The sequence below is a fragment of the Ctenopharyngodon idella genome, chromosome 8, assembly GCF_019924925.1.
Source record: "Ctenopharyngodon idella isolate HZGC_01 chromosome 8, HZGC01, whole genome shotgun sequence".
NCBI classification, from domain to species: domain Eukaryota; kingdom Metazoa; phylum Chordata; class Actinopteri; order Cypriniformes; family Xenocyprididae; genus Ctenopharyngodon; species Ctenopharyngodon idella.
Genome location: NC_067227.1, coordinates 9,128,069 through 9,272,247, shown reverse-complemented (window position 1 = coordinate 9,272,247; position 144,179 = coordinate 9,128,069). Strand labels below are relative to the sequence as shown.

The following is a 144,179-nucleotide window of genomic DNA, read 5'->3' as shown; positions in this document are numbered from 1 at the left end:
AAGAAGAGTTGATGATGTAGAAGAAGCAAGAAAAGCTGAGGATGTAGGAAGAGGAGAAGAGGGAGGAGTATAGGGAGAAGAGATGGGTAGAGTGGATGACAATGGTTTTAGTGGAAAGAGCAAGAGAAGAAAATATAAGAAGACTTGGACATAAGGGAAGGGAAGAGCAAGGTGTAAAAGGAGGGAGCAGAGGTAGAAGTTTAAAGTACAGACGGGTTTCAAATTAAATCAGAGTCACCCTAATTGACCATGTCATAAATTATGGCCTTTCCTTGAGAGAAGCTGGATAGATATAAACGTTGTGCCATAGTCAATGTCCCTGGACAACAAGTTCTGCAATCCACTGGTGTTGTGGCACACAATGCTGTCTTGGGGCCACACAACACAGAAAAGCTCCTAAATTTTTTAAACTCCCTCAATGACATTCACTTTCCACAGGGTGATCAGGAGCAAATTAAGCAAAATTGTGTAATTGTTTGGGGCAATGTCCAATTTCATCATTCAGGACTGGTGCAAGAGTGGTTTGAGCATCACTCACATTTCAGGATGGTGTTCCTTCCAGCATATTCTCCTCTTGGAGATGAAAAGTATATGTTCACAACAAAGTTAGTCTTCTCCAAGCGATGGAAGAGGTCTGTGAAGTGGAGGCACAAGGATAGATCCAGCATTCAATTCAATTCAATTCAATTGAGCTTTATTGTCATGACTGTGGGATGGCACAATGTTGCCAAAGCAATAAACATGTAACAAGTTATACAGGTATAGATAAATAAATAAAAGGAAGAGAGAGAAAAAAAAAAAAACATATACATGGCTATATTGTATATATGTTATCACATAACCTAACAAGTGGTAAAAATACAGGGTAAATAAATACATAGAGCAGTAATGAGATTGAAAACAAAACAAAAAAATGAAAGAAGAGGGTTCAGTCTTTGTCCCTCATAATATGGCAGGAGGACACATACTGCGCTGTCAGGTGGATACACTTCTCTTTCTCTCCCAAAATATAACAGAGTTTGTCTATGTGGCCTGTTTGCTGGAATTCAGGTAGAATTTGAGCAAATTTGAGCATTTGATCTTGACACAGCACTTGTTTGTATATGTCCTTTATGATATCATATGTCCTTCCTCCTATTCCACTTTGGATAAGTTTTAGAAAAAGCCCATTATGCCATAAAGAATCAAAGGCTTTTTTAAAATCAATAAAGCAGACGAATATTTTTTTCTTGTTTTTTTTTTTTTTATGAACATATTTTTGTATGAGTGTGTGAAGTGTGTAAATGTGATTTGTTGTTCTCTGATTGGGCATAAATCCAATTTGACAATTCTTTAAAATTTTGTGTTCTTGAATGAACTGAACTAATCTGTCATTAATAATGGAACAGAATAGTTTTCCGAGGTTACTGCTCACTGTGATGCCTCTGTAATTATTTGGGTCGACTTCTCACATTGTTTAAAAATTGGAGTTATCAATTTTTTTTTCCATATTTCAGGAAATTGTCCTGATTTTAATAAGAGGTTGAACAATTTTAGAATAGCATCTTTCAGTTTGGGGCTACTGTGTTTCAGCATTTCATTAGATATTCCATCCATGCCACAGGATTTTTTGTTTTTTAGGGATTTCATCTTGTCTGTCAGTTCATTTAATGCTATGGGCTGGTCTAAATGATTTAGCTGGTCTTTTATAGTACGTTCCAGGTTATGTAATTGGGAGGTCAGATGTTTTTGGGAGAGGGTTGGTTCGTTTGGTGAATAGAGATTTCCAAAATGTTCTGTCCAGATGTTTGGGTCACAGATGGGAAGGTGTTTGGCTTTTTTGGATTTGTCTAAATTGTTCCATAATTCCCAAAAAGAATTTTGATCGACTGCCTCCTCAATCTTGTTTAGTTTTATTTTCATGTGATCAGCTTTTTTCTGTATTAATAGTGATTTGTACATTTTAAGGGTTTGTTGATATGTGGCTCGTATTTGTTGGTTTGCTGGGTCTCTATGTTTTTTATTTGATAATGACCATAATTCTTTTCTTACTTTTTGACATTCTTTATCAAACCAACCAGTTTTATCAATTTCTTTTTTGGATCTGTATTTTTTTTCTTTTTCTCAGGGCTTTTCTGACCACTGTAGAGAAGATTTTAGTTAACTATTCAGTTGCTAAATTAGTCGTTGTCTTCTCTTCGCTGAATGAAGTCAATAGAAATGAGTCTATCATGTTCTGAACATGAGTGCCGTGGAGCGTGGCTTCATACTGGGCAGGACTGTCTTTATTCCATATAAATTTGGGGGGGGGGAGTGGATACAGTTTAACCTTGTGATCTGAAGATGACACAAGATTCACTTACCTGTTCAGACTGAGGACTGTGTGACTGTGGTCTGATAACGGTAGCTGTGACATTACTGTGAAATAATTTATTTTATTTTGGTCTATATCTGTGATGGCGTAATCAACTGTGCTGCTGCCTAAATGTGAGCAGTAGGTAAATCGACCCAGGTTTTTGCAGAGCTGCAGGACTTGTTTTCCATGTCTGTTAATTGTGTTGTCGTAATTCTGACGTGTTTTAGTAAATCATTTTCGTTGATGATTAAGTGAACCGTTTATATATTTGTCTCCATCAGAGCTGATGGAGTCCACTTCCTTCCCCGTTCTAGCATTCAGATCCCCCATTAAAAGAACTGATCCTATAGACTGAAAATAAATTATCTCTGACTGTAGGGTTGAGAAGATATCTTCATTATAATAAGGCGACTCATATGGGGGGATATATGTGGCATGCAGGTACAGGTCCTCATCTAAACACAAAAGATCTTTTTTTAAGTTTTATCCAAATATGTGTTTTCCCTTTTTTACAGGTTGAATATAATGCTACAAATGGTCTTTGAACCAAACTATGATTCCTCCTGAATCTCTTCCATTTTTAACATTAGGCTATTTGATTGAGGGTGTTCGTAGCTCTCTGTAGTTTGAAGGAGTGCGGGTTTTGGAGTCTAAATGACTCCATGTCTCAAGTAAAATAATTATATCTGAACTTTGTCAAAACCTACAGTATTGACAAAATCAGGGTTAGTAATTTTCTCCCCAAAAGCTGAAGAGAACATCCCTTGAATATTATAACATGTTATTTTAAACGATGACATTGAGAAATATTATATTTACCAGAACAATGTATGAATTCATGACCAAATCATGTTTTAAAATATAGATTAATCAATTAAAAAGGTAATATAGAAGATATATAGAAATATAGTGAGTGAATCAATTTTACAAATGTTAAATTTAAAAAAGAAATAAGTAAAAAGAAATAATGAAATCATAAAGAAATAATGATCATATTTGGCTACAGACACACTGTGATTACTTAAGCTAACAGGTTGTCACATACCATTTTCAGCATGTGTTTTATCTGGATCAGGTCATTGGTGTCTGTTCTACCTCATCCTGCCACTACAGCGCCGTAGCTGTCTGTCTGACTGACCCTCTCCTCGTGGTCAGGATGTGTTTTCTGGGGGCTTTTCAGGGCTGACTCCTTGATGGTTTTTGCAAACAGTCTCATGCCCTCTTGATGGATGTGGTCGTACAGATGCTCATGGGTGATGCGCTGATGATGGGCTATGTGGACATTCGGCATTGGAGCGCAGACTCTAGCTATCTCTGCATTGATTGTGCTGATGATCCTTTGTGGCACGTCTCTGCGAGGTAGAAGGGTTGAGATGATGACCTTGGCTCTGGGGTAGATCCTGCTGGCTGTTTTCACCACTTTGGACAGGGCTTTAGTGACGTCCACCCTTCTAGCACTGAGGTTGTTTGTTCTGGTGTGAAGAATGATGTGTGATGGTACTCCCAGTATACCCTCTCGCAGCAGTCTCAAAGCAGAGTGTGAGGTGGGACACTCACTCTTCATTCTTCACAGATCTCCCTGGAAACAGTCGTCTGGGGTCAAGATGGTGGCCGTTGGAGTCACAGAGGATGACAACGTTGTCTTTAGTCTTCTGTTCTCTGCTGGTCCTCATATGGGTGATGATATTGTAGGTGGTGGGTGACTCTGTGTGATGCTGCTGTTCTCTTTCATCTTGAGGCTCTGAGGGGCTTGAGGAGACTGACGGGTTGCAGGAGTGAAGGAGCTCTGAGGTTGTGTGCTGATACTCTTCTGATGTTGAGTTGAGTTTGGGATGTGTTCAGGAGAGGAGGTGCTGTGTGTTTGTGTGCTGACACACTGCTGATGTTTTGTGTGTAGCTGGTTCCTGGTCTCCTCCAGCAGTCTCTCCAGTGTGTGGCCATGTTGTTCTCTTATAACCAGTTCCTCTCTCACCCTCCTCAGCTCCTGGCGCAGCTCTTGATTGTTCTCCTCCAGTTGTCTGACAGCAGAGCAGAGCTGTTGAAGTTGTTGGGTCAGGTCAGGTTCAGGATCTGGTGGAGGTTGTTGGTAGTTGCCTCTTTAAACAGGAAGAAGTCCTGCTCCAGTTCAGCAATGTTGTCTCTCAAGGCCTTTATCTTGGGAGATGCAGGAGTGCTGATGTTTCTGTCTGTTATAGGAGTTCTTGAACTGGGATTCATGTTGGTGCCTATTGTGTTGCAGAGTCCGTCCTCTGTGTTTCTCTTCACTTCAGGATCTTTCTTAATCTTCTGAACCTCCAATTTAAGGTTTTTAAAGTTCCTCTGGCTGGTGTCTGGTCCCTGGACCATGACTGTACCATTATGATAAAGGTTCACAGTCGGCTTTATGTCATTGTCTCCTTCTAGAGTGAGTTGTCTGCCTTTGCTGATGCCTCCTTTTCTTCTGCATGTCATGGCAGAGCAGAGGATGGTGTGCCAGACCAATGGGTGTTCAGTGAAAAGAGCAGGTCACACTGGACTCTGTTGTCTTCTGGTCCACTGTAGTCAGACAGCAGTATCTCTGGGTTCTCTCTCAGGATAATTTCTTTCATCTTTTTCTCATCTTTGGTAGATTTAACTTCAGTTGGATATATTACCTCCAACTCCTCTTCATTTTTGAAAAATGCCTCCGCTTTAGGTAGGCCCATGTTCTCAACTGAATTAACTGCCACGGAATGTTAGCTTGGATAGCAGTTAGCTTGATATGTTGAGTTTATATGCAGTTTTTAGGTGATGACAAAAAAAATAAAATCTTTTTTAGAGGTCTTACCTTAAAAATCTTCTGCCTCTATTATTCACAATTAAGTTTCCAATTATTTAGTTACAGTTTGAGTCATAAAAAAACATACATTCTCTGGCAAAATGATGCTGATATCAGGAGCTGATATTTTTGCTGTCAACTGCCATCGTAACCACGGCAACAATTCATAGCTGATGCATGACTCATGAAAATATATGTTGTGATGTTGAATAAATTCTTTGGCCATGAGAGGTAAGATCAAGCTCATCATTACTGTAAAGAACTTTGAAGAACATGATTACGTAAAGAACACAAAAAAACGTTTCATTCATGTATGTGTGTATCTACAGCTGAATTTGTTATCAAATCATCAGAGAACACACTCGTAGTTTTGATGTTAGTATTTATTTTTGATAAATACATTACTAGAACAAAATGCAGTGCTTCATTATGTAGTGAATACTGAACTGTTTTGCCAACATAAGAGTGTGTTTAGTTTGCTGTGCTTATTTTTTTGTGTGCAGCTATTCATTTAGAGAAATGTGTCAAATAGGTAATACGTGGCAGGTTCTGCCAATCTCATGTTAATCTTGAGTACCTATTGAGTAGTATTGCATCCTTCATATTCTTCTAGTTTTATCATGTTTATAAAAGATGAATACGCTGTACTGAGTTTTTCGGAAAAAAACAGAGCTCCTGGAGGCGTGCCTGCCGTGGGCAGAGCTAAAGAGTGACGAGCATACGCAGCTTTTCCGTAGAGATAGTCTGCAAGTTGCGACATCATTATAAATAAAAAGGGAATAAAAACGTTTGTGTTGTTTATATTATATGCACTTGTGCGCTTATTGCAAACAAAACACATATATTTGATGCAGTTTAACTCACCGCCCGTGATCTGCAAATCCAGCATCGAACTGGGACTTTACAAAGCATTCATCACCGAAATTTTGGTAACAAACAAACACACGTGCACAACTTCATTGCTGCCCCGGAAAAACATCAAAACTTCATCCACTGTTCCCTTAACACTGGGTTCTTTGGGGAAGCTGAAAAAGGTTATCTTTCTCTCACAACCAGAAACACACTCCTTTGGTGACATTGATGAAAAATCTCTCAGCTTCCGTAACCCGAACGAAGCGTGTTGATGGCCGTGCTCTTGCTCTGGGTGATGTGTGTGCACACGCTTATCAGGGAGAAGTGCCCATACAAGGAATTCCGCCCTTTATTACATAATAAAGGGCCATACTCGGAAAAAACCTCCCCGAGTCATGTCCAAAACCGGAAGTAGTATATTTGGCACAGAAATACTCTGTCATACTCGTGTTTTGAAACTTTAGCCATGTTTAGCATGTGAATGCAACTCTTTAACAGTGTAAATAAGTCAGAATGCATGAAATAGCATTAGACCCCCAACCCCCCCTAGGTGACAGCATTACACCGACAGCAGCCTAAATATTACAGTACCTATGGGGAATGATCTCTAAAGGTTGGATAGCTGAAAGATTTTTAACAATAATAAAATTCAGTTTATAACACTTTAACTCAAATTATTTTATTTTTTATGAATAAATGGTATCTGCATACCATCTAACCATACATTTTTTTTTAGTTTGTTATATGAAAAATTTATATTTTGTAACATTGTAGAATTTCATACTAAAATTGTCCTGCTGCTCTATGGCATAACTGCTCATCAAAACAGTAAAATTATTGTTGAGATTTCAGTATTATGAAACTATGGGGAATTCTTGAACAGATTGGCAAATCATTGTTGACAGTCATGTTAAACCAGTTTTGGAAAGTCCCCAGAGTTCCATGGCTGTCACAAACAGTCAAACCTGCACCAAGAATTTAGATTTGTGTGTGCTTCCCCATACAACAGATTGATGATGATTAACTTTCATATATGATTAATACTCTTTCTGTGGTCTTGTATCTGGGTTGGCCCACAGAAAGTAAACAAGCTGGCTGACCTTTCCCCACACAAAGCTGACAATAAACTCTTCATATGGTTTAGTTTCAGAGGCTTGGCATTCACCACTTTCCAAATCCATCCATCCACAATACTCTTCTACAGTAAGCTTCAATGAACAAAATCAATTGAGAACAAACATATGTTTACGTTTGTGTTTGCTAAGACAACATACACAATCAGTGGCGCAGCAATACTCATGAAATGCGGTCAGCTGTATGTTTTCGGGAATTTTACAACCGCTTTGAACTCAACCAATCAGAATCAAGGGCCGGAACTATCCGTTTTATAATATTCTAGTTGACTCCCCAGAGTGAGTTTTTCAAGCCGACCGTTATTTAGAACGCATCACTTTATTGTTTCCATGGTGACACGTCATTGCTTGCCATGTGACACACCGGAGCCACAATAGCACGGTATGACTGATGATCTGCTTTTATTTATCTGATATTCCGATTGTCAAATATGTGCAAGTGGATGTGTTTTGTTGTTTTAAACACCTTCATAATGATCGCGTTAGTTGATATATGTGCGATGGGTGCCGACATATTAGTTTACGCCGCAGTTCAGAGAATCGGATCTGTTGGATTCACAACACGTGAATTCAATCCACTTCTCCCAGAATACAGTGGTAAGTGTCCGGTGAACTGGGAGAAGAATAGAGTGAACTTTAAAGTTACTTACAGAATGTGTATCTGAATGAATAAAACGTATTTAAATGTATTTAAATGTCTGAAACCTGGCTCAGCTCCAGCCAAAGTGTGAAAAATCACATTTGAATTTTACAGTTGATCACGTGATGAACCGAACTTTCTAATCACACCAGTGTGATCGTAAGTTCCAGGGCAGGGACCAGCCTAGACTGATCACACCGGTGTGATCGTACCAAGCGGCAACCTACCGCGGTCTCTCTTGAAGCCAACACGGAAGTGTCTTTAACTGCAATTCATCGACTGGCCGCTAGAGATAGGCTCCAAAGGGAGTCAAATCTGTATCTCCCCCATGTTAAAACGGCAAACTTTACAGCAGAAAAAAATATGTTTACAGCCTGGTACAAAAAGTGGTTTTGCCCTTCATGACATCTGTGAGGGGGGTGATTTTTTTTTAATAACTCATCCATTCAAATTATATTAAGCCTTAAAGTTCTGCATAATTAACCCTTAAATGCATGAATGTTTCACCAATCATTCTTACATATTCGGGTCTTTAGCGACCTGGACCTATATCTAACACGGATGGATGTCTACCTGTCGTGATAATATAAAACTCCCCTGATATTAAAGTAACAATTACAGAAGAATAAAATAAAGCATATTTTGTTACCTTTTGGAGCTTGGAAGGGTTAATTTTGAGCAGATGTTTTATGCCATCATCACTGTCCTCTTCAGAGCTCATTCAGCAAATCATAGTTTTGAGAATATGTTTGAGATCGCGAATATGAGCCCATTCGCGATCTTAAACAAATTCTCAAAACTATCGTTTTCAACATCTTCAAAATCAATATTTTCATCACTGACAGCTTCACCAGATCCATCAAGTTACAATGACACTCACATTTGATTGCGTTCAGTACTTGCTCTGCAGTAAATCGCTGAGCCATTTCAAGTTTTGCTAATGATACTTCCTATTATTTCGTTTTCTGTCTGAAAGAAATGTCACTTCATCATTGTGTATCAGACATTGACACCTTGTGGAATAAAGGTGAACTGCACTTATTCCGTCAACAAAGATTCAATTATTGTTGTGCAGAAAAAAAAAAAAACGTACACTGATACACACCTCGGGTCGTTAGCAACCCTATACAATTTTTTACAAAAAATTGATTTGGAAAACAGGCATTCTTTTATAATTTTATGATATTTTTTCTTGTTATATTGTGTATAATGAATTGATGGAGGAATAGTAAGAAGGTTGATGTCTAACTTTAAAAAAATGAATGAGGAGGAGGGTAGTGAATGACGTCCCGTGTCAATTAAGGGTTAAGGGCGTGGCCACTTGAGTGACAGGTGGATTGCCACTGCTGTCACTATACTAGCCGTTTGTCTGCTGTCTGTGAGCCGTTACGTTACCTCAGCTAATTCCAGCCGCTGAACTTGGCATCTCTGCTGTGAAGTCCTGTTTTGATTTTGCGTGATGTCATTTGCACACCCGACACAAATTACAATATTACTGGTCTGTATCTGTATCACAGATACAACGTAGATTGACAGTAAACCTTTAGAACTTTCAAATGATATAACTTATCTTTATTAATATTTTAGATAGTATCTAAGATAGATAGATAGCTCCTTAGACTGAGCTAACTTGATCACGTCAAGCTAGGCGGGCGTGGTTTCAGCAACCTCAGTTCCAACCACATCCCGCCTCTTTGCCCATTTTCAGTTATTCGGGAGTGACATGCGGTGATGTGCTGCCAAGATGGCGACGGCCCACACTTTAGGCTTCAAAAATGCTCTTCAGAAACCTACGGTTCATATTTCATAAGTTCATATTTTTTACAGTCTATGGATCGTATGCGTCAAAGGGCTCATAAGATGATATATCAAAAAAGTATGCTCTATTGAATCCTATTGACTTGATTTTGAACCTTAATGGTCTGGAAATGTTTGTGATTAACCAACACCAATTACAAAAAAATAACCAATAACTATTAATATTTAGTGTAAAAATCCATTTGGAATTTATTAATGACAGGGTACTGTTTATGTGGAGTTATTAAAGGTATGTTATAATTAATAATAAAATGGCTTTGAGGGCAAACTATCAAACTTTTTCACAGGTTTTAACAATCTTTAAGTTTCACTTTCATCGCATTGTTCATGTGAAACTTCAACCACAAACCAGTTTGGAGAAGTTTCCTCAGTCACTGATCTACCAATTATAGAAGGGAAATATATAATGCCACCTGTTTCTAGGTAGATTCAAGTTGGTGAATGCTGGAAACCTTTTTATAAAGAGTTTATTTCAAAGAGTCTTTAAAAGAAAATGGCAATAAAATACCTTTGTGTCTAATAGTGTAGGTGACACAAAAAAATGTCGGTGATATCTATAAATAGTGCAGATTTGTGCCATTTCAAATCAGTTACACAATCTATAAAACAACTTATGTACTAATATTTAAACCTATAAATACATTTATTTATAAGTTTCTTAAACTTCTGTGTAGTGTTGTTGGTTGTGGATGTGATTGTGTATGTTGCTGATTGTTGCACAACAAAAAGAAAAAGAAAAAAAAGAACATGGAAAGAAAGTTTCTTAAACTCTAGAAATGCATTTATCACATACAAATCATATTGTAATAACCACAACCATAAGAGGTGAAAATTTTACACAAACAAACATTCTGTGTGACAAAAGTGACATCAAGATCATGGAATGTTGTAAACAAATAGAAAATACTACAAACCCGATTCCAGAAAAGTTGGGACACTGTACTAATTGTGAATAAAAAAGGAATGCAATGATGTGGAAGTTTCAAATTTCAATATTTTATTCAGAATACAACATAGATGACATATCAAATGTTTAAACTGAGAAAATGTATCATTTTAAGGGAAAAATAAGTTGATTTTAAATTTCATGGCATCAACACATCTCAAAAAAGTTGGGACAAGGCCATGTTTACCACTGTGTGGCATCCCCTCTTCTTTTTATAACAGTCTGCAAATGTCTGGGGACTGAGGAGACAAGTTGCTCAAGTTTAGGAATAGGAATGTCCCATTCTTGTCTAATACAGGCTTCTAGTTGCTCAACTGTCTTAGGTCTTCTTTATCGCATCTTCCTCTTTATGATGCGCCAAATGTTTTCTATGGGTGAAAGATCTGGACTGCAGGCTGGCCATTTCAGTACCCGGATCCTTCTTCTACGCAGCCATAGTGTTGTAATTGATGCAGTATGTGGTCTGGCATTGTCATGTTGGAAAATGCAAGGTCTTCCCTGAAAGAGACGACATCTGGATGGGAGCATATGTTGTTCTAGAACTTGGATATACCTTTCAGCATTGATGGTGCCTTTCCAGATGTGTAAGCTGCCCATGCCACACGCACTTATGCAACCCCATACCATCAGAGATGCAGGCTTCTGAACTGAGCGCTGATAACAACTTGGGTTGTCCTTGTCCTCTTTAGTCCGGATGACATCGCGTCCCAGTTTTCCAAAAAGAACTTCAAATTTTGATTCGTCTGACCACAGAAGAGTTTTCCACTTTGCCACAGTCCAATTTAAATGAGCCTTGGCCCAGAGCTTCTGGATCATGTTTAGATATGGCTTCTTTTTTGACCTATAGAGTTTTAGCCGGCAACAGAGAATGGCACGGTGGATTGTGTTCACCGACAATGTTTTCTGGAAGTATTCCTGAGCCCATGTTGTGATTTCCATTACAGTAGCATTCCTGTATGTGATGCAGTGCCGTCTAAGGGCCCAAAGATCACGGGCATCCAGTATGGTTTTCCGGCCTTGACCCTTAAGCACAGAGATTGTTCCAGATTCTCTGAATCTTTGGATGATATTATGCACTGTAGATGATGAACTCTTTGCAATTTTTCTCTGAGAAACTCCTTTCTGATATTGCTCCACTATTTTTCGCCGCAGCATTGGGGGAATTGGTGATCCTCTGCCCATCTTGACTTCTGAGAGACACTGCCACTCTGAGAGGCTCTTTTTATACCCAATCATGTTGCCAATTGACCTAATAAGTTGCAAATTGGTCCTCCAGCTGTTCCTTATATGTACATTTAACTTTTCCGGCCTCTTATTGCTACCTGTCCCAACTTTTTTGGAATGTGTAGCTCTCATGAAATCCAAAATGAGCCAATATTTGGCATGACATGTCTCACTTTCAACATTTGATATGTTATCTATATTCTATTGCGAATAAAATATAAGTTTATGAGATTTCTAAATTATTGCATTCCTTTTTTATTCACAATTTGTACAGTGTCCCAACTTTTTTGGAATCGGGTTTGTATTTTATGTCATGCAATGTGACCATGTGCATAATGTAAAATCTCTCTCTCTTTCTCTCTCTCTCTAGCCAAAGGATACAGAGACTGAGACTGTTTAAGGTAATTAACTCTTCGTTTATAATTGCAAACTGGCCACTGACCCAGATGTAATTCAATTAGCAATAATCTCAAAGTTAGGAAAAAGCTGCATGCTGAAGTTTATTTTAAACAAGGGCCCTAAAAATGTACTAATTTGCACATTTTTGTGCGTGGATAATTTTATGATCCTATCACAACATAATGCAGACTTTCCAAAGAGGATTGGGGTGTTAAAAAATTATATTGGACACAACAGAAAACTTGCAGCCAAACTATTAACACCAGATTAGAAAAAAATCTAACTGTTTAGTTTTTAGGCCAACAGAGACAAAAAATAGTCATGAATATTTAATTTTACTTACATCACTTTCATTGTAAGTAGCTAAAAAAAAATGTGATTCATATAAAATATGCAAAAACAAAACTGTATTTAATATTGCAAGACAATCCCCCAACCCATTAAGCCACCAGCAGCAGACAGTTACATAAATATTACAGATATACAAATCAGTTTGGAGAAATTGGAGAATCATTTCAACCAGCCACTGAGTAAAAAAATCTTATGTCATCGGTTTCTAGGTAAATTTAAGTAGGTAATTTAGAAAAGGGAGGGAAAATGAACAATTGAAATGATGTTAGACTTAAACTGTCTTAAAATTAGACAATATTTAGACTAAATAAGACCGAGGAATAAATGTATTATATAAATGTATATATGTAACAACAAAAGTCTTTTTGTTTTAAAGCTGTAAGGTCATTAAAATGCAGATCTGTGTCACACAATTGAATTGAACACTCAGTGGTCACTTCAGTAGGTAGGTACTAATTCAGTGTATAACCAAGGATAAATTATGTTGTGGCCTGACACCTGGAAACAGTCCACTGCAACTGATATACTGTAGAACAGTGGTTCCCAACCATGTTCCTGGAGGCCCCCAACACTGCACATTTTGGATCCGCACTCTGGAATGTTTAGAAAAATTACACAAATTATGTGTAACACTCTAATTTACATGTTTTGTGTCAATATTAACTAAAAATGTGTAGAAAAAAATAACCTCTTTTACTCATATCTATGTGTAGTTTAAAAATTAACACAACTTGGGAATTTACTCACAGCATTTAACACAACATGTGTAGACTGATATGCTTAACACTCTTCGTGTGTTTTTTTATAATGTGTTCGTTATTTAAATTAGCTAATTGAACTGAACCAATAGCAACTAGGGACTTTGACTGAATAGAATCCAGTCAGCCCATAGTCTTTTAATGACAGCAACCATTTAGTTTTACATCTATATTGTTAAAAATAAAGCTAAACCATGCAGCTTTATGTTGGTCAACGCGGCGAATTTGCGTGGAAAACCTGATTCAAAATTGACTTTTTTCCACTTTCACACGAAATTCCCTATAATGAAGATACCTTTAGCAATTAATGGATTTTGCATGCAAAATTTCACCAAGCAATGGTGACGTTAAATGTGACCGCTCCTTTAGACTGTGTATTACACTCGGTTTACACAAAATGTCACCTGTAATGGCGTATTAAAAATGGTTTACTCCTTAGTGATTGTCTTAAGTAGTTGTAGTGGATTTGAAAGTTTGCTGAAATAATTGGCAATATGTGATAAGTGCTATGGAGCCACTGGTGCAGTGCAGGCTAGGTAACGTTAGCATACAATATATAAATATGCTAACTTTATAAGTGGCTTTTTCATTATGTCTACAGTAAATTAACTAATCAGAAGATGGACCATTTTCTATGTTCAGTGAGTCTCACCAGATTGAATTTATTCAGGTAAGCATTGCAGTAAAACTCACTAATCACTAATTCATACCAAATCAAGCATTCTAAACAACTGTAGTTTTTATTTTTTAATTATTTTGATATTTTATTAGGTTCAAGAGTCTCACCTGACCAGGAAGATGCATAATATGATTCAGCATATCAGCGCACAGGTGGGTTAACTACTGAGGGAAAGAAAAATCATCGCATGGTGACTTCTTGCATGTGTCCTACTGTGCATTTATCTCAAACAGACAAGCTGAAATGGGCTAAATCCTTGATTGCAGTCTTTATGTCTTTGGAGAGAATTAAAGCGATGTAAGTATTAAAATGTAATCTGGCATAATTTCATTTACAGTTCAACTGAAATGTTTGAATATGCTGACAAAAGGTTGTTACTTACAAATATATATTCTAAAATATAGTATGTTGGAGATTAAAAACAATTTGACACTTTGTCTTTCTCTCTTATATTTTTATATAGTGTTGGAACAACGATCTTCTCTGAAAAAGAACTGAGCACATTTGTGTTTGTGGACATGCATGCATCCAGGGAAAATTCTGATGTCGTCAGTCAAGTTCTGGGGCCGTATTCACAAAACACCTTAAGGCTAAAAGTAGCTCCTAGCTTACCGATTTAAGAGAAACTCAAAGCATTTTAGTGCTAAAACTAGCTCCTAAATCTGTGAAACTTTAGTAGTAGTCAAGAGGACTCCTAAATCACTAAGACCAAATCACAAACAATCCTAATCCACCTAAAGACACTGTACACCATGAGGCAATAGCGATAGAGCCTTGGGTAATGGTCCTTTTCTTCGTATATGCAATAAATATTTTGATTTATAGATTTGAATCTAAAATAAAATGCCAAAAATAAATCTTTAATAAACATATAGATAATGTCCGATTACCTGTGGTAGTTGTTTTCACGAGTTCACACTTACAAATGATCGAATAAAAAAAAAAAAAATTATACATATATACATATATATATATATACATATATATATATAAAAAGTGTATTTAGCATGCTGTCCAAGGGGATCGAGGGCTCCGAGCTTGGAATTTAGCCCAAATCCAGAGTTCTCCCCGTATCCCCAGCCGAGAGTGAGGAACGGGTTATTCACATTCATTTTTGTTTCAGTATAATGATTGCTTCTGATAGCCACATGAAACAAACCATATTCATTAATTCTTTATTGTTAGGTTTGCATGTTTATATTTATTATAACACATCTTTATATACATTGTTACTGATTTGGAGTGCACACAAGTTAGTTACGTTGTATCTGTTATTTACATTTGTTTCTATTTTTGAGTTTAAGTTTACCAGTGATGTGTGGAGATGATCTTCCAACATGGTCCACTGCAGCTGCATCCTGGTGTGACGAAAATTAGAGTCTGGGCCGGAACAGAGAATTTAAGCATTATTGGTTCCGCCCGGACATACCATTCGGTGAGGTTGCCCGGGGGAAAAGGAAAAGTTGATGTCTTTATTAATTGATTTATGTAGTTGTACATTTATGGTATTTAATTACATTTTGCTTTTCTTTATCTTGATTTAATATATTTCTCTGTTTGATTTGATTTTGATTTACTCTGTTATATGTTGAATGTAAAGTTTCATTTGTTTCCCTCTTAATTTGTAATGGGCCCATCCTTTCCTTTATAAGCTGTTGCTTTATTCATTTGAGTAAGTCAGCTTTACTTTGTTGTTTTTCCTGTCTGAATGTTTTGATGTTTTGATGTTTTTGTTTGTTTACTTTATTGTGTTGTAAGAAAATTATGAGTTTGTAAAGTTGATTTATTTTCTGGGGTTCAAATAAAGACCCATTTTTCTAGTGGAATGCTAGTGTTCCTTGTTCCTGACTTCTCGGTCCCTCACAATATAGGGGGAGATTTCAAACATAGCACTGAAGTACGCCCAGCTCTGCACATTTTGAATGTCTCCCTAATCAGACACACCTGATTCAACTCATCAGCTCATTAGAGACTTCTAGACCTGAAATGATTTTGTCTGATTAGAGAGGCATCCAAAATGTGTACTGCTGGGGGTACTCCAGGACCAGGGTCAGGTACCACTGTAGATAAACAGTGCTTAAATGTGTCAGTGACTGCTGGCATAATTTGAAATAAACCAAAAAATAAATCCCATCTCATCTTGGCCCAGTTTCATTGCTAAAAGTGCAGGTTTAATGTTGGATAGTAGTCTTGCTACTGTCACGGTTTGTGGCTGAGGACGAAGTGCATGACGGAGTCAAATACTATGCTCTTTAAATCTAACATGAACCACAGATAACAGGAGAATAACCACACATACCTAGGTTCACAACATCAATACTGGACAAAGACAAGACTCAAACTGAAGGCTTTTATACACAGCAAACAAGGAAGCAAACGAGATAATTAACGATGTGATTGACAAGGTTGACGGGGACAGGAGACTCAAGCGCGGCAGCGGCCATCTTGGCTGGAGGCTCAAGCACGGCGGCCATCTTGGCCGAGGGCTCAGAAGCGGTGGCGGCCATCTTGACCAAGGGCTCAGGCATGGTGGCGGCCATCTTGAGAAAGGGCTCAGGCGTGGCGGTCATGACGGGACGAGAATCTGGAACAGAGGCCATGATGGGATGAGACTCTTGAACAGCGACCATGACGGGATGAGATTTAGGAATGGTGGCTTTCTGGGGACAAGATTCTGGAACGGCGGCCTTCTGGGGATGAGACAACAGAATCATTCTGTGTATTCAAACAGATCGTGGCTATTTTGAGCCACCGCTGCAATCTGTCCTGCAAGTTCTAAACTCATCCTTTCTTTATGGTCCGGCATTCTGTCATGGTTTGTGGCTGAGGATGAAGAGCACAACGAAGGAGTCAAATACAATGCTCTTTAATTCTAACATGAATCACACAAGGCAAATTGACAAGGCACAGGTGAATGGGATTAACTAATGTAACACATGTGAAAAACCGGGTCAAAAGGAAAACACAAGACAAATCCAAAAAAAAAACCATATCCCTGACAGCTACATTGTTTTGTTTTTTGTTTTTTTCAATGTATGCAGTTATGATATGGAAATGTATTCCTGTAATTGCAAGAATTGATAAATAGAAACACACTTCCATTATTTTAAAGATAAGCATGTGGTGAAATCAAATTTAACTACACATTTAAACCAGTTTGGAAAGGTCCTTAGTTGTCCAGTTCAAAAAGTCATACAAAAAATACAAACGTTACATATTTTCTAATAATTATAAAATAACTCTTGTGTTGATGATGATGCACCTGTATTACTGTATTTTCAACTAAATAAAAAAATATGCTAAATGACTAAAAAATCATGACTAAAAAATATAGCTAACCTATTGATGTTACATAAAATGTATTATATGTCCATTGATATTTACCGGCTAGATGTTTTAACAATGTACACATGTAACATCATTAAATATGAGAATGCACATGGAGACTTTACAAAAAACAAAAAAACAAAAAAAAAGGCACATCAGAAACCCAAATAATACTTGCTCATAGGCTACTGGTGTTAATATATCAGACTAGTCAATATCTAAACTTCACTTCTTGTGGTGACCCCAAACCCTGTCCCCAAATCTCAATGGTATCATATACACAGCCAAACCTGCATAAATTATTTAGATCTGTGATATTTCCTATTTCCTCAAATGACAGTGAATATGCCAACCAAATTTCCTTAATCATGTGGAAGAAACTCTCATTTTGGTTTTGCATGCCTTCATAATATGTTATAAAAATTGTTACAGCAACATAGTAAATAAATATAAAATACATTATTACATTCATAGAGAAATCTTCACTAGTTCAATATGTAAGGACTAACTTTATCAATTATAAACCAATTTGGAAAACTATTCAGCTTTTCCCACAGAACATAGTTATTAGTCTTGTCCATTTAATGAACATTGGCCATACTTTAGATTTTTCTCAGGCTAGAGTTTGTTTTGAACAGACATGTTAGCTTGTACCTTGACATCAAATAAGCACGCTCTTTATACAACATACATTATTCTATAGTCTTTGTCTAAACTTACGTGTGAAAGGGTTAATAGCGATTAAAAACATCTGAGTTTTTAATATTTTTATATTGTAATGGTTTCACAGCTACTGTCCAAATTAATGTAGAAACAACTTAAACACAGTATTAAATATTTGTTGTAATGACATCTTTTTTATGAATGAAGGCCTGTATCATCAATACTGCTAATGATGTCTGTATGAAACAGATTTAAAAAAAAAACAAAAAAACATGAATGATAGACATTCAACATTTCAGTATAATTGAAAGCTATATATATTTCAACATTTATTAGACTTTAAAAATTTAACAACTTTTAATTTAAGTGAACTTAAAACAATCTTCACATAAACCCATTATAATAAATGTCATATTTACCTGTGTTTAACAGGTAGGAAATATAGGGGGACACCGGGGATGGTTGTAACACGGGTTAGTTGTAACACTTCCAATTTCTCCAATCAGGAACAAGTTACAAATCACCTGATTCACTTCACACATGCTGCATGTGAGAAAGTAGAGCCCTGTGGCAGACTTATTTAAGAGCAGAATATCTCATTTTGATATAAGAAAGTAACTTTTTTCACTTAATTCATTTTTGTTATGGCAATTCCTGCTTTGTTAAACACATCAAAGTTAAATTATGTTTATTGTGTGTCTGTAGATATTTTTCATGCAAGTTGTTAGTGGCGATGTTTTGGCTTTTAGCTGTATAAGGTGAGCTAGTTCATGGCTACAAGACTCTGGGTTAGTTGTAACATCAATAAAGATTTTTTTTTTTTTATTTCAGTATGCCTAGGTTTTTAGTTTTAGTTTTAGTTTTATTTATTTGACAAGCTTTTATAAAAATTGTACAAAATAACAAGTATCCCATACACTTCACAAAAACTGTCGAGGATAAAACACAATAAAGCCATTGGCTTATTTCCATTGCGGCCCTTAATGTTAATATAAAGAGTAGAGGCTATATACAGAAGTGACAGAGCAACAGTATCTCCCAATCATCTTACAATTTAAAAAACAATTTAAACAAATGCAATCACTTTTGACAATAAACACACCACAAAGCAAGCTAACTTACATCACCAAACATCCCTCTTTTTACCAAACTTTTAAATCTCCCAAAATCTTTTACTCCCTTTATTGACGCTGGTAATTTATTCCATTCAATAGCACTAGTATATAGAAAAGTATTTTTCCCTACCAAACTTTTAAATTTGCATGGACAAATATTAAAATTTCTACGCCTAGTACCATAGGAATGCTGTTGTCTCACCATGTAAAAATAATTTTCTAAATAGCTTGGAACTACATTATTAATAATTTTATGCATCATACCCAATTTAAAAAAAACACTCTTTTTTCCAATTCGCTATGCATATGTGTTCGTGAATGCACTTTTAAAATTATTCTAACTAATTTATTTTGAGCCTTTTGCAATTTATCTTTCATACCTTGAGAACAACTACTATACCAAAAGGAGGTAGCATAATCAAAATGGGGTTGAATCAAGGCTCCTGCCAACAATTTTAAGGACTGAACATCCAATAAATCAGCTTGCCTTGTTTCAAAGCAAAGAAATCACAAAATTTTTTTAAAGACTTATACTTTACAGAGTCACTTTTCAACATATCCGTGTTTAAATCCCCACAAATTATAACCTCTAGATCATGGAGTTTCCGACATTCATTTAAGACCCCTTCCAGCAACTCATAAAAATTACTCTGATCAAGTGGACGATACAGCGACCCAATTAAAATGGGCTTGCTTTTTGGTAATAAAATGTCCATCCACACGGCCTCAATACAAGCACTGTCCAAATCATTTCTAACATTGTACGTCAAGTCAGATTGGACATATACACATACATCACCTCCTTTACGATTTTGATCTCTTCTTATCAAACTATAATTTGCAATTCCAATTTCAGAATCCAAAATCGAACCGTCCAACCATGTTTCACTACACCCAAGTACTGACAACTTTAGCTCAGAACATAACAGTCTTATCTCCGTGATCTTTGGAAGTAAGCTCCTAACATTTAGATGAGCGATAAGTAGACCCTTTGAGGTCTTCCTTAAGTCTATACCATAGACAGCATCCTCCCGAATAGAGCTTACCGGTTCATCCAGATGCTTAAACACCAACGCCCGCTCACGCCGTGAGGACTCCACATGATCGGGGCTTGGCTTTAAATCTACCAACCTGGAGCAGGCCTCAAATCCGGCAAAACCATCAATCACCTCTTGACGCTGTACATCTCTGTTATCCTCGTAGAAAGAAGTTAAATTCTCCCAATTTTAGGCAATATAACTCCATTCTGCTGTAATCCCGGATCGTTGGTCCTCCTTGCCACCTGCACTCAGCACATCCAAGTAAGGTTTCGTATCGCCAAGGCTTCGCTGATAATCATCTCTCGTGGTGGGACCGGGACATTGATGTATATCACCAGACAAAAGCAAACACAAAAATATAATAGTCCCTTCGCAACTGATTCCATTTTTCTCCACTCTTCCTCATACACGGAACTGACCACGAGTGAAAAATAAATGTCTCATATACAATATTTGTTCCAAAGCCAAAAAGTTTGATCACATTTTCATTTTCTTGCCTCAAGATTTTAAAATGCCTTTCTGTGGGCTCCTTCAAACGATAAAACAAACTATAAAATAGAGTAATGATTAGGAGAACAGTTTGCACTCCATGCCTGCTTGCCGCCATCTTGATCTGAGTAGGCAGGAAAACCAGGTCAGGGGTGTCCAAACTCGGAGGGCCACTGTCCTGCAGAGTTTAGCTCCAACTTGCCTCAACACACCTGACTGGAAGTTTCTAGTATGTCTAGTAGACCTTTATTAGCTGTTTCAGGTGTATTGAATTGGGGTTGTTGCTGAACACTGTAGGATGGTGGCCCTCCAGGAGCAGGATTGGACACCCCTGGCCTAAGTATTGGAAGAGAAAGACAAATCGAGGGATGTAAAATTAGCATTTGCTCATTTTATTCATTTTTGTTGCACACACGCACACACACCAATTATGTTTAAAAGTCTGAGTTGAAGAAAAAGCTTTCAAAATGGATTTTTTGTTATAATTTTTATTTCATAATGTTACATCTCACCCTAGTGGATATTATAATGTTACATCTCACTCCAGGGTCAGTTACAACTAACCCGGACTATGGGGTGAATTGTAACATTTCATTCCCTGTGTGTGAAACTAAACCACGCATTTTCTGTTTGTGCTGCAAAGATAACAGCTATGTCATTTAAGAGCTGACACTTGTAACTATAGTTTTAATCACATTTTGAACGCACTGGTTTAAAAGAACTCCAAGATATACAGACAGAAATGTCAAAAAATGTTACAACCATCCCCGGTCTCCCCTTATAGAAACTGAATAAAGTTATCAAACAGTCTGCACTGCATAAAGAATAAATTAAATATTAATCCTTATTAAAGCAACAATTTTCTCTGTTACCTTTGTTCTTTGATTAACATTAATGACAGACATCACAGCAACTGGTTTATTAGACTGCTGTTGCAAGACCTGCCGCTGCCGAACATGACGTGGATCTGACGCGCATCTCATTTTCTCATTTAAGACGTTATTTAACTCATTTAAGACTGCTCTTATGAGAATACTTGACAAAACGGGCATTTTGGCATTATACTGTGTGTTATTGTTTGTTCAAGTGCGAAAGATAGGGCCAGGGGCGTAGCCATCATTTCAGTGAGGGGGACAGAAATGGGTGTAATACCAGTTTTTATCTGACCTTTGTCTAATTGATATATATATATATATATATATATATATATATATATATTAATCTCATCTCTTGCTTTTAATTTGAAATCAATTTGCTTTTAATAAGAAATCAAATACACTGCTGAACAATAACCAATATCTAATATTTTCCCCTATATTTTTATGACAATTTTATGATTGGTTTATGTACTACAAACACTTGTGCATTAACCCTTAAAGACCTAGAGCAGTTTTGGGGCTCCTGACTCACCTGCACTTTTCTCTGGTTTTCTAACCCATTCTAGCAGTCAGCATCAAGTGCCATATATCATTTTAAACAGGACAACTTGAAGTTTCCGTTTAGCTCATTTAAAGTGCCAATTTTAAATTTATTTTGTCTGAGAATGGATAAAATTCCCAGAATTAAAAAAAAAAAAAAAAAACCCAAAAATCTAGTGTTTTTCACTGTAAACTCACACAAAACCTCCTGAAGTTTTATTTTTTTTTTCTTTTATATTTGGATGTTTTAAACTTTCAGATGAAATTTTGTATAAATTTAAGAATCTCTAAGCAAGTTATAGCCATTTGTTACAATATTACTCTAGATAAAACTACAATATTACTCTTTAGGGATAAACAGGTGTACTTTATTTATTGATAATGTGTCCAAAAAAGACCAGGGAGTAAAATTAATTAAAAAAAAAAATGTTATACAACAGAACACTAAAGCAAAAGTGACTTATTAGAGAAATATATTTTCAATCTGAACATGAATAAAAACAAATAGTGTTGCAAGTAATAAAAATAATTATGAAAATTGTCTTGTGCAACGAAAATAAAAACAGTGCAAAGTTTTTTTCACAAAATACACACAAATTAAAGATATTTATTAATAGTAAATTAATAATTAATAAATTTAAGATCATCATGTTTGCAGCGAACAATATATTTCAGACCTAGTGGAGTAATAGTAGCTAATAATAGTATTACTCCACTAGGTCTGAATTGAAATATATATATTGTACGTTTTAATGGATCACGCTACAAACATAATGATCTTATAATACATGATGCATTGCTGTGTCCGTTATTGCATAATTCCCACTTTTGGACACTTTTGCTTTAACGGACATTAGACAACACTGCAAAATCAAGCTGTTATATTCATATATTTATTGTCCAACATTCCCAATTTTTCTGATGCATGTCCTTAATTTAATTTCATATGTTGGTATTAATTCAGTGTTTATAAGCCTAATGCTAATACTAGATCTTTTAAAAAAATTTAACCCAAACTGACTGGTTTCTAGAGAGCAAAAAGGTTTTGTGAAATAAAGTGGAAGGCTTACACAAAGTCTGTAAAATAAACTGTTAAAAGGATTTGATGATCACTAGTGATAGTATTTTATTCTGTGTTATCATTCAGGTTGGATTTCTACGGAGCCCCGCACATGACATGCAAGGAAAAAAATTTAATTGTGCGCACGATTTACTAATTCATTCCCTCGATTTGCTAAATCGTGTGCATTACTTACTAATTCGTTCCCTCGATTTACTAAATCGTGCGCACGTTTTAGTAAATCGAGGGAACAAGTTAATAAATTGTGTGCAAGATTTAGCCTACTATTTTTTTTCCTGCATGTCATGTCCGGGGCTCCGTAGATTTCAGCTTTAATGTACGTTTTTTTTTTTAACAAAGCAGCTGATATTGCCATAGAAACTAGTGGACTGCCGAGTCGCTTACACCCCAAAATGGCGGAAATGCAGGGCTGCTGCTGGGCGACGGTGTTGCAATGGAACGTTCTATTGAGTGTCGCTTTTTTGTTAGTGTATACTCTTTGGCTGCTGCTGCTACAGCAAATAGCTGAATTACTTCTATGAAACCGTTTTGGGCATTCTGCTAGAGAGCGCCCTCCGGCTTCCAGTATGAATGAAACATTTTTTACATGAGAGTGAGTGCTCCATAATGTTTAGATCGCCTCATTTTAGTTAAGAATAAAATGACAGGTCATTCAAAAAGTGTGGGGGACGAATTTACGTTTTATTAAAAGTGTGGGGGACACGTCCCACCGTCCCCTGCGTATTCTACGCCCTTCGACACTATCTACCTTGGATAGTTAATGCTGTCTGCGAGCACGATACTGGCGCGCGTGTCTTTCTGTGTATCGTGTGTCAGGACATTCACAGACAGTGTGTACTCTTCTGTCTTATTGCGCTTGCATGAATTATAAAGTGATCATATTATGTAATGCTAGCACTGGATGAAAGAAAAAACGGATGCTGTGTTAATTGCGTTAAATATTTTTAATGCATTAAACTGAAAAATTCAATCAAATGAGTTAACGCACTAATTATGACAGCACTAGTTTGCATACAACTTTAAAACAATTTGACAGTTATTTATGGCTGAAATGTAGATGAAAATCAAGACAATGTTCTTCTCAACACTTTGAGAAATGAAAGCATAAATAAAGAAACTCATTAGGAGCAATTGGGACATAAGAGACAGTTTTCTCAATATGTCATTCCTACAAAGATCAGTTACATGTACGTTTATACATTCACTTCTAATCAATTTTCTTAAGATAAAGAAAGAGGAGTAAAATATGCTCACCAACTTTATTTGTACAGGTGTAATTTATTCAGCATAGCAATAAAGACTTGCATCTTATGAGTTTCCATTTGAACATTATCAAATATTTGCTCCTATGTACATTATTGTGAACATGAGATAAACTTGAACAATAATCTTTACTATCTCTATATTTCACACATCATTTTCAATACATCACTGCCAGCATTGCATACTGTAAGATGCTCAAATATGATCTTCACATAAAGCTCACTGAAAAATAAGTATCTGATTTGATGTTATATTTATATCATTGTTGTTTTAAATTTTAGAAATCAAACATCAAGGACTGTAAAAATTAGGATTGTGTATGATAGTTACATAAATGGTGAATGCTTCATTATTAGTCCACTTGCAGTCAGTATGAGGATCTGAAATTTGAATAATTATTAATCATGTGACTGAGTTTGACAACTGAGTCTGACTTATCAAAAACACAATGAGAAACCTACCATCATTAATTAGGTACAAGGATCCTCCCTGTCAAAGCAAAAATAAATAGATCTTAAAAAATATATATGCATGTACAGGAATGATGTACACACATTAATATAATCTGAATGATTTTAATCTAAACCGACCTGATGATTTCTTCTTGTAGTAAATGAGTCCAGCAGCTGCTAATACGATTCCCAGCACCAGACCAGAAGCTCCAATAGCGATTTTATTCCTCTCAGACTCAGGAAGAGAGGGGTCTGTACACACAGCACTTTACATTATTACAATATTTACAAATATAAGCATGTGTGCATGTAATAAGAGGACTATTTCATATTTTTATTTGATCCTACATTGGTGTGTCCAAATATGCAATTCACAAATGTAGTACTAATATGAGAGTATAAGTGTCTTCTCTTACCCCAGTCATAAATCATGGGTTTATTGAAGCTGGCATGCTCCACCACACAGGAGATCTTCTCTCCAGATTTAGGAGTGTACTCCAGCTCAGAGTGGATCTGATAGTACCAGTCCCCATCAGCCAGCTCCATAGTGGAGGTCACATCTGAGGTCACCTCTTTACCATCTCTCAACCAGGACACTTTGATGTGTAGAGGATAAAATTCATATGCACTGCACATCAACACAGCTGGATGTCTGCCACCAGCACGCTTCACTGAACTGATCTTAACCTTTGGTTTCACTGAAACAAGAAGAGTAGCATCCTAAAAACAAAGTTTCCAATGTGTGTCTCATAAGTAGGCTATGTGTGTATGTGGGTATGGGGGTTATATGCTTCTGTAAAAATAACAGCAATGTTAAAAGCAAGAGTTCTACATGTGAGAGTAAAGATCAGAGAAGGGTCTTGTGCCACTTACCTGCTTTATCACGGACACATGAGTCATGATTTCTAGCATTATGTTTGCAGAACTGATCAACATCAGCTATCTCTCTCTGCAGAATGCTGGTGTCATTGTTCCAGAACTCTGCATTTCTCATTCCATACTCACTAAACCCCACATACTTCTTTAGAGTGCTGTTGAACTGTGTGAATAGATATTTATTAAAATAATAGCTGTCTATATACACCATATCACTGTAGTCAGGTGAGCTGTAGATGCATCTTGACCAACGGGTTGTGTAATATTCATTAGCTGAAAAAGAATGTAGACGCAAAACAATCAGCTTGGTCAAATAATTATTTAATCAATATAGAAACAGAAGAAATTGGAAACAGTATCAGCCACTTGCAGTACTTAGTTGTCTTTTCAAAAAGTACTTTTCAAGTAATATCTACTTTAGAGTCCTACACCAGAGGAACATCAGAAAGAGTGCCCTTCTTAAGGAAATGCTGCAGTAGTATGATTTAAATAATTTTACTTTTATTACTACTGATACTATAATGTAATCATTGATATATAAATATATTACTTTAAAACCTCTTATTTTACTTACCACTTTCTGCTAGAGTGAACACAGACAGTGTGAATATGAGATGACAACTGAAGAGCTTTAGCAGTGACATTTTCACTCATACTGAATTCAAGCTGAATGCTGCCAGTACTTTGTTCATGTTCGTGAGGTGGATATAAGATGACGGGCCAATCAGTCGCTGCATGTGTAAGTGTCAAGTGTTGCTAGGTAGTATCCTGCTTTCATTTTAAAACACAAACACTTTTTAGTTATCAATCTGAACAATTGTTACATTATTTAATGGCATTATTTAATGACTAAATTAAACAAAAGCTGCAGTGTGCAAAAACTCATGTATTCCTTACTAGACAAATGATGTATCTATTTAATAGCACACTAAGATTATACACAGTGACATTACAACTGCTGCCTTTAAACAAATCTTTTTCCAAAACCAATCATGTTTTCTATTTTATTTATGAGCTGTTTAGTCTGAGTCCCTTCCCTAAGGGAAGCCTCCACTGTTCGCAGAACAAAACATAATGCGATGGTAAACTGGCAAGGACACAAGATACCTTTTTGAATGGATGTCAGTGGAAATGTTTCAGTCCGCTGAACAAACTTTGTGCGAAAACAGCTCAATAGATCATAAATTGACTGCCTGGGTGATAATCCTCAATATGTTTGCATGCAATATTCAGTTTGGACTTTTGGACTTTACTTGGGGTCTGCATCCAGTAGATCATTGTTTTATGAGAAAAGTCACAGACAATTTTGCAAATAGGTATTATTCATTTTGAAACATTATGATAATTTCAGTGATAAACTGTGATTGATTGTAAAACTCTGAAAGTGATTCAGTGACATCAAAGCTGTAATGTGATTGATTTATGAGGCACACACCAACATGATTCAAGTTGGCCATACACTTTCTGTAGTGATAGAGCCGTGAAGAAAGTTATCTTCTCATGAATAAGATGATCTCTGATTTAGCCTCTCTGGCACTCCTACACATTTATAAAGAACAGCTTTGCTATAACCATGCTGGGAAATACATGTTACAGTGTAATTATACATTTAAGTACTGAGTAATAATAATTAACTACATGTACTTACTATAGGGCTAGGATTAGGGTTTTGGTTTAGGGTTAGTTGCATGTAATTATGCATAATTTATAGTTATTACTACAGTAACTACATGTAAAATGTGTAACAAGGACACTGTGAAAAGTGTTACCCAATTAAGTTATGTTACATTAACACTGAGATCACTACTATTAAAGAAGATGTGCTTACTTATAGTATTTGGTTATTGCGGTAAGTAACAGTTAGCTAATCAATAACTACATTTTGTTGTGCCTCCTGAAGAACTACTACAAACTATTAATTCATTCAGGTTCAGGAAAAATAACTACAAATTAACTACTCATTAATAATCATACACAATAATATATCGAGCAGATACCTACTACTTCTTGATGATGATGATCACGATCACGATCATGATGCAACTTGCAGTTGGTGGATTTACAGTCCAAAGTTTTCTCCAAAAGAGATCATCATCATTAGTCAACATTGTTGCTATATTTATCTTAGCCATTACATTTGGTTAGTGGTTTCATACAGTCATTCTGTATTTGAGTTTTGATCTTAAAACACTGTTCCAAAATATAATCCTTCCAGATTTGTGTATTAATGGTATTAATTACTAATGGGTTACCAGTTTTTTCACTTTTAGAATATGTTTCAGATTGTAACTTATTCCTTCAGACTTGTGTAAATGCTTTATTAAATGTTTTTAATAAGAATTCTGTTCCACATTATACACATTCCTCCAGAATTGTGTTCACACAACTTTATTAATTGCTAATGGGTTACCAATATTTTCACTTTTTATAATACTGTTCCAGATTATGAATAACTTCTCCAGAACTGTATTGTGATAATACATGCTGTTAGTTTTCCACTATTTTAATAAAAATGTGGATAACTCAGAAATATCACACTATCCAATAAAGGCATAATGCCAAAAAAAATATATCTTAAAAAATGTTTTAGTATCACCATGACATTAATGGCATAGTCATGTAGATGGTCTTTAGATGGGTTAAGGTTAGGTTTAGGGGTTGGTTCAGGGTTAGTACCTAGTTATTACTCAGTTATTATAATTACTATAATAAGTACATAGTATGTACAGGACTGTAAAATAAAGTGCTACCACATGTTTTATAAAAAATTAGGGACCCAATGACAGAAGTATCAGTACTTAATGTAAAGTGTTTATTGAGCTTTTGCATAACATGCAATAAGTCTGATTTTACAGAGACATATAAAAGAATATAAGATATAAGATCTCATAGATTCATTTTATCAACAGAACACAGGGAAATAGTACAAACAGCTCCTTTATTTGATGCATATCATAAAATACAAAGGCCATGAATACATGAATAGGATATTTGAAGATGGATTAATATGAAACAGCTGAACAGGGGTGCGTATCCTGAACGATGTAACTCGCTGCTGAACTACCATCGTTGAACAAATCAACTAGCTAGTCATGACTGTTTCCCGAAAACGTACTGTCGCAAACCTGTCGTTCAACCACGTTGGTGAATGACGTCACGCAGGTGGTGAGTAATAACTTCTTTAAATGAATCCGTTTGAGATCGAATTAATGCTAAATTTTTTGCTATAAATTATGGACATGGCATTAGAGGACTAATTCTCATTTTCCTCAGTTATTTTGCTTTATTTCCAGATTAAATCAAATGCGTGTTCTGACGTACTAGAGCACGTATGCACATGCGCACTCTCCAAAAACAGTGCTTTAAATCTCTTGACAAACTAAAATATATAAATGACATTTTTATATATTCGAAATAAAAGATATACATCGTACTTAATGTCCCCTTACAGAACTTCACAAAACACATGTGGTCACATGTGACCTCATATACATGTGATTTTGCACATGTGAAATTTAACATGTGAAAACATGTTAGAAGCACATGTGAAAATATGTGGATCACATGTGAAATTCATGTGTTTTTTCTGCAAGGATCAGCATGCTTATTTTGCTCAAGATAACGATTTATTAAGTCCACATGTCATATAAACAAGAAACTATGCTTCTAACCACAGCTCGAGAGCTGTCGTTCCAACCCCACAAGTTTGCGATGCAGTTTGCGAATGTTCATTTGAAAAGTCATTGCACCTTTTGACATCCAGAAAGGTAGTTGAAACATGGTTAAAATAGTAAACGTTACTACAGTGGTTCAAAAAGTTTTCTCGGTGCTTCATAACATTAAGATCGAACCACTGTAGTCACATTGACTATTTTAACTATGTTGTCAACCACCTTTCTGGATGTCAAAAAGTGAAATGACTTTGCTGCCTATGTGTGGATCAGATACCCTCGGATTTCATCAGAAATATCTTAATTTGTGTTTCGAATATGAATGAAGGTCTTACAGGTGTGGAACGACATGAGGGTGAGTACTTAATGACAAAAATGTCATTTTTGGGTGAACTAACCCTTAAAGCCTTGTCTGTGAAACCGGGCAAGTGTCTCAAAGGGAAGGTTTGCATGACAATTTTGCTGACAAATAAACAAATCTCTATGGAAGCTTGTTTCCGTCACTAAATAAAAAAAGGTAATTGTAGGGCTGCACGATAGGGCTGCACAATATGGAAAATATCACTGAACTTGAATGCAATTATCACTTAAACACGATTATGAAATCGCAAAGGCTGCGATTAATTTTTTTTTTATGTGCAGCTTGTCAATGAAGTATGGCTCCAAATACTAATCCATCTGAAAGCACTGAGTTTAAGTCGCTTATAATGTACATTTAAAAAGCAACACGTGTCAAACATCTTTCCAGACATGAGAAGCATTTATTAACATCTTGTCCAACAAAAGACAACATTTAATAACATGTTTTTACTCCAAACTCACTTCATAACGAGTTTAGCATCCTTCTGTGAGATGATGTGGCTTCTTACACAGAATAAGGCAGCCGTGTGTTTATTAGTCATGTTTAATCAATCAAAACGTTTCAATCTTCTGTTTATTCAGCTACAGCGATATGACGGGTGTTATCCTCTTCTGCTGCAGGGCATATGTTGAGTTTCTGCGCAAGAGCACCCTCTGGCTTTCAGATGGAGAGGTATTTACTACTGATTAGAGCCGTACAGCTCTGACAAGCTGCGCAAAAAATAATCGCAGCCTTTGCCAGATCGCGTTCGATTTAATCGCGATAAATCGTGCAGCCCTAGGTAATTGCGACTTTCTATCATGCAATTCTGACTTTATAACTCGCAATTCTGACTATATCTCACAAGTCTGACTATAACACACAATTCTGACTTTATATCTCACAATTCTGACTTTATAACTCACAATTCTGACTTTGTATCTCGCAATTCTGACTTTATATCTCACAATTCTGACTTTATAACTCACAATTCTGACTTTGTATCTCGCAATTCTGACTATATCTTGTAATTCTGACTATATCTCACAATTCTGACTTTATAACACGCAATTCTGACTTTATATCATGCAAGTCTGACTATAACTCGCAATTCTGATTTTATAACTCACAATTCTGACTATAACTCACAATTCTGACTTTATATTATGCAATTTTGACTTTATATCACAATTCTGACTTTATATTATGCAATTCTGACTTTATAACTCGCAATTGTGATATTTAAATCTCACAATTCTGAGAAAAAGTCAGAATTGTGAGATAAAAAGTCGCAATTACCTTTTTTATTTTTTATTTCATGGCAGAAACAAGCTTCCATATATCTCAGTACATGTAATTCAGAGAAAGATTAAACATTCTTCATTTACATATATGACCAACATTGTAACAATACAAAGTGTGTTGAAAATCTGCGAACTTGCCCTTTAAAAATGTTGAAGAGAGCATCCTTTTGTTTGTTTAACTGAACATGACTTTAAACACATGATTTTAAATTGACTTTATCTTAGAGCTATTGTCATATGGATATTACTGGTACTTTTTTGCTTGAAGATGCACCTCAGTTAGTCACAGTCAAGATTCAAGATTCAAGATTCAAATAGCTTTATTGGCATGGTGAAAGAAATCTTTACATTGCCAAAGCATTAATAACACTGTACAATAAAAATAAATAAATATAATAATGATTAAGAAAAGAAAAAAAAAAATCTAGCAATAAAATAGAAATAAAAAAAATTGCAATAAAAATGTTCAATCTTATAATATTTATAGAAGTGTCTCTAGGCATATAGTGAGTGTGTTGGTAGTTCTGTCCCGCTGGAGGCTCTTTCGTCGTGACAGGACCTCACATACCTGGCGGCCAGGTTTGAGCTTGCTGGGCTTTCTCCTAGCAGGTATGGGAGTTTGTCCATATTTGGTTTCTGTTGGAAGTCTTTGTGGTGAGTTGTGAAATGGGGATAGAAAGTGTCCCTAATTTGTGCATATTTAGGGCAGGATGTTAGAAAGTGTAGTTCTGTTTCCACTTCATTCTCTGTGCAGTGAGGACACAGCCGGTCTTCCTTTGGTAGCCAGGTCTGTCTGTGTCTGCCTGTCTCTATGGTGAGATTGTGTTCACTGAGTCTGTACATGCTCAGGACTTTTCTCAGTTTAGGGTCGCTCACTGTACTCAGGTATCCTGCCAATTCATATTCTCTATTTAGGGCCAAATAGCATTCCAATTTACTTTGTAGGGCTGTTGCGTCTGTCCAATGTTTTAGGTATTTTTCTTTTTGTGTTTTGATTATTTGGTTTGGTCTGGCTAAGTTTTGGGTAAAATCCTAATTCTGCTCTGCAGGCGTTATTTGGGGTTTTGCGCTGTACTCGTAGCAAAACTTTGCATAGTTCGGTCTGCAGAGTCTCTATTGGGTGTTTGTCCCATTTAGTGAACTCTTGGTTTGTGAGTGGGCCCCAGACTTCACACCCGTAGAGCGCGATGGGTTCTATTACTGATTTGATTATTTTTATCCAGATTCTGACTGGGATGTCAATTTTGATATTTCTCTTAATAGCGTAAAAAGCTCTCCGTGCCTTGTCTCTCAGGTCATTCACAGCTTTGTTAAAATTCCCTGTGTTGCTAATATTTATGCCAAGGTAAGTGTAGTTCTGCATGTGCTCAAGGAGCATGTTGTCTAATTTAAAACTATGATGTTGGTCTTGTCGGCTGGGTCTTTTTCGGAAAATCATTATTTTTGTCTTTTTGGGGTTAACTGACAGGGCCCATGACTGACAGAAGCTGTGCAGGAGGTCTAGATGCTGCTGTAGACCCTCTTTAGTGGGAGACAGCAGCACCAGATCATCAGCAAACAGGAGGCATTTGACTTCAGTATCTAGTAGAGTAAGACCAGGTGCTGCAGACTGATCCAGAGCCCTCGCTAACTCGTTTATGTATATATTGAACAGTGCAGGACTTAAGCTACAGCCCTGTCTCATCCACGACACTGAGGGAGGAATTCTGTGTGTTTGTTACCAATTTTAACAGCAAATTTGTTGTTTGTGTACATTGATTTGATGATGTCATATGTTTTTCCTCCGATGCCACATTGGATTAATTGAAGAAAAAGACCTTCATGCCAAATGGAGTCGAAAGCTTTTTTGAAGTCAACAAAGCATGAGAAAATTTTGCTTTTGTTTTGGTTGATTTGCTTATCGATTAAGGTATGGAGAGTGTGTATATGGTCTGATGTGCGATATTTTGGTTGGAAGCCAATTTGACACTTGCTCAGGACATTTCTGTCTCTGAGAAAATGGGTTAGTCTGCTGTTTAGGACGTTGCAGAAAAGTTTACCTAGGTTGCTGTTTACACATATGCCACGGTAGTTATTAGGGTCAAATCTGTCTCCGTTTTTATGGATTGGGGTAATTAGGCCTTTGTTCCAAATGTTGGGGAATATACCTGAACTAAGGATGATATTGAAGAGCTTGAGGATGGCTAATTTGAATTTGTGGTCTGTATATTTTATCATTTCATTTAGGATGCCATCAACACCACAGGCTTTTTGGGTTTTCAGGGTTTGTATTTTGTCTAATAGTTCAGCTAGTGTAATTGGAGAGTCTAAGGGGTTTTGGTAGTGTTTGATGGTTGACTCTAAAACCCTTAGTTTTTCGTACATTGCATTTTGTTCCCGATTGTTGACTATATTACTAAAAAGGTTGGAGAAGTGGTTTATCCAAACATCTCCATTCTGGATGGCTAGTTCTTGATGGTAAGATTTGTTTAGTGTGTTCCAATGTTTCCAAAAGTGGTTGGATTCTAAGGATTCTTCAATTTCTATGAGTTGACTTTTTGTGTTTTGTTCTTTTTTCTTTCTTAAAGTATTCCTATATTGTTTAAGTTTTTCATGATAGAGATGACGGATGTTCTCATTGTCAGCATCTCTATGTTTCTGGTTTGATAGGATTCTTACTTGTTTCCTAAGTATTTTGCAGTCATTGTCAAACCATTTCTCAGTGGCATGTGGTCTTTTTGCTTTTCTTTTTGTGGTTTTTAAGTTTGATAATGTTGCTGAGACCTCAAATATTCTGTTCAGCTTGTCTACTGCTAGGTTTGTACCTTCACTGTTATGCAGGAAAGGAGTGGCAAGGAATTGATCTAATAGGACTTGAATTTTTGGTTGACTAATTGTACTTGGATATGTATCTTTACTGTTTTGTTTCCATTTATACGTGTTTCTAAGTGAGTGGAGCTGGGTTTATTTAGATGCTTCTTGGTTGGGCATTGCTCTGGTTAAGTAGAGGGTTATTTTACTGTGGTCTGATAGTGGGTTTAGTCAGCTGACTGTGAACGCTCTGAGGGAGTTTGGGTTAAGGTCTGTAAGAAAATAGTCGACTGTACTGCTACCAAATGGTGAGCTGTAGGTGTATCTACCGTAGGAATCTCCTCTTAGTCTGCCATTGACTATGTACATACCTAGTGTGCGACACAGATGAAGAAGATGTGTTCCGCTTTTGTTTGTTGTTTTATCATAGTTGTGTCTTCGTGTGTGTATAGGTGGGGGGAGGACGGCACCTCCAGGCAGGTGTTTGTCCCCCTGAGAGTTAAGTGTGTCCAGTTCTTCACCTGTTCTGGCATTTAGGTCTCCACAGACCAGTACGCTTCCCTGTGACTGGTATTAATTAATGTCTACTTCAAGAATGGAGAAACTATCTTCATTAAAATACGGAGACTCTGCTGGAGGGATATAAGTGGCACATAGAAAGATGTTTTTCTCTGTTGCGGTGACTGTCCTATTAATTTCTAACCATGTATAGAATTGTCCTGGTTTAGCTACTTTGATGGCATGGGCAACTTTTGATCTGTACCAAATAAGCATGCCTCCTGAGTCTCTTCCTTGTGTCACTCCAGGCAGTTTAATGGATGGGATGATGACTTCTCTGTAGTCTTTGGGGCAGCCGGTGGGTCCATCTCTGCTCCATGTCTCCTGCAGGATGATGATGTCTGAATTTTTTATTTCTGTGTTCCTGCTTTTGAGGCCAAAGGTAGATGATCTCAGGCCTTGAATATTCCAACATGATATTATAAATGCGTTGCTGTCCATAGGGTCTTAGTTTTGTTGATAAGTTTTGACCTATGACAGTAGGTGTGAGCAGATGAGGTTGAGCATCTGACGGACGCTTGCACTGGTCCTGTTGTTGGTTTTCTGCTCACTATCTGAGCATAGCTGTGGCTGCCAGGGGCCTGCTGTGTATGAAGGGGGTAGGGGGTAGGTAGGAGAGGCTTTGGTCTGGCCTGATTCACTGAATGTGAGGATGTGAGGGCTGGGAGAAGATGCTCAGGTGCTGGCTGGGATGGTCTCAGCATGTGAGAGTGCTGTTGTCGTGACGGAAGTCTTCTGGATGTTCTCTCTGGGGGTACACTGTGCTTTCTTACAGGTCTGGGTGGAGGTTGTTGGACTCTGTTGCTCCTGGGGGTGCTGTTGCGGTTCCGATTCAGGGCCACATCTTTTAGGGTCTTGGCGAAGACAGGAACAGCTGTTTTGTACAGATGGACATGGTCGTAGAGGCATGTGAAGTCCAGGGTGGGGTGGTGTGCCAGGTGCACATTGGATTTAAGTGCACAGGCACGGGAGAGGTTGGCGTTCACCCGCTGGATAGTGTCAGAGTGGAAGTGTTTTCGGGGCAGCAGTGTGGAGATGGTAATTTTAGCATGTGGGAAGGTGGTTGAGGCCTTTTCAATCACTGTTTGTAGTGATGTAGCCACCCTCTCCTGTTGGGCTCTCAGGTCGTTTGTGCCGGTGTGGATTATTATATGGTTTGGGGATCCCAGTTTGTCCACAATTTGTTCGGACACCAGAGTTTGGCCACTCTGTGTTTGGGAAAGAGCTTCTTTTCATCAATAAATTTCCCATTTGAATCAATTAAAAGAGCGACCTCTGGTTTTAGCGTTACTTCTGTTGGTGTGGAGAGGTCGTCTGAGTGTGATGTGAGGGAAGTGTCTGATGGGAGAGGAGGATTCTGGCTATGCTGAATCTCTGTTGTTTGGGAGCTGTGATCAGGGTGAGGGGTGTCCTGCTCCACCGGTTCCTCTGATGAGCTGAACTCGCTGTGCTGTGCTCCTCTGTCCTGCTTCAGTTCTCTTATTTCCATCTTCATTGCTGTTAGTTGTACCCTGTGTATCTCAGTCTGTTGTAAGAACAGTGTTTCCAGTGTCCCTTAGCCCCTCTCTCTCCTGCTGGAGTTCCTTCACTTCAGTCTGCAGTGTAGACAGCTCTCTCCTGAGGCTGTCCTTTTCTCTTGGCTGTGGGGCTGTTGCTGGTCTGGTCTGTTGTCTGAACTTTTTGCAAGGAAAAGATCATCTCCTTGAGCTGTACCATTTCCCCCTCTAGCTCTGTGAACCTCTCCCTCATGTCAGTGCAATAGCAGTGTGAATGGGGGTCTTTGGTCTGGTTTATGCTCGAAGGGTCTCTCTGTTCTGTCTGATCCTCATCTGTGTGGATGGTGTGGGAGACTGACTCCTCAGGAGTGATTAGTTGGTCCCTGGTAATGGTCTCTTTCTGTGCTCTGTCTTTGATGCAGAGGAAGTCTTGTTCGAAGAGCCCATTGATGCTCTTTACCACCACTATACCCGTTGTTTTGTAGATATTAACGTTGGTAGTAGTTGTGTCTTCCTCGTTTCTTATTTTTAGCTGGAAAGCCCCACAGATGCCTTTTCTTTCAGCAGAGTGGTAATGTGTAATGATGGCCTTGTGCCATGCATAGGGTTTGTTGGTGTAGAATATCAGGTTACTTATGCTGCCATCTTTATGTAGGTCTGCAAAAAGTGTTTCTGGGTTGTCAGTCAGTCTTTTGTTTTTGTAGACTTTACGTGCTGTTTCATTTGTGACATCTTTGGGATAGTGCAGTGCGATGACCTCCACATATGGGGGTTGTTTAGGCCTAACGCTCTGGTTGGAGGCTTCAGAACTCTTCTGAGGGCAGAATGGGCGGGGCCAAGATGATGTACTGGCCATAGTTGATTTAGAATGTAAACAGAATCAACTGAAATAACTGCCAGTTTTTTGTTTATTTTCTCTCAGTGAAGATAATAATAAAAAAAAATAATAAATAAGCCAAAATATGACTTTTCACTGATTTTGTGAAGATGAAAAAGAAAGAAATTCCTTTCTCCAAAATTCCTGTTGTGTCCAAAATGTTTTTCTGTGCTGTTCTTTCAAGCAAATATCCAATGAGAGATAAATAGCACTGTCTCTTCAAATGTCTTTACCTCTCTTTTCCTGTAAGTTTTCTTCTTAGTTGTTGTTGTTTATTTTGCTTGATGTTATCCTTTCAAACATGAATATTCTCTTCTGCAGAGGGTTGTCCTGTGATAATCTCCTCTTGAATTTTCCTCAGATTCAGGTGACAGTGTCAAAAAAAAAAAAAAAAAAAACTGTCCTAATTCAACAAAAGCTTTGTCTAGATGTTGTCTAGATGATGTTTTATGTTGAATCTTCTATTTTCTCTAGGTTATTGGCAAAATATTCTCATTTTTCTCGTAATTTATCTGGAGATCAACTCAAGTGTGACCATCTCTCTCTCTCTCTCTCTCTCTCTCTCTCTCTCTCTCTCGCTCTCTCTCAGCTTTTCCTTGCCTATTTTTCTGACCTGTAATCCGTAATTTATTAACACATATTTTTGCTCTCTTTCTTTCTTCTTCATCATGGCATATTTTTAAAACTCAGAATAAAATTTTTGACCATTTCTGTCAGAAAGCTGCTTGTATTAACAGGGAACTTGAACTCAAATCTCCCAGTGCTGATCTTGAAGAAGCTGCCAGGGAGGCTGAACAAGTCCTTCAAAGGTTCACCCCTTCACAGGTATTGAACACAGTCATTTTATGTGTTACTAACTACTTTCCTTAACGTCCTTCCTCTCAGATATTTCGGTCACAGATCATTTTTAACACACTGTCTCATCATGTATTTCTCTTTGTTTCAGCTGAAAATGAGGACCAAAGGAAGGGCTGTGGAAGGGCTGTCACAGGGCTGTCTTGTATGTGGAGAGGGATGAATTTGGCCATCTTGTGCGTTTACAAGGAAGACAGAAAGCTGCGAATGCAGCCATTTCCAATGGTATGTCTGTGTTGGTCTTAACCCTTGTTTGAACATTTCTGCAGTTATACTGTATTTTGCACAGCATTTGATGTTTCTTAAACTTTGTTTTACATACCACATGGCCCCATCAGTAAGAAGTTGTAATAATTCTTACAATTTACCAAGTCAGCAAATTCATATGAAATTGTACAAGCGTACTCATACAAAACTCGTACAAATACCACCTTCCTCTCATTCCGTTAAACTTATACACAAAATTCTTCCTCTCTCTGTCTATTTCTTTTCATCTTGGTCCTTTACTCCCTCACTCACTCACACATTCTTTTTTGCTTTGTTGTATGGTAGAAACAGAGAGTTGATGCATGATGGCTTTATGTCAGACTCTGAATCTGATGTATACAGATGAAATCAGAAGGCTGCTAGAGTTGCCAGGGAACTTGAGCTCGAAGCTGCTAGTGCTGAAACGGCTACTAGTGAGGCTCAGCAAGTTCTTGCCATGATCAGCCCTCCCCAGAAAAAGGTTTGTAGAAAATTATAATCAATATTTATTTATCAAATCCTATGACCTGAATCTTTTGGTGAATTAACTCAATTATAACTGTCTTAATGTATATGTTTAAAGAACAATAGTAATTAAATGTGGGGTCAACAGACATTTTCTTGTTTTGCAGCTGAAATGGAAGACCAAAAACGCAAAGAAAATCAGTCACAGGCACAGCATGCCAGTCAAACCAGTACTGTTGGGGATGAGGAATGAACATGGCCATCTTGTGCCCGAACAGAAAAGACAGAAAGATGAAAAGTTTCCATTGGTATGTCTGTATTCAAGCAATGTAGTTATATGTAGTACAGCATTTGATATTGATCTCTAAAAGAACTATTTGAATTAGCAGTTATCATTTTTCACATTTACATATTTTTATAGCTCCTATAATGAACAAATCAGCTGTGCCATTATCTTCAGAATTTAGGCAGGAAATTACTGAATATTGTGAGTACTGACATCAGTATTCACCAAAACAATTTTTTCTGGAGTTATTATTGACTTGTTATGTCAGATTGTTTAAAGGAGGATTAAGTCAGTTGATGAAGAAACAGGCATGTTATATATGTACTAAAGAGTTTTCAACACATTACTGATTTGTTATGACTGCTTGTATTATGTTCTCATTTTCTACTTGTACAGAAAGACTACATCAAGAGGTAGAGGAGCTGGCAGCTGGCACTAAAAACACTCAATGCTGAGGTCAGACTTCACAGAAGTGGTCAGTTCGCATGGCCCAGACTGAAGAGAAGCGGGTCTGAGGCCAGAGATGATGGAGTCTTTGTTCACAGGGCAGTATTCTGTGGCCACCAAGTGCAGCACTGCAGCCTGAAACCATCAGTTATCTGCTGTGACTGCATTCCCAAACAGCTCTACTGTGACAACTCAGATGTTATGGCCCAGAAAAGTAAACATCACAACCATGAGAACCGAGAGATAACCAATGGTAAGTCCAGTGCAACAATTATAAATAATATTATATATTGTTTATTGATTTACCTCCGCCTAAATACATGTTTTCTTATGTTAGGACTTCATCTCCTGGTTGAGAAAAAGCTACACCGCATCAGTGATGCTGATGAAATATTTGAGCTGCTTCAAGTTCACATCACCAGGGGTCCACACACTGCCCATCCACACTGATGCAGTGCTGAAGAAGGCTCATCAGTGTCTTTTCTTCCTCAGACAACTGAGGAAGTTCAGTGTGAGCCCCAAAACCCTCAAATCGTTTTACACATGGACTGTGGAGCACCTCCTGATTGGCTGCATCCCTGCCTGGTATAGGAACAGCACCGCGCTCAACTGCAAAGCTCTGCAGAGAGTGGTACGCACTGCACAGAACATCGTTGGAGGTGAGCTTCCCTCCCTCCAGGACATCTACACCAGGTGGTGTGTGAGGAAAGCATGGAGGATCACCAGAGACTCCAGCCACCGGAGCTGTGGACTGCTCTCACCGTTACCATCAGGCAGACGTCATCACAGAACCCACACCAGCAGACTGTGAGACAAGTTCTTTCCAGACTGCACTGCACCCTGACATTCTGTTTGCAGTAATTCATACAGTACTGCACTGCAAAGGTATATGTATAATGTGATTATGTTGTTTATTATTGTTTTCATTATGTACTCTGTGTATATTTTGTACCATATATTGTTCTCTACCTGTATTGAGTCCCTTATGTATAATGTGTATATTGTTAATACTTTATATTTGTTGCATATATATTCTATACTTGTCATCCATACTGTCATGCTGCAGAGTTTGCACTAAAGTATTTAATCACCTGTACACTTGTGTTCATGGTATTGTGACAATTAAGTGATTTGATTTGAATTGGTCACATCTTTTGTTCATCATTTGTACTGTACAGTGCTGGATAACAATTTTTAAATTGTTTAGAGACATGGAAGAAGATGATTATGGTAGGGACATGAATAAGCAAGCAAGAGGAAGAAAACCAGCAGAGATCTGATGATGAGAGGGAAACGAAATGATTCTGTGTTGCTCAAGACATTTCACCATGCATGCATTTGTATGGCTTCATCAGTTGTGAACTGATTAATGTCATGTGGTTTTAACCCATTTTTATTTCTCTTCAATATCATTTGTCTTTATATGCTACTTTAGCTGTCTTTATGCTGCATTTGCCAGTAAAGTGTTGTACATGGTGTTGGATAATAAAGTATGGTGAATATTCTGTTTGCTAAATACACAATTTGATTTTGTAAAAAATACATAATTACCATGATTATTTTAATTGAGACATGAACATTTAGTCATATTAATGACCTATGGGACAACAATTTGCTATAATGTTACCATTGCATATGCTTAGTGGCATAGATGCTGTGTCAAATACAATAAATATGCCAAATTTCAGATACATGAAGGGAAGGATGAAAGATGTATTATAAGAGACTGCATGGGCTATATTGTTACAGGCACTTCAGGCGATATACCAGAAAAAGATCAACATGGATCGTGTACTATAAGCAAGATGAGCATGCTCATTACTGATGTCCAGCAATTGAGAAGGACAAAGATGAGGAAAGTTTGACAGAGTTTTACAAATGAGGTCTTTTTTTATTATGATTCTTTGCATTGCATGAATTTTATGACTTTTGCAACATATAAAGTACACACTGTACCTTGACCTTGTGTAATAGTACAATGTAGTCTCACAATATGTATTGGTTTCTTTGTTTACTGTCAACACTGTATTCTTGTTCTTGTTCTAATTAAATAAATGGAGAAGCACATTCCAAATGGGCATTTATGTTGATTTTTGGGGGTCTATTCTTGTTCTGTTATGTTAACTATGACTGGATGAACTTGCAACAACCTGCATAATGGCAAATTGTTGAAAATACAATATAATGTATAATATGACTCAACACACTTTGTTGTCCATGATGAGAATACACCTGTGTCTGTTTTACTGCCCGTCCACCCTCAGGGGCCCTGTAGAATCCCCTGGAAGAGCAAGAAAATGCACATTTCAAATCAAAGTCTGATTATAGTATCAAAGAGAAAATTGGTATGACAACTACTTATGCTATGTTTACTAAATAATGTTAGACACAGTTTTCAAATATATCCGAAAAGGAGGTATAAAGGCGTTTTTAAAAGTGCTTATAATAAAATACCATATTTCAGCCTGCCTTTCAAATATTTCATAAAGGTTTGCACAATGAACATGATTAGATATCCCTTTGCTAATTAAAGATAGTATTTTTTCCCCATTTCATTATTAAATCTTTTAAACCACATTACCCATAATCCTCTGTCATTCTATCGATGGAATGCGAAAATCATGGCGCTGTTATTTGTAGTTCAGTGCAGTGCTTGGGGTTAGGGTTAGGGTTAGGATCTCGGTAAAGGGGTAATTTCTCACAACTTAGCAACACCACTTTGTTAATTGAATGTATTACTGACGTAATAATGACAGCAAAACGTACTTTGCAACATTAAACTTTCAACTTTTTTTGGGTTAAAAGATTGTCCAATCACAGTGAATCCTGTGCGTGACAAGGGAAGATCAGAGCCAGTGTCAACCCATTTGAACAGAAGCGTCACACTTACTTGTCCATATATCGTCATTTATGACAGGATCTTCCAGGTTCTTGTGGTGAATGGACATATTATCAGTTAAACATTTATTTGCCCCCATTAAATATAAAACTAAAATGCCAGATTGCATTGTGGGGCTAACCTGATGCTACAATAGATTTGTTGATTAGAGTAAAACATTTTTTTTTTTTTTTTTCCCAAGCAAGGGCCTAATGGTTTCCATTGTATACACTAATTAATGCACAGCATTTAAGCTAAAAAATATTGCACTTGTATACTGTATGACAAAAATATTAAAACAATTCAAAATGTTTCTTTTGCTTACAAAAAAAAATCAAAAAAATACTCTGATAATTATTCAAGCATTGCAGTATTTCTTGACCAAAGATAAGTGCAGCTACTATTCAAATGAAGTGCTTCTGTAATATTTACAATGTAATTATAGTGTATTAAAGGTATACATTTATTCATTTCTGTGATTCCTGGAAATGGACCCTATAAATGGACCCTATAACCTTGCCATTCTTAGCTTACCAGTTGAACTATAGAAAAAGGATAATGAATAGGATAATGAATGCACACATTTTGAGTCATTTCCCAATTTTATTGATATGTCAAACTGTTTAAAGACAAAACAAAACAGCAACCTCTGTCAGCCAGGTACTTCTCCAGTTTGTGCCACTATGTAGAAAACATTTTGAGACTGCAAATAATATTTCTACAAACCAGAAGTTGCAAGGGTCCCATCAGAAAGAAATTCTTTTTTTCCCTTTAAAGAACAAAACAGGCAAAAATTTATTAAGAACAATATTTTACATTATTAATTTAAAACTATATCTCCTGTAATCATTGTTCGCTTGTATTGTGTCTAAATGCAAGGCAAATTAGAATGGTTGATAACAATTATAATTATAAAGTCAACTGTTTTCAGCAAGAAAATGCATTTTTAACATTGTAATTACCTTGAAGGTTTCAAACAGGACTACAACAATTAAGTGGCTTAAGTAGCATTTTGTGGTATTTATGAATACAATATATAATTTTGACTGGCATACCAGATGGATAGTGAAAACTGAACTATAGAAGAAAAAAATAAAATAAATATATATATATATATATATATATATATATAGAATTACATAATATGCAATTCAATAACATTAATTTGACAATTAAGGAAATAATGTTAAAAAGAAAGAAAAAAGGTGATAATTTTTACATTACCATTTTTATTATTTACCGTCTTCCCTGGTGTTGGTTTGTAGAATACAAAGGGAGGGATGGTGGCAGTGGCAGTGACAGGAGTGCTCACAGTAGAGATGGGAGTGTTCACTGTAGAGGAGAAATTAATACAAGTAGACATGCTAAGAATGGAAGTTGTCAGTAAGAGCGTAGAAGGGCTGAGAGCAGATGTGCCAAAAGAGAGAGAAAGAGATGTGGAAGGTTTTGGAAGGGTTGGCTCTTCATTGGGTCTGATATTTTAGAGAGCTGATGGAGAAGAATTAAGTAATCCATGAGAAATCCTGCAAGACAGGAAGAAAGAGAATTTTATTAAATCACAAGATGAACAATAAAAACACTGACAGCCAATCAGAATCTACTCGCCTTTAAAGCACTTGAGCATTCAAAGTGGCAGACAACATATCCACAGTGTGTATAATAATAAACAGAATTTTATCGTCTGTTGGTGTGGACGCTAAAATAGTGTGAACAGCCTTAAGTGAACTGATTTGGACAAATTAATCAAAGATCAGATGGGTCATGTGACATGTTAAACTAGCATTTACAGACACTTGCTTCTTCTACAGATGTGTTCAATAAAAATGATGGAAAGAAAAGCAGACTATGAGGTGTGGACAGATATCATACTGTTTGAATGAGAAGAGACGGCACCAATTTGTAAAACTAATAAAGAATACCATGGAATTAATATAAACTTTCTAATAAACAGTCCAACTAATTACAATGAACACGATCTGCACGAGAGTTGAGGCGATGGCCAATAACAGCAGGAGTAAAACAAGTCATAGAATTTTGTATGAGTACACTTGTACGATATCATATGAATTTGCTGACTTGGTAAATTGTAAGAATTATTACAACTTCTTACTGATGGGGCCGTGTGGTATGTAAAACAAAGTTTAAGAAACATCAAATGCTGTGCACAATACAGTATAACTGCAGAAATGTTCAATCAAGGGTTAAGACCAACACAGACATACCATTGGAAATGTTTGCCTTCGCAGCTTTCTGTCTTCTCCGTAAACACACAAGATGGCCAAATTCATCCCTCTCCACATACAAGACAGCCCTGTGACAGCCCTTCCTTTGGTCCTCATTTTCAGCTGAAACAAAGAGAAATACATGATGAGACAGTGTGTTAAAAATGATCTGTGACCGAAATATCTGAGAGGAAGGACGTTAAGGAAAGTAGTTAGTAACACATAAAATGACTGTGTTCAATACCTGTGAAGGGGTGAACCTTTGAAGGACTTGTTCAGCCTCCCTGGCAGCTTCTTCAAGATCAGCACTGGGAGATTTGAGTTCAAGTTCCCTGTTAATACAAGCAGCTTTCTGACAGAAATGGTCAAAATTTAATTCTGAGTTTTAAAAATATGCCATGATGAAGAAGAAAGAAAGAGAGCAAAAATATGTGTTAATAAATTACGGATGACAGGTCAGAAAAATAGGCAAGGAAAAGCTGAGAGAGAGAGAGAGAGAGAGAGAGAGAGAGAGAGAGAGAGAGAATATTCTTAACCTGTCTGAATGCATGTACAGTTTTTTTTTATATTGTCTTAATAATTTTATTGTTATTTCTTGTGTATAAAAAAAATTATTCATGTATTTATTTATTTATTCTTATTTTTTATGTATTACATAATCATTATTTTGTTCATTGCTCATGTAATGGCCACTGCTTTGGCAATACTGTACAATTCATGCCAATTAAGCTCAGTTGAATTTGAATTAGAGAGAGAGAGAGACAGACGGACAGTAAGTGAGATTTTGAGAGAGATGGCTTCTTAAAAGAGAAGTTAGATTAAAGGTTGTGGGAGATGGAGATGGAGGAGTATGTCATCTGAAGTAACTGCAGGACAGAAAAAATATTGAATTACAATACAAAAAGGTATTTAAGGCATGACAAGAGTTGTGGTCACTGTGTTAAAACTACACATACCACAGTAAAACTACAGTAACTGTGGTAAAACCATGGTAAGTGTTGTGTTACTGTGCTTTAACTACAAATACCACATTCAAACTACAGTAACTGTGGTAAAACCATGGTAAGTGTTGTGTTACTGTGTTTTAACTACAAATACCACAGTAAAACTACAGTAACTGTGGTAAAACCATGGTAAGTGTTGTGTTACTGTGTTTTAACTACAAATACCACATTAAAACTACAGTTACTTTGGTAAAAGCATGGTAAGTGTTGTGTTACTGTGCATTAACTACAAATACCACAATAAAACTATGATTACTATCGTAAAAGTATTGTAAGGGTTGTGGTTTCTATGCTTAACTACAAATAGTACACAGTAAAACCGCAGTTACTGTGGTAAAAACATGGTAAGTGTTGTGTTACTGTACTTTACAAATAGCAAACACGCAGTGAAACCAGTTTATGTCGTAAAAGCATGGTAAATGTTATTACTGTGTTTTTAACGACAAATACCAAACGTCAAACTGCACTTACTTACACATGAATTGCAGACAATCAGAACGATAACATTAAAAAAAAAAAAACATTTGATAATGACAAAAAAAAAAGACCAGAAAAAAAGATATCTTTTTTTCTGGTGTATGTATATATATATTTACAGTCTATGGTTGTAATATGCTGCTTGCACAAACGACATACCCTTACGAAAATTAACCATGGTTTTACTATAGTAAAATGGTAGTTAACCATGACTGTAGTAGCCGTGGTTTTTTGGTGCGGTTTAAAAAACCATGGTTTTACTACAGTTATATTGTAGTAATACTACAGTAAAATTGTAGTAAACCATGACTGTAGTAGCCGTGGTTTTTTGGTGCGATCCATGGTTTTAAAAAACCATGGTTCTACTATAGTAGTACTGTAGTAATACTACAGTAAAACTGTAATAACCATGACTGTAGTAACCATGGTTTTTTGGTTCAAACCATGGTTCAAGTACCACAAATTAACTATGGTTGTATTACCATAGTTTAACCATGGTTTTGCTAAAGTACCTCAAATTACATTTAAGCCTAGTTATTCAACAAACATATACAAAATAAAAACAGAATGACAAGTTAATATTCTATGATAGAGACTTTATTATAGCAGTTACATCATCTAAAAGAAAATATGAACTGTTGCAATTGACATAAAATGATTCAGAACAATGAACTCCAACTTTATTTAAAAAAATGGTGATAAAGTACTGCTGTGCAAAGATAGAGATAGATTCTGCTAATTTACAAAATAAAAAGAGCTAATTGTTTCATTGTAATAATGTACTATTCCTATAGAAATTAATTACATGTATGACTTATTGCACATACACAGCATTATACCTCCTACCTCCTCTTATAAAGGGCTGCAACTAACGATTATTTTGATAACCAATATATCTGTCAATGTATTTTTTTTATTAATTGGATGACAAAACTAAATAAATTATACATTGATTTTATTTTAATTAAAAAATAATTTTAATCCATTGTTTTAAACAATGTCAGTCCACATCATGCCCAATGTTGTCCATTAAACAATGTGTAATATAAATCCTAGAAAACAGTTATAGTGACTGTATCTGTGTAGGCTCTGCTGTACATTATAAGCATTAAAGGGTTAAAATACAAACATCACATTCTAAACCTAAAAACAACAGTTTTATTTATATTTTATAACAGAAATTAAAACGACTTAATTAAAAATGATAAAAACAAAAGCACAAAATGTTAACTTGTACAAGGTATGAGGAACAAGCACAATCATTCGTCTGAACAGAGTAATTATATTATATTAATGGGCAATTCCAACAATAGTGCATTTACTGTTACTGCTCTCATAAATATGATTACTTGTGTTACATGTAGCATTTAAACCTACACTTAATATTTTAGCAAAATGTGTATTTTAGTCAGAATTATTGAGCTCTTTTTCTACTACGCTATGTTTGTTTTGATGCGCCAATGAAATTTGTTGACGATTATGTTCATTATCTATAATATTACCTAGATTTTATTGATTAGTTGTTGCAGCCCTAGTCTTATACTGTAACCTGTAAACACAAGCCCAACACTGGCAACCTTGATTACAAAATCATTAAAAGGTAAAAAAAAGTTTCTTTCATTGGAACAGTTTTACACATACAACAAAATACATTCACAAGAAAAAACATTTTACGAATGTTTAAAATTATATCAACTCACATGAGGTGAAGATTTCAGTCATATCAGAGGCCTAAAGCAAGCTGATATATTCTACATGGAGTCACCTCATGGGGGCTGATGAAGGCCAGATGAATCCTCCACACTTATTCTTGGAGAAGACAATGCCCCTCTATTCAAAAACATGTGATGCTGCATCCATGTCAGTAGTTGTCAGTATGAAGTCTTTCATATAGTCCAGACTCCAGTAGGTTACAGTCCAGCTTTGGTTTGGTTCTGTCTTCACCTTCACCCCATATGGACTCAGGACCTTAAAAATGAGAAGAATATTATATACACAATATTAATACACAGCTTGCTGGAATGCTCAGTTGTTATTAGTCAGTTGCACAATCATCTAGCCATGTAATAAGTGCAATAATGTCCATTCAGCCGGTGTTATCACAAATAACCCTAAAAGGGTGATCAGGACAGAAAGAATATACATTATATGACCAACAGAATGTATTATCTATTACTTTTTCTTGAAAGGTGCTCATACAATTTTTTGGTAAAATCTTTTATCTTTATCTTAATCTTTAAATTATTGCTCATACAATGTCACTTACGTTTGGATGTCAAAGCTTTCTTAAAATAACTGTAAAAAAATAATATAATAAAATAATTTTGCAAAAGAAAATAACACATGCATGGGGATATACAGTACTGGTCAAAAGTTTGTAAATATTAGTATTTTTAATGTTTTTCAAAGAAGTCTCATGCTCATCAAGCCTGCATTTATTTGATCAAAAACACAGAAAAAAAAACAGTAATATTGTTAAATATTATTACAATTTAAAAGAATGCTTTTCTATTTTAATATACTTTAAAATATAATTTATTCCTGTGATGCAAAGCTGAATTTTCATCATCATAACTCCAGTCTTCAGTGTCACATGATCCTTCAGAAATCATTCTAATAGGCTGATTTATTATCAATGTTGGAAACAGTTGTGCTGCTTAATATTTTTTATAACCTGTGATACTTTTTTTCAGGATTCAGTAATGAATAAAATCAAATCAGCATATTAGAATGATTTCTGAAGGATCATGTAACACTGAAGACTGGAGTAATGATGCTGACAATTCAGCTTTGATATATTATATTTTAAAATATATATTAAAATAGAAAAGCATTATTTTAAATTGTAATAATATTTCACATTTTTTCTGTTTTTATCAAATAAATGCAGGCTTTATGATTACAAAAGACTTCTTTCAAAAATATTAATAATAGTAATATTTCCAAACGTTAATGTACTGTAATACATGTGCTGTGCTGTACTGTATGTGAAATATATTGTAAAAAATGCATATGAAGTTATTTGGTGAGTTTACTCAGCTCACCTGTTTCCTCCTTCTCTGGCCAATGCTACTCTCTCTGGCAGCAGATTCCTTCAGAAATTTAAGAGCTTTCCCTTTGTTGTAGAGTTTTTTTTTTTTCTGTCACTCCTAAAATCACAGAATAATATTTATTTATCATGAGATCAAAACACGTTTGAACTAGTTTCAGTTGAGTTTTGCGCTTCATGTATGTGACGTCACCAATAGTAAAAACATTAAAGTGCATACTTTTAGGTTAAATAAATCGGGAGCAAACCTTTACAAAACTATGAAAACCTCTCATCTACACATAACGTCATTAAAAGCCCAATTTTTTTTATAAATAAGAGCTCAATCGATAGTTAGCATACTTCTGAAAACGGCTGAGATGCTAACGAACTTTTTCGAAGACACTAAACCATTTCTATAAATTAAATATTCAACAGAAGCGTGTCAATTACAAGTAAGATAAGTGTTAAGAACAGTTTTATGTATTATTTCTGTGATTTTATAGGCTAAACTCCCATGAAAGCCATGAAACAACAGCAAGAGAAGGGAGTTTTTTTTTTCAGCTTGTGAGTTGTTGTTTCTCCGTTTCCATGGCAACTCTGCTGTCTCGCGCTCGCTCTACGCGACTCGAATGTTCAAAGGGCACGCCCATTAAAACACGTTATGCATCATTTACATAAATAAACTTCTAGATTTTGTATTTTGTTTAGGAACACAACCTAATTATTTCATTTCAAACCGTGCTTGTATGTAGACAGTATTTTTTAATTCCAACACTTTGCTTTGGTTATATATTAAACTACGTTAGTCTCATTATTTTTTATTCAGTGTTTTCAGATTCTTTTTAACCGTAAAAATATATTTTAATAAATATACAATAAAGATGCCCTGTAGCACTATTGGCTTACCATGGTACATTGTTAGCTGGGTTATGGTCTTACTGCAAAGGCCATAGTTACTGTAACCGGTTCATTTTGTAGTTACTATGGTTTTACTGCAAAAACCATAGTTTAACTATGGTTACTGTAGTAAAACCATGGTTCATTTTGTAGTTACTATGGTTTTACTATGACAACCATAGTTAAACCATAGTAAAACCATGGTTCTTTTGTAGTTACTATGGTTTTACTACAAAAAGTTAAACTATGTTACTTTAGTAAAACCATGGTTCATTTTGTAGTTACTATGGATTTACACTCAAAGCCTTCTTAGATATGACACATTTATATTGTGTTCACTTTATATACATAGCCTATATCTAATTAGGATGAATACTTATATATATTTAATAAGTCTAACGTAAAATGTATAAAAACATTGTCATCTATGAGATTTATTTTAATTTGATGAACTCAAATTAATTTGGCTTTGGAGCGCGCCTTTTGAGCATGTGCAAAACAAGCTCAGAGACAGCACGCTCACGGTGTGGCCACCATTTTCATTTTCAATTGGTAAGTATTAGTTTGTTTAAATTTTTGTAGTTAAGAATTAACCTCACTGTCAAATAATGTGTATATCGTAATTTTGATTGAAATATGCAACAGCTGTGAAAGTTATGCGAGGTGGATTGTTCTAAGTGTCTCTTCGCTAACTTGCGCAATGTGCTAATTATTATTAACTGTGCAGGATCATTCTAACAGTTTAGAATTTGATTGTGCAAATGGTTCTTTGCTTCGTTTTGGCGCCGAGTCTATTTTTTGCTGCGCCACTCACGCTGAATTGGTGCATTGTTCTTGATCAAAATTGACCCGATTAACTCGAAAAATAACAAATTTCGCCATAAAATCGTGTAAGTGAGATGTTCCATGTTTCTCAATCATCATATGACATGAAGCCCCGTGGGGAAAAAATACACGAAAACACGACCCAAACTTCAAAGGCCTGTTTAAATGCTTAAAACTAGAGGTATTAATAGTAGGCCTAATATTATTTTTGTAATCTAAACTACCTATATAGAGCTTGTTAGATGCATGTATGCGTGGGACAGGGAGACACGGTCATAAATCAAAGCACGGGACTGACAGTGGTCGGAGAATACCGGAATGAATGAACCGATGAACAATGAACGATGCTCATCCGTATTTCCGTATTTGCAGTACACACGCTATTTGATAAACACTATAAAACGCACATGATCGATCTATGTCTTTAGCAAATTGAGTCTATGGATGGATCGTTATTACAGTGATTATTATGTTTCTAGCATGTTATATGTTTGGCAACGGTTCTTTTAACCCTAAAAGATGGAGTGTAGCTTTTCATTTCTTAAACAACCATGTATTAAGATGTATCAAGGGCATATTCCAGGATGACAAATGTTAAGATTCATCAGGCTCAAATTGTGGAAGAATTGTTGGAAGGGAGCATGAAGAATCATTTTCACACATGAATTGGCACTGACCTTAACCTCAGTGTAAGTTTTTGGGATGTGCTGGAGGAGACTTTACAGAGTGCTCACCTCTTGCATTGTCAATAAAAGATCTTGACCAAAAAATGATGCACCTCTCAATGGAGATAAATGTAGTGATGTTATTTCCATCGAGAGGTGCATCAATTTTTGGTCAAGATCTTGTATTGACAATGCAAGAGGTGAGCACTCTGTAAAGTCTCCTCCAGCACATCCCAAAGGCTTTCACTGAATTTAAGGTCTGGACTCAGAGGTGCCAATTCATGTGTGAAAATGATTCTTCATGCTCTCTGAATTATTCTTTTTTACAATTTTAACCCTGGTGAATCTTGACATTGTCATCCTGGAATATGGCCATGATGTGTCTTCCTGCATGGTTGTTTAAGAAACGAAAAGATACATTCCATCTTTAAGGTTTAAAAGAACCGTTGCCAAACATATAACATGCTAGTAACATAATAATCACTGCAATAATGATATATCATATCATATCATATCATCCATTCTGCATGCATAGTAATGCACAAAAACATACTGGTGCTTAGTGTGATATTTTTTTATTGTATAGTACCCCAAATAACATATTTGAGTCAGAGGACAAATTTAATTGAAGGCCGAAATACTAAAGAATGACATGCCAACCCAGATCTATATATAATATTTGTTTTTTAAAGTTGGTCATCAACATTCACAACCACAGTTAAGTAGTTAAAAATCTCTGAATAATTATTAAAAGTATTCAAAATCATTTGACAACATAAAATATATTAAAACATGAGACGCAAAAAGCAAAAAATTATTTTTAGTGTTTTCTCTCTATTACATTTCCTTGAGTAATACTGATGGTACAGACAATTGTACCAAGTAAACATTTTAAATTAGTTTAAAATCAATTTAATTACTTGTGAGAAGTGTAAAGTGTGTCATAATAAGTGAATTAATTTGGTGAAATAGAATCATGTAAACAAAAAGCATATTTGATAGTACTGGTTCCCACTCCTAATCAACATCTTCTCTTTCACAGTTTGATGAACATCACCAAGGAAGCAGAAACCTCCTAGTTATAGTAAGTCATATACAACTAATGTTATTTACTTGTGTCATTTGTTAAATATTGTATCTAATAATACTTTTCTATTCTTCTTTTTAGGATTGTGAATGTGGCAGTGCAAAGAATGCCCATCGAACCTAGCTAGCAGGTATTTGTTGCTGCAGCATTTTAGGCAAACTCATGTGTGTTTTAGGGGCAGTTCTCGCTATCCATGTCCATACACAGATTGCCCATGCACGTTTAGTACATGGAGTAAGGTTCTTAATCACACATACAAAAACATGCTAAACAGGAAACTCCAAAACCAGAAGAATTAACCACATTCCAGTGTCATGTGTGCTTATGCAAGGAGCTAGCAACAGAAAGAGATTATTTTCTACACATTAATGGACATCTCAGGCATAATGAAACAGTTCAGTTTATGTTTGTAGGATGTGCATTTGAAAGTAATATTTACAGCACATTTAACACCCACCGATACAGGAAACACAATCCACATTCATTAAAAGACTTCAAAGCCATTGTCATCAGTTCAAGTGGTCATTTGTGTCAGTCAGACGATTCTGTAGATAGGTCAGCAGAGTCTGTGGATGCAGATTATGAATTTGAAACTTTATGTGGTGATGAAACTGTAGGAGTAGATCTGCCAAAGTCTATTGAAGAAAGGGTTGCTTGCATTTTATTGAAGTTGGAAAATATTGTTCACGTTCCAAAGTCAGCTGTTGATGAGGTCCTTTCTGAACTTCACTATATATTAAGTACAGCATCTTTGCCCGTCACAAAAGCAGTCGTATCTGATCTATTCCAAAGTCACAATATTCAAGTTGAGGAATCGGTAGTTGATGAGCTTTCTACAGTTATATGCACATCTAATCCACTGGGCAGAGCTATTTCTAAGGAGGGCTCTCTTGCTACTGCATATAAATGTAAACAGTACTACACATCTCATTTTGGTGTTGTAGAGCCGGTTGAGTACATTCTAGAATTACAGAAGAGCAGGACGTTTCAATATATTCCTATTTTACAGTCTTTGCAAAATCTGCTCAGTCATAAAGATGTCTTTGAACATCTTGACATTCAGATAACCGAAGACCATCAATTGACTGGTCTCCAGTATTACAAAACCATAAGAGATGGTGAGTACTGGAAGCAAAATCAGTTTCTTTCTGGAGAAGGTTTGAGAATAGCCATTAATCTTTATGTTGATGATTTTGAGTTGTGTAACTCACTTGGGACATCTCGAAGAAAGCACAAACTCTGTGGTGTGTATTGCAGGGTTCCCGCGGGGTCTTAAAAAGTCTAAAATTCTGAACTTTAAATTTAAGGCCTTAAAACGTCTTAAAAACAGCCAGATTTTCATCCGAGGTCTTAAATTTCATTTAGTCAGGTCTAAAGAAGGTTTTACCCTCATTCATTTCCAGAAATGCTGGCTGCTGAAAGTTATTACAAAGTGGCAAAAAAGTATCGATTCGTAGCCTACGAAGCGGAGCTCTAGAGGCTTTGCTACAATTGTAACAAAACAAGCAGAACGCTGCCCTCAGAACGTTGGTTCGGTGTGTTGTAGTTCTTTCTGGGGGATATTGGTGTTGGTACGTACGCAGTGATAAAACTACAAATCCCGTGATAAATGCAATACCTGCCCGCGAAATACGTCTGCGTCTCCTCAGAGTTTGTTAAAGTTCGGCTACGTGTGAAAAATGGGAAAGCGTACTTTCAACGAGACATTGCTAGATCACAGCGATTTCCTCTGTTGGTTACAAGCGGTACCCAGCTCCAGGTATGAGGCTTGCTGCAAACTTTGCAAAAAAATGTTAAATTAGGGTGTGAAGGCACTGGAGTCACACGCCAGAGCGGAGAAACACAAGCTAGCCGCAAAATGCCTTCAGTGGACTCGGCCAATTAGCCAGTTTTGTGCCTCACCCCTTCCGTCGTCCTCCTCAGTGCCTGGTCCCTCTGGTCTCCAGCGCAATATCATCGCAGCTCTGTCGAACGACCTTCGGGGTACTTTTGGATTGACTGACACTACTAACGTTACACACGGTGACTAAACAACACTCATTTAATAGCACCGATGAGATTAGCGATCTCTTCCACACTCACTCACTATCTCTCTCTCTCTCTCTCTCTCTCTCACACACACACAAACACACACACATTCATCAGATCATCCATGTTAGATGCTCTAATTATCCCGAGGTAAGTATCTATCTAACATGGATGATCTGATGTGTGTGAGTGACTGAGTGTGTGTGTGCTACATGGGTTGTTACATGGGTTGGAGTAGCCTGTTCAATCTCTATTAGGCTATTAACATGCTGTTTTGTAATGTAAATAAATATGAGATGAAATCTATTCTATTTGAGGGTAAGTTTATTTTAGCCTATTTTCATTTTGGGCCTAAGGTTTTGGGCATTTAGCACGTTGTTGGGTGTGGAAGGTTACTAATGTGATTGCTTTATCTGTAAATTAAATTAATGCTTTTTTAATGACTGAATTCATTGAAATAAAATGATTTTTTCAGAATTTCTTTGATTTAAATATTTTTTTGGTAATGCGTCATGTAGGTCTTAAATTTCAATCTTTATGGTCTTAAAATGTCTTAAAAAGTTCTTAAATTTGACTTACTGAAACCTGCAAGAACCCTGGTATTGGGTCTTGGCTAATTTGCCACCCGGTTACCATTCAACTATATCTTCAAACTATCTTGCTGTTCTTTGCAAATCTGATGTTGTCAAGACTTATGGCTATGGAAAAGTGTTGGAGCCTCTTTTGCAAGACCTACAAGTTTTAGAACAGCATGATGTTTTCATTTCTCAGCTTGGTCAGTTGGTTAAAGGAACTGTCCAGTGTGTAATAGCGGACAACCTTGGAGCCCACTCAATAGGTGGATTTGTTGTTTTTCTGGAGGTTCAATATGTAGATTCTGCACTGGACAAAAGTCAGAATATCAAACTAAGGATGTCGGGTCGGGGGCTTTCCAACTTAGATCCAGAGATAACCATGATGCTCATGTACAGACAGCACAGGCGAATGAAAGTGTCTGCTGTGGTGTCAAAAAACAATGTGTTTTAACTGAGCACCTTTCACATTTTCATGTCAGCACTGGCTATCCTCCAGATATTGTGCATGATCTCTTTGAGGGTGTTGTTCCAGCTGAACTGGCGCATGGTATTAGTTTGTTGATTTCCAAAAAGTATTTTACTCTTGACATTCTCAATACACTGATACAGGCATTTCCATACAAATGGGGAGACAAAACTAATCGCCCACATGCCATACCATGCTCTTTTGCATCCAACAACACAATAGGTGGCAATGCACATGAAAATTGGACCTTGTTAAGATTACTTCCTTCTATTATTGGGCTGTTGTTGACAGATGATGAGCCAGCATGGCAGGTGATCTTAGATCTCAAAGATATAGTTGAACTGGTTGTAGCCCCTGTTCACACAGACGAGACGATTGCATATCTGGAGGCCAAGATTTTTGAATACAGACAGCGCTATCTTGAACTCTTTCCTCATGTCAAGCTCCTACCAAAGCATCACTATTTAGAGCACTATCCGTAAATGATTCGTTGCTTTGGACCTCTAATTGGACTATGGACAATGAGATTTGAAGCAAAACATAGCTTCTTCAAACAGGTTGCTCGTCACACTAATTGTTTTAAAAATATAGCTCGCTCGCTAGCTATTAAACACCAGTTCACACACATTCTTCGAGTCTCAAGAAGTCATCCTTGGAGGTCACAGATGTTTCAGTTATGCCTGTCGATGTCCTTAATGAGAGATTAATGTGTACACTGAAGCAAAGATACTCAAATGTGACTCAGGTTCATATGGCAAAAAATGTGTCTTGCAGTGGTATACATTACACTGAGGGGATGCTTATTGTACATGGATCTGTAGATGGACTGCCTGAATTCAATGAAATCCTAAAACTCCGTATTCATAAGGATAAGTTTTGTTTCCTAGTGAAACCTTTATGTACTTGGTACAGGGAGCATTATAGAGGGTTTGAGTTGACTGCCTTACCCAATACAGAGGTTGCCCTGATTGAGCTTGGTGACTTCAAAGACCCATATCCCCTTGTGGATTACATGGTTGGGGGTTTGCGTATGGTGAGCTTGAGAAGATTCATCATCATTGAAGGTTAGTATAATCCTTTTAGTCTAGTCTGTGGCCTGGAGGCCAATGTCTACCATATTGCTTAGGCTCTTTCTTGCAAAATCTCTGATTATATTTTAATTTCAGATGAAAATAAAAAAAAATGGATAATTTCTTGTTCTCTTCTCTTTTTCTCTCTTTTTTCCCCTCTAGTTTAAAGGTGTTCCATTATGGCGCATCCTGTTGCTATACGGATTATCTTTGGTGACGAGACTGACTCCAGGAAACTGTCCCTGATGTCTGGAATTCCAGATACTGTGGAAGAACTTAATTCTTTGATAAAGACAGTCTTTCGGCTGAATGAGGACTTCCGTTTGCAATACATGGATGCTGACTTCAAAGAGTTTATGAACTTAACTTCAGTTTCTGAAATTGAACACAAAAGTACACTGAAGGTGATATACCTGCCTGCATTGTCTCCTGTTGAGCTCCAGATCGATGAGCCCTGCATCACATTTTAGTGAATTTCAGTGAATTCATTTTGTGAAACTCCTACTGATTCAGAGCCACAAACCTCATCACTTGTCTCATCCTTTGATGATGTACAGTATGCATCTGCTCCTCACTCATCTACAGAAACTCCCTCAGGTTTGTCCCCATGGCCCAAAGCTTTTGTTGTCCATAAGTTTACTTATGACACAGAATTTGAGCTAAACATAAAGAATACTGAGTTTGAGGCCAATGGGACATACTTTAACCCTGGCCCAAAGCTGAAAAGTATCATTCTTAATGGCCTAGCCCAATAAATGTTAAAATACACAAAATATCCTAAAGACTATCAGTGTAAAGAGGTAGCAGCAGCTTTAACTAGGGTCCATCCTTGTTTGGGGCAACTTGGTTCCAAGACAGGATTTTGGGGATGGAAGCAGTCACTGAAGTACAAGATGCAAAATTATCGCACAAAGCTTGGCTGGCACAGACATCCTGAAATCCTTGTAAATTCCTTGAAGTACAAATGAAAAGGACAAGGCAAGGTTGCTGCCAACATCAAGAAACCAAGGAAGGCTGAGGTCAATTACATTCCTCTGCTTCCAAAAGGTGAATCCACAGAAAGCTTGGAGGACGAGAGAATTTCTTTATTGTCGGAAGTGAAAAAGCGTGACAATTTAGTGGTGATAAAAGCAAAAATGGAAAGAACATTTTCCCACAGACATCAGCTGATTGTGGAGCAAAAGCCCATGATAGAGGAGATCAAGATTCAATGGCCAGCTCTTTTTCAGCAGAGTGAAGTAAGTAAATGTTGTGTAGTGTTTTATTTTAGTCGTTATTGGGTTATTTTTGTAGTAAGAAGAATAAACACAACAAATTGCTGTGTTTTGTTTTTCATTTTGAAGGTGAACTCAGAGTTCATGCAGATCACTACTAAGCCGCTGCAATCAACGTTCCTATCAGAGCTGGACCACTTTTCAGATAAACTGATGCAGATCTTGAAGAGCAAAGGAGGAGTGAAGGGGCAAAAGATCAAAAATGCCCTGGCGATCACAGACTCGGTTAGTAGAAATGCATGCAATGTCTTCTTTATTGTGCAACTTTATGCATTTGGCTAAATTCTGTCTTGATTTTCCCTCTGCTGTAGTGTGACAACATAAACATCAGGAGAGAGTGCATCCTGAAAGGCCTGATCATCTACCTCACTGAAGATCCAGACTCTTTCTTCAAGGAGTATGTGGTATGTGAATTTTTCCCCCCAAGTAATAATAACAATTCTGTTAATACTTTTGTTTTATAATATAATATATGATTGATTATTAGATACTCAATTTTTTAATTGTATAGTAAAAAAAGTATGTAGTAGTGCAATATTTTTTTTTTAAATAAATTTTAATAAAATAATATATGTAATAGTAATAATTTTGCATGGGGGAGGGTCCTTATTTTTTGTCTTTAGCTGATCACATGCCTGATAGATGTATAAGCAGGGTTTTAAAGGTCCCATGGCATGAAAATTTCACTTTATGAGGTTTTTTAACATTAATATTAGTTCCCTTAGCCTGCCTATGGTCCCCCAGTGGCTAGAAAAGGCGATAGGTATAAACCGAGCCCTGGGTATCCTGCTTCGCCTTTGAGAAAATGAAAGCTCAGATGGCCCAATCTGGAATCTTCTCTATATGTCGTCATACGAGGAAAGGTTACCTCACCTTTTTCTGCTTTGCCCACCCATGAGAAAATGAGCTACTACCGTGCGAGGCGAGCGCAATATTTTTTTTTCTCGAGAGACATCATGGCTTGCAAACGAGCGAAGCATGGCAGTTGCTCAGTGTTTGGATGTACAAATGAACACCGAAGTATTTTTTTAGTTCCTTCATCCGAGCCTATGAAGAAACAGCGGGTCAGTTTTTTTTACGTTTTACAGCAGAAGCCGACAAGCACCCTTGTTGTTTGTGTACAGAAACCGATAAGTCCGTTTTAGCGAATCCGTGCACAGTATTCAGGTCAGGTGACAAGGCTTCTAGTCACTTCAAAAAGACGCGCTAGCTGAGGGAAGTTTTGTCAAAGCTGACTAAACGTGATCGAGGATTTATAATTTCGACTCCTGTAAGTCCTTGTACACCATACACGTCTTACATGCTGAACCCTTGGTTGTCCTTTTGCGTGCATGTGTGTGTGTGTGTGTGTGTGTGTGTATACGTGTGTGCCGATCTGTTAGTGTGTTACTTCCCAGCCGGCATTTCAACGTTGATTCACCGGTGAATAAACGTCAGGTACCATGGTTGAATCAACGTTGGATTACCTTTCGGTTTTGCAAATTGGATCAACGTTAATATTGTGACGTTGTTTCATCGTTGAAATTACGACGTTGTTTCACCGTTGATATCGCGTCGTGGTTTCACCGTCTCATGGTTGAATTAATGTTGGATTACCTTTCGATTTTGCAAATTGGATCAACGTTGAAAATGCGACGTTGTTTCACCCTCTTACCTTCAACATGGATGAATACACTATTTTACATTAAATTACAATCTAGTTTGCGTTTGTACTAACATGACAATACTAAATAATTACTGTACATGCACTAATAAATACTAAAAATACTGTATAAAACAAATAAACATCTCAACTTTGCAATGTTTAGAGGTAATATTAAAAACCTGTAGCATACAATATGAAAATGAAAGGGTTATTCTTCTACAATTACAGCACAAACCTTAAATCAAGGCTTTTCTAGCTCAAAATGATGCAGAAGTAAAATCTGTATTATGTACCCACATTCATGTGTACTATACCTTCAACTAGATTAAAAAAAAAAAAACTCTTCACAAGCACAAATTCTTAAATATTTTAATTATTTTTTTATTTTATTTTGAGAACATCATATGCAGTGTCTTTTTGTAAGACCGATAGACCTCAGTCCGTCTAGAGAGGGATTGCACTCCATAAGAAAACTGTAAATTTTAAAGATAAATCAAGAAATGCAGTATTCATCTTCCTACAAAGATGGTTGATGCTGTGGACCAGGGACCTTGACTTGCGTTGACTGTGGTGGTTGTGAATGTGATGACTGGCGAAGGATGTCGAAGAGGGAGGGTACCGATATTTCTGACCTGGAACTGCCTTTTGTGCAGTGGAGGTGTGTAGAACAGTTTGAGAATGGACACGGGCCGGGAGCCTGCAACAGAACCATGATGGTGGAAAAGGGGTATGGGAGCATGTGACTGCCTGCCTGAGTTTTGTTAATAGCTGGAGACAGCATTAGATTTGACAGAGGCAGCCACCTAGTAATTCACTATGCAGGAAAAATAAAACCCTGCCTTAAATTAAATACATTTAATATTTAAGGAGAAAAGCCTTGTTCAGTGCTTGGACACATAGTGTAGTTGTGGTTTGGGTGATCCAAGACAGTCGTAGCTCAAGGTCCTTTCTGATGCCGTCCCCTCCACTCTCTTCACTTGTCCACTGTCTTTACTGCTGTGTATATTAAAAACAAACATACATCAAAACATATTATCATTTTTAATACTTACACTTTACAGTTCATTCAGTTGCATCTACCAATGCAGGTTTATATTGTTTCCTCTGGGGGCTCCATATATTACTAATTATATGGAGAAACATTACACAAAGTAATCGAAAATCACAAAATGTTAATAAATCAATTAGAAAAAGAAGTGACAGTGATATAGACAACAATCTCTTACCAAATTGCCAGTAATCAGCCAGATGTTTGGTGAATCTACAAAAAGGAAAGAAATGGTTCACTGAAAAGTCCTTAAAATCAGGAATTAAATTTTTACTATAGACCTTTTCATATTTCCGGGTTTCTCAGAAGTGGAAGTCGTTATAGTTGGGTAAAAGTCTATGGCGGTGAATGAGGGAATAAATTAAATATATTTTTTGTGTTCCAGTTTTCTCAAATAGCAAAAGAAAAACTAAACAGTGTTTTCACAACTTTCAAAAAGATGAAAAAAATAGAGAGATTGATAACGGCAGTCAGTAGAGAGAAAGATGTCAACTTTACCGTCACTCCCATAGCTGCTACAGGAAATCGTATTGGCTATAAGTGAAATACACTAGAAAGTCTTTCAACAAACAAAGGTGGATCTTTAATTTCTTTATAATGTATGTTTCAGAATGGGGCATTTGTATGATTTGTACATATAAATAACCCAGTCTGTCTAACTGCATCACTATATACAGACATTACAGCTCAAACCATTCTGATGTTCTTTTTATCTAAATAAACAACATATTATATGACTCTTAAAGGGTTAGTTCACCCAAAAATGAAATTTCTGTCATTAATTACTCACCCTCATGTCATTCCAAACCCATAAGACATTAAGTAAGTTCATATAATAAGTTCATCTACAGAACACAAATGAAGATATTTTTGCAGGCCCAGAAAGATAGTAAAGACATTGTTAAAATAGCCCATGTGACTACAGTGGTTCAACCTTAATGTTATAAAGCAACCACAATACTGTTTGTGTGCAAAAAATAAAGCCGTTTTTTTTTCTGCACACAAAAAGTATTCTCATCGCTTCATAACATTAAGGTTGAACCCCTGTAGTCACGTAGACTATTTTAATGAAGTCTTTACTACCTTTCTGGGCCATAAAAAGGTAATAACGTTGCAGTCTATGAAGGGTTAGAAAGCGCTCAGATTTCATCAAAAATATCTTCATTTATGTTCCGAAGATGAACGAAGGTCTTACGAGTTTGGAACAACATGATTAATTAATTAATGACAGAAATTTTTGGGTGAAACTAACCCTTTAAGATACATGGCATAAAAAAAATCAGTGTTATATTTCATATACCTCAACGGAATTGAGGTAATTTGTTTTATTTGTTCTTATTTTATTAATATCTGTTTACTTGTCTTTTTTGTAAATTCAATTCAGTTTGAAATCAAGCTTTCTTGTGCTGCATGTGAGCTATTGCAACAAAGTTACCCTATTGTAAAGACACAAATACACAGAGTGAGCAAATATTTAAGTGAGAATGGTAATTGTAATTGAGCAATGTTTAAATATGTAAACAAAAGCCTATATTAAAATCTGTTCATCATATAAAGCGGACGTGTCTCTTCAGAAGACTTGAATTAAACCGCTCCATTCAAATTGATTACTATACTATAATTCATGCACTTCATAAATAAGGTGAAAGTGCTTTATTGAAAGTAGCAATTTTCTACTTAGATCTATGATTTGATTGAATATTGTTTGGTAATTCATTAAATATCGCCGGCTAAAAAGTAATTAGTAATTTGTAATTTGAGTAGTTTTTGAGAAGAGTAATTTGTACTTTTTACTCGAGTACTTTTTGACACCAGTACTCTTACTTGTAATTGAGTATTATTTTAGCAATGTAAAAGTACTTGTACTTAAGTACACATTTTCAGTACCCTTTCCACCACTGAAAGTCTCTAACGATAGACATTTTATTTCATGGTAATGATATATAATGTTATATCGCCCAGTCCTAAGCAATAATAAATGTCCAAGCTTATCGATACTGTGGCATTTCATAATTTAGCCCCAGGGCCCATTTAATAACAGGTTTTGGTACCCTCCCTACATATAAGTATATAAAGGATGAAAGCCTGTTGTGTCAGTCTTTTGATTTGTGGCTGTGCAGCTATTGTGAAACTCACCATCTTCATGTACTGAGTGTGAATGGCATCAAGGCCTTGTCCTGAAGAATCTCAGCACCATCTCATGAGATTACATCTCATCTGGTAACAAGAGTAAACATAATTTAAGGAACTCTAATGATATCTTTACCCCCTGATATTGCATTGGTGATATAATTCAAACATATCAGAGGCAAAGAGTATGAGCAATGAGTAAGCTGGCCAAATTTCTGTCGAAAATATCTTACATGCTTAAAGTTGTCAACCCCCTGAACCACAGTCAGCATCTATAAGTAAAAAGTATTTAAGTAACAAATAAAAAATACATACATGTATACAAACAAATAAATAAATACCTTTGAGTGGAACAGTATGACATCTGTCTCACTAGCAAACATAACTACAAACAGACATAGAGAAATACAATAAAATAGATTAATGACCATGATATCCTGTTATATTAGTTAAATAAATGATTATAACTACAAGCATTATAACATTTTATTTGTCACCAATGTTCCCTGATTTAGCTGATTGTTTAGCCTACAGGCCTTTCAAAGACAATCTCACTGAAACAACCTGGGGTTAATGATTTTAAAATGTGAGACTTCTTTCAAAAACATGTAAAAATCTTACAGACCCACAACTTTTCAGCAGTAGTGTACTGTATGTTTGAGGTTTTGCTTACTATAGTCATCTGGTTCATAGGCTTTGACAGGAGGTCGCTCAGCTCTGCTGGGGTGCAGGAGGCCATCAGCATGGAAGGATCTAGGAACATAACATGCAATTTGTCACAGAGCCAACATTATTTAGTATAAAATGCCAGGTTTTTTACAAGGAACCAAGCTAGAGCAGAGGTGGAATGCAGAAAAGAGAAATAATAATATACATAATATTAAAAATATATATATATATATTACTTAAGATAACAACATTTATATTTTTAGTTTTAGAATTCAGTATCGTACATGTAGTGTGACTTACATTTGGATGTCAAAGACTTCTTAACTAATAAGAAAATTGTAGATGCATGGTGATATAGGTTAGATATACTGTGAAATAAATGCATTTTAATGTATTTAATGAGCTTTCTCAGTTCACCTGTGTTTCCTCCTTCTCTGTCAGCTTCCCCTTTGTTGTAGAGGGGGTTTTCTGTCGCCCCTGAAATTGCAGAACATATTTTTATCCATATTTGTTTACCATTAGAGACCAAAACGTGTTTGAAATAGTTTTCGCGCTCCATGTAAGTGACGTCACCGATTAACGGTACAGCAACTTTAACATTAAATAAATTAGTTTACTATCATCCATTAACAATTTGCCAGCAAAACCTTTACAAAACTATTATAACATCTCATCTACACATAAAGATGCGATTAAAAGCCCAAACTTTCATTAAACAAGAGCTCAAAATACAGAGTTAGTAGCCAACCGCTTCTGAAAACGGTTGAGATGCTAACGGACTTTTTCGAAGACACTAAATAATTTCTTTGAAATAAATATTCAACAGAAGTGTATCAATTACACGTAAGAAAGGAATCAGGAACAGTTATATATATTATTTGTGTGATTTTATGGACTAAACTTACCTAAAATCAGTGAAAACAACAGCGAGACGGAGTCTTGCTGCTTGACGTTTCCCCGTTTCCATGGTAACTCAGATCCGCTCCAGGCTCTGGCGTTTGCTATCTAGGTAGTCTCGTGTAATCTCGCGATATCTCTTCAGACCGCAAAAAATGAAAATGAGCATATAATTTCTATTTTCTGAAATATCGACGTACCAACAAATTTACACAGAAGTGGCAAAATAGGCCTGAATCGACACATTTTTATTTCATATACATAACTATTATTTTATTATTATTATTATTATTATTATATAATATGGTTAAAAACTTGTTTTTTTTAAGGTATAGTCTGAGCTTATTTCAGCATTGATTTATAAGTGATTTTCTTAACCTATTTCAACCATTTTACATTTAATAATTGTTTCACTGTTGAAACATCAACTGACATTACTTCAACCATATTTCAACGTTGAATTTCGGTCATGTGTTGACTGGGCTTCAACCGTTTAGCATTCAATGTTGTACCAACGTTGTTTCACCGTTGAAACATCAACTGACCTTATTTCAACCACATTTCAACGTTGAAGGTCGGTCATATGCCGGCTGGGTTGGTTTTGTTTAACTCTGAAACATGAAATGTGGAGTTATCTGCTTTTGCTAAAAAACAAACTTTTAAAAAACATACTTTCAATGAACTTTAATTTTTTAATTTACCTGTATTTTTTGGAGTTATTATTACTTAATCAAAACAACCCAGCTGCAGTCTGATTGATATTACTTGGAATGCACAATAAAAAAAAAAATAAAAAAACATGATTTGTGAGAATTAATAAAAATGGAGTTAACGTAACTGTTTTTGCAAATGAACTCTTCATTTATTTATATATATATATATATATATATATATACACACAATAGCAAATCAGAGCAACATGAAAAGCCAACAACGTAGGCTACATGATAATATCTGTAACAGCATACATAAACAAACCAACTAAACACACATTGGCCATTGTGTTGACGCGCTCATCGCATATGTCTGTGATTGGCTTCAATGATTAATGCTTCAAAAACGTTTTAAATGGTCATCAATGACGCTCTTCACCGAGTGCTTACACAGATACACACGGGAGCACTTGAAAGCAGGCATCTATCGCGGACCAGTCCACTGATAGACGCCAGCTTTCAAACGCTCCTGCTTTCAAAACTCTTTTCAAATTCAAACACTTCTGTGTGCTTTCAAACGCTCCCGTGTCTTGATCATTGAAGCCGATCACAGACATATCCAATGAGCGTGTCAACACAATGGCCAATCAGAGGTGTTTATGAATCCACTCAACAGCGCTCAAAGCATCAAATTTTTAAAATTTCATTACCGGTTGGTACCAAAGTTGGTACATTTGACAACTCTATGTCCACCCAAAATGAAAACTCATTTATTCACCCTTATTTCATCCCAGATATGTATGCCTTTTCATTGTTCATCTGATCACAATAGAATATTTAGAAGTTTTCAGATCTGTATGTCCATAGAATGGAAGTAAATGGCAACCAACACTTTCAAGGTCCAAAAGTCAAATTTTGGCAGGATAATCATAATCCTTATTGAGTCAGTCACTCAGTGAAAGTCTTCTGAAGCAAAACGCTGTATACATTACACTACATATCACTGACCAGGAAATGCTCGCGCACACATGCACTCATGTCTGCATCAGTGATATGCATCTTTCATATTAAAACAGAATACAGATGAAACAGATCTGGTTTTGACAGTAAGTGACTATGTATTGTTAAAAACATTAATTTTGTTTTTGTTTTTTGAAAACACTCAGTGTTTTGCTTCAGAAGACTTTTTTGTGTGACTGAATCAATATTGATTACAATTATTCTGCCTAAATATGACTTTTGGACCTTTAAAAGTTTTTGTTGCCATTTACTTCCATTCTATGGACCTACACATAAGAAAATTTCCAAAAAATTATATAAATATATATATATAATTTCTTAATACTGTGTGTCGTTACCTGAATGATCTGACTGTTTTTTTGTTTTGTGATGGTTGTTCATGAGTCCTGTGTTTGTCCTAAGCAGTTAAACTGCCCAATGTTCTTCAGAAAAATCCTCCAGGTCCTGCGGATTCTTCAATTTTTCAGCATCTTCTGCACATTTGAACCCTTTCCAGCAGTGACTGTATGATTTTGAGATCCATCTTTTCACACTAAGGACAACTGAGGGACTCAAACACAAACATTCACCGATGCTCCAGAAGGAAACACGATGCATTAAGAGTCAGGGAGTGAAAACTTTTGAACAGGATGAAGATGTCCAAATTTTTCTTATTTTGTTTAAATATAATTTTTTTCATTTAGTACTGCCCTTCGGAAGCAACAGAAGATACTTACATGTTTCCTGGAAGACAAATTAATTACAATTTACCTCGATCTTTAAATTCAAAAGTTTTCACCCCCCGGTTTCCTTCTAGAGCATCAGTGAATGTTTGAACCTTTTTTAATAGTTTTGTCTGAGTGCCTCAATTGTCCTCAGTGTGAAAAGATGGATCTCAAAATCATTCAGTCACTGCTGGAAAGGGTTCAAATATGCAAAAAATGCTGGAAAACTGAAGAATCTGCAGGACCTGGAGGATTTTTCTGAAGAACAGAGCTCAGTTTAACTGCTCAGAACAAACAAGGGACTCAAGAACAACCATCACAAAACCAAAAAACAGTCATGGATCATCTAGGTAACCACACACTGTATTAAAGGGTTAGTTCACCCAAAAATGAAAAAATTTCATTTATTACTCACCCTCATGTCGTTCCACACCCGGAAGACCTTCATTCATCTTCGGAACAAATTAAGATATTTTTGTTGAAATCCGATGGCTCAGTGAGGCCTGCATTGCCAGCAAGATAATTAACACTTTCAATGTCCAGAAAGCTACTAAAGACATATTTAAAACAGTTCATGTGACTGCTTTATGAGCTTTACGAATCTTTTGTTTTGAATCAGTGGTTCGGAGCACTTATCAAACTGCCAAAGTCACGTGAACTATTGACTTTTGATTATATAACACTTATGATGTAACAAAGACTCTTTTACTGAAATCATGTGATTTTTGCCGCTCTGAACCACTGATTCGAAACAAAAGATTCATAAAGCTTTAAAGCTTCCTGTAGCAGTGTTCTGAAATTGGCCATCACTCGATATTGTGGAATAAAGTCGCTATTTTGTTATTTTTGGCACACAAAAAGTATTCTTGTCGCTTCATAACATTAAGGTTGAACCACTGTAGTCACATCAACTGTTTTAAATATGTTTTAGTAGTTTTTTGGGCATTGAAAAAGGGAGTGTTATTGCTGGCGATGCAGGCCTCACTGAGCCATCGGATTTTATCAAAATTATCTTAATTTGTGTTCTGAAGATGAACGAAGGTCTTACGGGTTTGGTGAGTAATTATTTACATAATTTTCATTTTTGGGTGAACTAACCCTTTAAGTTTCAGATTGAAAGCAATGCAATTTGCTGATTACTTTTAAAATAAAAATGGTTAAGCCCAGCTGAATTTGACCCAAGTGTTTTGTGTTATTGTCCAGGCCACTGAGGATGCAGAAAATGAAATTGCAAACACAGTCATGGGGATTTACACAATCCGAAGAGGAGATTCTACAGGAACAGAAGACATAGGAGTTGTGATCGAGGGCATTAAGGTTTTGAGCAACCTAGACTTCGTAATCTTGGCATTCATCATGCTGTTCGGTCTCATTTATGCACTTGATCTAAGCTTTCCTGACAACTTCAAATACACCTTCGATTTTATCCAGAAAATCCTAACTTGGATGGACATAAGCTGAATGCAAAGATCCAACAGCTTAAAATTAAGCTGTTTGCATGAGATGTACACTTTTGAGAACACATCGTTGCAAATTAAGGATTGATGAGTATACTGAGTTGTTTACATACTTGCACTTACACACCACACACACATAAAGTATAAATATGTTTATTTTTGATACACTTCCCTTCCCTTTTGATACACTTCCCTTTTTTTCTGTTTCGAGTTATACAAGTCATTAGGCCATACATGTATATGTTACTTGTAATATGGGTCAAGTTTTATTATTACACAAGTTTATGTTATTAATAGTCAAGTTTGTTTTGACTTTGCAATATTTAGTTTACATACTGGCACGCACACACAAAAAGTACAAGTTGTTTTTTTTTTTTTTGTTGTTGTTGTTTTTTCTTATTAATTGGAAAAGTAAACCAATACATGTATTTCTAGTTAGTGGTTCTAGTCTTTTTAAAGGGACAGTTCACCCAAAAATGAAAATTCTGTCATTCACTCACCCTCAAACAGGTTTGGAACAACCCAAGGGTGAGTAAATGATGACAAAATTTTCATTTTTGGGTGAACAATTAAGACAAGCCGTTATGCATATGTATATATGATTCTTACATTTATTTTAGAGTCAAGTTTTTTTTTTTTTTTTTTTTTTTTTGACTGTTATTAAGTCAAGTTTCCAGACTGGATAAAAGGTTTTTAAAAATATGTACTTTCACTGTCACAGCTAGCTTGTTTGGTTAAATAATAAAAAAAAAAAAAAAAAAAAAAAAAAAAAAAAATTAAATAAATTTTACAGTAAATAACTATTGCACACCTGTTTGAGTTTTAAATAAAAATATTTCAGCCAAGATTTGTCTTGTGTCTGTGGGGTACAAAAGAAGGATTTCTTCATAATATTTGATTTTCCAATGAAATGTTTTAATTCAAGTTTGACAAGCATAAAATAATTTTATAAGTGTATCAATTTAATTTAAAGTATTTGATCAAATTGAGTTGGACCAACTCAATTAAGTTGGTTCAAACTGAGTTGGACCAACTCAATTACATTTCATTGCATGAATTTGTTTTTTATGAGTTGGGGCTACACATATTTATTGGATGAAACTCATTGGACAAACTCAGTTTAATTGAGGGCATGTTATTTTTTTGAGTGTATAAAAACCATGGTTAATTTTGGGATCGTTGATACCGGGTTGGTCTCTCAAATACATAAGATAAATAATAAGGTTTTACTTCATTAAAAAGTGACATTTACACATTTTTTTGGGTGTTGATCAGGGCAAATGAATAATTTTCACCTTGATAATAATAATACAAATGTGTAGGCCATGTCACGTTTGTCTCGTTTCTTAACATGGACTTGTATGCTCAGTGATCGTCAATACAGCAATATTCCATTTTTATCGGTTTAATGAAACCCAAAATAGGTTGTGGCTTTTATGATTTTTACGGTTATTGCGTGTCACCATCCGGGTATTTCTCCACTAGACATGTTAAATCAAACGTGCAAGTTTCACGTCTGAGGGGCTTAAACCGTGACAGCTACAAGTTTTCCAAAGTGGACCAACGTGATTATTTCACGTCTTGCCATGATACCGGGTTGCACTAACACTTTGTTCATAAACTCCAGAAAATGTCATAGGATTTCCAAAATCAGGTAATGTTTCTACACCTCTCTTCTGATTAAAGTCAGTATGCCACAACTCTTCTTCGTCAAATCCATACATTCTTTCTGCTTCCATATCAGAGCATGTATCAATTGAGAAATCTTCATGAACAACTGGAAAAGATTGAGCATCATAAAACTTAATTCTTGGGGTTGACAATGTATAAAGTTATTTTATTGCTAAAGTAAATAAAAGTAACATGTATAACAAGTAACCAAGAAAACAAAAGATTAGGGATTCCTTTTTGTGTTAATATACTCATTTTATAATATGAAGTATGAGGTTTTTTATTTTAATTGCTTTGGTACTATAGCTCTAAGTGACAATTTTTCAAAACTCTTAGTGTAAGGGAGGATAGGCTTAAGGAGGAGGAATGTCTGGCTTGATCACATCAGGGGTGTCTATTAGAACACAGAGTCCAGGAGTACAGTTCCATTTGATCACTTTATTCATCCAATGAAACAGGTAGAATAGAACAACTGAGCAGGGAGTACATTTTTTTTTTTTTTATCATGAACACACACATTACAAACATCAGGCAGCTCCAAAGCCTCTCTGTCTATTGTGCATTAATGCAGGCATTTATAAATCAGGATCCATTCTTACACAGCTGCAGTGATTGGTTAATTAACAGAGGGCGTATACAAATCAATAAACAGCTAATTGCAGAGAAACTGGGCAAATGAAATTGGGGCATGGGCAAACCAGGAAAAGGAGTGTAAATAATGACAAAAATAAAGGAAGTATTAATCTTTAATACACTTATACCAATAGTAGGCCTACAAATAGTAGCCAAACAGATTATAAAATACTTTTTTTTTCTTCACTATTATCAATTATCTATTATCAATTGATTTTCAATAAGACTTGCAAGAACAGTAGCAAAGATTAAAAAAAAACCCCTGCAAACTGTAAAATGATCTCATATGCCACAATATGGTTTTAAGAGACACAATCACAAAATAACTTTTCACCACACCAAACATGTTTAAAGTAATAGCTTGCCATTCTTATGTAATTCACATAAAACTTTAATTTACATTCATTGTTCAGTTTATCTCAATAGATTTTAAACATTTCTCAAAACTAGACTGACTGTCCAAAATTATCACAGCCAACTGAAGTGAATTTATAAATTACATTTTCAGTGATTTATTGTTCATTCAATAATCATGACTTGTCATGCAGAACTGAATACGCTCCGCCTGTGGTCACATGTTTTTATTGCTAAAACTGACCGAAACGCGTCCGATGCTACCAATAAACATTACCGATGCTCAAACGACATCTTGGACAAATGTAGCTCAGCTGTGTGAGCAGAAGCGTTGCCAGGTCTGGCAAGAAATAGAATAGTGTACAAATGTATTCGGGGATTGCATTTGTTCAGTACAGTGTTGTTCAGTGCAAGATTTTGATGTTATTTAAGCTAAAATAAAGTAAGGGAAAATATTTGCACTAACCGTTAAAAAATAATACTGTATGTTACTATGATAGAGACACTGTTTATATTTTTTGTTAAGTATGGCAAAAGTATTTTAGTTATGAAATTTGAAGTAAATGAGAAATAATGCAAAGGAAAGTAAATTTTCAGAAATTTTGCACTTTCTTGTGCTTGAATGTTAAAATGGCCCTCCTATGAGGTGTCAATCACAGCAACAGCTCCCAGCCAATTTGAGTTTTAGACCCCTGCTATAGTTCATGTTTAGATAAGGAGTTAAGGAAGTTTTATGTTATTTCTTTTTTTTTTTTTTTTGGATTTGTAACCCGAAGGTTGCGGGTTTGAGTCTCAGTACCGGCATGTACTGTAGGTGGGGAGTGAATGTATAGCGCTCTCTTCCACCCTCATTACCCACACCTGAGGTGAGACCCTTGAGCAAGGCACATAACTCCCAATCGCCCCCCGGGCGCCGCAGCAAAAACAGCTGCCCACTGCTCCGGGTGTGCTTACAGTGTGTGTGTTCAATACTCACTGCTGTGTGTGTGCACTTGGATGGGTGAAATGCAGAGCAAAAATTGCTTTCACTTAACTTAATCTCAAAAAGGAAATGGATGTCGTAAGAGGCCTGACAAATTCATGGCGTTCTGATGTAACGAGCATGTGTGTTTACACCAAAGAACCAATCTGTGTAATGACAAGAAAAGTTCTGGATGTGATGTCTGAATGTAGGCTACCGAACAGTTAGAAATTACTGACATCATATGTATGTGTACATTTGTAACGGATGTTTGTGTCTCACTGCGCTCAAACAATGCTGATGATAATACCACCAGTGAAATTGTTAAAACGCTAGTCAATCACGCCCTAGACCGAAACATGATAGCCTGCAGAGATTTTCTTTTCTGGCTAGACCACCTGTAATGTCGTTATTACTGTTTTATTTTATGTATGTAAAGTCATTTCTTCAATGTGTATTCAACAATGTTGATATAAAGGACTGAATCACTTGTTGTTATACCATGTCTGAGCACATTAAAAACATTACAGAACCTCTAACCCCCGTATCATTGGGCAGTAAAACGTCTTTATAGCATTTGAAGTCATTTAAATGTTTTACAAGCTACAATGTTTCAAAGATCTTTGCTCTGCATTCTATACCGCAAAATATAATATAGTATGTAAAATGACTCAAGAGGATGGTTAAACCATCATTTTATTTAATCAACCAAATGCTACGAACACAGAGATGCAGAGAACAGCGAGAGCGCTATTTCAACGTTACATTACACCTAAATGTATAGGAAACATAGTTTTTTGGACAAAATGGAACAGGTAAAATGATAAAGGAAAACAAATACGCTCAAAATTACAATAACAGACGAAAGAAGAATGGAGATGTTAAAAAAATGAAGCCGTGGTAAAACACTGTTTCAGAAAAATGTGAATAAAATCAAAGAAACAAAATTTATGAGGACAAGAACGGTAGTGCCCCTTAACATGTGGATAAAGTCAAGATATCTAACTATCGTGAGTTAGGTATTTGAGGTATACTTACCTGGGGTCAGTCTGGTTTGTGAAAGAGTTAGAATCATTTGATGAAACGTTTTATTAAAGTCAACACAGAGGACATCTTGAATGACAACCTAATCATCTCCTGACACCTTTGTAAATGAATAAAACTAATATTTAAGTGGGGCAAATATTTAAAATTGTAAAAAATTATGAGATGTTAAACAATTTTGATTGTATGCGGATCAGGGATAAAAACCACTTACCATAATGGCTTCCTAAAAGAAGAATAAATTATTGAGACAAACGTGACAACACATTGCCTGGATAAAAACCTAAAAGGCAGCCACCTAAATGACATAGTTTTGGAGCGGACAAAATAAAACAGCCTGAATCAACTAACCTTTCCCTTAAAATAACCGCTTATCAAGTTTACTTTTTATTCAAGTCCTGTTTAGAGTACAATTAAAATATTTTTTCACGACTGATAGGCCAGAAAGACGACATCAGTTTTAGAGTATCAAAGAGAACAAATGATAAATTAACAAAAATTGTAAACAGGGTGATAGTCTGATAGTGGAAAAAATGGCATTTACAATCTTTTGCAATAGATCAGATGTTTACATTATAGCTACATGTATCTTATATGTTGTACACATATAGTAAATTGCGTACATATAATACCTCTATAATGATTGTTTAAATTTCTTCTTTACAAGGGTATGCAATATCCAATGTTATAGTTCTCAAATGAGCTTGCATTACAACAGCGTGGCATAGACTCTAACAAAACTGTATACTATAATACACATATTCTTTAACGTCATGATGGGATGTTGAAAGAAACAATTCATTAAACAGAATTGGTTTTGTCAAAAGTTCAGTCATACATCTAAAAAGATGCTTAAATGAATGGTCTGTGTTCATCACACATGTGATGATTTGCAAAAACTTACACTGACGGCAACCAGAGAGGAGTATTCAGCTAAAAACATATACAGTCCGACAAATAAAATGCTGCTAGTGATCTTGATAGTCTTTATAATGTGACTAAGACTAGTGAAGGGGGTAAAAATGCCTATCATAATAGATCAAGAGTGGACTTCTGTATGCAGTATAACACTTTTCTTACATGATGTCACTGCTTTCTTAGTTACTAGGCCTCTTGAATTTAGATGTGAGAATTTATTGTGCTCACATAATTTGTACAAAGATCATGTTTGAGATGTATCTATAGCTTTACTTCAGTGTGTAACTTTGGATAATTGCACTACAAGAACTATCAATTTATTTTCTTCGTAACTGGGCCCTTTGCATTTCTGAAAATATCATAACTGTATAAAATATTCTCATTGAGTTTTGTGTTCGCATATTTTCTACAAAGAACATGTTTGGCTTTTATCTGTAGGGGAAAAAAGCAATGTCAGTAAGCTATATTCAATATCTATTTTTTTTAAATAAAAAATAATAATCTAAGAAAATTGTTATAAACAGTTGAGACACACTTGTACACTGGTACAACTATTTAATGTCATGTTGGTTGCTAAAATCTGGATTCTGATCTAAAGCATTACTAAACCCTTCAAAAATGGTGTGAACCCTTGATACTAATGTACAAATATTGTATAATACATGTTGAACATTACCAAAACTTTTAAATAAGTCCTATTCCAACACCACAGGAAAATAATTTTTGTCTAATAGAAAGAAAAACAATGTGTTATCTGGTTTAGTTGAATTTAAAAACAAACAAACAAAAACATTTTTCTTAAAAACATTGTGTCAAAAGAATTTGGTAACATGATTCTCTTGTTTCATCATGTATTAACTTCATATCTAACAAGCTGATAATGGTAGCATGAACCTAGAAATAACAACCGTGAATTTTATAAAACAAAAAGAAACAGTTAATGGCACTGTGTCAGAACACATGGTATGAAGATACGTTTGCTTTTGATATCTGATTGCAGATAACTTTTTATTTAAACTTTAAAGCAATATTGTCTTTAGAAAAAGTGTAATACAGTATTTGATTTTGGGTAAAACTGCCTTGCATATGTAATGTTTTCACCCATTGTCCTGAACCTTTGGCTATCCTTAATGGTTTCATTGTGAGAGGGACTGTTTGGAGTAAGGTAATCCCTATTTGTTAAAAACATTGCAGCACACCTATTTGTCAACATTATTCTTTTGGTTTACTTTATATTTACTACGAATTTAAACTTTATAGAAATAAAAGTAAATCATATAGATCTATGAGATGTTTACATGTGAGGTTTTTTAAACATATTTAACAGCAAAGATATTTTCAAGCACAGAGTCTGATGTGGACATAACAGGTAGAGGATTTGGCCTGATCTTTGGTTTTTAAGCACAATTAAATATTCTCAAGAGACCCACTGATCCTGAAGTCACGTCTCTGAAAGACCTCGGATGTGTAGATTGACTCGATTGAAAAATGTTGTTTTGTAAATAACACAGTTGAAATGAATGACTTCTTGTAGGGTGTTTAACAGGCTGCAAAATTGTTGGGAGTCAAGTTTCATGTGTCCTGCTAGCAGGGCCGCGTTATCCTAATGGGCAACATGGGCTGCAGCCCAGGGCCCCGAACACTAGGGGGCCCCCGAGAAAAAAATTATTTTGCGTTTTAAAACAAGTTATGATCGAGGTAATTATGCCTACGTAGAGCATCGTTGCCACACACAAATCAAGATTCACAGCGGGCATGCAGTAAATACAGGACATCATCACCATGTCGAATGAAAATGTAGGCCTAAGAAAATATGACAGTGGCGCTAAAAAGAGAAAAGAGCAGCAACAACAACAACAACAACAAAAAAAAGAAAAACAGAGAAATGAAGAAACTCTGAGAAAAATACCAAAGCTTACGACTTTCTTTAAAAAAAATTCAGAAGAACCCATAGAAGTTGATACTGCCGACAGAAGTAAAGACAACGAGACTAATGCCCTATCAGATTCAGCTACAACATCAGCCGCGGAGCTATGCGAATCTGTTGAGACATCGGCGGCCTCGGCCACAGATAGGCCGAATATAGGCCGCCGCCTACCCCCTCCTTCAGCCAGCACTTCTGAATCAGGTGATGATGATGATGATGCAACTGATACAGGCCAGCAGTTTTCTCCTATTAAAGAACACATTACATCCACTGATGTTGCTTGTTGGAGCCTTGCTGTCACCGAGGAATTGCGTTCTTACTGGGTTAGTAAGAGTGTAAAAGCATCCCTGTTGTGTCAAAATAAAGACACACCATTCCATGCATCAGAGCGATTTTACAAAAACCAGAAGAGGTGTTTAAGCAAAACCTTGTTTACTCGCTCTATGCGTAATGGCGAAACTGTTCAAAGAGAATGGCTTGTTTATTCTCCTTCGACTGGAAACGTGTATTGCTTCTTTTGTCGGTTATTTGGGCAGTCTGTGAGTTCTCCATGCGTGCGCGCGTGCGGAGGAACATGAATCAAGTCGGCCTCATAGAAATGCCATGCTTACATGGTTGGCACGGACACAGGCTCGTGGAATAGATGCAGAACTGAAAGAGCAATGTGAAGACGAGCAGAAATATTGGCAAGACGTTCTAAAATGGGTGGTTGCGGTGATACAGTTCCTTTCAGAACGCGGCCTTGCATTCCGGGGAGACGTTGAGACGATCGGGTCTCCAAACAATGGCAATTATTTAGGGATACTTGAACTTCTTAGCAAGTTTGACCCTTTTCTTGCAGAACACATGAGAACATATGGAAATAAGGGAAGGGGAACTACATCTTATCTATCTAACACAGTATGCGAGGAATTTATTGCACTGATGGGACAGAGAGTTCAAGCTGAAATAATTCTTCAAATACAGCGCTCTAAATATTTTTCCCTAATAGTCGATTCCACCCCCGACTTGGCACATGTGGACCAGATCACCTTTGTGGTATGTTATGTTACTACAGAAGGGGAAATATTCGAACGCTTTCTAAAATTTCTACCCATATTTAGTCACACGGGAGATTCACTTTTTAAGTCTGTATTAGGGATTCTAAATAAGATGAATCTTGATATTAAAAACTGCAGGGGCCAGTGCTATGATAATGCGTTAAATATGTCTGGTCTTTATAGGGGTTCGAGGGCTCACATTTTAGGAGGTGAACCCATTAGCTGACTGGATACCCTGCGCTGCTCATTCACTGAACCTTGCTGGAATGAACAGTGTTGCTTGCTGCAGTGAGACAGTTTCGTTTTTTGGATTCATACAGTCATGTTTTAATCTTTTTCGGCATCCCCTAGGCGATGGAAAGTTTTTATGGATGGACTTGAATTAAACGAAAACTGTCGCCTGGAGACATTAAAAGGACTGTCCGACACCCGATGGGCCGCTCACACGCAGGCCACCAAGGCCCTTTTACTGCATTATAAAAAGATAATGGATGTCTTGCTTAACTTGTCAGCAGACGACAGTCAAAACCCTGCTACTCGAAATGAAGCTTAATCTCTTGTGAAAAAAATGGGTCGTCTTGAGACTGCATTTTTATGCATATTATGGAACAAGATCCTGAAAACTTTCAGAAAACGAGCTCCATTCTACAAAAAGTAGACCTGGATCTAGTGGCAGCTGTAGAAATGCTTCGGTATGCTTCAGTCACTTTCGTTGAAAATTTACGCGAGCAGTTTGAAGAGTTTGAGATGATGGCTAAACAAATGTCTGTCACCCAAGAATACAGAACCGCAACCAGTCGCAAAATAAAAAGGAAAACAAGAGCAGATGAATCCACAACTCCCGATCATATTCTCACGGACAGTGAAAAGTTCCGTGTTGATGTGTTTCTTGTCATTATTGACAACCTGATCAGTATGTTACAGAGAAGGTGTAATGCATACGAAGAAACCTGCCGCTACTGGGGCTTTTTAACCCGTCTAAAAGGCATGCCAACTGAAGAGATGCGCGCGGCCTGTCGGAATCTCGTACAGAAATACTGTGAAGATCTACAGGAGCATTTAGATGATGAACTTGTGCAGTTATTGTGTTTTGCTGCTCCTTGACCAATGACCTCTCGCCTAGAAATTTAATGCTTATCGTCAAAGAAAAGCAGCTCCAGCTCCCAAAGCTGCGTTAGCCCAGGGCCCCGCGAAGGCTTAACGCGGCACTGCCTGCTAGTGTGATCTCTCCCAAAGGTTGCTCAAGGGACCAGCAGACAGACTCAGCACAGATAAGTGACTGATCTAAATCACCTCATCACCCTATATCCCGAGACCAACATTAATGATTGTTGAGGACCACTCACAAAGATGTGACTAAAGATACAACTTAAGCTAAATAAGAGCAATGTTGAGTCCTCCTTTTTTATGTCGATGTGCGAATTGCATCTGCGAGTCGTCAAACACAGGCACCTTCATGTTTGGATTTTTTTTTTTTTTTTTTTTAAATCAAATCAAATATTTCTAGTTTATTTTAAGACATGCAGATTTCTCAAACTTAACACTAACCCTTCTGCTTGAATCTTTGAGAAATAAGATCTAAGTTGACTAAGTACAGGTTTTTAGAACAGACGTTGCTTAATAATTATACTTTAGGTTAAATTTAAGCAAAATCATCTCTACCATTGAGCATCAGATGTAATCCTGACACTGTAGACTTCTAAGAAGAATATTTGATTTTTATTAAAGATTGGATTTAAACAACCTTTTAATTTTAAAAGATCATGTTTAAGTTTAAGATTGTGCTTTGAAATAAATTTAGTACAAAAACACTCACTCTAGAAAGTGACACAGAGGCTCATCTGGTCTGACTCCACCCTCCCAACTCTGTGAGGGTGTTACGGACAGAATAGCAGGAGACACAGATAGCAAGTAGATGGTGGTTTTATTGGAGAACAGCATGGTAAACACAGTAATGCAGGTAAGTAGATGGTAGATGGAGACTTAATGGAGTGAATGCTGAACACTGATACAGTCCTTGTCTTACTGGCTTGCAGATCGTGGCTGGGGTGATGGCTGGAGACAGGATGAACAAACAATGAAGGTGGGTACACTCACACACAGACAAAGAAGCACGGAGACTGGGAAAACACACTGGAGTATAATAGGTAAGTAATTCTGAAGTCTTGGAGATCAACATGAAGTGTCCTTCGTTAGAACAAGACCAGACAACTGACTGAGGTGAGTGGTGTGCTTTTAAGTCTGTGGTGATGAGGTGCTGATGGGGAACAGATGTGTGTGTTTAGTACTCTGGTGAGGGAGTGCGCTGTGATTGGCTGATGGTGGAGCCTGGCGGGTCTGTGACAGAGGGTCTTAACTATTCATTTCACACTGGAGTTTATTCCTGGGAGGATCTAGGAGTGTTTTATGAATGATAAACTATTTACTTTTAATTTTTTATAATTGCAAAAAGAACTACTTCTTCGGCTCTCTGAAAATGTAAGGTTTTTAAAATATATATTTTTATTTTTATTTATATATTAATTTAGCTAAAACTAAACTATGTTTAAATTGTTTAAATACTTTTTTAGTAACATATTTGATATTATTTATTGTGTTACATATTTTATTATTTCATTTTAAAATAGAGATAAGTTCCTTTTATAAAACTAGCTCGAGGCATCATAGGTTCTGAATGTATTTACTCTCTCTCTCTCTCTCTCTCTCTCTCTCTCTCTCTCTGAAAATGCTTGGTAATTTACTTAAGAAATTATTGAAAATGTTATCCATTGTGTGAGATGGCTTGTGATACCTCCACATTTTTACACATACACTGATTTGTACTTCAGGTTTAAGTCAAATCATTTCTACCATAGTTCATCAGTCTTCTAGGAAGATAAATAGAATATTTATTTAATTAAGACTTTAAAAATATCATTTAAACCAAACTTTAAAGATTTAATTTGAACAATCCTTTAATTTTAAAAGATGTAATTTCAACTTTTACATTTATGCATTGAAATAAAGTTAGCACAAACAAAATATTTCACCCACCCAGGGACCACCGCTCTCCCCCTCTACCTCAGAGACAGTCAGGCATTGTTTCAAGATGTTACTTGGAGAGTCAGTGAGAGAGATTTTTAGATTTCAGTATAAATTAAAAGCAATTGTAAACCCTTTCATTCAGACATCATTGCAGGAGGAAAACTTTTTCCAGGTTTATTGGTTTTTATATTTTTATTTAACTAGCAAAATGTATCCCCACTTTTTAAATTAAAATATAAATTATACTAAATGATGTTTTTGAAAACATAAAAATGAAAAAAGTTTACTGTGATTTAGGGGACAGAATATATAGCAAAAAAAAAATCAAAAATTAAAAATGTCTATGTAAACCCTGCATAAAACATGAAAACCCCCAACATGTCTGGACATGTCAACAAAAAAAAAAAAAAAAAAATCCCTTATGCAATGACATTCTTAAAATGAATATTCCTTTACTTATATGACCACATTTTGAGATTTATATTTTAAACTAAACATATTTGTAAACCCATTCATTCAAACAACATCACAGGAGGAAATCTTTTTCCTGGCTTATTGGTTTTATATTTTTATTTAGCTAAAACTATAATAATCAGTCTCAGTAAATTTAGTAACTGTTTTTATTATTCAGTGTTTTATTTTTATTTAATACCATAGACTTTAAAAATAACAATGTTTTTCACTCAACCTTTTGAAATGCGTGTGTGTGTGTGTGTGTGTGTGTGTGTGTGTAATCTATTTAATAAAATATGCCATGTTTATTCTTTTGTTATTTTGATCTGACTGTTTCTTCAATAGAATCTTATTTTTGTCACAGAGAGAATGAGATGGGAGTGCCCATGAGCTGGAATGCGGATGCCAGCATTCAAAATGACCCTCAAAACTTGTTCAAAAATCATCCATCACCATTTCATTCCCAAAAATCGTCCATCACCATTTCATTCCCAAAAAAAAAAAAAAGACACCCTAATGGGGTCCATAGGTCAACCACCATTTAAATTCCAATATTCATAACCCCAAGGTCAGGGGCAATACAGCGGTCAACCATGGGGGAGGGGAAATACTGGGGTGGTCCCATGGCGGAGGGGTATATGTCATAGGTCATAGGTCAAGAGGTCAAAGTCATTAATAATTTTTGTCATATGGTGTAGTATACTTACTACTTAAGACTGCCACTCTAAAATGGATAATGTGATTGAAACTCTAAAAGAAATCTAGAGCGAATGAGCTTTCACTCTGATAAAATGGATAAAATTAGACAGGCATCTCAAAGTTTTCCTGTATTAATCCCTATATTTATCTATATTTATCTTACGTTTCTTTGGTGGTAACTCCTGACGTGTCTTTGGTGGCTTTCTCCTTAACTCCAAGTCCAATGGGGGTGGTGGGTCAGGGGCATTAACTATAGTGGGCACTGCATCCCATTTCAATCCTGCATGGCTACAAGGTAATGAGAAAGATAGATACAGTAGCAGTGAAAAATTGACTGTCCTCAAATATTAAGCATCTTTATGATTTTTCTGAAGGCAATTTCAAATTTAATGTGAGATTTATTCAGTATATACATACACATCAGATGCTCTCTTAAACTGGCTAGGGTGAAAATGTGCACTGCACACCCTGTAGTTGTGATAGGGCTGCTGAGAGCTTATCCCCATCAAAGATGCATTCCTGAGATGCTGCACCCACCTGGCACACCTGTAAAAGACAGTATTGTATGCATGCATTTACTCATTTAACGTGTAGGGTACATGACAATTTCAATACTAAATGAACAAGAACTGCTGAGGAAGTAGAAAAAACAGGATATGCCTACATTCATTCTAAAACAAGAAGGGAAAGGTAAGCCTAAAGCCAGTCTATTTATTCTCAAGCTTTTTTTAAGACTGATTTTGTTTACTCATCTTTTATCATTCAAATAGGCATTGCAGGTAAAGTATAAATATGACTACTAAATATATTTTGTCCAATGCAGAGGTCATTTTTAGGTTGAAATAATTAGGTGATTATTTTAACACAAGGGCTTTTTTTCCACAGAACTTGAGACAGAGAAGTTCAAGGATTAAATTTATGTTAGATATCTCTCTACATTAAGTATGACAAGTAAGAAAGAAGAGATATGAGTTCATCTTACGTTATAATAACGTTAGACCGTTTCCCGGGAGGTACACTTAACGTTACATACTAAATAAGTTATCAATGAAATGCATGAATTCAGCAAACTAATCTAATAAGCTAAGTCAGTGGCATATCTGTATGTTTCTATGGCTAGGACATGCAGTTCCTAAAAGGAATTACGTTTACTACTAGACAAAAAAAAAAAAAAAAAAAAAAAAAAAAAACAGTTAAAGTTAGCAGCATAAGATAATGCTAGCATGTCCCACTTCAAAACACACTATATTTCTACACTTTTTTGAATAACCTGTCAGGGTCTTTGGGAAAACGATGAAAGGCAACATTTGTACTATCACACTGATAGTTTTTGCAGTGGATCGCGTGTCAAACTGCCAAACTGCTGAAATCACGTGACTTTGGCGCTCCGAACTGCGGATTCGTCACGCTGATTCATTATGCTCCGAAGCTTCCTGAAGCAGTGTTTTGAAATCGGCCATCGCTAAATAATTCATTGTTTTGGTTTTTTTTGGCGCACCAAAAATATTCTCGTTGCTTTATAATATTAATATTGAACCACTGTACTCACATGAACTGATTTAAATATGTTTTTAGTACCTTTATGGATCTTGAGAGAGGAAATGTCATTGCTCCCTATGTAGGCCTCATTGAGCCATCGGATTTAAACAAAAATATCTCAATTTGCATTCCGAAGATTAACGAAGGTCTTATGGGTGTGGAACGGCATGAGGGTGAGTAATAAATGACAGAATTTTCATTTTTGGGTGAACTAACCCTTTAAATACACAGAGGTCTCTTATTCAACACTAACAACGTCGTAGCTTGATGATCCCGTAAGGAGTGTGAAATCATGAGAGTCATCATCTTCACTTCCACAGCCGAAGGAATCAGCCCGACTGGAGCAGAAATCATGTTCATGATGAGGAAGCACTGTTTTCATTGCTTAGCTGCACACTGCATCTAACTCAGAGCTATTGCTGCGGGTGTATGCTGTTGTATCAGATTTGCTGCCACTAGGGGTGTAAGCTTCCCCCATTTATATTTATTACAAAAAAAAAAAAAAAAATTCTGGGTTTTACAGGCCTCGGCTCATTCAGATAACTGCATTTTAAGGAAACATGGCATTCAGATTTTCGCACTCAGTTTGTGTTGGTTGGATATCATATGGTTTTGTTTTGGGGGGTTATTGCTGCTCTCCCTGCTCTTATCCATGCTAGGCTGCACGGATGCGCAGGGAGTTCTTACCCAGAACAGAACCATACCGCCAATACAAACTCTATGCAAATTATCAATCATATTTGACAATAGTGGTCCTGACAGAAATCCAGCGTTAGCGTCAGTTCTGGCAGGTCACATCAGTCAAACTCGCATCAGCTGACTCCCAGGTGACTTAGATCTACCTATATATATTTTTTTAAATTACGAGATATTCTCCACTGATTTTAACCAATAAAAAATCGATTGCAGCTATCAGAAACGATCTTAACTTTTTTATAGTATATTTAAGGCCGTTTCTATGACGTTATTTTAATGGCAAACGTCGAGAGCGCATCCAAGTGTGCGAGCACAAATCTGTCAACTCGCAGTCGAATTTCCTTCACTCTCGCACTCAATCAGATGCGTGCGCGCGCTCAAACTCAAACTGTCCTTGCTCAGTCCCTAAAATTGTCTTCTTTCCTGGATTTAAAGTTGCCAGAAGCTTTTAACCACCCGACTTTCATGACTGACTGACGAAATAACACAGTGTAGTAGGCTACCTTCAGGTAACGTTACTGATCATCAGATTTCAGCGAGAGCACGACTCGCAACAACACTCATGAAAAGAATGTGCTTTTGGGTCGAATGCAAATGAAACATCCAGTTGATGTTCATTTGAGTTAAATAATAAGCGATCTGGCGCTGGAACGTGTTGTTTTTGAAATGCTGTGTTGCCGCTGTTATAAGTGGAGGAACGGTCTCTTGTGGCCCGTGTACAGTGCGCATCAATCTATCGCTAGACTCTTCTTTCCAGCGAAGTCACTAACAAAATGCACACACACAAATGTGTCCCTGCTATTTATATACAATCATAAATAAACTTCTTTGATCTTAATGAGAAAAAAATAAATAAAAAACTATGCGAGGGCGGATTCGAACCACTAATAATTAGAGCACGTCTGACTCTAGTAACATAAGTTCTACCACGAGACCATTGAGGAATTTAAAAATTAAAGGCGGATTTATCTATAATATAATATGAACAATACATATATTGTAACGTAGAAGCTGTAAGAATGGGCACCCACCGGCAGAAACATAAATCGGTGCCTCCTGACAGAAATATGTTTATGTTTGTGTTTGCTAAGACAACATACACAATCAGTGGCGCCACGATACTAATGAAATGCGGTCAGCTGTATGTTTTCGGGAATTTTACAACAGCTTCGAACGCAGAATCAAGGGCCGGAACTATCCGTTTTATAATATTCTAGTTGACTCCCCAGCGTGAGCTGGAGACCGTTATTTAGAATGCATCACTGTATTGTTTCCAGGGTGACGCGTCATTGCTTGCCATGTGACACACCGCAGCCACAATAGCGCTGTATGACTGATGATCTGCTTTTATTTCATTTTTAATTCAAAATATTCACAAATTTGTTAACTATAGCGTGAAATATCTGATATTTCGATATGTGCAAGTGGATGTGTTTTGTTATTTTAAACACCTTGATCACGTTAGTTGAGATATATGCGCGATGGGCGCCGCCATATTAGTTTACGCCGCAGTTCAGAGAATCGGATCTGTTGGATTCACAACACGTGAATTCAATCCACTTCTCCCAAAATACATGAAAGTAAGTGGCGGTGAACTGGGAGAAGAACAGAGTGAACTTTAAAGTTACTTACAGAATGTGTATCTGAATTAATAAAATGAGTCGTCTAATTATAATGAAAATTATTATTGTAATAATATAAAAATTATTACAGAAGAATAAAATAAAGCATATTTTGTTACCTTTTGGAGCTTGGAAGGGTTCATTTTGAGCAGATGTTTTATGCCATCATCACTGTCCTCGTCAGAGCTCATTCAGCAAATGATAGTTTTGAGAATATGTTTGAGATCGTGAATATGAGCCCATTCGCGATCTTAAACATATTCTCAAAACTATCATTTGCTGAATGAGCTCTGACGAGGACAGTTTTCAACATCTTCAAAATCAATATTTTGGTCACTAACAGCTTCACCAGATCCATCATCAAGTGACAGTGACAGTGACACTCACATTTTAAAAAATATACGTACACTGATACACACCTCGGGTCGTTTGACCCTATACAATTTTTACAAAAAATGATTGGGAAAACAGGCATTCTTTTATAATTTTATGTTGTTGTTTTTTTTTTCTTGTTACAGTGTTTATAATGAATTGTTTGAGGAATACTAAGAAGGTTGATGTCTAACTTTAAAAAATGAATGAGGAGGAGGGTAGTAAATGACGTCCCAGGTCAATAAAGGCCCGAAGTATGTGTTTAAGGGTTAAGGGCGTGGTCACTTGAGTGACAGGTGGATTGCCGCTGCTGTCACTATACTAGCCGTTTGTCTGCTGTCTGTGAGCTGTTACGTTACCCCAGCTAACTCCAGCCGCTGAACTTGGCATCTCTGCTGTGAAGTCTCATTTTGACTGAGCTAACTTTATCACGTCGATCTAGGCGGGCGTGGTTTCAACAACCAGGCACCTCAGTTCCAACCACGTCCCGCCTCTTTGCCCATTTTCAGTTATTTGGGAATGTCGGGAGTGACACGCACAGTGTTGTTGGTTGTGGATGTGATTGTGATTGTGATTGAGGGCTGCCAAAATGGCGACGGCCCACTTTAGGCTTCAAAAATGCTCTTCAGAAACCAACAGGTGATGTCACACACACTACGTTCAAGTATGTTATAATTAATAATAAAATGTAATAATTGAAACTAAACCTTTTCACAGGTTTTAACAATCTTTCAGTTTCACTTTCATTGCATTGTTCAAATGAAACTTCAACCACAAACCAGTTTGGAGAAGTTTCCTCAGTCACTGATCTACCAATTATAGAAGGGAAATATATAATGCCACCTGTATGGTAGATTCAAGTTGGTGAATGCTGGAAACCTTTTTATAAAGAGTTTCTTTCAAAGAGCCTTTAAAAGAAAATGGCAATAAAATACCTTTGTGTCTAATGGTGTAGGTGACACAAAAAAATGTCGGTGATATCTATAAATAGTGCAGATTTGTGCCATTTCAAATCAGTTACACAATCTATAAAACAACTTATGTAGCAATATTTAAACCTATAAATACATTTATTTGTAATTTTCTTAAACTTCTGTGTAGTGTTGTTGGTTGTCAATGTGATTGTGTATGTTGCTGATTGTTGCACGACAAAAAGAAAAAGAAAAAAAAAGGAAAGAAAGTTTCTTAAACTCTAGAAATGCATTCATCATATACAAACTGTAATAACCTTAACCATAAGAAGTGAAAATTTTACACAAACTCCATTTCTGTGCATTAGAGAGACAAAAGTGACATCAAGATCATGGAATGTTGTGAATAGAATATACTATTTTATGCCATGCAATGTGACCATGTGCATAATGTAAAATCTCTCTCTCTTTCTCTCTCTCTCTAGCCAAAGGATACAGAGACTGAGACTGTTTGAGGTAATTAAATCTCAAGTTTATAATTGCAAACTGGCCACTGACCCAGATGTAATTCACGGCAACAATTAGCAATAATCTCAAAGTTAGGAAAAAAGCTGCATGCTGAAGTTTATTTTAAACAAGGGCCCTAAAAACGTACTAATTTGCAAATTTTTGTGCATGGATAATTTTACGATCCTATCACAACATAATGCAGACTTTTCAAAGAGGCTGTTGTTGAAGGATGGGGGTGTTAAAAAATTATATTGGACACAACAGAAAACTTGCAGCCAAACTATAAACACCAAATTTTTTAAAAGCAGCAGGAAAAAATCTAACTGTTGTTTTTAGGCCAACAGAGATGAAAAATGGTGATGAAAATGTAATTTTACATACTTTACTTACATTGTAAGTAGCTAAAAAAATAATGTGATTAGCTTCATATAAAATATTCAAAAACAAAACTGCATTTAATATTGCAAGAAAATCCCCCAAACCATTAAGCCACCAGCAGCAGACAGTTACGTAAATATTACAGAAATAGAAATCAGTTTGGAGAAATTGGAGAATCACTTCAACCAGCCACTGAGTAAGAAATCTTATGTCATCAGTTTCTAGGTAAATTTAAGTTGGTAATTTAGAAAAGGAAGGGAAAATGAACAATTGAAATGATCCATGTTAGATTTAAACTGTCTTAAAATTAGACAATACTTAGGCTAAAATAAGACCAAGGAATAAATATAAATGTAAATGTATATAACAACAAAAGTCTTTGTGTTTTAAAGCTGTAAGGTCATTAAAATGCAGATCTGTGTCACACAATTGAATTGAACACTCAGTGGTCACTTCAGTAGGTAGGTACACCTTTCTAATTTAGTGTATAACCAAGGATAAATTATGTTGTGGCCTGACACCTGGAAACAGTCCACTGCAACTGTGATATACTGTAGATTAGTGGTTCCCAACCCTAGTTCTGAGCTGTGTCCAAAATCGCCCCCTATACCATTTAGTAGGGCACTATTTGAGGGGACAGCCATTTGTAGTGGTGTCCGAAATTATAGTGGACAATATTGAGTGCACTCATTCAATCCCACAATGCACTGCAATAACAAGTGTACTACTGATGCACGCTCAACGGCTAGAGAATACACAGAATCCACATTGAGAGTCGCCTGCCGAATGAATTCCCACATCCCACCAGAAGATGGCCCCCGCAGATGAATAATTCATCCATCCATTTTTCAAACCACGCTGGTCCAATGTGGCTACAACGTAATAGCATACAGGTATAAATTTATTTTAAGTGATTATTAAATTGTTTAATAAAGGTTTATACATAGTTTCCACGACAGAGTTCAAGATAAATATTTTCATCTTACTACTGGAGCTGCCAGTTTAAGTTTCAAATGATTATTAAACAGCAAGCCCAAACTATGCAAAAGTGGCAGCCCTTCTGCCGCATTCAGTGTCACTCCCTCGTTCTCTTTCACTCCTTCAAGTGGACTATATTAGTGGAGTAATGTAGGAAATAGTGAATGAGGGTATAGGGGGAGATTTCAAACACAGCACTGGAGTACGCCCAGCTCTGCACATTTTGAATGTCTCCCTAATCAGACACACCTGATTCAACTCATCAGCTCATTAGAGACTTCTAAACCTGAAATGATTTTGTCTGATTAGAGAGACATCCAAAATGTGTACTGCTGGGGGTACTCCAGGGTTGGGTACCACTGTAGATGACCAAACAATGCTTAAACGTGTCAGTGACTGCTGGCATAATTTGAAAGAAACCAAAAAATTTATCCCATCTCATCTTGGAAAAGTCTCATTGCTAAAAGTGCAGGTTTAATGTTGGATACTAGTCTTGCTACTGTCACGGTTTGTGGCTGAGGATGAATCACATGACGGAGTCAAATACAATGCTCTTTAATTCTAATATGAATCACAGATAACAGGAGAATAACCACACACACCTAGGTTCACATCATCAGTACTGGACAGACAAGACTCAAAACTGAAGGCTTATATACACAGCAAACAAGGAAGCAAATGAGATAATTAACAATGTGATTGACAAGGCACAGGTGAATGGGATTATCTAATGAAACACATGGGGAAAACTGGGTCAAACAGAAAACACAAAAGACAAATCCAAAAACAAACATATCCCTGACATTAGTCCCCCCTCCTGGAAGGAGAGTCCAACCCTGGAGTCCTGGAGGTCATGGGCAGGTAAGCAGGGCAGTGCTGGCAGATTATGAAGTTTCCGGGGCGAAGACGGCAGTTCGGGGGACCACGGTGGCGCTGGCAACTCCATGCTGAGCGTCTCGGGTATGGCCTCCATGGATGGGTAGGTGGCGGCCATCTTGGCTGGAGGCTCAAGCGTGGTGGTGGCCATCTTGGCCGAGGGCTCAGAAGTGGCGGCGGCCATCTTGGCCGAGGGCTCAGAAGTGGCGGCGGCCATCTTGGCCGAGGGCTCAGAAGTGGCGGCGGCCATCTTGACCAAGGGCTCAAGCGTGGCAACCATGATGGGACGAGACTCTGGAATGTAGGCCATGACAGCACGAGACTCTTGAACGGCAGCCATGACGGGACGAGACTCTGGAACAGCGGCCTTCTGGGGATGAGATTCTGGAATGGCAGCCTTCTAGGGATGAGACTCTGGAATGGTGGCCATCTTGGGACGAGACTCTGGAATGGCGGCCATGACGGGACGAGACTCTGGAAGCGAAGCTCTCTAGACATCTGAAGATGGCCTCTCTCCAGTCTAGTCCTGAAATGTCTGGGAGCTCCCTCAGATTACAAAATTCACCCCAATCCGGTTCACTGCTTTGATGATTTCATCGTTCAAAGAGCAGGTGACGGCGAGACGACAGAATCCTTCTGTGTATTCAAACAGATCGTGGCTATTTTGAGCCACTGCCGTGATCTGTCCTGCAAATTCTAAATACATCCTTTCTTTATGGTCCGGTATTCTGTCACGGTTTGTGGCTGAAGATGAAGCGCATGACGAAGGAGTCAAATACAATGCTCTTTGTCCCTAGAACTTTCACTGAAGTTAGCCGCAGGTCATTTCAATACAAGGCTCCATCTGACTGGAACAATCTCCCTTCTTCTCTTAGATCAATCACATCTCGTCTTTTCAGGACTAATCTTTGTTTCTTATTTGAAAACAACTTGTTTATGTTTTTAATAAAGGCTTCTATACCAACGCTTATCATTTATTTTGTTTACTTTGTTTATTTACTTACTTATTTTGTTGTTGTCTCTCAGGGTGCAAGTACATTTTTGTTTTTCATCTTTGCAGTAAAATGTATGTTTTGTGTGTACATGCTCCTGTTTGTTTAATACAGTTGTAGACTGTATGTGGAATATTAGGGGAGTGAGCTGCTTGTCTTTTTAAGTGACCTTTTTTGTTGCTGTTGTTGGTTTCAAATGTGTTGTATTTTGTATTGTGTTTGGTATGTGTTTTGGGACACCCTCAAAAATGAGATGTTTCATCTCAAGGAGCTATCCTTTTAATAAATTCAAAATTCTTTAATTCTAACATGAATCACAGATAACAGGAGAATAACCACATACAACTTGGTTCACAACATCAATACCGGACAAAGACAAGACTCAAACTGAAGACTTATATACACAGCAAACAAGGAAGAAAACAAGATAATTAACGATGTGATTGACAAGGCACAGGTGAATGGGATTAACTAATGAATCACATGGGGAAAACTGGGTCAAAAGGAAAACACAAGACAAATCCAAAAACAAACATATCTCTGACAGCTACATTGTTTTTTTTTTTTTTTTTTTTTTTTTTTGTTCTTCTGTTTTTTCAATGTATGCAGTTATGATATGGAAATGTATTCCTGTAATTGCAAGAATTCATAAATAGAAACACACTTTCATTATTTTAAAGATAAGCATGTGGTGAAATCAAATTGAACTACACATTTAAACCAGTTTGGAAAACTCCTTAGCTGTCCAGTTCAAAAAGTCATACAAAAAGCGATCTACAAACATTGTTACATATTTTTAAAATAATTATAAAATAACTCTTGTGTTGATGATGACGGACCTGTATTGCTGTATTTTCAACTAAATAAAAAAAATATGCAGAGTAGCTAACCTATTGATGTTACATAAAATGTATTATACGTCCATTGCTGGCTAGATGTTTAAACAATGTATACATGTAACATCATTAAATATGAGAATGCACATGGAGACACTTTACAAAAAAAAAAATAAATAAATTCACATCAGACACCCAAATAATACTTGCTCATAGGTTACTGGTGTTAATAAATCAGACTAGTCAATATCTAAACTTCTTGTGGTGACCCCAAACCATGTCCCCAAATCTCAATGGTATCATATACACAGCCAAACCAGCATAAATTATTTAGATCTGTGATATTTCCTATATTTCCTCAAATGGCAGTGAATATGCCAACCAAATTTTCTTAATCATGTGGAAGAAACTCTCATTTTGGTTTTGCATGCCTTCATAATATGTTCTAAATATTGTTACAGCAACATAGTAAATAAATACAAAATACATGATTAAATTCATAGATAAATCTTCACTAGATCCATATGTAAGGACTAACTTTATCTATTATAAACCAATTGGGAAAACTGTCCAGCTTTTCCCACAGAACATAGTTATTGTCTTGTCCATTTAATGAACATTGGCCATACTTTAGATTTTTTCTCAGGCTAGACTTTGTTTTGAACAGACATGTTAGCTTGTACCTTGACATCAAATAAGCATGCTCTTTATACAACATACATGTTTCTAAATTACATTAAAGGATTAGTTCACTTTCAAATAAAAATTTCCTGATAATTTACTCACCCCCATGTCATCCAAGATGTTCACAATAAACAAATGATCGCCTTCCAAGTGGTTCCGCCAAAACCACACTTTCGTATTCTTCAAAAAGCTTACGCTGTATGTCCTACGCCTTAGAAGGCGATCATTTGTTTATAGCATATACATTTAAATTTTTTTTCGAAAATGACCGATCGTTTCGCTAGATAAGACCCTTATTCCTCATCTGGTATCGTTTAAAGCCCTTTGAAGCTGCACTGAAACTGTAATTTTGACCTTCAACCGTTTGGAGGCCATTGAAGTCCACTATAAGGAGAATAATCCTGGAATGTTTTCATCAAAAACCTTAATTTCTTTTCGACTGAAGAAAGAAAGACATGAACATCTTGGATGACATGGGGGTGAGTAAATTATCAGGAAAATTTTATTTGAAAGTGAACTAATCCTTTAATGTGTTTATGCGCTAAATTATTTAACATTATATCATCACAACCCAAACTCATCAGGTGAACACTATATAGTAAATTAACACAGGTAAATTAACAGGTTTAGGATCCAAACAATACAGAAAGTGTTTTGGTAACATTTTGCAATACGGGTGCACTAATATGCATTAATTCATGCTTAACTAATGCACAGATAATCATGTTTTAATGTATGACTCATGAAGAACTAAGCCATTAACCCTTTGAGCAGTACGGTCCTGTTACAGTAAGTACCAGCCGGAGGCAGGAGATAACAGTTTAGTAGGTTTATTGGACACAAGCAGAGGTAACAGTGACAACAGGTGAGTAGATTGTGGTTGTAGAGGTGAATGATGAATGAATGGGTGATAATACTGTCCTTTTGTGGTTTGCAGGTTGATGGCGGTGGCAGACTGGAGACAATGCTGGCGGATGACACTCACACACAGACTTGGAGCACACGAGGTAGCACAGAGACACAGGAGACAGGTAAGTAGCAATGGGAGTCCTTGAGGTAAGCACAGAGGTAAGTTCCTTGATGCGAACGAGACCGGACAATGTGACTGAGTGTGTGAGTGTCTTAAATGGTGCTCGTGATGAGTGTGCTGATGAGATGCAGGTGGCGGTGATTAGTACTCAGGGGAAGGTGTGCGTTGTGATTGGTGGGTGCTGGAGCCTGGTGTGTCTGTGACAGGTCCCACATATGGGATTTTTATTTCTGTGCCCCTGGGCGTACGGTCCCACATATGGGTCACATAACTGCTAGATTCAAACTGTGCTTTCGCTCTTTGGCTGCGAGACGTACGCGCGCAGCTCTTGTCATATATCACAGCTATGCAGTGTTTTCAGCCACATAATGTTTTTTTTAAGGTTTCAGACATTTAAATACGCATAAGCACCAGTAAAACAAAACATTTAGACTTTATAAAATACACACTGATGTCAGACATCAGTGGAAGCAGCAATAACAATCCATTCAATCCATTCAAATATAATTTGAATATAAACATTTATAATCAAATATAACATTTATTCATATCAGACACACATAATAGGCCTAAGTAACAATAAAGTTTACTCTATTATTCTTCAAGTTCACCAGCCACTTACTTGAATATATTTCGGGAGAAACTGATGAATTCACCTGCTGTAAATCCGACTGACAGGACTCTGTGAACTGCGGGGCAAACTAAGATGGCGGTGCCCATCTCGCGTTATAGATCAAGATAAAGATCATTTATAAAGGTTTTAAAACGACAAAACACACTCACTTACACATATTTGAGAATCGGAATATCAGATAGTTGATGACACGGTAAGCAAGTTTGTGAATATTTTAAATAAAAAAGGAAAAACAACTATATAGCGATCCATCTGTCATACAGTGTTATTGAGGCTGCGTTCAGCGTACGTGACACGCATGACGCGTCGCCATGGAAACAATAAGTGCAAACGTTCTAAAATAACGGTCGCCTTAAAAAAAACTCACTCTGGGGGGTCAGTTAGAATATTTTAAACTCACGCTTGAAAGGGTTAATTAATGATTACTGCATCAGCAACTAATAAAGTTTCTATATGATTAATAGATTAAGTAATATATGAATTGTTATTAATTAAATGTGTCATAATGTATTAATTCCTTAACATATTTTATTAACTAAAAGTGTAAGTTAATGTGTTAACTACCACAATGGGTTGAAGCCATGTACTTCAACTTCCAGTTGTCTGCTTTAATTAATCATTAACTAATGATTTGAAAATGTATCATTATGTTATGACTTTACTTGTTGAGGCACATGACTATTAACTAATTGTTAAGTAATATGTAATTAATGGGTTTTGACAGTTGCACATGCAGCGAGTATAATGTCAGAGAATGTGTTTGAAGGATGGGTAAGTTGGGCTGCACACAAATATCAGCACACCGGAATCTGAACTACTGACCGCTGTTACACTGTGTTTAAACTGGATGCGACCATTATCGAGTCATGCCGCAACAGCTGTTTACACTGGACATGACAGACCATTGCAAGTCCATTTGTCCTTCATAACAGAAGTGATGTTCTATTCTCTTTGTCCTGTCTTGACACAGTGTTACGAATAGCAGTGTCCGGCCACATGTTCTCAGTGTTCCACCTTTGAATTCTAGACCTCAAGCTTAATCTGACACATTCCTGTGCCATGAACAACAACGTTCTAGATGCAGCAGCTCATCTGGTACAGTGGAATCACAGTTGTAGATTGTTGGAAATTAAAATCCATGGCTTAGTGTAGATGTCAAAACCATAATGACATATTATTTAACAATTAGTTATAGTCATGTGCCTCAACAAGTAAAATCATAACCTAATGATACATTTGCAAATCATTAGTTAATGATTAATTAAAGCAGACAACTGGAAGTTAAAGTACATGGCTTCAAACCATTGTGATAATTAACACATTAACTTACACTATTAGTTAATAAAATATATTATTAAGGAATTAATACATTATGACACATTTAATTAATAACAATTCATATGTTACTTAATCTATTAATCATATAGAAACTTTATTAGTTGCTGATGCAGTAATCATTAATTAATGGTTTAGTTCTTCATGAGTCATACATTAAAACATGATTATCTGTGCATTAGTTAAGCATGAATTAATGCATATTAGTGCAGCCGTGTTGTAAAGTGTTACCAGTGTTATTGTTTTTTTGTTTGTTTTTTTAAACAATATTTTATATTTAAAAAAAAAATATTTAAAAGAAATATAGTGTTTCATCATGCTGTGAAATTGAATTGTTCCTCAAAATTAAGAGCCTGTTTCATTGTCTGTGAGTGCATGGATATGGAGAAATGTAGCTGACAAAACTGTAAACAGGTTTTTCATTTTGAAGAAATACTTCCATCATGTTTAACTTAAAACAAATTAGTGAATAACTTTTTCACACTCTCAGGAACTTAATGAAATTTGTTTATGGAAAACAAATTACTTTTCTAACCTTTTTAAATCACTATGTTGAGAAAAAAAGTGACTTTAATCTTATACTTATATGGAAGAAATATGGAAGTAAAGATGGAAGAAAAGATAGCATTTGCTGCCTAAAATGATTCATCTTTTAAAAAAATGTATTTTTAAAAAAATTCTGTTTATAATGAGAAATTATTACATAACTCTTGACTGTTTTTTGTATTATCAGGTGTTTACATGTATTCATGCATTTTTTCCCCCAATATCTCCAGACTAGTGTTAAACCTGCTTCTTCATAACAAACCAGTTATGGAAGAGAAAGTTATGCTTCGAGCATATTGGTTTTCAATGATGATAACCTTTACTGTACTATGAACCAACAAAATCCACATTAGACCTCTACTGTTTTCAAATGTTTACAATTATGTACACTCACATTAGATGAAGACTAATTTCAGTGATAACCTCTAATCAGCCAAATACTAATTTCATCTTTTAATTTCTGCTCATTAATCATAGCAATTTTTTCATTGTTTTTTTAATCTCTTTAGAACAGAGTAAATATTAGAATGACCAATCACCACTATGTTTATATGTTAATAATAATCATAGAAGATAAGTGGTTAAAATCTAATAATATCTGTATTGGTTTGCATTCATGCTGTCAATCGATTAAAAAAAATAACTAATTAATCACACATTTTTTCTGTAATTAATCGCAATTAAAAACATCTGAGTTTTTAATATTTTTATATTGTAATAGTTTCACTCTCCAAATTAATGTAGAAACAACTTAAAGATAGTATATTTTAAATATTTGTTGTAATGGCATCTTTTTATGAATGAAGGCCTGTATCATCAATACTGCAAATGATGTCTGTATGAAACGGATTTCAAAAAAAAAAAAAAAAAAAAAAAAAAAACATTAATGATGGACATTCAACGTTACAGTATAATTGAAAGCTATATCAATTTCAACACTTATAGGCTTTAAAAAATTAACAATTAATTTAAGTAAACTTAAAACAATCTTCACATAAACCCATTATAATAAATGTCATATTTACCTGTGTTTAACAGGTATGAAATATAGGGGGACACCGGGGATGGTTGTAACACAGGTTAATTGTAACCCTTCCAATTTCTCCAATCAGGAACAAGTTACAAATCACCTGATTCACTTCACATATGCTCCATGTGAGAAAGTAGAGCCCTGTGGCAGACACAGCAGATTTTAGAGCAGAAAAACTAATTTTGATATTAGAAAGTAACTTTTTTTACTTAATTTATTTTTGTTATGGCAGTTCCTGCTTTGTTAAACACATCAAAGTTAAGTTATGTTTATTGTGTGTCTGTAGATATTTTTCATGCAAGTTCTTTGTGCCAATGTTTTGACTTTTAGCTGTAAGGTGAGCTAGTTCATGGCTACAAGACTCTGGGTTAGTTGTAATAGACTCTGGGCTAGTTGTAACATCAATTAGCCTTTTTCACACTTCCGGGTTTTTGGCTTCCGGAATGAGCCAAGCCGGGTAAAAGTTTTTCCGGTTACAGTGATAGATGGCCGAGCCTAAGAACCAGTTCGGGAATCAAAGTCTTTTTATGAATTAAGGTTGGTCAGCCCAGGATGGCGGCCCTCCAGGAGCAGATTGGCCACCCCTGGCCTGAGTCTTGAGGGATGTATTGAGGGATGTAAAATGAGCATTTGCTCATTTTATTCATTTTTGTTACACGTACACATACCAATTATGTTAAAAAGTCTGAGTTGAAGAAAAGGCTTTCAAAATTGTTTTTTTTTGTTATAATCCTTATTTCATAATGTTACATCTGGATTATGGGGTGAATTGTAACATTTCACTCCCCGTGTTTGAAACTAAACCATGCATTTTCTGTTTGTGCTGCAAAGATAACAGCTATGTAATTTAATAGCTGACACTTGTAACTATAGTTTTAATCACATTTTCAACGCACTGGTTTAAAAGAACTCCAAGATATACAGGTGCTGGTCATATAATTAGAATATCGTGAAAAAGTTCATTTTTTTATTGTAAATTATTTTAAAAAATGAAACTTTCATATATTCTAGATTCCCTACATGTAAAGTAAAACATTTCAAAAGTTTTTTTTTTTTTAATTTGTTGATTAGAGCGTACAGCTCATGAAAGTCCAAAATCCAGTATCTCAAAATATTAGAATATTTACATTTGAGTTTCATTAAATGACCATCCCTACAGTATAAATTCCGGGTATCTTTTGTTCTTTGAAACCACACTAATGGGGAAGACTGCTGACTTGGCAATGGTCCAGGAGACAATCATTGACACCCTCCACAAAGAGAGTAAGTCACAGAAGGTCATTACTGAATGGGGTGGCTGTTTACGAAGTGTATATCAAAGCATATTAAATGCAAAGTTGACTGGAAGGAAGAAATTGGGTAGGCAAAGGTGCACAAGCAACAGGGATGACCGCAAGCTTGAGAATACTGTCAAGTAAAGCCAATTCAAACACTTGGGAGAGCTTCACAATGAGTAGAATGAAGCCGGAGTCAGCGCATCAAGAGTCACCACACTCAGACATCTTCAGGAAAAGGACTACCAAGCCACTTCTGAACCAGAGACAATGTCAGAAGCATCTTACCTGGGCTAAGGAGAAAAAGAACTGGACAGTGAACAGTGGTCGAAAGTCCTCTTTTCAGATAAAAGTAAATTTTGCATTTCATGTTGAAATCATGGTCCCAGAGTCTGAAGGAAGACTGGAGAGGCACAGAATCCAAGCTGCTTGAAGTCTAGTGTGAAGTTTCTGAAGTCAATAATGATTTGGGGGGGCCGTGACGTCTGCTGGTGTTGGTCCATTGTGTTTTATCAAGTGCAAAGTCAATGCAGCCATCTTCCAGGAGATTTTGGAGCACTTTATGCTTCCATCTGCTGACAAGCTTTATGGAGATGCTGATTTCCTTTTCCAGCAGGACTTTAGCACCTGCCCACAGTGCAAAAACCACTTCCAAGTGGTTTGGTGAGCATGATATTACTGTGCTTTATTGGCCAGCCAATATGCCTGACCTGAATCTATGGGATATTTTCAAGAGAAAGATGAGAAACAGTCAATCCAACAATATACAGATGATCTGAAGGCTCAATAGTGCCTCAGCAGTGCCACAGGCTGATCACTTCCATGCCACACTTCACTGATGCAGTAATTTGTGCTAGGAGCAAGTCATTTGCTGTAATATGTCCTGCCGATCAAGTATTGAGTGCACAAAAGAACATACTTTAAAGAACTTGAACTTTTCTGTTTTGCAAATCCATTTTTTGATTGATCTTAGGAAATATTCTAATATTTTGAAATACTGGACTTTCATGAGCTGTACGCTCTAATCATCAAAATTAAAAAAAAAAAAAAAACTTTTGAAATGTTTTACTTTACATGTAGGGAATCTAGAATATATGAAAGTTTCATTTTTAAAAATAATTTATAATAAAAAAATGAACTTTTTGATGATATTCTAATTATATGACCAGCACCTGTACAGACAGAAATGTCAAAAATGTTACAACCATCCCCGGTCTCCCCCTATAGAAATCGAATAGTTATCGAACAGTCTGCAATGCATAAAGAATAAATTAAATATAGATTAACCCTAAGGATGACAGAAAAAAAAAAAAAAAAAAAAAACGGATGCTGTGTTAATTGCGTTAAATATTTTTAATGCGTTAAAAAATTTAATTGAATGAGTTAACGCACTAATTTTGACAGCACTAGTTTGCAAACAATTTGTGAAGAAAAAATTATTTATGGCTGAAATGTAGATGAAAATCAAGACAATGTTCTTCTCAACATTTTTGAGAAATGAAAGCAAATAAAGAGACTCATTAGGAGCATTTGGAACAAAAGAGACAGTTTTCTTAATATGTCATTCCTACAAAGATAAATTACATGTACATTTATACATTCACTTCTAATAAATTTTAAAGAAAGAGGAGTAAAATCACCAGCTTTATTTGTACAGGTATAATTTATTCAGCATAGCAATAAAGACTTACATCTTATGAGTTTCCATTTCAACATTATCAAATATTTACTTCTATATGTACATTATTGTGAACATGAGATAAACTTGAACAATAATCTTTACTATCTCTATATTTCACACATCATTTTCAATACATCACTGCCAACATTGCATACTGTAAGATGCTCAAATATGATCTTCACATAAAGCTCACTGAAAAACAAGGATCTGATTTGATGCTATATTTATATCATTGCTGTTTTAAATTTTAGAAATGAAAGGATTGTAAAAATTAGGATTGTGTATGATAGTTACATAAATGGTGAATGCTTCATTATTAGTCCACTTGCAGTCAGTATGAGGATCTGAAATTTGAATAATTATTAATCATGTGACTGAGTTTGACAACTGAGTCTGAGTTATCAAAAACACAATGAGAAACCTACCATCATTAATTAGGTACAAGGATCCTCCCTGTCAAAGCAAAAATAAATACATGTAAAAAAATAAATAAATAATATATATTAATATATATATATATATATATATATATACACACTCAAAAAAATAAGTCTTTGAATGAACGTAAAAAAATCGTGGAAATGATTTCCACATGATTAAGTTGCTTTATTTCAGCATTATGCAATTCTGTTATTCCAATTTAATGTACTTACGTTGGGTCAACTTAATTTATTAAGGTTGATTCAACTTATTTACTATGGTTGGGCACAGCTTAATTTAATAGTGTCAGCCCAACTAATTTGCAATGTTTTGGAAAATAAATAAAAAGCAATAAATAAATAAATAAATAAATAATTGTTTTCATATACATTGATTTTTACAATTAATTCTTCTTGTTTAATTTTTTTTTCTGATTTATATAACTTTTGTGATGTTCTGTGTTAGAAATCTAGATGTGATACTGTATTCATCCTAAATTGCCTTAAACAAAAACATTGTAAAGCCTAAATTGATCATAAGTCCATTGGTGGCAATGGTTTTACAATCAACATAGGCTTACAATGCTTTTGGGAAATACAACCCAGAGCACTACCACAATGATTACTTTCTTATGAAAGTAATTTGAAAGTTTGTTAGCAGGTCCTCAACCCCAGCACAAGTGCAACAATTCACCAGAATGGTAACCCTAAAACTATTAATTAACAGAAACTTTTAAATACCAACATAATAGAACAGTAAACATTAAAAAGTCTTTCCATTTTCTCATCTTCCTAAAAACTGCTTAAAATAACACTTTATTTCAACATTTACACTCCTAGTTCAGCCCCTTTGCAAAGCATGATGGGAAGTGAAAATCCTGTTTGATTGAGTCCTGGTTGGGTTTACTTGATTGAAACATGTTATTCCAATATGAAAACATCAAGTTAAGTCAAAGAGTAATCGTTTCAAGTCAATTTAACATGAATCAATCACATTTAAACCAGAAACCTGATACAATAGTGTTGAATCAAAATAAATTGTTTAAATAAACTGAACAGCATCAAAAAAATCTTTTTTTTGAGTATATTATATATATATATATATATATATATATATATATATATATATATATATATATGCATGTACAGGAATGATGTACACACATTAATATAAATCTGAATGATTTTATTCCTCTCAGACTCGGGAAGAGAGGGGTCTGTACACACAGCACTTTACATTAATACAAAATTTACAAATATAAGCATGTGTGAGTGTAATTAGAGGACTACTTCATATTTTTTTATTTAATCCTACATTGGCGTGTTCAAATATACCATTCACAAATGTAGTACTAATATGAGAGTTTAAGTGTTATATATTTTTTTTGTATTTTCTAAGAAATACACAAGAGGCAGGAGCGAACATAAAACAGGTGCGTGTCGTTTTTATTCCTGCATAACACTATATAACTCTATGGCGTATTCTCAATAGAATCACATAACACAGGGAGGGTAAATGGAAACACAGAAGGGTCAATTCGCATGTCGTAAATACACAACATATTCCTTCCCCCATTAATTCAAAGTAGTAAAGAAAACAAAGATTACATCAACTGTAACATTCTTTTAAACACACTTCTTTTAAACTTCAGATGTATGTGTCAGCATACATTATTCAGAAGATATTTTTTTTTTAAAACTAACTAGGGAAAGAGGGTAGACTACCTCTATTCCCAGACATAACCCTGGGGATTATTCTGCCCCCTTGTTGTGGGTTTGTCACTATCTAGAGTGTCAGTCTATTTGGAGGTCGACGTTCTCTTTTAGGATATGGCCGAACTGTAGGTACATCCACAGTTACAGTCTCTTTAGCAGGGATTTGCTTTGACGAGGGCACTGACTGACTTGTAACTGGAACAGTCTGTTTCACCTGACTAGGCAGAGTCTCAGTCTGTGCATTCTCAGGAGTTGGTGTGGAAGAATTCTCCGACAGATGATGGTATTCTGGAGCAATTTCCAGGTAAGGATCTATCTCACCTGTTCTCCTGAGTTGTCACATGAATTTGCAGCCAGTAACATGCCTTTTCCAGATGAGATGACCATCAGCAAGTTCAACAGTGTAAGACACTGGCCCTGTTTGTGCGATCACTACTGCTGGTAGCCATTTGACACCCTTCCCATAGTTACGAGCTAGCACTTTGTCTCCCGGTCTGAAACAACGTTTTGCTTTTAGACGTCATTCCATCTGAAGGTTTTGTTGCGCTTGAACAGTCTGTTTTGTTTTCAGGGGTTTCAACAAATCCAGACGAGTGTGAAGTTGTCTTTTGAACATAGCGGTGGCAGGAGATACTTTAGTGGTGGCATGGGGGGTGTTTCTATAGGAAAGTAGAAAAGTGTTGAGGCGCTGATTCAGTAATCCTTTACCCTGTGTCGACTTGAGAGCGTGCTTCATTGTCTGGACAAACCACTCAGCAAGACCGTTAGTTGACAGGTGATAAGGTGCTGATCGAATGTGCTGAATCCCATTGACCTTCATGAAAGCCTCAAACTCCTCCGAGACCAGCTGAGGCCCATTGTCACTGACAAGTTGCTGTGGCAGGCCAAAACGACCAAAAATTGAACAAAGGGCTTCCACAGTTTTCAATGATGATGTGCCTTTCATTACCTCAACCTCTGGCCATTTGCTGTGGGCATCAAGAAGAACTAAAAACATATGGTCTTCCAATGGCCCTGCAAAATCAATATGGACTCTCACCCATGGTTCCTCAGGCCATTGCCAGGGGTGTAACGGGGCTGGTTGATGGGTATTTCTCAGCTTTTGACATGCACTGCACGTTTTTGCTTTTTCCTCAATCTCCAAGTCCACACCTGGCCACCAAAGGTAGCTATGGGCGATTTCCTTCATCCGAACTACTCCACAGTGTCCCGAATGAAGTTCCTCCAGAACTTGTTGTCTCAATGGTGGTGGAATAATGACCCTTGAGCCCCATAGTAGACATCCAGATTCTACTGATAGCTCATTTTCTCCTGGTCACATAAGGCCTTAGGAGCGGTGACATTTCTCCTGCTTCCCCTCTGAGTACGAGATCCAAAACCTTGGACATCACTGGGTCAGTACGTGCGTGCTTTTTTACCTGAGCTGCCGTTACAGGGGAATAGTCCACCTCTTTGAAGTAGAAAATTTCTGCCTTTGCTGGTTCTGGATGTGAAGTGGGCAACGGAAGTTGGGAGAGCCCATCGGCATTAGCATGATGTTCCAATCTTCTGTATTTTATCTCATACTGATGTGCAGACAGAAGAAGGGCCCAACGCTGCATTCTTGCGGCTGCAAGTGAAGGAATACCTGAATGTGGGCCCAAGATGGAGGTGAGAGGTCTGTGATCAGTTAGAAGTGTAAATCGTCTTCCAAATAAGAATTGATGAAATATCTTCACCCCAAACACAATAGCAAGTGCCTCACGCTCGATTTGGGCATAGTTACATTCTGCCTTACTCAAAGTTCGTGATGCAAAAGCGATGGGTTTTTCCTCACCCGATGGCATAATGTGTGTGACACCACCGCCCCACGCCATAGGGCAATGCGTCACATGCCAACTGCACTGGCAGAGCGGGGTTGAAATGAGTGAGAGAGCTTCAGACTGAGCTAAGGCTGTTTTTACTTCATTGAAGGATTCTTCACATTGTTTAGTCCATTCCCACTTTTTGGATTTGTTCAGTAGCTCGTGCAACGGTTTCAGCCTGTTAGCTAGATTTGAGTAATAAATAATTGAGTAAACAATAAGTGTCTCCTCTTACCCCAGTCATAAATCATGGGTTTATTGAAGCTGGCATGCTCCACCACACAGGAGATCTTCTCTCCAGATTTAGGAGTGTACTCCAGCTCAGAGTGGATCTGATAGTACCAGTCCCCATCAGCCAGCTCCATAGTGGAGGTCACATCTGAGGTCACCTCTTTACCATCTCTCAACCAGGACACTTTGATGTGTAGAGGATAAAATTCATATGCTCTGCACATCAACACAGCTGGATGTCTGCCACCAGCCCGCTTCACTGAACTGATCTTAACCTTTGGTTTCACTGAAACAAGAAGAGTAGCATCCTAAAAACAAAGTTTCCAATGTCATAAGTAGGCTATGTGGGTATGGGGGTTATGAGGAGTTGTAGATTTAGCAAAAGAAGCACTTATAAATATGAATTATTTTTACTTAAAATGCATTTTTTCCCACGTTAAAATTACATTTCAAAATGCTATTAATGTCATGCTGATATTAAAACATGTTTCATATTTAATATCAGCATATATGCTTCTGTAAAAATAACAGCATTATTAAAAGCAAGAGTTCTACATGTGAGAGTAAAGATCAGAAGAGTCTTGTGCCACTTACCTGCTTTATCACAGACATGTGAGTCCAATATTTGAGCATTATGTTTGCAGAACTGATCAACTTCAGCTATCTCTCCCTGCAGAAAGCTGGTGTCATTGTTCCAGAACTCTGCATTTCTCATTCCATACTCACTAAACCCCACATACTTCCCCAGAGTGCTGTTGAACTGTGTGAATAGATATTTATTAAAATAATAGCTGTCTATATACAAACCCGATTCCAAAAAAGTTGGGACACTGTACAAATTGTGAATAAAAAAGGAATGCAATAATGTGGAAGTTTCAAATTTCAATATTTTATTCAGAATACAACATAGATGATATATTAAATGTTTAAACTGAGAAAATTTATTATTTTAAGGGAAAAATAAGTTGATTTTAAATTTCATGGCATCAACACATCTCAAAAAAGTTGGGACAAGGTCATGTTTACCACTGTGTGGCATCCCCTCTTCTTTTTATAACAGTCTGCAAACGTCTGGGGACTGAGGAGACAAGTTGCTCAAGTTTAGGAATAGGAATGTTGTCCCATTCTTGTCTAATACAGGCTTCTAGTTGCTCAACTGTCTTAGGTCTTCTTTGTAGCATCTTCCTCTTTATGATGCGCCAAATGTTTTCTATGGGTGAAAGATCTGGACTGCAGGCTGGCCATTTCAGTACCCGGATCCTTCTTCTACGCAGCCATGATGTTGTAATTGATGCAGTATGTGGTCTGGCATTGTCATGTTGGAAAATGCAAGGTCTTCCCTGAAAGAGACGACGTCTGGATGGGAGAATATGTTGTTCTAGAACTTGGATATACCTTTCAGCATTGATGGTGCCTTTTCAGATGTGTAAGCTGCCCATGCCACATGCACTCATGCAACCCCATACCATCAGAGATGCAGGCTTCTGAACTGAGCGCTGATAACAACTTGGGTTGTCCTTGTCCTCTTTAGTCCGGATGACATGGCGTCCCAGTTTTCCAAAAAGAACTTCAAATTTTGATTCGTCTGACCACAGAACAGTTTTCCACTTTGCCACAGTCCATTTTAAATGAGCCTTGGCCCAGAGAAAACACCTGCGCTTCTGGATCATGTTTAGATATGGCTTCTTTTTTGACCTATAGAGTTTTAGCCGGCAACGGCGAATGGCACGGTGGATTGTGTTCACCGACAATGTTTTCTGGAAGTATTCCTGAGCCCATGTTGTGATTTCCATTACAGTAGCATTCCTGTATGTGATGCAGTGCCGTCTAAGGGCCCGAAGATCACGGGCATCCAGTGTGGTTTTCCGGCCTTGACCCTTACGCACAAAGATTGTTCTAGATTCTCTGAATCTTTGGATGATATTATGCACTGTAGATGATGATAACTTCAAACTCTTTGCAATTTTTCTCTGAGAAACTCCTTTCTGATATTGCTCCACTATTTTTTGCCGCAGCATTGGGGGAATTGGTGATCCTCTGCCCATCTTGACTTCTGAGAGACACTGCCACTCTGAGAGGCACTTTTTATACCCAATCATGTTGCCAATTGACCTAATAAGTTGCAAATTGGTCCTCCAGCTGTTCCTTATATGTACATTTAACTTTTCCGGCCTCTTATTGCTACCTGTCCCAACTTTTTTGGAATGTGTAGTTCTCATGAAATCCAAAATGAGCCAATATTTGGCATGACATTTCAAAATGTCTCACTTTCAAGATTTGATATGTTATCTATATTCTATTGTGAATAAAATATAAGTTTATGAGATTTGTAATTTATTGCATTCCTTTTTTGTTCACAATTTGTACAGTGTCCCAACTTTTTTGGAATCGGGTTTGTACACCATGTCACTGGTGAGCAATCAGGTGAGCTGTAGATGCATCTTGACCAACGAGTTGTGTAATATTCATTAGCTGAAAAAGAATGTAGACGCAAAAGAATCAGTTTGGTCAAATAATTATTTAATCAATATAGAAACAGAAGAAAATTGGAAATAGTATCAGCCTCTTTCAATACTTAGTTGTCTTTTCAAAAAGTACTTTTTCAAGTAACATCTACTTTAGAGTCTTTCACCAGAGGAACATCAGAACGAGTGCCCTTCTTAAGGAAATGCTGCAGTAGTATGATTTAAATCATTTTACTTTTATTACTACTGATACTAATGTAATCATTGTTGATATATAAATATATTACTTCAATAGCTCTTATTTTACTTACCACCTTCTACTAGAGTGAACACAGACAGTGTGAATATGAGATGACCAACATGTTCTCCAACCAATACGACCATATAGGTCGTTTGTCACTTCCCTGAAATACGACCCATAGGAGCGGGTACTAAAGTTGCGCCCTTATCGACAACAGGACATTTTCATTTTAATGCATTTTTGCCTTTTATCTGCGTCATATTCCAGGTTTCGCGTAGCTCAATTAGCAGAGCATTGAAATAACAATATGTGATCATGGGATCGTGGGTTCGATCCCAGGGAACGCCTATGTTTATAAAGAGTATATGCACTATAAATCACTAAGGTTAGGTTTAGGGATGGGGTAGGTGTAGTCGTTAATAAAAAAAAAAAAAATCAGTTTTGCTAAATGGAAATAGGAGAAATGGTGTAAAAAGTCCACACATTGCATTTAAATGAACACGCATTTTGATTGGTAACGACAGTCATACGTCATTTCATGACGACATACCTAACACGACACTGTCATTATTTTTGCGCCAGCTAGAGGGCGCATTGACTTTAAAACGTAAATATAGGTCGTAATAAGGTGCTTGAAGAACGACCTATAGGGTCAGGTTTTTTTTGGAGGACAGTCTCTCAGATTGTCCTACCTGTGCAAAATACTCCATCAGATTGCCCTACCTGTATGAAATAAACAGGTAGGATGATTTTACAGTGCAAAATACCCCATCAGATTGTACTAACTGTATGAAAAAAACAGGTAGGATGATTCTACAGTGCAAAATATCCCATCAGATTGTCCTACTTGTGCAAAATACCCCATCAGATAGTACTAACTGTATGAAATAAACAAGTAGGATGATTTTACAATACAAAATACTCCATCAGATAGTAATAACTGTATGAAAAAAACAGGTAGGATGATTCTACAGTGCAAAATACTTAATCAGATTGTCCTACCAGTATAAAATAAACAGGTAGGATGATTTTACAGTGCAAAATACCCCATCAGATTGTCCTACCAGTATAAAATAAACAGGTAGGATGATTTTACAGTGCAAAAAACCCCCATCAGATTGAGTATTTTGCACAGGTAGGACAATCTGATGTAGAAGCAATGCTGTTCACAACCACAGTACAACCGTAGATACCTGCCAATTTCTTGATTCAATCTCTCCACTTGACCGTTGGACTGAGGATGGTATCCTGAGGTCAAGCTGACATTGATGTCCAGCTGTTTACAGAAAGCTCTCCATACTTGTGAGGTGAATTGCGTTCCCCTGTCAGAAACAACATCTTCAGGTATGCCATAAACTCTAAAAACATGTTGGAAAAGTGCTAGAGCGGTTTCCATGGCAGTGGGGAGACCTTTCAAAGGTATTAGATGGCAAGCTTTAGAGAAGCGGTCAATGATCACAAGGATTGCTTTGAATTCATTTGAAGGCGGTAGATCGGTGACAAAGTCTATTGAAAGGTGTGACCAGGGTCGTTGGGGAATGGGCAAGGGCTGTAGCAAACTGGATGGTAATTCCTTTGGTGTCTTGGACTGGGCACAGGCTGAACAGGACTTGACGTAGTTAGCCACATCTTTAACCATGGATGGCCACTAGAATGAGTTTTGTGTGAGATGGAGTGTTCTTGAAATACCTGGATGACCTGAGCAGAGTGATGTATGGACCCTTTGTATGACCCTTATTCGGAGATTTGTAAGAATGTAGTGCTTGTTAGGAGGGCAACCTTGTGGCGTAGGTTCATTCTGTTGCTCTCTTTGAATCTCGTCCATCAGATCCCATGTAATGGGTGCAATGATAACTGATGGGGGTAGGATAGACTCAGGTGTGGATTCTGCTTGTGGATGATCATGTCGTCTGGAGAGTGCATCGGCCTTGTTGTTCTTGCTACCTGGACGGTAAGTTACAGTAAACTGGAACCTCGTAAATAAAAGTGACCAGCGTGCTTGACGAGGGTTTAGTCTCTTCACACTCTTGATGTATTCAAGATTCTTATGATCTGTGATTACCTGGAAAGGGTGGATGGAACCCTCCAGCCAGTGTCTCCATTCTTCGATTGCGGCTTTCATAGCTAGAAGTTCTTTATTGCCAACATCATAGTTGCATTCAGCATCGTTGAGTTTTCTAGAGAAATACGCACATGGATAAAGCTTGCCTGGCTGTCCGTGACGTTGAGAGAGTACCGCACCGATTCCACTGTCTGAGGCATCGACTTTCATGACAAACGGCAGGTTGGGATCAGGATGTTTGAGGATGGGTGCTGTCGTGAAGTTGTTCTTAAGTTCTGTGAAGGCTTGGGTGGCACTCTTTAACTTTGTGGGTTTACCTTTCAGTAGAGAGGTCAGTGGTGACGCTGTAATACTGTAGTTGCGGATGAAGCGTCGGTAGAAATTAGCAAATCCTAAGAAGCGCTGAAGTTCCTTGACTGTAGTGGGTTGAGGCCATTCCGTTACTGCTGCGATCTGGAATTGTCCATTTCTACACCATGATGGCTGATGTTGTATCCCAGGAATGAGGTTCGCTGGACATGGACTTCACACTTTTCCGCTTTCACATAAAGTTGATTCTTCAACAACCTTGATAACACTGTCTTAACATGTTCCTGGTGTTACACTTCTGACTTGGAATATATCAGTATGTCATCAATGTATGCAACTACATACTTGTTCAAGATGTCCCTAAAGATCTCGTTGATGAATGACTGAAAGACTGCTGGTGCATTGGCTAGCTCATACGGCATAACCTGGTATTCATAGTGCCCCCTAGTGGTCAGAAATGCGGTCTTCCACTCGTCACCTTCTCTGATTCTGATGAGGTTGTATGCGCTCCTGAGATCTAATTTGGTGTAAATTTTTGCCTCTCTGAGCTGTTCAAGTGCTGCAGGTACTAGTGGTAGTGAATAACGGAATTTAACTGTGACATTATTCAAACCTCTGTAGTCGATGCAAGGCTGAAGTCCTCCATCTTTCTTTTCCACGAAGAAGCAGCCTGCAGCCGCTGGGGAAGTGGATGGACGAATGAAACCGGAACTGAGGGCTTCTTCTATGTAGTCTTCTATTGCTTGAGTTTCTGGACGTGAAAGGGGATAAATCTTACTTTTGGGAGGCATTGCATTGGGCAGGAGGTCAATGGCACAATCCCAGGAACGATGAGGTGGAAGCAGGGTAGCTTTGGTCTTGCTAAAGACTTCTTGTAGTTCTTGGTAACATGATGGTATGGTGACTGGTTTAGATTCAGGACTTTCAATACTCATGGTTAGACAAGGCTAGGTAATTATGGTGCTCAAACAGTGTGTATAGCAGAACTGTGACCATTGTGTTATCTCACCATGGTGCCACGAGATGTCTGGGTCGTGAACAGATAACCAAGGGTATCCTAGGATGATTTCATGGCGTGGGGAATCAATCACATAGAATGAGATGGTCTCCCGATGGAATAGTCCCACCTGAAGTTGCATGGGCAGAGTTTGTTGAATGATGCCATCTCCAATGGGTTTGTTCTTGACAGCGTTTACCTTGAGTGGTGGATTGCAGGGCTGTGTGGGGATGTTGAATTTTCTTATGAGGTCTTGATGGATTAAGTTCAATGCAGATCCGGAGTCAATCAACGCTGTGAATTCAAAAGAATCGCTTTCAGTAGAAATCTTGACATTGGTAGTGAGGGACTTGGCAGTAAGGAGCATAAGATTGTCAACACTCACCCGGCTGCTAGCATTGATGTTCCTCCGGGCCTTCAGTGGACATGCGGCATTGAGGTGGCCTGCCTCTCCGCAGTAAAAACACAGATTGTGTAACAACCGTCTTGATCTTTCTTCCATTAGAAAGCCTTGTAACTCCTAACTGCATGGGCTCTGGGTTGGATTGAGCAGTAGATTGGACTGGGTATGAATTCAGAGGCATTTGCTGGATTCTCATTGATGGTAACTTGGGTTTAGCAGGGTTATTGCGCATGAGATTATCGATCTTGATTGCTAGTGTCACATATTCAGAGAAAGAGTGTTTTTCACCCTTGCATGCGAGCTCTGCCTGTAGCTCCACATTCAAACTGCGTTGAAATATGGCCTTGAGTGCCACGTCATTCCAACCACTCTGCGCGGCGAGCGTTCTGAATTCAATGGCGTAATCAGCAGCTGATCGGCGGCCTTGAGTTAACTGCATGAGCTGGGTTGAAACATCCTTGCCTCCCGCTGGATATTCAAACACGTCTCTGAGTTGTTGAACGAAATATGTATAGGATGTTTGGAACAATTGATCAGTTTCCCAGACTGCCGCGGCCCACTCGATCGCTTTGCCAGTTAATAGTGACATGAGAAATGCACATTTTTTCTCATCAGAATCAAAATCATCCCCTTGATGCTTGAAAAAGATTTCTACTTGACGGAGAAATCCTTTACATTGCTCTGCTGAACCATTAAATTTATCGGGTAAAGCAAAGCTTACCTTCTTTGGCATAGTGGGTGGCAGTGATCGTAAATACTGCGTGAGATAGTCGTTAGCCGCTTGCGCTTTGCCCAGTTGTTCTTGGTATTCTTTGAGGATGTCGCTCTGATAAGCGAACGCGGCCTGCAGATTAGAAACTTCTGCTGGATTCATCGAGGGCAAAGTATTATGTAGTGACGCTGAGGCGGCGTTAGAATCCATATGCAGTCGTTTAATGTAATCCACAGCAAACAAAACCAAATCGACAGGCAGGTAGCATAAACGTGAGGCAGGCAGAGGTAGAAACACAATAAGGCAGTCCAATCCAAACAAAGGGGAAATCCAAAAAGCGGTAACAGTACTAAACAGACAATGGTCATACACAAGATAGCAAAACGATGATGATATAAACGCTCGGTAAGGCAGGTAAACTGGCAATACTTCGCAACGGCCTGATAGCCTAGCCATGCTTAAATGTCCCACAAACAGGAAGTGACTCAAGAAGCAGAGGGAGCAGCACACAGTCAGTACTCGGGAGAGGGCTCCCTCTGCTGGCGTGACGTTACAATCACATTGTACTAACTGTATAAAATAAACAGGTAGGATGATTTTACAGTGCAAAATACCCCATCTGATTGTACTAACTGTATGAAATAAACAGGTAGGCTGATTTTACAGTACAAAATACCCCTTCAGATTGTACTAACTGTATAAAATAAACAAGTAGGATGATTTTACAGTGCAAAATACCCCATCAGATTGTACTAACTGTATGAAATAAACAGGTAGGATGATTCTACAGTGCAAAATACCCCATCAGATTGTACTAACGATATGAAATAAACAGGTAGGATGATTTTACAGTACAAAATACCCCATCATATTGTACTAACTGTATGAAATAAACAGGTAGGATGATTTTACAGTGCAAAATACCAATTAATCTCAATTCAAACACCCACGTGACCTTATTCTTAAATGACATTGATTATGATTATTCATCTGTCTAATAATCTAGGGTAAACGTACCTATTAAGCTCACCAAAATCTACATTGAGACATTTTTAGTGCACAGGATATTGGTTTCAGTACAAGAAGTTATGTTAAAATAAAATATTAATCTCTCACACAATAATTTTTAATTTTATTTTAAATGACAAAAGCATTTCAATTAAGATGTACATCATTAAATGCAAAAAGTTTGGCTGTTCAAAAATGGGTACATTTACAGGTAAAAATGCGTACATTTTTTGTACCCTTTAAGCACACCCCTGTTGCCATTAAGCTCACAACATGTATTATTAAAAATTTTGTGTACGGCCATCTGTCGAAAGCTAGTTATTTTAGTTTTTAAAGTTTTAAATATGGATGTTTTTCTTACACAAATGCATCGCTTCACTTCAGAAGACCTTTATTAACCCCTCGGAGCCGTGTGGATATCTTTTGTTATGGATGGTTTCACTTTTTTGGGCTTTAAAACCTCATCCTCCATTTACTGTCATTATAAAGCTTGGAAGAGCCAGGACATTATTTAATTGGAAAAATGTAAATATAACTCCGATTGTATTAGTCTGAAAGAAGATAGTCATATACACTTATGATAGCTTGAGGGTGAGTAAATCATGGGGTAATTTTTATTTTTGGGTGAACCAACCCTTTAAGGCTGTAAAAATAAGTTATTAATCATTTTATAAAGATTAACTTAAAGTGACAACCATCAGTTAATATTTAAAGTCTGTTTATGAAGTATTTACATAGACGTTTAATGTGGATGAGCTTAAAGGGAGCATACTGAGCTTAAATTGGAGCAGCAACAATTTTTAATTAATAAATACTACATTTCAAGGACAAGATTTTGATAAATGATTAATCTAGGTCATGTATTAAGTTTGTACATATTTTAATATGAGCAACTATTATTGACAATATCTATGAAATTATACTTTTTCTTAACGATGTCACACTGAAGCAGTGTGGTTTTCATAGTAGTGCACCCTTTAAGATCACCTAACAATAATATGAAGTCTTTAAAAATTGCAGCAGTTTAAAACCACAGACCATCAATAAACTGTAAATGTGTAATATTATGGATTCAAAAGTACAGTAATGCCTGTAAAGTAGCTGTAAGCTAACATAGTTAGCTTACAGCTAGTAAGTTACTTAGTTAGCTTACAGCTAGTAAGCTAACTATGTTCTGTAGCATCTGCGCTATGTTGCTAAAACTATCTTTTGGACCTAACTGTAATTATTTTCCACATGCATGTTCCAGGTTATACTATGCAAAAGTCTAAACATTAATCTCTTAATTTTGCAGTAAGTAGTTATAACTACCCCCAAAAATAGGCTGAACCACCTTAAAAATGCACATTTAAGAGGCTCCTCTTTTGGTGAAAGTTTTTAGACAGCTTTCAAAATGGCCGCCAGACAGTGTGAACACATGGATACCCATATCTCAGTGTGCAATGGTCTGATTTTCTTGAAATTACAGGAGGTATGTAGTAACAAACACATCAATTGGTTAAGACATCAAGTAGGATAATACATTATTTTTTCTTTTTATAATCTGAGCTCAAAAATGGTAGTGTGCTTAATGGGTACTTGAGCTTAATAGGTACGTTTACCCTAAAAATCATATTGCAGCATTCAAATCACGCTGCTGCTAAACCAGAGAGAGCAGTTGTTATAGGTGTGGAGCAGCTTCAAAAAACAAACAAACAAACAAACAAACAGTCATTTCAACCTCATAGTATCTCATAGTATTTCTGATTCAATAGTTTAAAATTATCCTAGATAAAAGTTAATGGTTCATATATAAACACTGATGTCTACAGTAGTACCTTTTGATTAAATAACATTTAAAATAATGACTGTATCAGTTATATTGTTTGGCCATGAGGTGGTGACAATAGACTGAAAATGTGTTTGTCGTTGAATCTTGAAAATGTAGTACTATAATGGATGATGCTTCTGAAATAAAATAAAACTCAAGAAGTGATTAATTGTTTTTGTAAATATGACTCTACTTATTTTTTAGATCGTATATATCATGTACAGTCTGTATAAGTGTATCCCATGGTCTAGTTTTAAAAAAAAATTTAAAAAAGATGGAAAAATCAATACTTGTAGAATCAGAATTCTTAAAAAAAAAAAAAAAAAAAATCTAATTACAAGAAAACTTCAAACAACAAGTCCAAACATATAACAATAATGTTTGAACAATAGCCCAAGACCACCATACAAAAAAAAAGAAGAAGAAAAAAACCCCACTTAATCTCTTTTGAAATGTACTTTGAAAAATACACATGCACCACAAGAATCCAGTGGGCTCCAACATTTAGAGGGCACAGCCAAATGTCCTCAGTGGGGAACTTCATCTGTGAAAAGTATTTAAAAACAAGTTTGTGATGGTTCAAAAACACATATAATATCTCATTGCTTTTTACAAACTAAATTACCTTCATTAGGCAACTGAACCGTCCAGTAAACAACGAAAATGCAACAACTGCACAAATATGGTGTACATGGTTCTGGAGAAAACGTCTCGGTTACGTATGTAACCCTCGTTCCCTGAAGGAGGGAACGGAGACGTACGTCAGTAGTGACCGACGAATTGGGATATCGCTAGAGAGCCCTATCAGCTTTGAGTCAGCCAGGTGGTATAAATAGGGGAGCAGATGCCATCGCACTCTGTTTTTCGCTGAGGAGACAACCTAGTCCGCACTACAGTGAGGGTACAGCAACTGTGGCGACGGGACGTACGTCTCCGTTCCCTCCTTCAGGGAACGAGGGTTACATACGTAACCGAGACGTTCCCTTTCAGTCGGTCACGTTCGACGTACGTCAGTAGTGACCGACGAATTGGAATCCCAAATAAAGCGCCACAGTATGAACCCCTTCCAGTGCCCAGCGCAAGCTCTAGCCACCAGGCGCACCAGTGGGACGGGGAAGGGGGCGAGCTGACGCTGAGAGAGTCTACTGCTGTTCCGACATACCCACTAAGTAAACTAGACTACACTGGGGAAGCGAACCCGTAGGGGACGCTGCGGAGACCACTACCCACCCGTAGGGGAGGAATTTACGTGGAGAGTACACATATGGACTGGCCGTGGGCAGTACGCATATGGAGTCCCTGGGATGGCTCCACCTGGGTAGGGGGAGACTCATCTGACAGGTGACAGCAGAGCTGGCTCTGCTAAGGGAAAGACATGGGCTCACCGTGGGGAGTTGACAAACGTCAACGTCGGAGACGGAGGTTTGGCCTGGCATCAGACACTCCGCAATGTCCGAGCCGAAGGGGGAGGTGGAGGAACTCGACAGGGTTCGCCAAGCAGGGAACTCGACTGGAGTAAAAAGGATGCACGTATCCGGACCAGGGGGCGGGAGTGGCATTGCAAGCCGACACTAGAACGGGCTCTTCGCGTCTACCAGCTGGTGGAAGCGAGTACACGGGAAGATACCGGTTCTACACGAAGGCTATAGAATCTAGCGAACGTGTTAGATGTCGCCCAGCCCGCAGCTCTACAGACATCTGTCAGCGAGACGCCGTGCGCCAGCGCCCAGGAAGAGGCCACTTCTCTGGTGGAGTGGGCTCTCAACCCGAGCGGGCAAGGCACGCCCTGGGATTCATACACCAGGGCGATGGCGTCCACTATCCAGTGGGCCATCCTCTGCTTGGAGACAGCCTTTCCCTTCTGCTGGCCTCCGTAACAGACAAAGAGCTGATCTGAGGTCCTAAAACTTTGCGTTTTGTCCACGTACAGGCGCAGAGCGTGGACGGGACAGAGCAAAGCTAGGGCTGGGTCTGCCTCCTCCGAAGGCAGCGCTTGCAGGTTCACTACCTGATCTCGAAAGGGAGTGGTAGGAACCTTGGGCACAAATCCAGGCCGGGGTCTCAGGATAACGTGAGAGTCACTGGGCCCGAATTCCAGGCACGATTCGTCAACCGAAAATGCATGCAGGTCCCCTACCCTCTTGAGCGAGGTCAATGCAACCAGGAGGACGGTCTTTAGGGACAGTACTTTTAACTCAGCTGATTGCAAAGGCTCGAAGGGACGACCCCGGAGAGATGTAAGAACCAGGGTCAGATCCCAAGAGGGTACAGAGGGGGGCCAGGGAGGATTCAGTCTCCTTGCCCCCCTCAAGAACCTGACGATCAGATCGTGCTTCCCTAGCGATTACCATCAACTGCATAGTGATGTGCGGCGATAGCGGCAACATACACCTTGAGGGTGGAGGGAGACAGCCTTCGCTCCACGCCCTCTTGCAGAAAGGAAAGCACGGCTCTGACCGAACATGATCGGGGGTCCTCTTGGTGAGAGGAGCACCATTCGACAAACAGGTTCCACTTCAGCGCATAGAGGTTCCTCGTAGAAGGAGCTCTAGCGGAAGTGATAGTGTCTGCGACCGCTTGCGGGAGATCACTCAGAACCTCTGCGTCCCGTCCAGGGACCACACATGGAGTTTCCACAGGTCGGGACGCGGGTGCCAGAGGGTGCCCCGTCTCTGAGTCAGGAGGTCCTTCCTCAGAGGAATGGGCCAGGGAGGTGCTGTCTCAGACCTCACGCTCGTGAGGAGCGTGAGGTCTGAGAACCAGGTCCGAGTCGGCCAGTATGGAGCCACTAACAAGACCTGCTCCTCGTCCTCCCTGACTTTGCACAGGAGCTGTGCGAGAAGGCTCACTGGAGGAAACGCATATTTGCGTAGGCCCCGAGGCCAGCTGATTGCCAGGGCATCCGTGCCGAGCGTGCCGCCGGTCAGGGAATAGAACAACTGGCAGTGGGCAGTCTCCGGGGAGGTGAACAGATCTATCTGTGCCTCGCCGAAGCGCTGCCAGATCAGCTGGACCACCTGGGGATGGAGTCTCCATTCGCCCGGAGGCGGAGGCTACCGTGAGAGCTCGTCGGCTGCACGGTTGAGCGCGCCTGGGACGTGAATGGCACGAACCGACCTCAGATGCTTCTGCCTCCATAGCAAGAGATGGCGGGCGAGTTGCGACATACGGCGTGAGCGTAGACCACCCTGATGGTTGATGTACGCAACAGCTGCAGTGCTGTCCGAGCGGACCAGTACGTGCTTGTCTGTCAACAGCTCCTGGAAGCGGCCCAGTGCAAGACGTACTGCTAGCAACTCGAGGCAATTGATATACCAATGCAGTTGGGGCCCCGTCCACAGACCCGACGCTGCATGCCCGTTGTACGTGGCCCCCCACCCCGTGACAGAGGTATCTGTGTGGACCACAGCATGCCTGGACACTTGTTCGAGGGGAACTCCAGCCCACAGGAACGAAGGGTCCAACCACTTGGTGAGGGTGCGACGGCAGTTCGGTGTCACGGGGACACGGAACGTACCGCGCTGCCACGCCCATCTCGGGACCCGGCCGCGGAGCCAGTGTTGAAGCGGCCTCATATGAAGCAATCCGAGCGGCGTGACTGCGGCTGCGGATGCCATATGCCCCAGGAGCCTCTGAAAGAGTTTCAGTGGGGCCGCTGTCCTGCGCTTGAGCATACTCAGGCAGGTCAACACTGACTGGACGCGCTCCTCGGTGAGGCTCGCGGTCCGGGCGACCGAATCCAGTTCCATACTGAGATAAGAGATCCTCTGCCCGGGGAAGAGTTTGCTCTTGTCCCAGTTGACCCGAAGACCCAACCGGCTGAGGTGACCTAACACCATGTCCCTGTGTTCGCACAACTGCTCCCGCGAGCTGGCCAGGATGAGCCAGTCGTCAAGGTAGTTGAGGATGCGAACGCCCTGTTCCTTGAGCAGAACAATGGCCACCTCCGCAACCTTCGTAAAGACGCGGGGCGATAGGGCCAGCCGAAGGGTAGGACTTTGTACTGATATGCCCGACCCTCGAACGCAAACTGTAGAAGGAGTCTTCAGGTCGATCGCTGTAAACCAATCCTGGGGACGGATGCATTTGAAAATGCACTTCTGCGTAAACATCTTGAACGGCAGCCTGTAAAGGGACCGATTCAGGACACGCAGATCCAGGATTGGCCGTAGCCCACCGCCCTTCTTGGGTACAATGAAGTAGGGGCTGGAGAACCCTGACTCCATATCGGCTGGAGGGACCGGCTCGACTGCATCCTTCGACAGGAGGACAGCAATCTCCGCCCAGAGAACAGGTGCATTGTCCAGGGACACACGAGTGTAATAGACACCCCTGAACACCGGGGGACGCCGGGCGAACTGAATCGCATAGCCGAGTCTGATGGTACGAATGAGCCAGCGGGACGGGCTGGAAAGCACTAGCCAGGCTTCCAGACACCGAACCAGCGGGACCAAATGCACCACAGACGTACCGGGCGTGGGGCAGCGAGGTAGTGTGCTGGGACCCGACTCGGACGGCATAGCGGCCCGTAGTGGGGTCAGACTCTGCAAGGTGGCAGTGTGAATGGGAGACGGCACATGGGATGCGGCCTCGACCAACACACTGGGACCTGCTGGCGAAGTGAGAGGGGGCTGAGAGTGGCGAGGTGGGGCCTCGCGCACTGCCAGCCGCGCCCTCTTGGGACCTGGAGGGTTAGAAAACAGTTCTACTTCGTGGGTACCGCTGGTCTCCGGAGAGCCAGCGGCGGAACAAACCAAAATTCTCCACCCGGCCCTCCTCCGGGGAGGGAGCGATGCGGGCATTGTCTCCCGAAGAACTGTTTACCTCAGCTCCAGGTCACCCGTTTCTCCAGGACCGCTTCTCGCTAGCCAAGTGGCTTGGCTGCGGGCTGAGCGGGCTGGATTTTAGGCGAGCTTGTGAGATGAGAGCATCGAGAAAGCGTACTTAGACGATGACACATCTCTGCAAGGCTAGCCAGGGGTGTTTCCGGACCACCATGGTGGACATTATCTGGCCAGGGGCCTGCGCTATGACTTACATCATGCGTAGCTCAACCCCGACTCAGAACTACCCATTTGCAATGAGTGCTTTGGCCTTCCACAGACTTGCCGGGGGCCAAGACCCATGCAGGGCAGAGGTGGTGTGCCCGTAGCACTGCCACCCCACCACAGAGGGTAGTGAGAGAGAAAAAACTTTTAATGCAGATTATGACCCTTTTGGCGTTCCATATTTGGCACCAAAAAAGGCTTCCAAACTGCCAAGTTTTTCATGCACGTCCGGGCTAAGACAGGGGGCGGGGCAAGGCGAGTACGCGTCGCACCACGCCCCCAGGGGCCCGGGAAAGCATGGTCGTTAACTCTGAATCTGATTCAGCATGAGCACATCACAACCGTGGGACGCTCAGCCTCATCTTCATGGCCAGAGCCCAACAACCCTCTCTCCAATGTAGCAGTCGACATCTGATCCTCTGCTGGAGCCCTGACTAAGATGCTAGGTCCCCCATGAGAAGGACCAGCAATCCACCCAGAAGCTACCAGCCATGTGGGACAGTGAACGTGGTCGTCTAACTGAACGACACACGGCGCTGAGCGCCGACGTGGCCATGTTTTTACCAAACATAAACCACCCACGAACACAGTCACAACATGTTTGCGATGCATTAGAGGAGTGGGGGGCCCACGGAGATTGGCTCGGCAGGTATTGCCCCACTGTGATCCTCTGGTCACCCTGGCTTATTCACCAAAAGTAGTACTTTTCTGATTCAGAAAGAGAAACTAGATCGGGGAATAGGTGAGGGGACTCCACCTCATTTGAGGCACTCGAGTCTCGACCACGCATCTAGAGCGCCGAACAACGCGCTGGGTTGCCATGGCAACGCGCGCTGTCAGCCGGCAGCTCGACGGCACACGGCGCGCTGAGCGTTCAAGCCTTTACGAGAAAGGCAAGATAAACAACGCGCCGACGTGGGCATGCTCTCTTTTTTTTGTTTTACAAGAGAATATGAACCACCCACAAACACAGTCTCAGCACGCTAAGCAGACATGAGAGAAAGTGATTGTGGCCGTCAGTGAGGATAGGAAACGACCGCCTCCAGAAACGCACAGACAGAATGACGTCTTGAAAAAGACGCAGTGTCTGTCTGTGAAGCTCTTTTAGAAGCTCTTGTTCTTTGTGCCGAAGCACACAGGGAACAGCCGCGATGTGACTGCAGGTACACTTTTCACTCCCTGAGTCACACACACAGAGGAACCGGCCCAAATCGCAAACCAAACGGGGCAAATAATGCTGTGAAAACAGCAATTGAGAGCTGTATAACAGCTCGAGAAGCTCACTCTGGGAAAGCTCACGGCCTCGCTGTAAGGTGCCATAAAGCCAGCACTGTACAACAAAAGCTCTTCAAAGGCTTGCGAAGTCACTCTCAGACTAATAGCAGGAACACACAGGTTGGCTCCGAAGCAAAAGACAGAGTGCGATGGCATCTGCTCCCCTATTTATACCACCTGGCGGGGGCGGTGCGTATTATGCAAATATCGCACGCCAACTTCATTGGCCTGTTGTAGTTCACTCGAAGCTGATAGAGCTCTCTAGCGATATCCCAATTCGTCGGTCACTACTGACGTACGTCGAACGTGACCGACTGAAAGGGAACAAAATATTTTGTAAGTACAGGGGTTAGACAAAACAATGTGAACACCCATTATAATAGGGTAAAGAAAACTGATTACCAGAGCAAGTCTCACAGACACATTTAAAATGCATTTACAATGGGCCTTTTCAACAGCATCCCCAGATTTCTAAAGAATGAGGAAATCTGTACATTATAAAAAAGGTCCAAAATTAAAATTTAGTCTGGAATCTCAGGTAGCTGTATAACCTTTGCCACAGGTCGTACATAAAACTTGTCCTTAACTTTCACTTCAACAGTCCTGATTCTATTGTCCACCCCAGGGAATACTTGAGAGATCTGACCAATGGGCCACAGGGCCCTGGGAAATTGTGTGTCCACAATCATAACTGTAATTCCCACTATGATGTGGGGTGACTCTAATTGCCACTTGACCAGGCAAATAGAACTTGATAAACCGCTTCCAAAAGTGATCTGCTAGGATTTGGCTAATGACGCCAACGTCGTCAGCTCAACATTTCACTTTGAGGGTATATCACTTGAGGAACAGATGAATTAGGCTGCCCCATAAGGAGTGAATTAGGGATCTGGATCAGCAGCATTAGAGGATGTATACCCCAGGGGTTTAGAATTTAGAATCCCTTCAATTTCAATGAGCACAGTTCTTAAAGTGACCTGTAGAGCCTGCTTTAGACTAAGCTGTTGCCATATTGGAGGGAAAGCTTTACCATTGAGCTTGCTGAAGTATAGCTATTTCTGCCTGTCAAAAGTCTTCAGCTGATAGATTGGCCTCATTTTCCCTGAGAGATTCTGAAGTAGCTGTCAGTAACTCTTGAAAGGTCAGAAATTTGCTTGGATCTGGAAACTTGAGACAACACTCTAGGCTTCTTAGATGAGGCACTACTGCTGTTTTAGGTGCACAAAGAGGAGGCATATTTTGAAATTTGAGCAGTGCAGTAGCATATCGCTGAATCCCATCGACTTCAATTCTGACAGTTTTTTCCAGTAGTTTTCATGACTGCTGGTCTTGTACTGATTGAGTACTTGTCTTCTTCTCCCTCCAAGGAAGGACATCCATTTGCCAGAGTCTTGTTCATGCAGAGAAGCAGAAGGTGACAAACTTGTGAACAGACATTATTGATCTGTGAGGCGATGTTGCAGAGCTTGAACTGGTTGATGCTTGGTCCCTCCATCAATTCCACTATGCGCTGCAATGCCAATTGATGTGGCTGGCCATACTTGTGATTGAGGTCATCCATGGTGTTAGTATAAGGATGACGTGAAATGCTGTAAGGTTCAGCAATTAGCTGAGCTTCTTCAAGCTTGAGATATTCTAGCAGAATATGGAATTTGAAATGCTATGTGGTATCAACTTGCAGAATGTTTCCAAAGCAATCTTAAGCCGTGCAAACTCTCTGGGGTTTGGGTGAATCAGGTCAGGAATTGTAGGAGTAGATCCACAATATACTCTTTATTGGTCAACAGATGAACTTGGAGAGTGGTGGTGCCTTCTCCTATTCCTAAATGATAGCTTGTGCCGTGGCCTGGAGGAAGATTGTGAAGAGGGAGATCTGACATGACTTACATCCATTCTCCTACTCTGTCTTGGTGGACTGGTGTTAGCTTTCTGGTGCCTGGATGAGCTCAGGCGCAGGTTTCTCATGCCATCAACAGACTTTCTTGACTGCTCGAACACTCTGAGCTCTCCACACTGTCTGTTGAACTACCATCTTGTAATGTATCATGCAATGCTTGGGCATAGTTTGGATTTGACACAGGTTCAGTCAATCTTGGCCTCCGTGGGGCTGGTATTGGTTTAGGGCGGTCTAGGGTCTTTGACTGACCAGGTACAGGAAGTGGAGATTATATCTGAGGAAGTGGTAATCAGGTCACTGTGGAGTTTCCTTAAGTCAGCATTTTCCTCACGTAGTGCTTCCACATGCTGGTCTCACCAATCTGTTGTGCAAACCTGATTCCAAAAAAGTTGGGACACTGTACAAATTGTAAATAAAAAAGGAATGCAATAATTTACAAATCTCATAAACTTATCTATATTCTATTGTGAATAAAATATAACATATCAAATGTTGAAAGTGAGACATTTTGAAATGTCATGCCAAATATTGGCTTATTTTGGATTTCATGAGAGCTACACATTCCAAAAAAGTTGGGACAGGTAGCAATAAGAGGCCGGAAAAGTTAAATGTACATATAAGGAACAGCTGGAGGACCAATTTGCAACTTATTAGGTCAATTGGCAACATGATTTGGTATAAAAAGAGCCTCTCAGAGTGGCAGTGTCTCTCAGAAGTCAAGATGGGCAGAGGATCACCAATTCCCCCAATGCTGTGGTGAAAAATAGTGGAGCAATATCAGAAAGGAGTTTCTCAGAGAAAAATTGCAAAGAGTTTGAAGTTATCATCATCTACAGTGCATAATATCATCCAAAGATTCAGAGAATCTGGAACAATCTCTGTGCGTAAGGGTCAAGGCCAGAAAACCATACTGGATGCCCGTGATCTTCGGGCTCTTAGATGGCACTGTATCACATACAGGAATGCTACTGTAATGGAAATCACAACATGGGCTCAGGAATACTTCCAGAAAACATTGTCGGTGAACACAATCCACCGTGCCATTCGTTGCCGGCTAAAACTCTATAGGTCAAAAAAGAAGCCATATCTAAACATGATCCAGAAGCGCAGGCGTTTTCTCTGGGCCAAGGCTCATTTAAAGTGGAAAACTGTTCTGTGGTCAGACGAATCAAAATTTGAAGTTCTTTTTGGAAAACTGGGACGCCATGTCATCCGGACTAAAGAGGACAAGCACAACCCAAGTTGTTTTCAGCGCTCAGTTCAGAAGCCTGCATCTCTGATGGTATGGGGTTGCATGAGTGTGTGTGGCATGGGCAGCCTACACATCTGGAAAGGCACCATCAATGCTGAAAGGTATATCCAAGTTCTAGAACAACATATGCTCCCATCCAGACGTCGTCTCTTTCAGGGAAGACCTTGCATTTTCCAACATGACAATGCCAGACCACATTTTGCATCAATTACAACATCATGGCTGCGTAGAAGAAGGATCCGGGTACTGAAATGGACAGCCTGCAGTCCAGATCTTTCACCCATAGAAAACATTTGGCGCATCATAAAGAGGAAGATGTGACAAAGAAGACCTAAGACAGTTGAGCAACTAGAAGCCTGTATTAGACAAGAATGGGACAACATTCCTATTCCTAAACTTGAGCAACTTGTCTCCTCAGTCTCCAGACGTTTGCAGACTGTTATAAAAAGAAGAGGGGATGCCACACAGTGGTAAACATGGCCTTGTCCCAACTTTTTATTTTGAGATGTGTTGATGCCATAAAATTTAAAATCAACTTATTTTTCCCTTAAAATGATACATTTTCTCAGTTTAAACATTTGATATGTCATCTATGTTGTATTCTGAATAAAATATTGAAATTTGAAACTTCCACAACATTGCATTCCTTTTTATTCACAATTTGTACAGTGTCCCAACTTTTTTGGAATCGGGTTTGTATACCACTGTTGTGGACTGTGACAATCACTGCCTGTGGGGTGTCTGTCCTGACATCCTCTTCAGCTGATGCAGCACATGAAGATTTTTGGGAATAGCTGGGTGGTGTTAAGGATCTAGGTAGTTTATAACCAGTCAAGTCATAATCCTTGAAGTGTGCTGGAACAGCTGATTGTCTCCTGGGACGCTCAAAATGAACTTCAGCTGATGGCTGCATCGCCATAACCGTGGAAAACTCTTGCTCTGGCTCGAAGGACCATAAAGAAAATGAATGGAAACTAAACCAATTTTAGGGATTGCCAGTCCCCCGACTAGTTCACCACAGATGTCTGGTTAGGGACATGAAGAAGCAGCATGAAAGTTCTTTGATGTTTGTTTTATTTCACCACCTTAATTCCACAGTGTGAATAAACTCTGAGCACATATGCAGCAAATTAGCTCAAACAAATATGATAATTGATCATAACTAGTTATAATTAATTATAAATATTTGGATCAGGTGATAAAATTAATATGACAATCAATTAACTTGTTTGGCCAGCAAACACTCAATATTGATCTTCTATCAATTTTTCAAGACAGAAAAATAACGCTTTCTTAGCGTGTAGCTGTGATCGAATCGTTATCAGGGACACTGGGTTTATAAGCAGGTCAGAATCAACTTGCAAGAGTGTGCACACAAGTTTTATTTAACTAAATCACAAACACATAACTAAACTAACAAACACATAACACATGCAAATCACACAAATAGGTAAAAATGAGAAATGATAGAGTTGAATTGGTAGTGGGACAAGAGATGGAGCTATGGGAAAAAGTCAAAAACAATCTGGAACAGACCATCAGTTTTCTCAGTAATAAAGCACCTTTGCTAACAAAGTTGGTTCACAAATTAGTGTTCAAAAGTACGATACTTGCAAAATGCCTTTAGGTCGAGTAGCATCGGATTTGCAGGCTGAGGAGAAATCCTTGATGATTCGGTCCAAAGTTGTAGTCAGTATCTTCTGCGTTGGATGAAGAAATATGAAACAACTTAAACTGTTCATTTGACTCTTAGGGGGGAAAGAGTTCTTTCTCTCATAGATGAGCACATGGCTGGGTTGCAGGCCTTGGCCTGAAGAGGCCTGCAGCAAAGGGGGTCTCTTCAGTCGTCCAAGAAGCAAGAGAGAGAGCGGGAGGGCCGTTGTGCACTGGCTTTTAACCTCTGGTCAAAGTCACACCTCTTAGTGTTGACCTGACCAATGAAAATGTTGTATTTCCGGGAGACAACATTCCTCCTGTCAGGGCTTTTACGACTGAGCAAGATTAACTGGCTGAGTTGTTGAAGAAGAACTATTAAAGATTCTTGTAATACTGATGTGTTGCACAGGTATCGACATATCGTATACACAAGCATTTAAATCTTCTCGATACGAACCCATAGACACTAAACATGGCATAATTGAAGTTACCTTAAATGTATCATAAAACATGAATACAATACTGAGTACAATACAACAAACAGTAATAATGGATGCCATTTCCTGGGGATATGCATGTTCATTTATAGAACAGTCTGTCTATAAATTAATGCAGGAAAGTCTGTTTTCTGTGGGAAAGATGCAGGTTTTCTGTGTGTCTCTTTGTCTCTTGCTCTTCCATGTGGCAACCCACATTCTTTGATGCAATAAAATTGTAACTGAGAACTTCTTGGGGGATGGGGGACAGACCCCAGAGTTTTAAACAGTTATTGGTTAACTATAACAAATAATTGTGTCTGATTTGTCTCAGTCGTTATATCAGTGGACTTTGAGTAAGTGTGTATGGTCTGAAACAAAGCATAAAATAGAAACAATTAAAAAAATATATAACACAAAATTAGAATAAGCACACAATATTAAATAAACTAAACTATTCACATGGGAAATATATTATGAACACTTCCAGGAACAATAATCAGCATTTACAAACAATCAAATCACTGCCATGGGCCCTTTAAACAACAAATATCAGCATAAAGCATGATGCTCCTAAATGGATCATACATCTTTAACACCACCATTAACAAATACAGTGCATAAATCCACTTACTTGTTTCATACTATATACGCACAACACACCAAACATGAGGGAAGCAAAATGTCTGGTTTTCACCTGCTCCATGAGGAGCTACTCTATATTGCCAAAAGTATTGGGACACACCTCCAAATCATTGAATTCGGGTGTTCCAATCACTTCCTTGGCCACAGGTGTATAAAATCAAGCATCAAGGCATGCAGACTGCTTCTACAAACATTTGTGAAAGAATGGGTCGCTCTCAGGAGCTCAGTGAATTAAAGCGTGGTACCATGATAGGTTGCCCCCTGTGCAATAAGTCCATTCGTGAAATTTCCTCACTACTAAATATTCCACGGTCAACTGTTAGTGGTATCATAACATAGTGGAAGCAATTGGGAACAACAGCAATTCAGCCACAAAGTGGTAGGCCATGTAAAATCACAGAGCGGGGTCAACGCATGCTGAGGCACACAGTGTGCAGAAGTTGCCAACTTTCTGCAGAGTCAATAGCTACAGACCTCCAAACTTCGTGTGGCCTTCAGATTAGCTCAAGAACAGTGCGTAGAGAGCTTCATGGAATGGGTTTCCATGGCCGAGCAGCTGCATCCAAGCCTTACATCACCAAGTGCAATGCAAAGCATCGGATGCAGTGGTGTAAAGCACGCCGCCACTGGACTCGAGAGCAGTGGAGACGTGTTCTCTGGAGTGAAGAATCACGCTTCTCTGTCTGGCAATCCCATGGACGAGTCTGGGTTTGGCGGTTGCCAGGAGAACGGTACTTGCCTGACTGTGAGCAAGACTCACAGACACAGTTAAAATACAAGTACAATGGGCTTTTTTAACATAGGGGTTTATACCCTTTGTGAGAAAACATTGTGATTTATCTTCCATTTATATTTATTTTCTCTAGTTTGTATGTCAGTGCATTATAAGTGGTTTTCAGCAGTATCTGGTACAAAAGCTGTGTGTAAGATGGGTGACTTGTCTGATGTCCAAAAAATAAACTTTATCATCTGCCCTTGTCAGCTAAAACACACGTCGTGAATATTATTAAACTACTGTGGGCAGTTTTCGAAAGAAGTGTGAGAAGCAGATTTCCTTCAACATCTCTGTCTGAACCAACTGGCAGATGTTCTGATAGATGACATTCAACATTCAAAAGTTGTATTAATCTTCTCTAATAAGTTTGTCAGCTGTATTAAAGACAAATTTTGGTAAAATGCCTTAACCCTCTGGGGTCTGAGGATTTTTGGGGCCCTGAGAAGTTTTGACATGCCCTGACATTTGTGCTTTTTTCAGTTGTTCATAAACATATTAATGGAAAAAGTGTCATTACACTGTATTCAGCACAAACTAGCCTACAATAATATGTGAAGAACATGTATGTACATGTTTGTGTTTTTGAAGGAATAACGTTTATGCGTGGTTATTGAAAAAACAAAAAACTTAAGTCACTGAAATAAGGACAAAAAAAAAATATTAAATCTGTGTTCACACGACTTCTTGGTACTGGAGGTTGTAGACTAGAGTTTTTGCTTCAAAATTATGTAAAAATTATCCTGCCTACTCGTTCATATAAAACAATAGAGAGATTTAAATTTTCTAAGACACTTTTTGTCAAGAATAATGCTGTAATTCACACCTGAGAAGACAAAAGATCCGCATAAGGACCTGTAATGACCTGCATATTAATGAGCTCTTTCAGTCAGGTAGGCTTTGAAAAAACCCTCTGTGATCATGCTGATAACAGGATTAATGTCCACTCTTGACAAAAAAAAAAACAAAAAAAACATGATTTTTGTGATCTCATGCATGCACGTATTATTGCACATGATGTGAAGAAAATTTTGTATAGGCCTATGATAAATTACAGTACCAGTCAAAAGATTGGACACTTAAGTCTCTAACCAAATAATGGTTTTCTATTTTAATATACTATAAAATATAATGTATTTCTGTGATGCAAAGCATCTGAACATTCCTACCTCTATGGCATTTCATATAGGCTACTATATTTGTTATATTATATAGCCTAAATGTTAATGTGCAGTTGACAAACTATACATCATTAAAAAGATCTAAGACTCAAGCTTCACATTTTGACTCTTAAAATCTTATATTGACCGTAATTTCTTAATATGCTTAAAAGCATGCACATTTGGAGAAATATTGATGGATTCTCATATGTTTATATCAATTTTCTATACAGAGGAGTAATATTTATTCAATATTTATTGTCATCACTGTGAGCACTGGATACTGTGTTTTCAATTCATACTTGCAGCCGGAGGGCGCTCTGTACACCTTTAGTCCACAAATATCTCAGTAAAAGAAGAGGCATATCATGTGACATTCCAGGAACTAACAGGCTTCCAGAGATCGCTTTAACATACAGATAAACACTTTTGAAGATAATAAATACACGATTGCGACGATGTATACATGTATTGCCTCAGAATTTGCGTCTGAATAGCGCTCGCTCTGTGGGCATGGCCGCATTAGCGGATAATGAGCTGAATCACGGACTTCTGACATGTGTCTCTTTTCATACAGATTACATAAACACAGAATTTTTGTTTTCGATTTTACTTACACGATTTAAAACCTGGCATTTCAACGTTTCTTTAGACATAAGTCTAATTTTTTGTGATTAGTATTCACTAAGTTACACTTCATTTTCTGAGAACTATCAGATTGGACTTCGTTCAGAGGGAGATGAGAAATCACGCATCATGTTTGTTTTCTTTATTTTACAAAAAGCACAACATTTGTTTTTACTCTGATTGTGCACAAATAAAAGAAGATATTCAACAGATTAAAATGGTGTATCACTCTTAATTGTATGTGCAACACTGACTGAGTATTTTGAGTCTCTTTCACACTGGTATCGCTGGCGATACCTCAGACTCCAGAGTGTTAATAAAGAAATATTGCATAATTCCCAGGTTTTGACATTATTTTCTCTAAGACCAATATATAAAAACGAAACTAATGTTGCTAAATATGTTTGCTAAAGACATTCTATACATACCTGTTGTTTATCAATGACCAAGTGCAGGTATGTATCAATGACCTATATCAAGAAAAATATACATGAATAGAAATAAACTTTGTTTTTGTGGAAAATAATTCAACTTTAATAATTGCGTGACTCATAGAATCAGGTTCTGGGTTTATAAGCCATTTAGATAGGCAGTCAAATAAGACAACGGCCACCCATAACTGCCCCTTTGATCGCGAAAGTGAAAGTGCCCTTTGCTGTCGCATCGCGGTGCCCCCGCTTTCCCACAACCCACAAGGAGGCATCTTGAAAGAACTGTGGCTCTCTGTAGACCCATTGAAGACTGAGATACCAGGAGGCATCTTGAAAGCTCTCTGTAGACCCATTGGAGACTGAGATACCAGGAGGCATCTTGAAAGAACTGTGGCTCTCCATAGACCCTTTGGAGACTGAGATACCAGGAGGCATCTTGAAAGAACTGTGGCTCTCTGTAGACCCGTTGGAGACTGAGATACCAGAGCAGTCTTCAGGCACATTTCAAGTTTGGCTTCTTCTGTATGGTTTAATGTGACCAATGTTATGTTTTTAAAGTTATCCCTCCAGGTTTTTTTTTAATGTGTCAAGTTTGCAACTGAGTCTCTCAATGATGTAGGGTCCTGAGAAATCAGGTTCAATCCTTCCTCCTTTTCTTCCATGCTTCCTCATGTTCATCAGAAGAACCTCATCACCATGGTAGCAAAAGAAGAGATCCTTTGCTGTACAAAAACATGGTTGGCCAATCCATTGACCAGCGCTGTCCTGGTCATTGGAAATCACCATAGAAAGAATGCTATGAAGTTATTGCTTTCCTCATTCACACTTATTTTCCTAATGAATATGACTGACCTAACAACAAAAGCTGTATCATACACTTAAAAAAACAGTGGCAGCTGGTGCTAATTTTTTTATTTAAAGAAGTCTTGAGTTGACAGCATGAAGTGTCCAGCATGCCACACTTAATTGACATAATTGAAGTGCACTTTTTCAAACTGGGATGCACCTATTGAATATTTAGCTTTGTTTGAGAATCTTAGTATTAGCATGTAAATATATCTTTGAGCACAACTGGTATTGAAGATAGAGGAAGAGATGATCCATTCACATGTGCTGTGCGCTCATGCTTCCACTTCACATGATCTGAAGCGCGTTGCTTAATGTGTCACCATATTACAGACTACGAAAACAGTATTTATTGTTTGAATTTCAAAATAAGATGGACAGAGTTTAAAATCTGAGAATCTAGCCATGGGGGTCACAGTCCAGTGACTTCTGTGCCGGTCCCAAGCCCGGATAAATAGAGAGGGTTGCGTCAGGAAGGGCATCCGGCATAAAACATTGCCAAATTTGATCATGCGAATCATCAGTACTCTGAATTTCATACCGGATCGGTCGAGGCCTGGGTTAACAATGACCGCCATCGGTGCCGTTGACCTACAGGGCGCCAGTGGAAATTGGGCTACTGTTGGTCAAAGAAGTAGAGGAGGGAGGAGAGTGCGTAGTCAGAGAGAGAAGAGAAAAGGTAAGAGTATAGGACTGAGAATAGGAACTCTGAATGTTGGTACTATGACAGGGAAAGGTAGAGAGCTTACTGACATGATGGAGAGAAGGAAGGTGGATATACTGTGTGTACAGAAGACCAGGTGGAAGGGTAGCAAGGCTCGTAGTATAGGAGCACGATTCAAGCTGTTTTATTATGGTCTGGATAGTAAGAGAAATGGGGTAGGTGTGATCCTGAAGGAGGAGATTGTGAGGAATGTTCTGGAGGTGAAGAGAGTGTCAGACAGGGTTATGAGTCTGAAGTTAGAGATTGAAGGGATGAAGTTGGATGTTGTTAGTGGGTATGCCCCACAGGTAGGTTGTAAGTTAGAGGAGAAAGAGAGATTCTGGAGTGAATTAGATAAGGTGGTAGAGAGTATTCCCACGGGTGAGAGAGTGGTGATAGGAGCGGATTTTAATGGACATGTTGGTGAGGGGAACACAGGTGATGAGGCGGTGATGGGCAAGTTTGGAGTTAAGGAAAGGAACATTGAAGGACAGATGGTAGTGGACTTTGCTAAGAGGATGGACATGGCTGTGGTTAACACTTATTTTCAGAAGAGGGAGGAGCATAGAGTGACTTACAAGAGTGGAGGTAGGAGCACACAGGTGGACTACATCCTATGTAGAAGAGGCAGTCTGAAAGAGATTAGTGACTGTAAAGTGGTAGTTGGAGAGAGTGTAGCCAGACAGCATAGGATGGTGTTGTGTAGGATGACTTTGATGGTCTGCAAGAAGAAGAGGTCAAAGATAGAGAAGAAAACCAAGTGGTGGAAGCTGAAAAAGGAGGAATGTTGTGAGGAATTTAGACAGAAGTTGAGGCAGGCTCTGGGTGGTCAGGTAGTGCTGCCAGATGACTGGGAAACTACAGCAGAAGTGATCAGGGAGACAGGAAGAATAGTGCTGGGTGTGTCATCTGGAAGGAGGAAAGAAGATAAGGAGACTTGGTGGTGGAAGGAGGAAGTTCAGGATAGTATTCAGAGGAAGAGGTTAGCCAAGAAGAAGTGGGACATGGACAAGACTGAAGAGAATAGACAGGAATACAAGGAGTTACAGCGCAGAGTAAAGAGGGAGGTGTCGAAGGCCAAGCAGAAGGCGTATGACGAGTTGTACACTAGGTTAGACACTAGAGAAGGAGAGAAAGACTTGTACAGGTTAGCTAGGCAGAGGGATCGAGATGGGAAGGATGTGCAGCAAGTTAGAGTTATTAAGAATAGAGATGGAAAGGTGCTCACAAGTGAGGAGAGTGTACAGAGAAGATGGAAGGAGTACTTTGAAGAGCTGATGAATGAGGAAAATGAGAGGGAAAAAAGAGTAGAAGGGGTGAACTCTGTGGAAGTCAGGAAGGCTATAAAGAGGATGAAAAGTGGAAAGGCAGTGGGTCCTGACGACATCCCGGTGGAGGTCTGGAAGTGTCTAGGAGAGGCAGCAGTGGAATTTTTAACTAGTTTGTTTAATAGGGTGTTAGAGAGTGAGAAGATGCCTGAGGAATGGAGAAGAAGTGTGTTAGTGCCGATCTTTAAGAATAAGGGTGACGTGCGGAGTTGCAGCAACTATAGGGGGATAAAGTTGATGAGCCATACAATGAAGCTATGGGAAAGAGTAGTGGAAGCTAGGTTAAGGAAGGTAGTGGACATTTTTGAGCGGCAGTATGGCTTCATGCCCAGAAAGAGCACAACTGATGCAATTTTTGCTCTGAGAATTTTGATAGAGAAGTATAGGGATGGTCAGAGAGAGTTGCACTGTGTGTTTGTAGACTTGGAGAAAACGTATGACAGGGTGCTAAGAGAAGAGCTGTGGTATTGTATGAGGAAGTCAGGAGTAGCAGAAAAGTATGTCAGAGTGGTGCAGGACATGTATGAGAGGAGCATGACAGTGGTGAGGTGTGCTATAGGTCAGACAGAGGAGTTCAAAGTGGAGGTGGGACTGCATCAGGGATCGGCTCTGAGCCCCTTCCTGTTTGCTATGGTGATGGACCAGCTGTCAGAGGAGGTCAGACAGGAGTCTCCTTGGACAATGATGTTTGCAGATGACATTGTGATCTGTAGTGAGAGCAGGGAACAGGTGGAGGAAAACCTGGAGAGGTGGAGGTTTGCGCTGGAGAGAAGAGGAATGAAGGTCAGTCGTAGTAAGACTGAGTACATGTTTGTGAATGAAAGGGAATGGAACAGTAAGATTACAGGGTGAAGAGGTGAAGAAGGTACAGGAGTTTAAGTACTTGGGCTCAACAGTCTAGAGTAATCGAGAGTGTGGGAAGGAGGGGAAGAAGCGAGTGCAGGCAGGTTGGAATGGGTGGAGAAAGGTGTCGGGAGTTCTGTGTGATAGGAAGATATCAGCGAGAATCAAGGGGAAGGTGTACAAGACTGTGGTGAGACCTGCCATGCTGTATGGTTTAGAAACAGTGTCACTGAGGAAGAGACAGGAGTCAGAGTTGGAGGTAGCAGAGCTGAAGATGTTGAGGTTCTCTTTGGGAGTGACAAGGTTGGACAGAATTAGGAACGAGTACATCAGAGGGACAGCTCACGTTGGACGTTTGGGGACAAAGTTAGAGAGGCCAGATTAAGATGGTTTGCACATGTTCAGAGGAGGGAGAGTGAGTATATTGGTAGGAGAATGTTGGACATGGAGCTGCCAGGCAGGAGGCAAAGAGGAAGGCCAAAGAGGAGGTATATGGATGTAATAAATGAGGATATGAAGCTAGTGGATGCAAGTGTTGAGGATGCAGAAGATAGGGATAGGTGGAGAGAGATGATTCGCTGTGGCGACCCCTGAAGGGAGAAGCCAAAAGAAGAAGAAGAAGAAGAAGAAGAGAGTTTAAAATCTGAGACTTTGTTTATCAAAAGTAACAAAGCACAAAGCTTGTTGTGTTCATTCATCAGCAATAAAAAAGCTAGAGTAATCGTTTCTTGGGACACATGAATCGATATAGGTTTGTAAAAATGAGAATCGATTAAAATCGAGACATCAATATTTTTTACCCTGCCCTATCATCTACAGTATCCAATGATTTCAAGGCTAAACATACATCTATCAAGTACAATTCTTTTGACATAGGCTAGTATGATAAATTGCTGAAATGGCTCCACAAGCACACTCACTGGCATTTCAACAGGAACTTCTGCAGGGAACACTGCCTCTCTCCCATACATTAGAAGAAAAGGGAAGTGTTTTGTGATGGTGTGGACCTTGGATCTTAAAGAAAACAAGGTGGCCTCCAGATAAAAATCCCAGTCATTTTGCTGGTCATTAACCAATTTCTTCAGGGCTCTAAAATGAAACAGAGGGATTTTTTGTTGAAGGCTTATAAACCTGGTGTATGAATGCCTTTCTAAAAATGCATTTATAACCTATTTAGTGCAAAATTTAGTGTAAATTGTAATAAAATGGGTAATAAAACGTACCGTTTAATGATATCGTTGGTCTTTTCATCAAGGCCATTTGTTTGAGGATGGTAAGCTGCTGTCACACTTCTTTTGATGCACAACATTTCACAAAGCCTGTGATTAAGCTTAAGAAAAAAAGGTCTCACTTTAGATTAAGGTACAATGCACATTAACTAACTAGCTAGTAACTATGACTACTGCTTAGTAATATTAGTAAAGTAGTTGTTAAAGGGACAGTTCACCCAAAAACTAAAATTCTGTCATTATTTGCTCACCCTCTAGTTGTTTCAAACATTCATGAAATTCTTTCTTCTGTTGAACACTAAAGAAGATATTTTGAAGAATGTTTGTAACCAAACAGTTTTCTGGCACTATTGACTTCAATAGTAGGAAAAAAAATACTATAGAATTGAATGGTAACCGAAAAATGATTGGTTACAAACATTCTTTAAAATATCTTCTTTAGTGTTCAGCAGAACAAAGACATTTATACAGGTTTGGAACAACTTGAGGGTGAGTAAATGATAACAGAATTTTCATTGTTGAGTGAACTGTCCCTTTAAGTTTAGATATTAGGAATTAAGGATCTAGCATATGCATTGGTAAAATATTACAACTCGTGTAAATCTAAAAATGAAGACATTGGGGCTAAACCTAAATCAATTAATTAATAATCATTTTTAAATGCACTTACTTCATTTACAAATTCTCGTCCTTGATCTGAAAGAATTCTCTGCAGACAGCCATGTCTATAAATAATGGAACAGAGATGTCTTGCTACTTCAGTGGCGGTCTTTGTTTTTAAAGGAAAGGCCTAAACCCACTTTGAGAAGTAGTCGGTTGCTGTGAGGATGTACTGAAATCCATTTGCAGTTTCAGGTAACGGTCCTAGTAAATCAATTCCAACATGTTGCCAAACAGCAGAAACCTATTAAGTAAATAAAATGTAAAGTAGGTTTAGTGTGTGTGTGTCTGTGTGTGGTTCAGGTTTACATTATGTTAATGGGACAAAATCTCTCCTTACAGGGGGGCCGTTTCAATAAGGAGGTTCAACCAACTCTGAGTTAAAACTTTAACTCCGAGTTGACTGTTTCAGAACAGCTGAACTGAGTTACATTAGTCAACTCTTGAGTAGACTAACTCTGAGTTAAGTGTATGCACCATGAAAGTGAAAAGCCATGATCAATGGAGCTCTGATAAGAATAATAAAAAGGTGGCTCCTGTGAAAATAAGTCAACCACACCCAAAGATAATTGCATTTGAAATTTTGATTTTACCACTAGGTGGTGCTGGCTTGAAACTTTTTAGCTCCTTCATGCTTGTGATGATATATACCTAGTTTGGTGTGAATACGATAAAGCGCTGCGGAGACATTCTCATTTGTAAGTCACTTTGGATAAAAGTAAATAAATGTATACTAAATGTAAATGTAAATGTTAAAATGGCGAAGGGGACCCAAAGAAATTCTGGGTTTACAGTAGAAAACCTGCTCCCGCCCAAGTTAGGTTCACAGAGTAAGTTACCATGCTAACTAACTCTAAGTATAACTTACCTTATCTTTATACTTGAGGGGAAAAATGTTTGTCCCCAAGTCAAGTCAAGTCACCTTTATTTATATAGCGCTTTTTACAATGCAGATTGTGTCAAAGCAGCTTTACAGTGAGAGCAACTCTTTACAGCTTTACATACGTAACGTCTCGGTTACGTATGTAACCCTCATTCCCTGAAGGAGGGAAAGGAGACATACATCAGTAGTGACCGACGAATTGGGATATTGCTAGAGAGCCCTATCATCTTTGAGTGAACTAAAACAAGCCAATGGAGTTGGCGTGCGATATTTGCATAATGCGCACCGCCTCCGCCAGGTGGTATAAATAGGGGAGCAGATGCAGTCGCACTCTGTTTTTCGCTGAGGAGACAACCTAGTCTGCACTGCAGCGAGGGTACAGAAACTGTGGCGACGGGACGTATGTCTCCGTTCCCTCCTTCAGGGAATGAGGGTTACATACGTAACCGAGACATTCCCTTTCAGTCGGTCACTTTCAACGTACGTCAGTAGTGACCGACGAATTGGGATCCCAAATAAAACGCCACAGTTATGGACCCCTTCCAGCGCCCAGCGCAAACTCTAGCCAACCAACGCACCAGGGGGGCGGAGAAGGGGGCGAGCTTACGCAGAGAGAGTCTACTGCTGTTCCGAAATACCCACTAAGTAAACTAGACAACACTGGGGAAGCGAACCCATAGGGGACACTGTGGAGACCACTACCTACCATGCAGGGGAGGAATTTACGTGGAGAATACACATATGGACTGGCCGTGGGCAGTACGCATATGGAGTCCCTGGGATGGCTCCAGCCTAAACATAGGAGGAGACTCATCTGACAGGTGACAGCAGAGCTGGCTCTGCTAAGGGAAAGACACGGGCTCACCGTGAGGAGTTGACCGTGGACAATACACACATGGGACCACTCACGTGGAGGGGTCGCGACATATGGCACCCAGCCAAACATCAACGTGACGATCAGATCGGGCTTCCCCAGACACTTACCATCAACTGCATAGTGATGTGCGGCAATAGCAGCAACATACACCTTGAGGGTGGAGGGAGACAGCCGTCGCTCCAAGCCCTCTTGCAGGAAGGAGAGCACAGATCTGACCGAACATGATAGGGGGTCCTCTCGGTGAGAGGAGCACCATTTGACAAACAGGTTCCACTTCCACGCATAGAGGTTCCTCGTAGAAGGAGCTCTAGCGGAAGTGATAGTGTCTAGGAGGTCCTTCCTCAGAGGAATGGGCCAGGGAGGTGCTGTCGTGAGGAGCATCAGGTCCGAAAACCAGGTCCGAGTGGGCTAATATGGAGCCACTAGCAAGACCTGCTCCTCGTCCTCCCTGACTTTGTACAGGAGCTGTGCGAGAAGGCTCACTGGGGGAAACACATACTTGCGTAGGCTCCGGGGCCAGCTGTGTGCCAGGGCATCCATGCCAGAGTGCCGCCAGTCAGGGAATAGAACCACTGGCAGTGGGCAGTCTCCGGGGAGGCGAACAGATCTATCTGTGCCTCGCCGAAGTGCTGCCAAATCAGCTGGACCACCTGGGGATGGAGTCTCCATTCGCCCGGAAGCAGAGGCTGCCGCGAGAGCTCGTCGGCTGCACGGTTGAGCACGCCTGGGACATAAATGGCATGAAGCGACCTCAGATGCTTCTGACTCCATAACAATAGATTGCAGGTGAGTTGCGACATACGGCAGGAGCGTAGACCACCCTGATGGTTGATGTACGCAACGGCCGCAGTGCTTGTCTGTCAACAGCTCCTGGAAGCGGCTCAGTGCAAGATGTACTGCAAGCAACTCAAGGCAATTGATATGCCACTGCAGTTGAGGCCCCGTCCACAGACCGTTGTACATGCCCGTTGTTGCCCAGCCTCAGGCAACGCTACTGTCCTGGAGGGAGGTAACGCAGCCGAGTCTTCATCTCCTGAGGACTCTTGCTCACTTTCCGATGCCGCGATCGACATACGGTCGTCCGCGGGTGCGCCAAAGGAAACGGATGGCCGCTCCGTAGACGGACCAGCACGCTCCAATGGCAGCACCACCGGCTGCAGTGATGTAGAGGTGGCAGGGGCCCGCGGAGCAGCGCTCGGCGGGGAAGCCCTGACCATGATCCTCAGATCACCCTGTCTACACGCCAACGCACCGTCACCCCGGCTGAAGCCAGAGAAAACGGCGGAACGGGACATAGGGGAGGGGACCCGAGGTCAGTGGCGGCACGCAGCTTCCCAAGCAACTGCCGGTCAAGACCTCCCTGGGGCATTTCCATCAACGCTTTTGCCTGATACACTTGCAAAAAGGCCATGGCATACAGTCTCGATCACAACACTGCGATAGTCATGTTCCCACAATGAGAACATCAGCTATCCACAAAAGCAGCTTCAGCGTGCTGAACGCCCAGACACGTGATGCAGTGATTGTGACCGTCAGCGGGGACCAATGAACGACCACATCCAGTAACGCACAGACGAAATGACATCTTGAAAAAGACGCAGGGTTCGTCTGTGAATCTCTTTTAGAAGGGAAATGCTCAGCTCTCTTGTGCCGAAGCACACAGGGAGTGTCACAATGTGTTCAGGTACACCACTCCCCGAACACAACGGAGGAACTGGCCCAAATCGCAGCAGACAAAGCTGGAAGATTTGCTGTAACAACAGCAGTTGAGAGCTTATAGCTCAGGCTCCTCAGAAGCTCGCGACCTCGCTGAAGTGCCTTGACACCAACACAAGATGCTGTCACTTCACAAAGGCTTGTAGAGTTCCCTTACAATACTACACGAGTACTGCGTCATTTGTTTTATTAATCGATATTGTTTATTAATAAGACAAGACGCTATGGGGAAAACTCCTTTTTCTCCGATTCTGAAGCCTTTATACAATCACGCAGTGTGAACTGCTCGTGCATTGGTTCATAAAGTTTAAGAAAACGAACCAATGACGGCGTAGAACGCGCAAGCCAATGGTGAGCGAGCCCGCTCGAGCCCGCCAAAAGGGGCGGGGTCACAGGCTATATAAGTGGCCGTCTCACCGTGGCAAATCAATTCATTCTCCTTCAGCGACTCAGATATCATCTCTTCGCTGATCTACGAGACTTGAAGCCGCCTTCTCTGCAAGCAGCTGGATTCGCCGCTGATTGACTCGCCGCTCTGCAGCAGTTTATCAGCTCGCCTCCCTGCTTGCCGCTCTCTATCTCTGCTCGCCGCTCTCAAGCAGCTCGCCGCTCTCTAGCAGCCGCCGCCTCGAGCAGCCTGCAGCTCTCTTGCCGCCTCAGCTCGCCACTCAGATCGCTCCAGTGCAGCGCTGATCGCCCGCCATTTCGCAAGCAGCCAGATCAGCTCGCCGCTCTCTAGCAGCTCTGTTCACACGCCGCTTCCGAGCAGCCTGGTCAGCGCTCCGCCCCCGAGCCGCCTGCAGTTCGTGCAGAGTGCACGGCGTATCCTTTACATATAAAAGAGCTTTTTTCTAAAGAGCAAATTTCTGTGACGTTGCTTCAAATGTCGCACAACAATTGTGGCACGTGCAGAGCCCCTCTGCACACTTATGACGGGCACAGTGAGTGCGTGCAATGTCTGGGCCAGTCCCACGCAGAAGCCCTTGAGAGAGCATGAGTATTGCCTCCTTGCGCTCGCGGATAGCATTCTTTTTAGAACGCGACTCCGCCCCTCGCGCCCTCCCGTTTTCTTCCTCCCAGGAACCTGTGAGGAAAAAACAGCGGGGCAGAGGATCCCAGCGCTCGGATGAGAGTGAGCTCACGTCGTCTCAGGTCCCGCGTGCCTCACTCTCTCCACAAGGAGAGGTTTCCCCCGTTTGTTTCTCCCGCCCAGACCAACGCCCCTCTGCCATTGCGAGCGACTTGGTCTCGTTTGGGGGATCTGATGATGATCCGCAAGATGACAGCATGTCCCTGGCGGCTTCGGATGCCAAGGAGAGGTCGGGCTCACTTCCTGATCCCGCCCCCTTGCCGTCTTTGGAGCCGATTGACACCAGAGCGTCAATCGATTCAGAGCTGAGTTGAGCAGCTCGGCTTGGAGTGGTCTGCGCCTGAGGAACCCACACGCAGCCGCTTAGACGAGTGGTTCCTGCCTGGACCTCGTCAAGTGCCTCCTCAGCGGTCAGCGCCCTTCTTTCCTGAGGTGCATGACGAGCTCACTACTCTGCCCACCTGCATCCTTCTGCCTCTCACACTCTCACCTCTGTGGACGGCGCGGGGCAGAAAGTATATGACAAGCTGCCTCCCTTGGACGAAGCTGTGGCCGCACACCTGTGTCCGCCTGCCGCCATTGGATGGAAGACAAAGGCCGCCCACCCATCCAAGCCCTGCCGTACCACCTCGGCCCTCGCTGGATGGGCGTACACCTCGGCTGGCCAAGCAGCTTCCTCTTTGCACTCCATGGAGGTACTCCAGGTGTACCAAGCAAAGCTACTCAGAGACCTGGATGAGGCTGGACATGACTCAGCCACCTTTGAGGAGCTGTGTAGCACCACGAACTTGGCTTTGTGCGCCACAAAGACCACAGTTCAGGCTATTGGGCATTCGATGGCCAGCCTGGTGGTGCTGGAGCGCCACTTATGGCTCAACCTGACAGAGATCAAGGACGCGGATAAGGCCGTTTTCCTTGACTCGCCGATCTCCCCCACTGGCCTCTTCGGGCCCGCCGTCGATGGTTTCGCAGAGTGCTTCACAGCGGCACAAAGGTCGTCCCAGGCCATGCAACACTTTTTGCCTAAACGCTCCAGCTCCTCTGCTTCGAGCCACCCTAAGTCTGCGCCAGCTCAGCAGCAGCCGCCCGCGCCACGATCTGAGCACAGATGACGCTCGCGCTCTGCTAGGCGCCACCCTCCTCCGGCGCGACAGGGACCCCGGCCCAAGATAGCGTTGGACCCTGCACCTCAGAAGTCGGCCTGATGTCCAAGAAAGGAAGAGGAGGAGGCTAAGTCCCGCCGCGGCTGGACCACCCTCCAAAACGCCTCGCCCAGTTTTTCTGTCACCCCGTTCAGTTCCAGGTGCTCAAGAAAAAATGTTTGTTGCCTGCACAGAGCCTGTTCAAATGCCCTGGCAGTGCACCACTGTTATAGCGACAAAAACAAAAAACAAACATACTCAAAAAGAGAGCATATTTCCCCTTCCACCCTACACATGCACCACAGTCCCTCACAGCAACTTAGTGCCAGAACTAATTTAGCCCCTCGCCACACGGGCCGAGGCCTGGCAGACCATCCCTGGAGTGTCAGCTTGGGTTTTGAACATAATAAAACGAGGTTATGTACTCCAATTTGCTTAAAGGGCCCCGTTTTTCAACGGTGTGGTCCAAACCTCTGTGGAAAGCAAGGATGCGCATGTCCTGCGTTCCGAGGTAAATGCCATGCTGGCGAAAGGGGCCATAGAAGTGGTCCCTCCAGCACTGAGCGAGTCGGGGTTCTACAGCAGGTACTTCCTCGTCCCCAAAAAGTATGGCGGCCTCCGGCCCATCCTCGATCCTAATAAAGCGCTCATTCAGAATGATAACTTTGAAGCAGATCTTCCCACAAATACGCCTGGGAAACTGGTTCTTTACCCTGGATCTGAAAGATGCTTATTTTCGCATCCAGATAGCCCCCCATCACAGGCAGTTCTTGAGATTCACCTTCGAAGGGATGGCATATCAATACACGGTCCTCCCGTTCGGGCTGTCTCTGGCTCCCCGCACTTTTACAAAGTGCATGGATGCGGCTCTCTCCCCTCTGAGACGAAGGGGCATACGCATACTGAACTACCTCGACGACTGGCTCATCCTGGCTCAGTCAGAGGTGGAGCTACTATCCCACAGATCTGTCATCCTCAACCACTTAGAGTGCTTGGGGCTCAGGGTCAATTTTACGAAGAGCTTGTTATCCCCCAGCCAACGTGTTTCGTTCCTAGGAATAATTTTAGACTCGATCCACATGAGGGCCACAGTCACTCCAGACCGCTCTCTGGCCATTCAGCAGCTCGTGCATGCCTTACGCCCGGGGCTTCTCTGCCACTCAGAATGTTTCAGAGGATGCTAGGTCTTATGAGCTCAGCATCTCCAGCTCTGCAGCTGGGCTTACTTCACATGCACCCTCTGCAGCTCTGGCTGAAACCACGGGTCCCGCCCCTTGCCTGGCAACATGGTTGTTGCTCGCTCAGGGTGAACCAGACGTGTGTCACAACCCTGGCTCCCTGGACGGACTCCTGCTGGTTCCTGCAGGGCGTGGCAATCGGGGTGGTGGACAAGAGGAAGGTCGTCTTTACGGATGCCTCCATGATGGGTCCATGATGCGACAACCGTCCGGCCTTTGGTGCATGGACAGATCTGGAAAGCAAGCTACATATCAACCGCCTAGAAATGATGGCGGTATATCGAGCTCTCCAGGTTTTCCTTCCTCTCCTGGTGGGTCACCACGTCTTGGTCAGGTCAGACTCTTCGAAGCCCCTCTTCACTCTAGCAAAAACCATCCTGGAGTGGGCTCAATGCAACCTGCTCTCGCTGAGGGCATTACACATACAGGGCGTGCTGAACGTAGGGGCGGACATGCTGTCCCAGAGCAACCTTCCCTCAGAGGAATGGTCGCTCCACCCCAGCTCTGTCCAGAGAATTTGGGATGTCTTTGGGAAGGCAGAGGTCGATCTCTTTGCCTCAGAAGACAATCATCACTTCCCAACATATTTCTCAAAAACCAGGGATGCGCTGGCCCACGACTGGCCCAGCCTCCTCCTTTACGCTTTTCCTCCAATCATGCTGATCCCCCAGGTGATCAGACGAGTCAGGGAGGGTGCTCACAAGGTCCTCCTAGTAGCTCCTCTGTGGAGGACCCAACCATGGTTCTTGGAGCTATCTCATTTATCACCCCTGGAGCCATGGCCAATTCCCCTGAGACGGAACCTCCTCTCCCAGGCGAGAGGAACAATTTGGCACCCCAGACCCGAGCTGTGGGATCTCCATGTGTGGTTTCTCAATGGGAGCCTGCTAGCCTCTCAGAGAACGTCTTAAACACTATCTCTCAGGCCAGAGCTCCGTCTACAAGACATCTCTACTCCCTGAAATGGGCTGTCTTTGCCGCCTGGTGTACAGCACGGGGCGAGGACCCATTAACTTGTGACATATCCCAGATATTGTCCTTCCTTCAAGACTTAATGGATAGAGGCCGTACTCCCTCTACCCTAAAAGTCTATGTCGCAGCTATAGCAGCTTCTCACGTTCCTATAGCGGGGCAGTCGATAGGGAGAAACGACCTTGTTGTTCACTTCCTTAAGGGATCCAGGAGGTTGAATCCCCCTCGTCCCCTCACGGTTCCTACTTGGGATCTTTCAGTGGTTCTTAGAGGCCTTAAAGGCCCTCCCTTTGAACCAATTCATACTGCCGACCTACGGCCCCTCTCGCTAAAAACTGCCTTGCTGCTGGCCTTAGCATCAGTTAAGCGTGTAGGAGATTTGCAGGCGCTCTCTGTGAGCCCCTCGTGTCTAGAGTTTGGGCCTAACGACTCCAAGGTCGTCCTGAAACCAAGACATGGATATGTTCCGAAAGTCCTATTGACCCCCTTTAGGGTGCAGATGGTTGTTCTCTCCGCTCTTCCTCCTTCTCAGGATGAACAGGAGCTGAACCTGCTCTGTCCTGTCAGAGCCCTGAGGTCTTACATTGACCGTTCCGCCTCCTTTCGTCAGGCAGAACAGCTTTTTGTCTGCTTCGGGGGCCGTTCAAAAGGTCTTCCGGTCTCGAAGCCCAGACTTTCCAGATGGATAGTCGACGCTATAGCACTCGGTTACTCCTCCTATGGCCTTCAATGCCCCTTAGGTGTGAGAGCGCATTCCACGAGAGGTATGGCCTCCTCGTGGGCATGGGCTTGTGGTGTATCCATTGCCGACATCTGTGCGGCGGCCGGCTGGGCCTCTCCGTCCACATTTGTCAGATTTTATAATCTGGAGGTCCCTGCACTTCAGTCGCAGGTCCTTTCTGCATAAGCTACCCTGCAGTATCTACTTATGGTTCTACATTACGACCCTGACCAGGTCTGGGCGTAATTTTATTTTGTTACTGCAGGCAGATGCAAAGCACTGTTGAATATCAAATGTCAAGTGTCCCCAACTAAGCAAGCCAAAGGTGACAGCGGCAAGGAACCCAAACTCCATCAGGTGGCAAACAGGTGGCAAATAGGTGTTAAAAGGGAGAAACCAGGCTTAGTCGGGGGGCCAGTTCTCCTGTGGCGAACAGTGCTTTGTTACGATTCAGGTAGCTATCATAAGTCCGATGGGATCGCAACATTCAAAGTATTTATTCCAGTTCCATCCAGTTGAAGATCGTATTCATCACGCTGGTATGGACGGTTTGTTGAGGAACTATGCCACTGGTTGTCGTGTCGATGAGGCCTTCACAATGGATGATCTAATTAACTCAATCTCTGCTGATACTTCAGGGCTGCATTGTGGTCGTGTCAAGGCGCAGGTCCTCGATCTCACCTGGATACGGCCCGGATCCGGTTGACTACGGTAAACCTCGGGATAAACAGAAAGACTAATATTAGCGTAGATGCCATTCTTCTTCTGATGTAACGAGTACATCTGGTGTTATAGGAAGTGTTCCCGGTTCCAGCTGACCTAATTTATGCATTTTTAGTCTAGATTTAAACTGACAGAGTGTGTCTGCTTCCCGAACAATGCTAGGAAGATTGTTCCAGAGTTTAGGTGCCAAATAGGAGAAGGATCTACCACCTGCGGTTGATTTTGATATTCTAGGTATTATCAGCTGGCCTGAATTCTGAGATCACAATAGACATGAAGGACTATAATGCATTAATAGCTCGCTCAGGTACTGGGGAGCTAAACCATTTAGTGCTTTGTAAGTAATTAGCAAGATTTTAAAATCTATACGATGTTTAACAGGAAGCCAATGCAGTGTTGACAGAACTGGGCTAATATGGTCATACTTCCTAGTTCTAGTAAGAACTCTAGCTGCTGCATTTTGTACGAGCTGTAGTTTATTTATCAGGCGAGCAGAACAACTGACTGTTCTGCATTTTTCGTTGAGAGCATATGTCGTAGTTTAGATATATTTTTAAGATGGACGAATGCGGTTTTACAGACGCTAGAAACTTGGCCTTCAAATGAAAGATTGGTATCAAAGAGCACACCCAGGTTCCTAACTGACGACGAAGACTTAACAGAGCAGCCATCAAGTGTTAGACAGTATTCTAGGTTATTACGTGAAGAAGTTTTTGGTCCAAAAGTTAGAATCTTTGTTTTATCTGAATTTAGTAGTAGGAAATTACTGGTCATCCATTTTTTTATATCAGCTATGCATTCCGTTAATTTTGTGAATTGGTAAGTTTCGTCAGGGCACGAAGAAATATAGAGCTGAGTATCACCAGCGTAACAGTGAAAACTAACGCCATGCTTCCTCTTGTAAGACTTGATTTTCCTGCTAGGACAAAAACTGAGATCAAGCACCCTGCAATAAAGCAATAAAACTCATCTGGTGTGAGAAGATCTCAAAGAAATAGCATAGGACAACGCCTTGCCCTCACACATCTACAGGAGGCAATAGCCCTCCCCCCAAAACACACACACACCCTCCTTCCTTTCCCCCTGACTCAAGTCACTGAAAGTTCTCCAAGAAGTATAATGTATCTGGTGTATCTATTGTTTATTCCTTTCATGTTTGGTATCATTTTAAATGTCTTAGTGCGATTGGTAAAATGGTCTCAATTTCACAGCAGTCACTGGTATTATGAAAAAGATTGAAAACTAAGGAGAATTCTGTCCTCCTTTTGGGTGGTGTCACTTCTGAAAACCCACTCCTCTCCCCCCAAAACAGGTGTTGGTGTAATAAAAATTTACAATCCTTTTGTTCTGGTCTGTATATAAGGTAAAGTGCAAAGCAGTCAGGGGGGATT

The 144,179-nt window shown here is 38.9% G+C and overlaps 1 protein-coding gene and 2 long non-coding RNA genes across 5 annotated transcripts in view; all 3 read right to left on the bottom strand.

Annotated features, from left to right (window-relative positions):
- The window catches only part of LOC127517888 (uncharacterized), an 11,023-nt gene extending 4,767 nt beyond the window's left edge, over positions 1–6,256 (bottom strand). Inside the window, exon 1 of the long non-coding RNA XR_007931395.1 lies at positions 1–6,256. This exon is cut by the window's left edge and continues 3,211 nt beyond it. This is a non-coding gene — a long non-coding RNA (uncharacterized LOC127517888).
- A 17,734-nt stretch (positions 6,257–23,990) lies between these two features.
- On the bottom strand, positions 23,991–103,369 carry LOC127517883 (H-2 class II histocompatibility antigen, E-S beta chain). 2 transcript variants are annotated; one of them, XM_051904052.1, is made up of 6 exons: positions 26,231–26,387; positions 25,654–25,929; positions 25,197–25,478; positions 24,919–25,032; positions 24,790–24,817; positions 23,991–24,708 (listed from the first exon to the last, which is right to left on the bottom strand). In XM_051904052.1, the coding sequence occupies exons 1-5, from the start codon at positions 26,298–26,300 to the stop codon at positions 24,795–24,797; spliced, it is 765 nt and encodes a 254-aa protein (XP_051760012.1). In that variant the 5' UTR covers positions 26,301–26,387; the 3' UTR covers positions 23,991–24,708; positions 24,790–24,794. The 2 variants fall into 2 exon arrangements, with proteins under 2 accessions (XP_051760012.1, XP_051760014.1); XM_051904054.1 differs by lacking the exons at positions 25,654–25,929; positions 26,231–26,387 and adding an exon at positions 103,166–103,369.
- LOC127517886 (uncharacterized) lies at positions 59,491–64,034 on the bottom strand. 2 transcript variants are annotated; one of them, XR_007931393.1, is made up of 9 exons: positions 63,888–64,034; positions 63,400–63,459; positions 63,283–63,306; positions 62,987–63,066; positions 62,655–62,698; positions 62,547–62,585; positions 62,320–62,400; positions 60,362–60,396; positions 59,491–60,128 (listed from the first exon to the last, which is right to left on the bottom strand). It is a non-coding gene; the product is annotated as an uncharacterized LOC127517886 (long non-coding RNA). The 2 variants fall into 2 exon arrangements; XR_007931392.1 differs by having other exon boundaries at positions 59,491–60,131; positions 63,888–64,033.
- Positions 103,370–144,179: the final 40,810 nt, after the last annotated feature.

What these genes read in the sequence shown, in the direction of transcription:
- LOC127517883 (XM_051904052.1), bottom strand. Translation starts at nt 26,300, where the DNA reads ATGTCACTGCTAAAGCTCTTCAGTTGTCATCTCATATTCACACTGTCT. An exon ending in GTTCACTCTAGCAGAAAGTG is followed by an intron (nt 25,930 to 26,230) that starts GTAAGTAAAATA and finishes ATTCTTTTTCAG; the next exon opens with CTAATGAATATTACACAACC. An exon ending in CTACAAGAAGAAATCATCAG is followed by an intron (nt 24,818 to 24,918) that starts GTCGGTTTAGAT and finishes TTGCTTTGACAG; the next exon opens with GGAGGATCCTTGTACCTAAT.